This window comes from Acomys minous (assembly GCF_964271855.1).
Source record: "Acomys minous genome assembly, chromosome: 19".
Taxonomy (NCBI): domain Eukaryota; kingdom Metazoa; phylum Chordata; class Mammalia; order Rodentia; family Muridae; genus Acomys; species Acomys minous.
The window spans coordinates 9,752,439-9,894,634 of record NC_140499.1 but is presented as its reverse complement, the minus strand read 5'-3'; the positions used below and the strand labels follow the sequence as shown (position 1 = coordinate 9,894,634).

General features: G+C 44.5%; 5 protein-coding genes and 2 long non-coding RNA genes across 15 annotated transcripts; 3 read left to right on the top strand and 4 right to left on the bottom strand.

The window, feature by feature from the left end:
• Nucleotides 1-23,471: 23,471 nt before the first annotated feature.
• Nucleotides 23,472-27,226, bottom strand: ACTRT3 (actin related protein T3). Of its 2 annotated transcripts, none has more exons than XM_084769385.1 (2): nucleotides 26,874-27,226; nucleotides 23,472-25,827 (listed from the first exon to the last, which is right to left on the bottom strand). In XM_084769385.1, the coding sequence occupies exons 1-2, from the start codon at nucleotides 27,098-27,100 to the stop codon at nucleotides 24,912-24,914; spliced, it is 1,143 nt and encodes a 380-aa protein (XP_084625511.1). In that variant the 5' UTR covers nucleotides 27,101-27,226; the 3' UTR covers nucleotides 23,472-24,911. The 2 variants fall into 2 exon arrangements, with proteins under 2 accessions (XP_084625511.1, XP_084625512.1); XM_084769386.1 differs by having other exon boundaries at nucleotides 26,898-27,221.
• Nucleotides 27,227-29,152: 1,926 nt separating this feature from the next.
• MYNN (myoneurin) lies at nucleotides 29,153-61,848 on the top strand. Of its 3 annotated transcripts, XR_014776874.1 has the most exons (9): nucleotides 29,153-30,275; nucleotides 31,116-31,412; nucleotides 33,754-34,547; nucleotides 35,424-35,583; nucleotides 38,388-38,566; nucleotides 39,385-39,468; nucleotides 40,507-40,593; nucleotides 42,898-43,386; nucleotides 60,675-61,848. XR_014776874.1 is itself a non-coding variant. In XM_084769376.1 (8 exons), exons 2-8 carry the CDS (start codon nucleotides 31,147-31,149, stop codon nucleotides 43,158-43,160), a joined length of 1,833 nt encoding a protein of 610 aa, XP_084625502.1. In that variant the 5' UTR covers nucleotides 29,153-30,275; nucleotides 31,116-31,146; the 3' UTR covers nucleotides 43,161-44,516. The 3 variants fall into 3 exon arrangements, 2 of the variants coding, with proteins under 2 accessions (XP_084625502.1, XP_084625503.1); XM_084769376.1 differs by lacking the exon at nucleotides 60,675-61,848 and having other exon boundaries at nucleotides 42,898-44,516; XM_084769377.1 differs by lacking the exons at nucleotides 39,385-39,468; nucleotides 60,675-61,848 and having other exon boundaries at nucleotides 29,154-30,275; nucleotides 42,898-44,516.
• LRRC34 (leucine rich repeat containing 34) lies at nucleotides 51,245-78,081 on the bottom strand. The gene is made up of 11 exons (XM_084769382.1): nucleotides 77,877-78,081; nucleotides 74,419-74,539; nucleotides 72,405-72,526; nucleotides 72,241-72,305; nucleotides 71,175-71,258; nucleotides 63,033-63,161; nucleotides 60,523-60,618; nucleotides 57,449-57,603; nucleotides 56,957-57,112; nucleotides 55,652-55,778; nucleotides 51,245-51,914 (listed from the first exon to the last, which is right to left on the bottom strand). The coding sequence occupies exons 1-11, from the start codon at nucleotides 77,917-77,919 to the stop codon at nucleotides 51,711-51,713; spliced, it is 1,302 nt and encodes a 433-aa protein (XP_084625508.1). The 5' UTR covers nucleotides 77,920-78,081; the 3' UTR covers nucleotides 51,245-51,710.
• A 57-nt stretch (nucleotides 78,082-78,138) lies between these two features.
• LRRIQ4 (leucine rich repeats and IQ motif containing 4) lies at nucleotides 78,139-95,038 on the top strand. 6 transcript variants are annotated; one of them, XM_084769372.1, is made up of 7 exons: nucleotides 78,139-79,071; nucleotides 80,248-81,291; nucleotides 86,922-87,095; nucleotides 88,571-88,709; nucleotides 89,439-89,635; nucleotides 91,733-91,889; nucleotides 94,903-95,038. In XM_084769372.1, exons 1-6 carry the CDS (start codon nucleotides 78,799-78,801, stop codon nucleotides 91,883-91,885), a joined length of 1,980 nt encoding a protein of 659 aa, XP_084625498.1. In that variant the 5' UTR covers nucleotides 78,139-78,798; the 3' UTR covers nucleotides 91,886-91,889; nucleotides 94,903-95,038. The 6 variants fall into 6 exon arrangements, with proteins under 6 accessions (XP_084625498.1, XP_084625497.1, XP_084625499.1 ...); XM_084769371.1 differs by lacking the exon at nucleotides 94,903-95,038 and having other exon boundaries at nucleotides 78,139-78,459; nucleotides 78,692-79,071; nucleotides 91,733-93,810; XM_084769375.1 differs by lacking the exon at nucleotides 94,903-95,038 and having other exon boundaries at nucleotides 78,162-78,459; nucleotides 78,692-78,748; nucleotides 91,733-93,810.
• Nucleotides 95,039-95,928: 890 nt separating this feature from the next.
• Nucleotides 95,929-99,756, bottom strand: LRRC31 (leucine rich repeat containing 31; the record flags this gene model as incomplete). Its single annotated transcript, XM_084769098.1, has 5 exons — nucleotides 95,929-96,233; nucleotides 96,490-96,527; nucleotides 98,224-98,266; nucleotides 98,425-98,621; nucleotides 99,746-99,756. The coding sequence occupies 5 exons, from the start codon at nucleotides 99,754-99,756 to the stop codon at nucleotides 96,070-96,072; spliced, it is 453 nt and encodes a 150-aa protein (XP_084625224.1). The 3' UTR covers nucleotides 95,929-96,069.
• Nucleotides 99,757-103,101: 3,345 nt separating this feature from the next.
• LOC311590311 lies at nucleotides 103,102-105,594 on the bottom strand. The gene is made up of 2 exons (XR_014776823.1): nucleotides 105,323-105,594; nucleotides 103,102-103,451 (listed from the first exon to the last, which is right to left on the bottom strand). It is a non-coding gene; the product is annotated as an uncharacterized lncRNA (long non-coding RNA).
• A 16,657-nt stretch (nucleotides 105,595-122,251) lies between these two features.
• On the top strand, nucleotides 122,252-126,066 carry LOC311590041. The gene is made up of 5 exons (XR_014776737.1): nucleotides 122,252-122,324; nucleotides 124,342-124,472; nucleotides 124,587-124,841; nucleotides 125,000-125,083; nucleotides 125,298-126,066. It is a non-coding gene; the product is annotated as an uncharacterized lncRNA (long non-coding RNA).
• The last annotated feature ends 16,130 nt before the right edge of the window (nucleotides 126,067-142,196 follow it).

Genomic DNA, 142,196 nt, shown 5'->3' with positions numbered 1-142,196 from the left:
TATCAAATACATAACCCAGTCCTTTTGTATTTTTTAACCTTGGAGAAAGTATTCCACTATCCTCTCAAAGAGAGTCCCTTCCTGTTGTCTAAAGTTTTCTAAAGTCTCTTCATTAGAAATTGCAATTATCAATCTATAAACGTGTTTTTAATTCTTAAACTGAAGCTTATAGTAATACTGTGACTATCTAGTCTTCAATCCCTTCAGAGACCCAAGAAGGAAATCCTATCTAATGTAAAGGAAGTGCGGACAAGCAACTTCCATATGTGGATAGGACAGAGATAGCTGACCACTTGGACAGTCACCTGATTCTCTCCATCGTCAGAACATTCTGTCTTTGGCCCTGCCGGCCCAAAACATCCAATAAACTACTCTGTGAATCAGGAATCCTGATGGACTCGCCCACCTAGTCTCTGCCAAGCTGGACAGCCAACTTCTCTGCATCACTCTTGATCATAGTGGATAGTCAGTCTGTCATCAGACTGACTATAAGAGATAAGAGCAATTCCTCAGTCCAGTGGCCATTCTGCCACCCTCATCTCTTGATGCCCTCATCTTCATTGATGTTGACTGGAGGTTCCACCAGGAACAGATGTCTCTTTCTGTCAGAAAAGCCCATTATCATTAAATGCCATATTCTGTGGATCTCTGAAGTGTTTGAAAACCATCTCTCTGTCTATTCTTACAATTATCAATCTACTCCTTTGAAGACATATACAAGAAACTAAATAAACCTATTCTGTGACTAAGTAATTTAGTATCTGGTAAGATTTATAGATAACTAAACACTAACTTTTATCTCCTACCCTCCTGAACAGGTTTTAATAGTGAGTTTTCATAAGACATCATTTTTTCAAATGAGTTGCACATGAAAGATACATTAAGTAAATGTTGAACAAACTAATCTTACGTTTCTAGTAATATACAATATAAATTTAAGTTTTTATCAACATACAACATACAATACATAAAGCAAAGGTTGAATAACAATATACAATTTAAGTTTTTATCAACATGAAGCAAAAGTTTAATAAAATAGTCTTAAATTTCCATCAATCAAAATAGTCTTAAATTTCCATCAATCTACAATACCAATGTAAAATATGTGAGGCTAGTAGATTCAATAATCTACCTTTTATTCTATAAATCTATATCCTCCCGTCCTTCCCCCTTTTCCCCAAATGTTAGATGGGATAGAAAGATAAGAAAGAAGGATAGAAGAAATTAATCCCTAAATGAAACTTTTATTAACTTATAGCTAACCCCCTTAAGCAAAAATGAACATTGGTAACCCACCAAAAACACATACCTTACCTACTGAGAATAAGGACATCATGTTTTCAAATTTATTTTTTGCTGTCTGAGGGTAAAAACATCTTTTTGGTACCCTTTGAAAAAAGCAGGCTATTGGCCAAGTGCTGGAAAAGCTACCTGCATCTGTTTCTGTCCAGTCCTTTTGGGATCGATCCTTTGGGCTAACACTTTTAATGTTAATATATATGCAATTTCTTGAGGAAATAGTAGCACGAGAGGGAGAGGTTTGGTCTTCATTATTGTCCTGGGTTTTGCTCAGAAAAATAAGAAAAAAACGTTTGAAATTATTAGTATAGGTATGTATATATGGAACCTGCTATAGTTTTAAGATGGGGGAGTGAAAAAAATATGGTTACCAACAAAACTTATAAAGATTAAGATCTGACCAGGAAAAACCTCTTAGTACCTAAGCTATGAATGTGTTTGCATAGCAAGGGACTCTTTAGGGCTAACAGGCCCTTTAAACATGGCATTCTTTCATACAGATTGGAGATCTAATGCACTCTTCTGGCCTGCCGGTGTACATGCAGGCAGAGCATTGTATGATTTGCACATCTTGCTTGTTCCATATATACACCTATGCAAATAATTTCAAAAGTTTGCTTATATAACTGTACTAATAATTTCAAATTTTTGCTTGTCTCCACAGCAAAAAACAGAACAATAATGAAGACAGGACAGGCAGTCTGGGTGATTCTACTTCAAGGACGGCCTCCGGCACGGTGAACAGGGCCCCTCAACTGTCGTTTCTTTGAGAAATTATAATGTACAGACATACCTATACTAATAATTTCAAATGTTTTTTTCTTATTTTTCTGAGCAAAAACCAGGACAATAATGAAGACCAAACCTCTGCCTCTCGTGCTACTATTTCCTCAGTTTTTTTCTATCACCCAATGTCTCTCAGCTGCTGTTGTCCCTTCATCATTAACATTAAGAAAATTTAAAGTCAACAATGCATTATTTTAATCAGTCCCTGGGGGTCTTTACTCTTCCCTTTTGTTTAACAAGCATTTCTTTTAAGGTACAATTATCTCTTTACACAACTGCTTGACCTGTGGGTTTGTGTGGTATAACAGTAATGTGTTTTATATTATAATATATAAAGAATTTTTCATCTTAAGGGACACATACGCAGTGATATTGTCAGTCTTAATTTGTGAAGGTATTCCCATAATTGCCATTATTTCCAACAAATGAGTAATTACACAATCAGCCCTTTCAGAACTTAAGGCAACTGCCCATCAAACCTGAATAGGTATTGATTGTATGATGCACATACCTCATCCTTCCAAATTCTGCAAAGTGAAACACGTCCATCTGCCAGATTTCATTTCACTTGGCACCCCTAGGGTTAATTCCAGCAGGTAATGGGATTTGCTTATGCAAAGAACATATAAGACACCTAATAATTATTTATCTGGCTTGTTGCCAAGTGATGGGAAATCTTTTCTTCAAACTCAAAAACATGATTTTTTCATGAAATTTTGAGGCTTTGAACACATTTCCTATTGGTAATTGGTCAATTTCTTCATATCCTTTTGCCAATGGACCTCGTAAACCTGTATGGGATCGAATATGACTGATACACAAGGGATAGTTTCTACTTCTGATGACCTGTCGGAGTTTCAGAAATAATGTAGTTAATTCTGAGTTATCGAGAGTAAACTCAGCAGTTTCTATATGCAAAAGAACTTTCTGCATATTAAGAATCAGTAGTTATATTTAGAGATTCAGGAAAATCTAACAACACCATAAGGATTGCATACAATTCTGATTTTTGAACTGATATAAATGGGCTTTTGATCACTTTAGTCATTTTATCAGACTTATAACAAGCCATACCCAACTTATTTGCATCAGTGTAGAAAGTGGGTGCCCCTGGAATTGGTGAACTCTTTACAATACTTGGAAGGATCCAATTAGTTCTTTTTATAAACTGTGTATGTTTGCTTTCTTGGCATCTATTGTTAATGTCTCCCAAATAGTTACTACAAGCTTTTTGCAAATCTTCATTAATGACATAATGTCAGAGTTAGTAAGAGGCACTACAATTTCTGGCAGGTCCATCCCTCACAGTTGGCACAATCTTATTCTTCCCTTTGTAATCAATTCAAAAATTTTCTCTGTGTATGTTTTCAAATTTTTGCTTTGTTTATTTTCTAGGAATACCCATTCTATGATTCTGTCTTCCCTTTGCATAAGAAGCCCAGTAGGAGAATTTTTAAACGCATAACATGCAGAATGCAACCAAGTTCAGGATCAATTCTATCCACATATGCCTTTTGTAGTTTTTGCTCTACTAGAATTAACTCCTTTTCTGCTTTAGCTGTTAGACACCTTGGACTGTTTAAATCTGAATCCCCTTGTAATGTTTGAAACAAGTTACTTAACTCATAAGTAGCTAACGTGATTGTAGGCCTTAAACAGTTAATATCTCCCATTAATTTTTGAAAGTCATTAAGAGTTTGTAATTGATCTCTATGGATCTGTACCTTTTGTGGTCAAATTTTTTGTTCAGTTATTTTATAGCCTAAATAGATAATTTGCATTTTTGCATTTTTATTACAGCAATCTGTAATCCCCAGCATGGCAGAATTCTTTGTGTTTCCTTAAACATTTTTTTCCTAAAACATTAGGATCAGAATTGGCTAGCAGAATATTATCCATGTAATGGTAAATGATAGATTGAGCAAACTGCCTATGAATTATTTCTAATGGTTGTTGCACAAAATATTGGCATAAGGTTGAGCTATTCAACATTCCCTGTGGAAGTACCTTCCAATGGTATCTCTTCATTGGACCACTACTGTTCAGAGTAGACACTGAGAAAGCAAGCCTCTCCCTATCCTTCTCATGGAAAAGTATTGTGAAAAAACAATCTTATAAATCAATTGCAATTATATGTCAAGACTTAGGTAACAAGGAAGGCGAAGGAATTCCAGGCTCAACCAGACCCACTGGTTGAATTACTTTATTTACTACCCTCAAACTCATTATCATCCTCCAGCTGCCTGACTTCTTTTTTCACCACAAACACAGGGGAATTCCAGGGGCTGGAAGATTCTCCTGTATGCTGAGCCTCCAGCTGCTCTCTTACTAAATAGTGAAGCACCCGCCATTTTTCTTCTGTTAAGGGCCACTGCTCCTGCCATACAGGTCTGTCTGAAATCCATTTTATGGGCAGGGCTGTTGGTGTCTCAGCAGTGGCCCCTCTTATAAATTTGGATACTATATACCTGAGAAGTTCTGAGTTTGAACAGTGGGCTTAGCTTGTGGTCGCTCCTGGTTATTTGTATTAATGTCTTCCCCAGAAGTACATACCATTTCACCCCTAGTCTCAACATTGTTTGTCTCTGTAATTACAGGAATATTAATTTGAGTATCCCATTGTTGTAAGAGATCTCTTCCCCATAGGTTTATGGAAATGCTAGCCACGTAAGGTCTCAGCTTCCCTGTCTGCCCTTCTGGTCCCACACACGCAAGCCATCCCAGCACCACAAACACTGATGGGGTTCTAGCTGTTGGGCAAGGCTTTTAAAGCAGTTGTCTTCACTGGGGCAGACCAAACAACAAAATATCGTTGCTTTTTTTTTTTTTTTTTTTTTTTTTTTTTTTTTTTTTTAGGGACAGGGTTTCTCTGTGTAGCCCTGGCTGTCCTGGACTCTCTTTGTAGACCAGGTTGGCCTCAAACTCACAGCAATCCTCCTGCCTCTGCCTCTGCTGGGATTAAAGGCAAGGTAAGTCTTTGGCTGCCAGGAATGTGGAGATGATTGCCAATTAATTGTTCTTTGATTTGAAAATGAAAAGGCATGACGATTTTATCTTTTAGGTTTTTTTTTTTGCTTGCTTAGTTTTCTGTAGTTACACTAAAAAATGGAGTTAAGTGGTTTAGTGCTTAAGTTATCAGGCCTGCTCCTGACTTTCCTCAAGCAAATTTACTTTTCTGGGTTTCAGTTTCTACGCTTGAAAAGGGAGAGTGCAGTAATTGTTTTACATCAAAAGGATGTCATAGAACTATGCCAAATTTTTTTGTTGTTATTTTGTGTATTTGTTTTCTTTTTCTCAAAGAAGACAGGTCTGGAAAAATGATTATTAAATGTGATGGAAAACCACAACTTCAAAGAATTTTTTAAAAACTTTTGAGAATTTATTTTTATTTAATGCACATGGGTGTCTTGCCTGCATATGTGACTTTGTACTGTATTCGTGCAGTGCCTGAAGAGGCCAGAAGAGAGTGTCAGGTCCCCTGGGATTGGACTTAGGTTGTTGTGAGCTGCCATGTGGGTGCTGGGAATTGAACCCAGGTTTTCTGAAAGAACAGCCGGTGTTCTTGACCGCTGAGCCATCTCTGTAGCCCCTTCAAAGCTATTGCCCCCAAAGTCTTTGAATATAAAGAGTTTTCCAGTGGCACTGAGTTAGTCATCCTGATGTTTCTGACAAGCTTTCTCATCTTCTTCAAGCTGTAAATAATCTTTGGACAAACTTATTTTTCTTCTCTAATAACTATGCATCCTTGTTTGTACACCAGAAAGATGATTATCATCTGGCACATGAGGTTAAGCTGAACTCCTTGGTGCCATTGTAGTTCAACTAGCTTTGAATTTCTCTTCCAAGTTGAAAAGAGGTCACTTGCTTCGCCTACTCACATTAAAAGAAAATTATACGAACACAACTATTTTCAACAAATGATGTGTGTAAGTAGTGTTTTTCCTTTTAGCCACAATATGCTCATGCAAAAATTATTTATTTAAAAATTCAGTATTTGGCCAGAGAGATGACTCAGTGAGTAAAGGCACCTACTACCAATCCTGAAAACCCAAGTATGCATGTGTCCTTTCCTATGCACCTATGATCACATGTGTGCTTAATCACACACAGGCATAGGATGATAATTATGGATCTCCCCCCCCCCCGCCCTGCCCCCCCTCCCCCGCAAACGGTCATCTGAAGGACAAAGTTAATGCATCTAAGACAAGGCCTGGCTGAGTCGGCACTGCATCTAGCTCCAGGACAATGTGTTTGGTCACAAAAGCAGAGTTAGAAGAGGGTTTCTAAAGAACCGTTAGCAGTGTTAGGGCCCAGTAACTGGTTGCTTTGTTTGGTGAGCAGCTTGTGTAGCTCCGGGCTGTGGAGGGTCTTGGGTTGCTAAATTCTCTCTTCAAACTTCCTGCCTCACCCTTAGGCTTGAAAATTCACTGTAACTCACAGAATTCAGAAAAGTGCTATACTTAGAAGGGCAGCATTTGCTTTAATTAGTTTTCTCTCTCCCTCTCTCTCTCTCTCTCCCCCTCTCCCTCTCTTTCTCTGTGTGTGTGTGGGTGTGTGTATGTGTGTGTGTGTGTGTGTGTGTATGTGTGTGTGTGTGTGTGTGTGTGTGTGTGTGCATGTGTGTACATGCATGCACACACATGTGCTGTAGCACACAGATGAAGATGAGAGAACAGTTTTCAGGAGTCTCTTCAACCAGGTGGACTCTAAGGGACCAAACTCGGGTCATCGGGCTCAGCAGTGGGCACTCACTGAGTCAGCTCTGCAGAGCAGTAACCACAGCTTCCTTACAACAGGAAGACTCATCTCAGAACCAGACACCTAGGGTGGGGTAAGAAAAGATCTCAAAGCAAAGTTTCTGCTCCTCTGTTCATTTCCTCCCAGCACAACACAGAGTTTGCCAGGCAGGGAAGTCCATCCGCGCTTCAGTGCGCCCAGTTGTAACTGGTCCAAATCACTAACCATGTGACTCCATCTCGAGCCTTCCTCCGCTCCAGGAAGGCAGAGTTGAATCATAGAGTAGAAAGCACCAGTCACAAGCCTGAGACATGGAGACTGAGACATGGGACTGGAGAGATGGCTCAGTGGTTAAGAGCACTGTCTGCTCTTCCAGAGGCCCTGAGTTCAATTCCCAGCAACCACATGGTGGCTCACAACCATCTACAATGGGATTAATGCCCTTCTTCATCTGGCATGCAGGTGTACATGCAGATAGGGCCCTCATACACTAGATAAAACCTTTACAGAGGGAGGGAGGAAGGGAGGGAGAGAGAGAGAGGTGGCCGAGCTTTCTGACCAGTCCCCAGTCTGGGGCATTTCATTAGCATAAGCCACTGGGTATATTCCAAAAGCCCACCTGACACTTCACAAGTTCAAAGGGTACAAGTTACTCTCCAAAACTCGAACAAAGAGCAGCCAGTTCATTATTTACTGAGTATATTTTATCTCAAAGTATATGCTAATACTTGTAAGCATTGGTGCTAGCACACAAGTCTACACTGTTGGGCCCGGGGTATGGCTCAGTGGTTAGAGCAGGTCACTCCCCAGCACTACTAAAACCACACACAAAAAAACAAGAAAGAGAAAGAAAGAAAGAAAGAAAGAAAGAAAGAAAGAAAGAAAGAAAGAAACCGCAGTGTCTGTGGTCCAAGCATTCCAGCAAAGGCTGTGTTGTCTCTCTCAAACCAGAGCCTGAGGGCACAGTAGCTGCAACTTCTCCCAAGTGCAGCAAGGTTAAAAGCACACTGGGAAAAGAGCTGCCCAGTCTGGGTCCACACAAGTTAAGGCCAAAAGCTATGCAAACACATGGAGAGTTAGTTGGAGAGCCCACATGACAAGCTAACAACACAATGAGATACAGACTGAGAAGCCCCAAGCATCTGAACTGGTAGATATTGGAAAGCAACAAAAGAGAAAGGAAACTTCTCAGAAACTTCTCAGAAAACTAGAGCCAGGCAAGGTGGCACACACCTGTAATCCCAGCACTAGGGGAGGCAAAAGCAGGCAATGTTTGTGAGTTCGAGGCCAGCCTGGTCTACAAAGTGAATTCAGAACAGCCAAGGCTGCACAGAGAAACCCTGTCTCAAAAAACAAACAAAAACAAAAAAGAAGAAGAAGAAAAATAAGAAGAGAAAGAAAGAAAGAAAGAAAGAAAGAAAGAAAGAAAGAAAATAGAAAATAGCCAGGTAAAGTCCTTATGGAGACAGTTGGAATAATTAATAGTAATAATAATAATAATAATAATAATAATAATAATAATAATAATAATAATTTCTGTGTTAAAAATAGAGGGGGAAAACACGATGACACAATGTACAATTCTGTACAACTTTGTTTCGCTTGTCAGCATAAAACGGTAAAATTATCACTTTCGTTTCAGTGATGATTACAGTTTTGTGTGTCCCTTTTAGGAGAGATCAGAATAAGGCAGACATGGAGAGACTAAAAATTAAATGCTAGAGTAGGGACCGTAGAACAGAATCTTTAAATCAAAATAGGGAACCTTCAGAGGAATCCAATCAGGAACTTACAATAACATCAAAATAGGTATTTCCAGAGGAGAAAAATGCACAAAGACTTGAAGAATTAGAATGGCAACCTGTAAAGATGCAATATAGTGAAGTAAGAATCCAGATTGTAAGCCGGGCATGGTGGCGTGCGCCTTTAACCCCATCACTTGGGAGGCAGAGGCAGGAGGATGGATGTGAGTTCAAGACCAGCCAGGTCTACAAAGGGAGTCCAGGAAAAGCCAAGGCTACACAGAGAAACCGTGTCTCAAAAAACCAAAAACCAAAAAAAGAAAGAAAGGCTCCAGATTGTACTTATTGACAGTCCTCTAAGTAATATCATATGTATCATTTTGTAGAGTTTGGAGAATTAAGATATATAGACATGTTGGTGCATATTCAGAATTCCAGTGGGCTTCTGGCTTGAATTCTGAAAAGAAGGATTCTGATACTACACCTTCTTAGAGATGGTGACTATCTTGGAGGTGCCTTGGCAGATTAGGGCTGATGGTGCTTCAGCATGTGTATCCACTAGAATACAACAGGTTTTTGGGTTTTTGTTTTGGTTTGTTTTGGTTTGGTTTTGGTTTCTTTATATATATATATATTATGGCATAGAAAATGTTACAAATATAACTTAAAATCCTATGTGCCAAGCAATTATAGGGAGATATAACAAGAATTTAAAAGAGGTGCTCATAGCCAGGCGGGGTTTTGCACACCTGTGATCCTAGCACTTGGGAGGCAGAGGCAGGCGGATCGCTGTGAGTTCAAGGCCCGCCTGGTCTACAAAGTGAGTCCAGAACAGCCAAGGATACACAGAGACACCCTGTCTTAAAAATAAATAAATAAATAAATAAATAAATAAATAAATAAATAAATAAATAAAAATAAGTAAATAGGTGCTCACAGAACATAAGAGGGATAAGAAATACCCCAGAGATAGATAAATGGTCCTTTGTTGACTTTGAATTTTGATACACATAATGTATATGTATTTCAACTATTGTATAAAGTAGTAGACATTTTCAACTCATTTATAAATACAAGTTTAGTTCCAGTCTTTTAAAGCTGCTATTACAAACTGTTTAGGATAATTAAAGTAATTGCAAGCTGCAAACTAATAGCTAGTCAAGCAAACTCGTGGTCATGTCAGATACCACTCTAGGAAATATGCGTCCTAGGTTGAACAGATAATAACTAGAAACAAGCAACATTTATCTATTCAGATGTGCTATAGATAGATAGATGATCCTCAAAAACCTCAGCGACCCACAGGAATGCCACTTAAATATGTTTTATTATTTTAAAGCTTTTCTGGCAATGAGACATGTCAGCTCCTGGCAGCACCCCACTTGACTTGAAAAAGGATGATGAGCATGGAAGAATCTCTTTATGGGGTTTGCTTCAATGTAGAAGGCTACCATGAAGCAACAGCTACCTGTGCTGCAACTGCAGATAGAATACTGTCCAAATTGGATAAACTGGACACCAGAAAGTCAACTGCCAAGCTTTACAAGGACAAGGTAGGCAAATCCTTCATAATTCCTGCTTCACAAATAATGTATGTTGGACATACTGGGCCAGAAGGCCCATCCTCCAGTATTCCTCAAATTACTCCACAAAATGGAAACAGGAGGAACATTACCAAATTCACTTTATGAGGCCACAGTTATCCTGATACCCAAACCACATAGACTCAACAAAGGAAGAATTACAGACCAATTTCCTTCATTCATATAGATGCTAAGATACTCAGTATCATCTATCACAATCAAATAGGCTTCATCTCAGAGATGCAGGGATGGTTCAAGATAACAAAATCAATCAATGCAATCCACCATATAAACAAGCTGAAAGGGAAAAAAAAGTCTTTCACAACACCCCTTCATGATAAAAGTCCCGCAGAGGTTAGGGACACAAAGGACATACCTAGACAAAACAAAGGCCATTTGCTTTTTTTTTTTTTTTTTTTTTTTTTTTTGGTTTGGTTTTTCAAGACATGGTTTCTCTGTGTAGCCTTGACTGTCCTGGACTTGCTTTGTAGACCAGGCTGGTCTCAGACACAGAGATCCACCTGCCTCTGCCTCCCAAGTGCTGGGATCAAAGGCATGTGACAGCACCGCCCAGCAACAAAGGCCATTTGCAGCAAACCTACAGACAAATGGAGAGAAACTCAAAGCACTCCACTAAAATCACGAACAAGACAAGGCTGCCCACTCTCTCCATAGCTATTCAATATAGTACTTGAAGTTCTAGCTGGAGGAATAAAACAACAGGAGGAGATCAAGGTGATACAAATTAGAAAGGAAAAATAATATCAAAATATTGCTGTTTGCAGAGGATATGATAGTATACACAAGTGACCCCTCAAATTCCACCAGGAAACTCCTACAGCTGAGAAACACTTTCAGCAAAGTGGTCAGATACAAGATTAACCGCCTCCCACCAAAATCAGTGGCCCCTCTATATACAATGACAAATGGACTGAGAAAGAAATTAGGGAAAGTACACCCTTCACAACAGCCACAAATAATACAAAGTATCTTGGAGTAACTCTAAACAAGCAAGTGAAAGACCTGAATGATAACAACTTCAAGTCTCTGAAGAAAGAACTTGAAGATATGAGAAGATGGAAAGATCTCCCGTATTTGTGGATTGGGAGGAGTAACATAGTAAAAATGGCCATCTTACCAAAAGCAATCTACAGATTCAATGCAGTCCCCATCAAAATTCTAACACAATTTTTTTTTCTTTTTTTCCAAGACAGGGTTTCTCTGTGTAATAGCCCTGGCTGTCCTGGACTCACTTTGTAGACTAGGCTGGCCTTGAACTCACAGACATCTGCCTACCTCTGCCTCCCGAGTGCTGGGATTAAAGATGTACGCCACCATGGCTGTTCCCAACACAATTCTTTCCATACCCTGAAAGGACACTTCTCAACATCAAATGGAAAAACAAAAAATCTAGAATTACTGAAACAGTCCTGAACAATCATGGAACTTCTAGAGGTATCCTCATCCATGATTTAAAGTTGTTACACAGAGTTACAGCAATAAAAACTGCATGGTAGGGCTGGAGAAATGGCTCTGCAGTTAAGAGCACTGGCTGTTCTTACAGAGGTCCTGAGTTCAATTCCTAGCAACCACATGGTGGCTTAGAGCCATCTATAATGTGATCTGATGCCCTCTTCGCAGGCATACATGCAGATAGAGCACTCATATGAATAAAATAAAAATAAACAAATCTTTTAAAATACCTGCATGGTTTTTGGCATAAAAAACAGACACGTTGATCAATGGAATAGAATTGAAGACTAAGGCATAAATCCACACACCTGTGGACACCCGAGTTTTGATAAAGAAGCCAGAAATACTCACTGGAAATAAAGAAGCATTTTCAACAAAGAGTACTGCTCAGACTGGATGTCTGCTCGTAGCAGAATGCACATAGATCCACATTTATCGCCCACACAGGCCCCATGCTTGCCACTTCCGTATCTCTGAGTCCATATGAGGCCTGCTCATTCAGTGGGCCATGGTCTCTTTGTGTCCTCCATGATCTCTGACTCCTATCATCTTTCCTCACCCTCTAACAGTGGGAGTGGGTGTGTCTCACTCTTCCTGCTCTTTGTTGTTGTTGTTGTTGTTGTTGTTGTTTTCCAGACAGGGTTTCTCTGTGTAGCCTTGGCTGTTCTGGACTCACTTTGTAGACCTGTGGCCTCAAACTCACAGTGATCCACCTGCCTCTGCCTCCCGAGTGCTGGGATTAAAGGCGTGCGCCACCACGCCTGGCTACTCTTCCTGCGCTTGAGATTCTTTTCCTCCTGTTGGCTTGCCTTGTCCAGCGTGGCTTTTCCTTGTCTTATTGTATCTTGTTTGTCATGTTTGGTTGTTGTCTCTTGGAGGTTTGCTCTCGCCTGAAGGGAAATGGAGGGGGACTGGGTTTAGGGGAGAGGAGGGAGCCAGGAGGAGTGAAGGGAGGGAAAACTGTGGTTGAGGTATATCGTAGGAGAGAAGAATCTACTTACAATTTTACAAAATCAAAAAAGAGATACTACAGTGTTAGTGGTTTACTATGGTGCAGTTTGTTGTTTCCGTTCTATTTTTACTGTGCAATAATTAATCTTCTTCATAATCATCAGTTTGACTGTATTTGGAATTACCAAGGAGACACACCTTTGGGTATCCATGTGAGAACCTTTCAAGGGAAGTTTACGTAGCTGAGCAGCCCCACTCTGAATGTGATCTCCAAAGGCTGGGATGTCTCGGTTGATAGAGTACTTACCTAGGATATACAAAGCTCTAGTTTTAATCCCCAGGACTCTTAAAGCTAATTCTTAGTATTTGTAGAGTAACTAAACTACCCATTAAAGCTATCTTTAAGAGGAGTCTTGGGTAGCTCAGGCTGGCTTTGAACTCTTAATTCTTTTGCCTCGGCCTCCTGAGGACTGGGATTTTAAGCGTGTATCACATCTAACCACTGAAACTTTTCCTAACCTCGAAATTCAATAACCTGTGGTACTGTCATGATCATTTAGACATACACCAGGTGGTGAAAACTTTGATTATCCAGATAGACTGCCAACTAAGGATAGACAAGGCAATTTTGCCTTTCTGTGCCCTGTTAAGTGGTGTTTTCACATTTTTGTACACACACACACACATTTTTTGTTAGGGGTTTTACTTTTAAAGTGACCCCCAGGCAGAGCGCCAGTGTCATCTAATGTTTATTCCTGAGCATAAGAAAAGAGTATTCTTCAGGAACAGGTTAGTGTTGTTGGACTTGATACTTGGTGCTACCGAATTAACAATATACATTTAAGAAGGTGTTTTAAAACAGAAACAGTAATGTGTTTAAAACAAAAGAGTGATGTATTGATCCAGTGACAAAACTATTGACGGAGGCTCCCAGGAGCCTGACACAGTATTTCTTCTAGGAACAATGGGCCATTATTTGCTATTTCATTGTTGACAGACTATATTGCACAAGAACTACAAACAACAAGAGTTGACTCTTTATAAAATAATGAAACACACCTTTCCATCATTAAAAAAAAAACACACATGTCAAGGGAAGTTGGGAATGGGGTCAGATACAGGAAACAAACCAAGGATGCACACAGGTAGCCATGAGGTTGTTACTCTGGACCATGGTGAAATTAATGCCTGCTGTCTTTCTCTGGCTAAATAACACAGCCTAGAACTCAACATAATGAACCAAGAGCTGGTCTAGCCTCTGAAAGGCAAGTTTACTGAAAAAGAGGAGGAAAAGAGGATGACAACAAATATGATGACGACTCACTTAAGCACCTCCAAGCAGCTTTTTACATTCCTGGACAATAGTAACATTAGAGACAGGGTTTCTCTGTGTAGCCTTGGCTGTTCTGGACTCGCTTTGTAGACCAGGCTGGCCTCAAACTCACAGTGATCCACCTGCCTCTGCCTCCCGAGTGCTGGGATTAAAGGCATGCGCCACCACGCCCGGCTCACTTTTAATCTAGATCTTTTGAGGTGGGAAGAAGCACCTTTAATCTGGGCCACATTTGCTGCAGCCTGTATGAAGGGCATGAAGAAGGGAGCTTGCTCTCTTTGCCAGCTTACTCTCACTCTCCCTGGCAAGCCCTTCACCAGTGTGGGAACCTACTTCTTCAGGATTCCAGCGGACACTGAAGACCAGCTGACACATCCAGCCTTGTGGACTCAACTACTGGTTCTTGCGCCTTCCCTTGGTAGACAGACATCGTTGGACCATAGCCTGCCTGTAAGCCATTCTAATAAGCTCCTTTTCATAGAGATAGATGACTGATAGATAGATAGATAGATAGATAGACAGATAGATAGATAGATAGAGGAGATAGAGGAGATAGATGATAGACAGATGATGGATGGCAGATAATAGATAGATAGATAGATAGATAGATAGATAGATAGATAGGCCCATTCTATCAGTTCTATTCTTCTAGAGAACCCTAACACAGGTAACATTTGCCATAATTATTTATCATCTACAGTTTTCATATACATTGTTGGATGAATTCAACGGTCCTTTCTTACTCCAATGTTATGTAGTAACATTGCCAAAACGTTTGTAATTTTTCTTTGGAATGCTTGTTAGACATTAACTAAAGTGGGGTTTTCAAAGCGAGAAACTAGACAATAGTAGGTTCATCTCAAATTTTAATTTTTTTGTGCATGGTGGCGCATTCCTACAATCCAGTGGTCTAGAGGCTGAAGCAAGATCACAAGGCAAAATAAGCCTAGTGGGCACATACTAAAACTACCTCAAACAACAACTTAAAATGTTCTATTAAACCATTTTTTTTCTTTTTCTTTTTTGAAACAAGGTTTCTCTGTGTAGCCTTGGCTTCCTGGACTCGATCTGTAGATCAGGTTGGCATCCAACTCAGAGCATCCGCCTGGCTCTGCCTCCATCAGCACTAGAATCCTCCTCCTTTAAAGAAAGCCTTTCTTAGTCTGTGAGTATCCCTCCCTCCAAATTCCTCAGTAGGAATTTTCTAAATGTGGAGACTCCAAAGTACCACTAGATGGAGCAAGAGCAAAAGGCATCTTTATCTGTAGTCCAAGAACTCAGCCCCTGTTTGGGGCCAATGTTAAAAGAACTTAGCAGACAGAGGCCAGACTCCGGACTGGACAGGGGTGGGGGCGGATGGAGCTCTTTTGGGAGTGTTTGCTGAACAAGTACGAAGCCCAGCACAACGGCCAACGACATCCACAGCTGACAAGCTTTGAATTCCTCCAGCCACTGATGAACTATCTTACTGGGGGTCCTGCTCCAAAACAGGAGACTTTGACTGCTACACATTGGGGTGAGGGGGCGATGATGGGGTGCGGTATTATACACTATTGAGGAAAATGCTTTGTCTGTGTAAATGCATCAAGTGTTATTTGAAACCATTGTTAATACCCTAAAAAACGTTGTACAAACCTGCCCTTGAGATGTCAACCCAGAGTCAGGCATGAGGGGCGCACCCCTGTAATCCCAGAAGGTGGGGAGGCAGAGACAGGTGGATCTCTGTGACTTCACGGCCAGCCTGGACTACAAAGCAAGTCCAGGACAGCCAGGGATAAACAGAGAAATCCTGTCTCAAAAAACCATAAATAAATAAACAAACAAATAGTTGTCACCCCACTAAGCAGTTAAATTGGTTCAATAGTCCCTTATGTTCCTGACCCCTACCCTTTATTAGCTGACAATGCTGTCTTATTTTGATACCTGCACCCTGCCTCATCCAATATCTAAAACAGCAGATGAGCAATACTGCTAAGCTCACTGACAGTAGGGGGTTCTGGTTCAATACCAAAGCGTTCCCAACATAGGAGACAGTGACTCTGATGACACCGCTCCTCTATAAAACAAAGAGGAATTGTGGGGCTTGTGGACCATGCCACCAGGGGAACTGGCATGGGACAGAAATGGGAGCGGTGTTCAAACCCCAGAAATCTCAAAATTGAGATTTAAAAATCTCATCCTGAGAACAGGTGTGGGACAAAGCTCTCTCCTTGTTTCTGTGCCTGCCTCAGGGGGCAGGGTGTGACACAATCCCAAGGCGGCCAAAAGTGATTAGTCACTTGTTACCTTTCCCCATGCAAATAGAGCATCGCCAGCATCCTAGCCCCAGCCAATCAAACACAATCATCATCAATGCCCCTCCCACTGCCCAAGGTTTTTAACTCCCGTTTATTTAGAGCTGGAACACAGGAGGGAAGGTATTCCTTTTTCGCCCCCCAAAAAAATTCGTTACTGGACCCCCAAGACTTGATTTCAAGCCAGGCCATCATTGTAGGGCTGCCGTGGCCACCGCTGGAGCTTGCCCGACCACTGGGTGCTTCTGCTGTTCAGCGCAGCCCTCTCCTGTGGGAGTGAGCAGCCGCCGGCGGTTCTCCAAGCAGCCATTCTGGCTTGGTGGCCTGGAATCCCCGTAGCTCTTCCGGCCAGGCTGCACGAGACACAGAAGCACACACACCCAGTGGTCTTCTCTACAAATGCTGGCGGACTCTCACAGATCATTACGAAGAACCAGAGTTTTAAATCCTAAAAAATTGTTCATTTTTGTATGTGTATGAATGGGAGGGTGTGACCCTGGCTGCTTACTCCAGACCAGCTGGTCTGCAAGCTTTCCATTTCTCACCTCCTAAGAGCATGTACCGCACCCTGCTGGGACACGGGTGTGCACTGCCACGTCCAGCCTCATGTGTGCCATGCTTGTAATAACTTTCCCTGCACATGCTGGGACACGGGTGTTACTGCCATGTCCAGCCTCATTCATGTGTGACAACCCTGTAATAAATTTCCCTGCACATGCTGGGACACGGGTGTTACTGCCATGTCCAGCCTCATTCATGTGTGACAACCCTGTACTAACTTCCCCTGCACATGCTGGGACATGGGTGTGCACTGCCCTGTCCAGCCTCACTTACATAATAACTTTCCCTGAACATGCTGGGACACGAGTGTGCACTGTCATGTCCAGCCTCACTCATGTGTGAAAACCCTGTAAAAGCTTTCCCTGCACATGCTGGGACACAGGTGTGCCACGTCCCTCACGTGGGTTCGGGGGACTAGAACTCACTTAAGTCCTCATACTCAAATAGCAAGTATTTTACTCACTGAACCATCTCCCCAGCCCCAAATTTTCTATGTGTTTAATGGAACACGTGCACACACATGCACACATACATGTGCCTATGTCTGTGGTTTTTTTTTAACACTAATGCTAAGAAATATGTTAGCTGCTCTGCAGGGAGCCTGTTCCATGTGAGTGAGCTGGTATGTGCATAAACCTCACAAAATTATAGACCAAAGCCACTTGATCTCCTACAGTGCTTTTACACAGAGACCCTGGCTAGAAAAGTACTGAGGAAGTCAAGACGCTGCACTGGAATGAAATGTTCAAACATGAAGCTGCTCCTCCTCCTCCTCAGTTTGCAAAGACAAGGTTTCTCTGTGTGGCCTTGGCTGTCCTGCAACTCGATCTGAAGAATGGCCTGGCCTCGAACTCACAGAGATCTCCCTGTTTCTGCTTCCCAAGTGGTAGGAATAAAGGCATCTGCCACTATCGTCTTTTTGAGACAGGGTTTCCTTGTGTAGCCTCAGCTGTACTGAATCTCGGAGATACACCGTCTCTGCCTCCCAAATGCTAGGATTAAAGGTATGTGTGCCACCACCATCCCTTTTTGTTGTGGTGGTTTTGTTGTTGTTTGTTTTGTTTTAAGACAGGGTTTCTTTGTGTAGCCTTGGCTGTACTGAAACTGAGACACACCTGGCTCTGCCTCCCAAGTGCCCATCTCATTTTCTTTTTTTGAAAATAAACCAGACTCCATATGGGAAGAGAGGCAGGGGAAGAGGGCACAGGCATCTCTAAGCTGCAGGGGAAGAGGGCACAGGCATCTCTAAGCTGCAGGGGAAGAGGGCACAGGCATCTCTCTCTCTCTCTAAGCTTCTTTCCCGGCTTCCAAAGACAAATCAAAGTTAACATTTTCATTTAGAAAACTACTAGATTTTCTAATCGTTTATAAAACGTTCAACATAGCCGGGCGGTGATGGCCCACGCCTTCAATCCCAGCACTCGGGAGGCAGAGGCAGGCGGATTGCTGTGAGTTCGAGGCCAGCCTGGTCTACAAAGTGAGTCCAGGACAGCCAAGGCTACACAGAGAAACCCTGTCTCGAAAAACCAAATAAAAAAAAATAAAAAATAAAACGTTCAACAGCACACATAAAAAGCTGGCTCGGTGGCACACACCTTTAATCCCAGAACTCAAGAGGCAGGGGAAGGCGCTGATCTCTGTGAGTTCCAGGCCAGCCTGGTCTACAGAGCAAGCTCCAGGGCAGCCAAGGCTACAGAGAAACCCTGTCTCAATATAATAGTAATAATAATAAAGCAATAAATAAATAAATAAAAGCAAAAACCCCACTGGTTGACTTGCAGATTTGACTCAATGCCCTTTCATCTGGGCGCACTCGGGCCACACCTGCACACACCTTGGCCCCAGCCCTGAGGGTTCTGGAGACCGCCGCCCCCTTCTCCCAACCCCCCCCCCCAACCGGGCCCCGTCCAGCAGCGGAAGGGGGGTTGTGGGAACCGAGTTCCAGGTGCACTTCCCACAGCTCAGGGAAGCCACCGAGAAAAACCCGGGAACCAGCTCCGTTCCTGTCCCTGCGGCGCTCGCCCGGACTTGGCCCAGCCCCGGCGCCCCGCGGCTGACAGAGCCCAGCTCTTCGCGGCGGCAGCGGAGCCAAAGACCCCAGGCCGGCCGCGGCCTCCAGGCGGGTGCGGGGCTGGGCGCGCGGCGCCGGAGGGTTCCAGGCTAATGCGCCTGCGCTGACGTTTTTTGTTGTTGTTGTTATTGTTCTGTGGATCAAAGCGCGCGGTGGCTTGCCGTGGGCCTGGACTTCCCGGACCCGCTGGAAGTCAGCAAGGAAAACAGCGGGCGCGAGCGGAAAGAACAGATCCCACGGCAGTTACAACTCAGGGTTAGTTGGGGAAGCCGCGCCGCGCTCGCGCTTAAATACCCGAGTCGGCGCGCGCTGATTGGCAGTTCTTGCTCGTGCACTCCCGTGCTTGCTCCCGCCCTCCTCCTATCCCCTCCCTTCTTTCCCGCCTTCCTTCCCTCCTCCTTTTCCCCCCACCCCCACCTCTCCTACGGTAGATGTTCTCTTACAAAAAATAAAAGTTATTTTCGGCTGTGAGCGTAGCAACACACACACACACACACACACACGGACATCTCGGAGACTTGGCTTCTGAAATATATTAGAGGCGAAACTAGGGACATTTCCAAGCGCCTTAGTTTTCTTTTATTTTTTTTCCTTCTCCCCTCCCCCACAATTTATTTATTTAATCACTTTACAGCCTGATCCCAGCCCCCTCCCTCCTCTCCGCTCAGCCCTACCCTCGCGTCTCAATCCCCACCACCCCATCCCCCCTGTTCCCCTCTCCCCTCAAAGAAGGGGAGGCCCTCTAGAGGTACTAAACCACTCTGGCACCTCAAGTCACAGCGGGGCAAAAGGCACCCCCATCTACTTTTCGACAAAACTCCCCCCCCCCCAAGCTCTGCCTATTGTTTGGCTTTGGGTTGGCTGTGGGGCTCTGCATCTGTTTCCATCAGCTGCCTGATGAAGCCTCTCAGAAAACAGTCGTGCTAGGCTCCTGTCTGCAAGCATAGCCGAATGTCGTTAATAGTGTCAGGCGTTAGCTGTCTCCCATGGGGCAGGTCTCAAGTTGGGCCAGTCATTGGTTTGCCATTTCCTCAATCTCTGCTCCAATACAATGAAATACTACTCAGTAATTAAAAACAGAGACATCATGCAGTTTGACGAAGAAAGTCACACTTATAAGTGGATATTAGCCATGTAGTACAGGATAACCGTGCTACAGTCCACAGAGCCAAAGAAGCTGTTTGCTGTGTTCCCACTATCAGCTAAAAAAAACAGTATACCATGAGCTGGGGGGGAAAATAGTTCATTCTTGAGGTGAACCCAGTTTTGTGTCTCTGTCTACATCCCCCTCCTTGCCAGATGCCTGTGACAACCTTGCATGTGCTTGCTACAGCACCTAAACACACTGGAGAGGCACTCACTCATGCAGTCAGTCTACGTCGACGTGGCTGGCTCGGGACTCGCTAAGCAGGCCAGACTGACCTTGAATTTGCTGCAGCCCTCTACCCCTGCTTCCCTTGAGATTGTAAGAAGCTGGGTAGATAAGCCACCACACCCAGCTTCTAATAACGCTAAACTCTAACCAACCTTTAAGCCTAGCCCCAAAGCCGAACCTTCTGCCATGGGCTTGTATTGGACCCCTCTGATCATTTTGTTTAAGTACACTAGCTAAATCTACTATCTAAATTTAGTGTTGATTGCTGTTTCTTATTAGACTAATCGGGTTTGTTTTCTTTTGTTTTGTTTTTTTTTTTACCATTTCAGTATGTTGTTTTGTTTTTTAGTTTTTTGAGACAGGGTCTCTCTGTGTAGCCTTGGCTGTCCTGGACTCACTTTGTAGACCAGGCTGGCCTCGAACTCACAGTGATCCACCTGCCTCTGCCTCCCAAGTGCTGGGATTAAAGGCGTGCGCCACCACGCCTGGCTTCAGTATGTTGTAGGGAATCCAGATAGACTGAGTGAAGTTGAAGGAATGTGTATTGTTGATGAGACACAGCCATGAGAAAAACCAAGGCCTCAGACCCATGGCAAGTTGGCAAAGCCATTTTGTAAGAGAGATAAACATGTTTTTGTGTTGACCCCAAGTGTGGGATGCGGAACAGACTTGTGAGAGAACAGGATGTTTTTCCACCTAGAAGTCAAACCACTTGGTGGGGGAGCTTGGATGTTGCCGCCTGACAACATCCTGGTAGAGACTCTGAAAATAGATACATATATGAGTCCAAAACAAGAGGCTTGAGAGAGAGGACTTGGGATTGTTCTGGCTGTTCATCCCTGCACTTTGAGAGAGAGGAGAGAGAGAGAGTGAGAGAGAGAGAGACAGAGACACAGAGAGAGAGACAGGCACAGACACACAGAGACAAAGACAGACAGACAGACAGACAGACAGAGACAGAGAGATAGGAGTTTGCTGAGATGCTGCTGACTATGGCAGGAGAATCGTTCCTCGGAACTGATATCCTTAAGGGTTCATTATTGTGTTCTTTAATCTCCTTTTCCTATTGTTTGGGTTAGTCTGGTTGTAAGTGAGGTACGCTTTGTTAGTGCATTCATAATAAAATATAATTGTTAAGAAAATTGATCCTGCACCATTTCCCCATATGGGTCAGGCTCAATCTGTGAGACCAAAACAAGAACAATATACCTTTTAAATTAATGGGAGACCAAAATATACCTTGGAAATATTTACCTTGCAGGTTAAGGGTTGTTTGCAGTTAAGACCGTTAAGTTCTTAGCTGGGCAGTCGTGGCGCCAACGCCTTTAATCCCAGCACTTGGGAGGCAGAGGCAGGCAGATCACTGTGAGTTCAAGGCCAGCCTGGTCTTACGACGAAGTGAGTTCAGGACAGCCAAGGCTAAATGGAGAAACCCTGTCTGGAAAACCAGAAGCTCCTGTGCCTTAGATCTTATGCCAGCTGCGTGCAAGCCCATTCCCACGTGATCCCTCGTGTCCCCCCCCCCCCCGCCCCTTTTTAGCCACTCTCTCGCCCCTATTAAAAGCACTTCAAGAGGCCAGCAGAGGCTGTTCTCTCAGAGCTCGACTTAGAGTGAGGCAGCTGGCTGGCCAGTTCCCCGGTGTACCCCAGGATTCAATTTGCTTTAATTGGACAGTCATGGACTTGGTCTTTTCTTCTCCTCAATCTCAGGTCTAACATTTCTTCTTCTGGCCTAAGTAGATGCTTTTATAAAAATTTAACAACTGCAGCTTCTTCCTGCTCCTGGATTTTTCCAGTCAGAGGCTACTCCCCTACAGAGACCTCCTACCATGGAATCTAAGTAACCCTTCCCTGTATGCTGTACGGAGGACACATGCTGAGGAGGCTCTGAGATGCCTGCTAGTCAGTACCATTCCATCAGCGTGCCCACTCACCTCTGTACCCCTGTCTGTGTGTCTGTTTTTCCTCCATTCCCTTGCTGACCCTAGTCAGGGTTCCAGGGCCCAGGGAATACCCTGTCCAGGTTAGCCCTGAACATCTAGGCTCTAATGATCCTCCTGAGGCGTGATTGAGGACAGCTAACTCCCGCTTTAGCGCTCTCTGCATTGGATGCGCACATCGGAATTTCTACATTGTCTCGGCTACCCAGATCTTCTCAGGCCCGAACTTCCAGCACTTCCTGCCTACTTAGCTAGGCACCAAGCCTTGCCAGTCTTTGTAGTCTTCCTTTTTGATGCCCACTGTTTATAGTCTTGAGTAGACCACTATGGCTGCCTTACATCCGAACCAATAACTTTCTAATTGATCACTGAATCTCTAGAACCTTCCCAGTTCAATTTTATTCTCCAAATTAATACTTAAGTCATCTTAATAAAAATCCCTGGTCTCCTGCAGTTAAATCTTTGTTGCCCCTTTCTGCCTTGAGGGTGTTTAACTGAAAAGACTCGATGGGGCAAGACAGGGCGGAAGTTTCTTCCTCTTTTATTCCTGCTGAGGCCATTTCAGATTTAACTAGAATTTGATCTGCTTGATGAAGAATGCCATGGAAAAGTATCCAAATGTGTTGTAGGAAACCAAGGTCGAGATGCCCTAGCTAACTTAGCTTCCGTTACACTGTCTGCTCGTGCAAATTTCCCCCTCCCACACCTAACTGCGTTATCTTAGCTTCTGTTAAATGGTTTGCTTACCCAAAACTTCCCCTGCAGCTTCTGAGGGGCATGTCAGGACATGTTCTTTTGCTTTCAAAAAACCCCCCATGCTCCAGCACTCAGTTCTACACTTTGGACCCAAATTACCTGAAGGTAGTACCAGCTAGCTGAAATCAAGACTTTCAATTGGCTGTAAACTGTGTCTGAGTGGCCATCTTTGGCTACTTAATTTGCCTTCCTGGTCCCGCCCCTGGATCCACTCTAGCAAATATTCTCTGCTGTTTCCTCAGTTCCTTGTTGTTAGAGCATCTGTCCTCCTTTTCCGCACTCTGGCTCTGAGCTCACAGGATCCTTGACAACACACGAGTCATGGAGTATTTCCGCCCTGCAGCAACCTTCTTCCTTAAACTTCAACAACCTGAAAAGCGGATTCATTTGACACAGAATATTTTAAGCTGGGTACAGTGTATACACTTGTGGCGTCAACATTCAGGAAGTATAGGCAAAGAGAAATGACTGCAAGTTCAAGAGTAGCCTGGACTAGAGGACCCAGCAAGGACTCACATACCAAGATAGTCTGTCCAAAAAAAAAAAAAAAACAACCAATGGAACACTGTACATTGCTCTTTTTCCAAGGGAAACATCAGGAATACTGTTTCCAGTAAAAAGCATTTGATTTATTTATATGAGCAATTAGCGCTTGTTTAGGGCTCAGGAGGTCCCAGGATCCAGAAATGAGCTCAAGGTGAACGATAGAAGGACTGCTGTGATTAGATAACAGCCAGCATTTTTCAGGTACTTGTGAAATGGGGTTTCTATCCCCAGAAGGGGTCGCTGTCCCCAGCCACTAGTCCGCCTTACTACTGCTTATGACTGCTCCCAGGTTATGGTTGAAGGGAAGTTTTTTTTTTTTTTGCAGATATTGCAGGAGAGTACAGACAGAGGTTATCTGGAAGGGTCCAGAGCAGGGAGAGAAAGCAGTGCACTGGACGTGGCCCACTGAGTGAACCCGGCCATGAGGGGAGGATGGGGGGGGGGGGCAGGGGGGTGGAGCTAGAGGGGGGAGGGAGAAAAAGAGGCAGGAGGGTGGGAGTGAGGCTACAATGGAAGACCAAGAGACCTCATGGACGAAATGGCAGGGTCACACAGGAAGGGGCAAGGGAGGCCCATGCCTGGAGAAGTTTATGGAAAGTCCAGTGTGAGAAGAGCTGAGAGGAGCCACAGGTCCTGGGTGAGAGGGGAGACCAGCATGGGCTTTGCTATGCTATTCGGCACCACAGTTAGCCAGCCATTACCTCAGAAGTTTCTTTTCGGACCTGACACTTAGAATCCACAAGATTTTCCCACCCCCCTGCTCTCTCACCCTCTGTCTGTCTTACAGACTGACCCTACCCACGCCTAGTCTACTCTGTTTCTGCTTCAGATTCTTCCAGACGTCTCTGGATATTTTCTCTGTATTATTCCCCATAAAACCTGTCCCCCACGGAGCGACTATTTCGGCTATCTCTGTACTGCACCTCATCTCATACAGCCCTGACAGTTATTATCACATTGTTTCCTGGCCTGTTATAAAAAGCCAGGCGGTGGTGGCGCATGCCTTTAATCCTAGCACTCGGGAGAGGCAGAGGCAAGCAGAGCGCCGTGAGTTCGAGGCCAGCCTGATCTACAAAGCGAGTCCAGAACAGCCAAGGTTAACACAGAGACCCTGTCTGGAAAAATGAGAGAAAAAAAAAAAGTCAAGAGAGCCAAAGTTGCAAGCCTATAATCCCAGCTACCTGGATGACAAGTTTTAAGTACAGCCTAGACAATTTAGCAGATTCTGTCTCAAAATATAAAGTTAAAAAAAAAAAAACGGTGGGAGGCTGGGAATATAGCTCAGTGGTGGCGTGCATAGCATGTGAGAGACTTTGGGTTCAATCCACAGAGTTACCAAAACATTTTTACAAAGAGAAGTGGCCATCCCCATTAACAGAAAGGTTTTGTGCTCCCAGAACCAGAACATCCGGAGTGTTTTGCTGTGTGTACTCAAGACACTTTACTCATCATTCTGGCTGTGCCTCAGAAGCATCTTTGGTGTACTATATTGGGTCCAACTTCTTCGAATTCTGCGGCCGTGATCCACATGTCCTGGAAGGCAGACAAGGACGCGAGAATAGAGCCCCCCATCCACACTGATGTCTTCCTTTCCGGGGGAGCTATAACCTGCACAGGGGTATTGGCCGGCGCCATCTTTGCCACATCCTTAATGAGTCGCTTATCTAAACCGGGGAAAGAGGTTGATCCTCCGGAGAGGAGGATGTTGGAGAAAAAGGGGTTCCTGAGGTCTGTGTCGCACTTGATTATGCTGTCAAAGCACATCTTATCGATGCCAGGGCTGTTGATATTCACAAGCCACGGAGAGAAGAGGGCCTCTGGGCAGCGAAACAGCTGCTTACGGAGTTTGACAGTCTTCCCGTCCGGCAGGGTGTACATCCTCTCCAGGCTAGGCTCTCTGGCCATTTCGTCCTCATAATTCATGGCCACGTAACAAGCGTTCTCTTTAATGTCTGTGACGATCTTTCTGTCCCCGGTTCTGAGCAGCATGACCCCGTCGTCCTTCAGCAGCATCATGAGGTAGCTGGTGAGGTCAAATCCTGCCACGTGGAGCTGTTTGACACCGTGAGACAGGCAGTGGCCGTCAAAGATGGGCACGCACTGAGTGACCCCGGCACCTGCGTTCAGCACCAGGCCAGTCGTGAAGCCAGCAGCAAAGAGAGCCAGCACAGCCTGCACAGACATATAGAAGGCGGGGACTCCCAGGTTTTCAAAGAACACTTCGGAGGTGCGTTGCCGGTTTGCCAACGGGTTCAGGGCAGGCTCGGTAACCAAGACTGGGCCGTCACTTGCCTTCATGTTTAGGTTATAGTCATAAATATGCTTCCACATGATCTCCATGTCTCCCCAGGAGGAAATGAGCCCCCGGTCCACTGGATAGCTGGAGAGAGAACAAAAACAAAAACAAAAATAACCAACACGTAACTCTTGTGCTTTTGTGGTTGTTAGTGGTGTTTTTGAGATTTGGCTTAAAAAAATAGTATTAGCCGGGTTCAGGGGTGCACAGCTGTGCAGGCAGAGGTAGGCGGATCGCTGCGAGTTCGAGGCCAGCCTGGTCTACAAAGTGAGTCCAGGACAGCCAAGGCTACACAGAGAAATCTTGTCTCAAAAAACAAAACAAAACAAAAAATAATGATAATAATAACATATTAGCGTTAGCATTCAGGAGGCAGAGGCATGCAGATCTCTTGAGTTCAAGGCCAGCCTGGTCTACAGAGCAAGTTCTAGGACAGAGGGCTACACAGAGAAACCCTGTACAAAAACAAACTAATTCAGTCTATGAACCAAGTTGGCCTGGAATTTATTTACGGACTCCCCTTCCTCTGCCTGATTAAAGGTGCAGTGCACCATTCTTAGACATAGGCCTTTAATATTTACCCTTACTTGTGGTGGTGGCACACCCCTTTAATCCCAGAGCTTGGGAGGCAGAGGCAGGCGGATCTCTGTGAGTTTGAGGAAGTGAGTCCAGGACAGCCAATGCTACACAGAGAAACCCTGTCTCAAAAAAAACCAAAAAAACAAAACAAAACAAAAAACCAAAAACAAAACTATTTACCCTTTTCTGCTTTTATTCCTCTAAAGCGAGTATTATTGCTTTCTGGTCAGTGACCTTTCTCTGAAATCGTTTTGCTTGGCCATTTTTCTCCTCTTTGGAAATACGCGACTTCAAAAAGTTTAAAATTCCCACGTTCTGTTACTGTTGTAAGTAATTAAAGAGACCACGCCAAACGGCAAAAGCTATACGTTAAGTCACATTCTTACAAAAGCATGTATAGCACAAACGGTCATTAAAAACATTTGAATATATTTGTGTTCAGAGAACTGAGGGTTTTGTGAGGGGTGGCTTGGCTGAGGCTCTCCGGCTACTCTCCCTGGTCCTTTCAGGGTGGCTCTAGCTCTGGATTCTTCTCCCTCTTCCACACGCACCCAGACTGCAGCATCCCGCGGTACCTGATGGACAGGAAGCTCCTGCGCTCCTGCGCCTGATCACCCACACACAGCTCCGGCTCGCTGCAGTCCACCGAGGTGCCGCGGCCCTTGGTCCGGCCCACAATGTTCGGGTAGATGAACTGGGGCTCCCGGGTCCCAGCCAGCCCGGCCTTGATCACTCCCGAGCCATTGTCAATCACCACTGCAGGCTGGAAGCCGCTCATGCCTCCGCTGCCGCTGCCTCTGAGTCCACGGGGCCGCTGCGCCCCGGCGGCGGAGCAGCAGGGGGACCGGCGCCTGGACGTCACAGAGGACCTCGCCGTCTGCTGTCCGTGTGACAGGCACGCTTCTCCTGGGACCGAGCCTCGCAAATGCCCCTGGATGCTCGCAACGTCAACGCCTGAAAATCGGGTCTCCCCGCCGCCCCCCAACCTCCGCTACACAAACAGACCTAACAGTGTACACGGGCCTTTCTCAAACACTCTGAAAAGCTATTTTTAAAAAAAGAATAAAAGAAAAAAAAAAAAAAGGAAGGAAGGAAGAGAAAAAGAAAGAAAACAAAACAAGCAAACAAAAAACAAAAAAAGCCCTTGAACTCTAGTTAACATGAGTATTCCAGGGCCCGTGGGTAAGTGGCGGAGGCCCTGGAAACTGAGCACGGGCCTGGCAATATTGTTACACAGAGGCTGACGCTCAACTTCAGCGGGTGCTGGGGTGTGGAGCGAGTTTACGTACTGTGCAGCAAACAATGTCATGTCTTTCCTGTAGTTTCTAAAAACGTACACAAAAGAGCAGAACCTTTTTGGTTTTCTAAGACAGGTTTTCTCATCGTATCACACGCTGGCCTCGAACTTACATGGAGTCCCCTCTTCAGGCTCGGAGTTCTGGGGTGCTTGGCTCCCTCTCCTTCCTCCTATGCCCCTTCTCTTCCCTTCCTGCCTTCTTTTAGTCCTTACTTTTATCCTCTTTTTGTTTGTTTGTTTGTTTTCTGAGACAGGGTTTCTCTGTGTAGCCTTGGCTGTCCTAGACTCACTTTGTAGACCAGGCTGGCCTCGAACTCACAGCGATCCGCCTGCCTCTGCCTCGTAAATGCTGAGATTTAAAGGCGAGCGCCACCACTGCCGGGCTCTGAAAGTAATTTCATTTCCTAGGGTTATTTTTAGGTAAAGGACACGCCTGCCACTTGATAAAAGAAATTCCTTAGATAATTATATAAAGTTCAGTTCAGAAAAAAAAAAAGTGAATTGCGCTTGGCGCGAGGGCCCATGCCTGTAATCCCAGCACTTGGGAGACAGAGGCAGAAGGATTACTTTGAGTTCGAGGCCAGCCAGGTCTACAAAGTGAGTCCAGGACAAACAAGGCTACACAGAGAAACTCTGTCTCGAAAAAACCAACCAACCAACCAACCAACCAACAAACAAAACCAACAATAACAAACCAAAAAAAAAAAAAGTACAAAAACGAGCCTCTTGGTGTCTGATTTCGCGCATTCCTTAGGGGCTTTAAAACAGATACACAAATTAGAACCTTTGGTAGGTATTCGGAAGCTGAGCGCGGGGGAAAATTTTTTTTTACATGTCCGTCCTCCCACCAGAAGCCGGCTGAAGCGCGATCTGAGCCATTTTTTGGGCGCTAGGACCCTAGCAACAGCCTGCTGCGGCTTCCCCAACCAGAGGAAAACATAACACGCTTGAACTGAGAAAACGTGGAAAAGGGCCAGGAACTCTCGAGGTGCCTGGTCTCTGGCAGTGTATTCGGTGGGGCTTTCCAAGAAATGTGCAAACAAGTTCAAACTTGATTTAGTACGGCTCTAGTAACCGGGGTCTATTTTCACTCCCCTACCTTTTAGAAATAACTGCTCTTAAAATAGCTGTGCGGCACATATGAGAATATCACGTATCAAGAACCTTTCCAGCTTCCTGGAGCAGCCGGGTTTCCGTAGTGTAGTGGTTATCACGTTCGCCTAACACGCGAAAGGTCCCCGGTTCGAAACCGGGCGGAAACAAGTATGTGCTCCGTTTTGTATCCTGAGTTTACTTTTCGAAAGCCAGATTCTTTAAACCTTAAAGACAAATTCTGTAAGTAGACATTTAACCAGCTGAAAAAGTACTCGTCTAAAACATAAAAACAACAGAGCCGAAACAAGTTTTGACACAACTATTTTAATGTTGAAAACACTATAGCAAGAACACCAAACAAGGGCTGATGAGGTGGGTAGCCGCTCTATTGTCTCTGGAGCATTTCTATATTATCAGGTTTCTCCCTCGAGATTGCACTTTCTTTTTCATGCCAGGCTAAGTTTTATTCTTAATCTATGTGTCAAGTTTACTAAATATCTCAGAATTAACACATTACCGAAAAGAGTTTGAAGAAAAGGCGAAGTTCAAAATACTCAGAAATAACATTTTTTCTTATAAACACGATTGTGGTTTTATTCGCAAATTCTTCACAGAGGTGTTATAAAGCAAAAAGATTCCTGTATGGAAAAAGTATCAAAGTTTTTGAGGCTGTCTTTTTAAAATAAAGTCACACAAGTAAATCCGTTAGGGTCCAGAAACATAACTTTTAACAACAAACATTTAAGTTGCGTTATTTAAGACCCTTGATGTCCATAGGATCTAGGGAAGAAACTACACGAACACATGAAAAATTTCTGGCACTTTCCTACAGTGAAGCGATAACTGTGCACAAAATCGGAATCGGAGGTAAATAATTGTGCTAAAATTGTTCAGACGCAGGAAAACCTTTTCCGGTAGAAAGCCCACCTTCCTCTTATTTGCGCATGCCCAGTGTGCCCGGCTGGTTTGCTTTGCTATCGTGCTCAGCCTTCTGTCACCAGGTTAAGGGTATCCTGGAAGATGAGCTTCGGAGGGAAGGCTCAAACAGAATTCTCGGGGTCCCAAGAGCTTTCGGGTATGCAAAAGAGGAAAGAGTGATTGGTCTCGACTCAAGCATACCCCTCTCACCCGCCACGGTCAGGAGCCAGGGTGCAAAACGCAGTCGTCTCCACTGGAGGGGCGCTAACGAAGAGAGGATGACAGGTGAGGAAAAGAACTACAACTCCCAGCATGCAGCGCGCAGCGCAGTTCCCGGAGAGGTCGGCTGTGCACTCGAGCCCGGTCTCGGTCCAGAATCTGGGCCAACAGCTACGGGCTGACAAGGTGAGCGGCTGGCGCAGGATGTGAGTGAACACTGAGGTGTGTTCCGGACATTCCGAGAAGTCAGGGCTCTGAGAGCTAGCTCGCCGGCCCTAGGGGACCTCTGGAGTCCTAGCGTGTGTCCGGATGTGACGCAACGGCGGAGGAGGAAGAGAGAGAGAGAGAGGCGGAGCGTCGCAGTGACGTCCTCCCAAGATGGCGGAGAGAGAGTGAAGAAACTGTTTCCTTTGGGCGGCTGCCGGTGAGTGCCGCCCTCTGCCTGGCCTGTAGCTCTCATGTTGTGGGATCCCCCGGGTCTTCTGCGGCCTGGCGCCTCGGAGATCGAGCGCGCTTCGGGCGAAGCACGGTGTCCTGGGAGAGGCAGTCTCCGCGGTGGCTCAGCCGTGGGAACCCGAGGAAGTGCGAGCTTGGGAGGGCAAGGCAGCGGAGGCCGAGGAGGACTGGCTGGCTGGGGCTGTCAGCGTCCGCCGCTGCCAGGCTTGCAGCGGGCAGGCAAGGGGTGTGTCCTCCTCTGGGGAGTGGCAGAACCTTTTGACAACACTGTGTCTTGTCGCGGGTGCCGTTCCCGCCCTCTTGCACTTACTTGCCTAGCGCTTGGAACCGCGCCGTCCGAGACTACAGATTTCAGTGATCAGAAAGCAATTAAAAACAACTCGTATCGTGCCCTTAACCCCCTCCGTCTCAAGGAGTCATTTCCTAGTTTAGTTGTTTGAGCACCTTCAGGTTAGCTATGCCTACCGGAGCTCGAAAGTTTGAGCGGTCCTCTATAAAAGCTTAGAATTTTAAGGGCCCCTTTCACAACTCATGAACTTTGTTTTGTTCTCCGTTATTTATTGCATTAGTGTTCTAGTGCAGGAAAACAAAAAAAGACATTTACTCTCCACTGTGTTTGATGAGGCTCTGGGGTGGGGTGGGGTGGGGTAGGGTGGGGTGGGGTGGGGCGGGGTAGGGGACAAAGTAAGAGGTCAGTTGTTCCTGTTTAGCGTTTAGTCCCTTCTCCACCCACCCTTACCTCCGCTTGGGTGAATGTTTGGTGAAAGCTTTGCGGGTTATTGATTCACTGTTTCTTCTCATCTTGTAGATCCAGGGTAAAATTCCATTCTGATATCAAGATGCAGTATTCACACCACTGTGAGCACCTTTTAGAGAGACTGAACAAACAACGGGAAGCAGGATTTCTTTGTGACTGCACCATAGTCATCGGAGAGTTCCAGTTTAAGGCGCATAGGAATGTGCTTGCATCCTTCAGCGAGTACTTTGGTGCCATCTACAGAAGCACTTCCGAGAACAATGTTTTTCTTGACCAGAGTCAGGTGAAAGCTGATGGATTTCAGAAACTGTTGGAGTTTATATATACAGGAACTTTAAATCTTGACAGGTAAAGTACACGTTTTTATTCAGTTATAAAAGTCAGATAGTCTTTAGAGCTAAAGTAGATTCAGTAGTAATACACACACATATATATTATATATATATAAATTTACACATATATATACACACACAGTTATACATATATATATGTGCTCAGTGTAGCTCCAGTAGCTCTCTTTAGGATGAAAAGATTTTTTATTAGTACAAAAAATACATTAAAAGCAAGAATTCTATCTGACATACTTATTCACTAAAAGAAAAAAAATGCTCTTTATTTCAATTTTTCCAATGATGACTTCTAAGTGAATTTTCCTTTCCCCATCAGTTTTGGTCTTTGTGGTCCCCAGATCTTCTCTCACACTCCATCACTGACCCTTGCTTCTTATAAGGCATTTGGAGTAGAGTGTTGGCAGAACCCTCTCTGGGCTCATGGCCTAGTGCCTTCCATTGCTCACATTAAATAGCAGTGTGCAGGACTTCCTGATCTTGGGTCTGGAAAGGAACTTCCTGGGAATAGGAATAACAGTAACTCCATTACTGTGTTAACCTATCCAAAGCTTAAATCAAGCCAGAGGTCACCTCACTGCTGGACTCCAGAGGTGCTGCCATTGGCCACATGCCTGCTGTGCAAACATGAGGACCTGATTTTGAATCCCAGCACCCATGTAGAAGCATCTTTGTAGTACCAGTGCTGCAAGGTGGCTACAGGGGGCTCCCTGGAGCTCATTAGACAGCCAGCTAGCCTAGCAGAACCTGTGAGCTCCAAGTTCACTGAGAAATCCTGTCTCATAATAAGGTATGAAGAGCAACAGCGGAAGACACAGTCATTTGCAGTGTCCACACACAAATACCCATGCTTCTGTGTGCGCATGTGCGCGTGAACACCACATACTTCTGCATCAAAAGATGCTTATGCTTCTTCAGTAGTAAGTAGGGTCTTCAGTCTTAGAGTACAGACACATTGTTTAATAGTAATACACTCCCAGTTGCAGGAGAAAAGATAGGGCAAAAGCAAAGAGAATCTGGTCAAATTATGCTTGCCTTCTTTCACTCATTTTTTATAGAAGCGTGAATTCAGCTAGAGTATTGGCTGATAGAACAGATTTACAGGTCAGTCTGGTGGCACGCCTTTAATCCCAGAATTTGGGATGCAGAGGCAGGAGTATTTCTTTGAGTTCTATGACAGCTAGACCTACTAAAAAAAATATATATATATATATACACACACACACACACACACACACACACACACACACACACAATGACATTGTATCTTTTTGGCTACCTGATCATCTCTCTGTCTTGCTCTTTTTTTTTTTTTTTTTTTTTTTTTTTTAAGATTTTATTTATTTATTTATTTATTTATTTATTTATTTATTGTGTATATAGTGTTTTGCCTGCATGTATGCGTGCACGCCAGAAGAGAGCACCAGATTTCAGTATAGATGGTTGTGAGCAACCATGTCATTGCTGGGAATTGAACTCAGGACCTTTGAAAGAGCAGCCAGTGCTCTTAACCTCTGAGCCATCTGTCCAGTTCTCTCTCTTGTTTTGTTTGTTTGTTTGTTTTTTGGGGGGGTGGGTTTCTCTGTGTAATAGCCCTGGCTGTCCTGGACTCACTTTGTCGACCTTGAACTCACATCTGCCTCTCTCTGCCTTCCAGGGCTGGGATTAAAGGCATATGCCATCACACCTGACTTCATTTGTCCCCTTTGATAAGACCTCTTTGAGCCTTAATCTCCTCAAAAAAGTGAGATGGAAGTAACTATAATGGTATTATTATAAAGATTGAGAGTAACAATCATTTGTTTACTTTATATTTTATCTTCTTTACTTGCTGCCTTCTTTAGTTGCACATTTCTTAGACAAAAATTAGAACGGAGGGGGGGGGAAACCAATGAAATTCTGCCACCTACTGATACGCTCCCCCACTCCCCTCCCGAGACAGGGTTTCTCTGTGTCTCGGACTCACTTTGTAGACCAGACTGGCCTCGAACACACAGCGATCCGCCTGCCTCTGCCTCTTGAGTGCTGGGATTAAAGGGATGCGCCACCACGCCCGGCTTGTTTTTGTTTTTTAAGCAGCCAGAAAACATAACATTTTTTTATTCCATAATGGTCCATTCACATCTCTAGGCAGGCATTCTTTTCATCTTTTCTATATCTATAAAATTGAAGATCCCTGTTCAAACATTTTGCTTGAATTGCATCTTATACATTTGCTATTTGGTTTAAGTGGTTTCAGCATTCTGCTTCAATAGATCTTTAAGAGACGTTCAAGTGTATGCACAGCTGTTTCATGTGTTTCTTGGATTAGAATATTGTCATTTAGCCTTGTTTCCTTACAGTTGGAATGTTAAAGAGATTCATCAGGCTGCTGACTATCTCAAAGTAGAAGAGGTAGTAACTAAATGTAAAATAAAGATGGAAGATTTTGCTTTTATTGCTAGTCCCTCTTCTACAGAAATATCTAGTATTACTGGAAACATCGAATTGAATCAACAGACCTGTCTTCTAACTCTGCGAGACTATAACAACCGGGAGAAACCAGAAGTCTCCACAGACTTAGTGCAGGCAAGTCCTAAACAAAAAGCATTGACAAAGAAATCATCTCAAAGTAAGAAGAAGAAAAAGGCTTTCAATTCCCAGAAAGCAGGGCAGAATAAAGTGGTGCAGTACGGCAGTGACATTTTAGACAGTGCACCTGTTGACTTACTGCTAGATACAACTAAGCTGTCCTCACCTGTGGTTGAACAAGTCATCCAAGGGAATGATAATTCAGAACTTGAGTTGACCTCAGTTGTGGAAAATACTTTTCCAGCACAAGATATTGTGCAAACGGTTACAGTCAAACGGAAACGTGGAAAGCCACAGTCACACTGTGCCCTGAAAGAACACTCCATGTCTAATATAGCCCGTGTGAAGAGTGCGTACGAGCTGGAGAGCGCTGGGGAGGAGCTGGAGCCTCGGTATTCCAAGGCCAAGCCAGTGTGCAACACATGTGGGAAGGTCTTTTCCGAAGCCAGCAGCCTGAGAAGGCACATGAGGATACATAAAGGGGTCAAACCTTACGTCTGCCACTTGTGCGGAAAGGCATTCACCCAGTGCAACCAGTTGAAAACACACGTCAGAACTCACACAGGTGAGACTGGGTTGTGGGAAGCTGCGTTGTTGGGTGTTCTTGCTGGGATGGCTTTGTGGTGTTTGGTCTTCCACTCTCTCTTGGTTCTGGGGATTGAACACGGCCTCAACTGAGCATACACTGTACTGCTAGGTTCTGTCTCCAGCCTGTAAAGATGACATTAGCGCACAGCACTGATTGCTTACCAACAAAATATCTTTCAGCTATAAAAGGTTTTAGTATTAGACTCCTACATTTTTGTGATTGTAACCAAGTATTTAAAGGCTCTTTGAAGTTGTATTGCATTGGGGCCTTAAACCATTTGCTGGGGATTGAACCTAGGGCCTTGAGCATGCTGTGCAAGTATTCTACCACTAAGCTATAGCCCTCACACCTCCCCCATATGACTTTTTTATTCTGAGACAGTATCTTGCAAAATTGCTCAAAAATGGTCTTGAATTTGCAATCCCCCTGCCTCAGCCTCCGTAGTAGTTAGGCCTGGCATGGTTCTAGTTTTTTTTAAACATCTAACAGAGACAAACACTAAGCCTCATGCAGGTTTCACATGTTACCAACACTTCTCGTTACATGCTCCTAGACCTCACCTCACTGGTGTTTGGTTTTTGGTTTTTTCGAGACAGGGTTTCTCTGTGTAGCCTTGGCTGTCCTGGACTCCCTTTGTAGACCAGGCTGGCCTCGAACTCACAGCGATCCCACCTGCCTCTGCCTTCCTGAGTGCTGGGATTGCAGGGCTGCACCACCATGACTGGCTACTGTTGCCACTCTTAATGGCTTTAAGAGTTTATGACTTTAGCAAGTAAAGTGGGAATTTTGTTTTCTTACTACAATATTATTGCTCCCAATATCTTCCTAATACAAATGCTATTGTTCTTTTAGGGGAAAGGCCATACAAATGTGAGCTGTGTGATAAAGGGTTTGCTCAGAAGTGCCAGCTGGTCTTCCATAGTCGCATGCATCATGGTGAGGAGAAACCCTATAAATGTGATGTGTGCAATTTACAATTTGCAACTTCTAGCAACCTCAAGATTCATGCAAGGTAAAAACAAGCAAGCAAACAAGAAAGCACAGTGAGCTGGGTGGCCTTTAAGCTGGTTACTTATTGTAGTCTAATGGGCAGTGCACTTTCCATGAGTTCATAGAGCAAGCAGGGCCAGCCTCACATTACAGCGTGCGGACCATGGAGTGAGAGGGTCTCATGCTTGCCCTACCAGGCTTTCATCTTCCTTGCATTTTCTCATTCCTCTCTTTTGGAATGGGAGTTGTACTGTGGAATTTGTTTAAGCTGTTCTGATTTTTTATAAGAATTACCCCAAATCTTTGAGACTTTAGACATGGACTTTTTTAAATTTGGGTTTTTTGAGATAGGATTTCTGTGTAGCCCTGGCTGTCCTGGAACTTGCTGTGTAGACCACGCTGGCCTTGAACTCAGAGATCTGCCTGCCTCTGCCTTCCAAGTGCTGGGCTTAAAGGGCTGTGCCACCACCGCCCGGCCTAGAACCAGACTTCCGAGAGGTACTGAATCTATGCAGACTCTGAATGTACCTGTGAGATGGGCTTGAACATCTGGGCTCAGGGGTAGAATATTTTGGATCTGAAATACCTCTCAAATGTTCACTGTGGAAAGCACGGTCCCCAGTGCAGCAGTGTTGAAAGAGGTGAGTGTGTGGGAAAGTGGCTCTGACCTAAGCAGAGAACTAGCAGTCCATCACCTTGACCACTCGGCTACCTCCTCATCCCTTTACCAGGGAATTAGAGGAGGTGATATTTTAGATGTTGAGACCTAGTTAAGGAACTGAGTCTTGAGCCTCTTGGGGTTGCATATTACCCCAGCCTTCCCCCCACACTCCTCCTCTGCCTCTTACTCTTGAGTGCTATGACAGATAGCCTCACCGAGGTCTTCAGGGGAAGTAGTAGCCATGGCCCATGGACTGTGGCTACAGTAAACTGAGAGCCTGTGTGCCTGGCCATGGACAGAGAAGGTGGACATAGGTATGTGAGCAGGGCGCCTAGTACATTCTTCTCTAAGCAAATGAATTTGTTTTCATACCCTGTCACTGATTTTGATGAGTACGATTTAGCCAGTTTTCTACTTTTGGGGTGGGGTGGGGTGGGGGAGACAGGGTCTTGCTGTATAGCCCAGGCTGGTCTCAAACTCCCCAATCCTCCTACCCTACTTCCTCAAAGCTGGGATAGCAAAAATACCACTGACCTGATTTTTTTGTTTGGCTTAGTGGTGTTAGGGCCTCCAAGCTGTTAGAGAAGCGCTCCTCCACCGAGCCCACATTTCCAGCCCATTGGCTTCTTTCCATTGTGCCGATGTCCTCCTCAACCACACATGTCTTCCTTGGTCCCGCCTTGACGTGTACTTCTTTTCTAGCCAAACTTCCAAGTTTTAAAAAATTTCTGCTTTGCTTTTGCTCACTGCAAATCCAGCTAAAAGTAGCTAGTACTGCCCATGCCATCTGCATACCATGTAGCCTTGAGATTTTTCCCCCCACTGCAATAGTTAAGTCTTTTCCTAAGCTCCAGTCTCAGGGCTGGATAAAGTGTAAACAAGTTACTTGGCAGAGTGCAACATTGTTCTCCAGTTCCGTTCCCAGGAACATTATTTCCTTCTATAACTCAGGAGCACTGACTTCACTGTCACATTCTCTTTTCTGATTCTCTCCCTCCCCCTCTTCCCTTTCTAAAAACTGTAGTCCAGCTGACCTCAGACTTTTTTTATTTTGCTTTTTGTTTTTGACTTTTCAAAACAGTTTCCCTGGGTAACCTTGGCTCTTCTGGTCTCACTTTGTAGACCAGGCTAGCCTCAAACTCAAAGAGATCCACCTGCCTCTGCCTCCCAAGTGCTGGGATTACAGGTGTGTGGCTCCACCTCTGCTATCACCCCAACCCCACCCCCACCCCCACCCCTGACTGACCTTTTAGTTCGCATATCAGCATGCTGAGTGTTGGAATTCTTGACGTGTGTCCACCATTCCTACCTCAGACCACTATCCAGGTTTCTCTGAGAATTACGGTCCTGTGAGTTTATACCAGAGTGGCCCTCTACGCTCTGTGGGCATGTTCATAGATCTCGCCTAAGCTGCATCTGTAAACTTCCCAAGTCCTCCTAAAACCACTCCCACAAGCATCTGAGCCACATGGTGAGATACAGGCGCAGTGAACCCATCACTGGTACTTTTTTTATGTACACCCAGCCGTCAGTGTGAGGCAGTGTCTGAGGCAGTTACCCCAAGAAGGAAAGGCATATGTTGGCTGTCCTGGAACTTGTCTTTAGACCAGACTAGCTTCAAACAAATGCAGAAATCTGCCTGCCTCTGCCTCCCACACTGGGATTAAGGTTGTGAGCCACCATGGCCCAGCTAAGTATGCAGTTGTTTTTGTTGTTTGTTTGTTTGAGATAGATTTTCTCTGTGTAACAGCCCTTGCTATCCTGGATTCACTTTGTAGTCCAGCCTGGCCTCGAAATCACAGAGATCTGCCTGCCTCTGCCTCCCAGGTGCTGGGATTAAAGGCAGGTGCCACCACACCTGGCTTAAGTGTGCAATCTTTGTTTTGTTTTGTTTTGGTTTTTTGAGACAGGGTTTCTCTGTGTAGCCTTGGCTATCCTAGACTTGCTTTATAGACCAGGCTGGCCTCGAACTCACAGTGATCCACCAGCCTCTGCCTTCCAAGTGCTGAGATTAAAGGCGTGTGCCACCACGCCCGGCAAGTGTGCAGTCTTAACCTTTTGAAATGCAGTAAAATGCTGCATGGAAATTATATAAGAAATACTTTGTGTCTACATTGACCTCCAGATTGCTTTACTTACTGTTGTTACTTTATATTTGCTAATAGGAAGCACAGTGGAGAAAAGCCATATGTTTGTGATAGATGTGGGCAGAGATTTGCCCAAGCCAGCACACTGACCTACCATGTCCGTAGGCATACTGGAGAAAAGCCTTATGTGTGCGACACCTGTGGGAAGGCATTTGCTGTCTCTAGCTCTCTTATTACTCATTCTCGGAAACATACAGGTAAGAGTTTAATACAAAGAGACTGCTTGTTGTAGATCAAAGAAATGGGAATGGGGCCTTTACAAAAGGTAGATTATAGACTTCTTAGATATCTGCATTGCTTTCCTACATGACTGTCACGTAACTGTTATGTTAAAAACCTGACATTTTCTAGAATAATGCAAGGTAGGTGAAAATTTGGTCATTAGCTTATACTTGCTAAAATAAGATAATTCTGAAAAATATATAAATTGAGTTGAAGAATGCTTTTATGACTAGAGAAAACCTTGTTAGCCTATTTGAGAGTTTGTCTCCTTTGAGTAAAGGTGTGAAGTGGGAGGTGGGTTAGGCAGGGAACCTGTTTTGTATAGATATTCTGAGATCTGCAACTCGGACAGATGTGTCTGATGCAAATTATTACTTTTGAAACAAAGTGTACTGGTTAGAGTCTCTTCTTTTGTAAGGTGGGCTGTTGGCTATAATCGTCCTTAAGTATTTTTATTCTTTTTGACTAATAAAGTAGATAGCAAGATTTGAAATGTGACTTGAATTTAACATGTTCTCAATCATAAGAATCAAATTGTTTACCCAGATCCTCTCTTATAGGAGAGAAGAGGTATTTGCAGAAAGAATATTTTACTATGTGAAAAGTGTCAAGCTAGATAGATAGAATAAAATAATAGTTCATTACTTTGACGTACTGAAAATGCCTCTAAAATACAATGTAGAAAGGCTTTCATGTAGATGATAATCTTAAGAGCTTACTTTGGATCACATGTCATTGATAAATTTTATATTGGGATAGTACACCACTTCGCTATCTTTTATTTTCCATCCAGGTGAAAAACCATACATATGTGGTATTTGTGGGAAAAGTTTTATTTCCTCAGGAGAGCTCAGCAAACACTTTCGATCCCATACAGGTCTGTGTTTAGGGAGAACGCATCATTTTTTGTTCTCTCTTAATTCCTTTGTATGTAAACCTTGGCTTTGAAACCATTGTGGAGTATCTGGTATATAGTGTCTAGTCATAACTTAGCAATAACAAGTTTTTAATGTATAAATACCAGTTTTTTGTTTGTTCATTTCTTTCTTTCATTATTGCTATTTTTTAGTTGTTTAAAATATAATTTAAATTTGGTTAAGAATTGTGTAGATATTCCAAGAAATATGCTAGGTATCCATCATGTCCAAACAAAAGCTTTTGCATTAAATTTGAGTAGATACATCAAACAAGGAACCATCAGCATTATAAAGTGCTATTCGTATCTGAAAGTTTTGGGAATGGATTTTATTATCAACATGTTTGTTAAACATGTAATGTATAAGTAGTATGAAGAGAATGTTGAATATTATAATTAAAAGAAAGGAAAATTCTGGATTTTAAGTACACTGTTCACTTTTTTCACAACCTGTCTTCATACCTCTCATCAGAGCCATGTGAGTGAGAGGAGGGCGTGGTAGCCTCGTGTTCCCTGACTCAGTCATCACCTGACCCGTAGCGCTGAGGAACAAACTCAGAGCTTTAAGCTGTAGGCATTCAGTCTGCTGAGCTATATCTGCAGCTTCAACAGAATTCACCTAAAAATAACCATAGTATGGATGTTGTCATGTTCCTTAGAGGATTTCCTCATTTGTGAGGTACATGAGAACAAACATCACAATTATACTTGTCCCAGCTCTAAAGCAGGTTTTAGCACGTGAATGACATCCACTGTGTATCTGATGTCAATCAATATATAGATGAGTTTTTAGAATTTCAGAATATGAAAATGGTTAAATGTCCCTCAAAATACTTCCTGTAAAGTCAAAGTGTACCACGTGTATAGGGTTTCTAGTCTCATAGTCATAACTAAGCAATTTAAATAATCTTTGCTTTATTTCATCAACATTTGATAGTTTTGTGTCAGCTAGCAATTTTTAAAATACTGAGTGTTTAAATATCTCACCTTGTTTTTCAGGAGAACGACCATTTATCTGCGAATTGTGTGGGAATTCTTACACAGACATTAAAAATTTAAAGAAGCATAAATCAAAGGTCCATTCTGGTAAGTGTGTGTGCTTAAACAGCTGCTGCTCTGTGCTACTGGCCTCTCGTGCTGCCCTGCATGTTTCAGCGGTGTCAGCTACATCTGTATGTGAAAGTAGACGTGGGCCGCTATGGTGGTGCGTGCTTATAATCTCAGTACTCAGGAAGCTGACACAGAAAGAGCTCAGATCTAGTTGCAGGCTAGTGTGAGCCACAGAGTGAAGCCCATCTCAAAAAACAAACCAATGCAGCACTGCTAGAAGCTTGTGTTCTCAGGCCTGAGAGCCTAAAGTCTGTTCCCAGATCCCACAGTTAGCAGGAGAGAACAGTTCCCTGAGACTTGTCCTCTGACCCACATGTACACAGACCCAGAACAACTAACTAAATGAATACAGTGAAAATTTTAGAAACAAAACACTAACAAAACCTTAGGTATATACATATAAAGAAATTAGCTTTATAAATACATAAAATTCCTCTACTGTTTTTGAAATACTGAACTTGATTAAAAAATAAATAAAAATAAAATTAAATAAATTAAAAATATCCAGGGGGTGGAGAGATGGCTCCACATTTAAAAGCAGTGGCTGCCCTTCCAGAGGACCCGCATTAGCCTCCCAGCATCCACATGGCGGCTCACAACTGTCTGTAACTCTAGTTCCAAAGGCTCCAATTCCCTCTTGGCCCATAGGCAACAGGCACACAGGCAAGTAAAACGTCTATACATGTAAAGTAATAATAATAAACTACTTTAATTATTTCCCCCTTTAAAAATATGACTTACCAGTAGTCCCAGCACTTGGGAGGCAGAGGCAGACAGATCTCTGTGAGTTCGAGGCCAGCCTGATCTACAGAGTGAGTCCAGGACAGCCAAGGCTATACAGAGAAACCGTCTCAAAAATTAAAAAATAAAATTTTGGCTTGGTGGCACATACCACACACCTGTCATCCTAAAACTTAGGAGACAGAGGAAGGAAAGTTGTGGTTCAAGGTGAGCTACCTAGTTAGACTCTGTCTCAAATAAAACAAAAACCACAACTTGTGAGTAGTTTCAAAATGAAAGAAAATAGAACCAAGCTATATCGTTATTTTCAATAATGCAGTCTGGGTAACTCAGAATGACTACGAAGTTAGGAAGAACAGAGTTATCTTGAAGATCAAATTGTATGAGGAAATAGGAGCCTGGTAACTTAAAAATTAATCATTGTAATGATTTAGGTAGAAACATCTGAAAACTGCATGGGCCTGTTCAACAGTCCGTTCAGTACCTTGGGGTACCTATGCAGGGCAGACGGCTGTGAGCGGGCTATGGCCCTGGCTCCCTAGGAGCTCACAACCTGGCTGTGACATCAGAGACCTGACATAATGAATGCAAAAGCGCTAAGGAAGATGCTCTTCCGAAGCATTAGCATGTGCTCACATTAACCTGGACGTGGCAGCGCTCAGATGCTGAGGCAAAGGAGGATACTTGCAAGTTCAAAGCCAACATGGGCTGCATAATGACAGTATCTAAAAAGGAGACGGCTGTCAGGAAGGAGCACACTTATGTTTACAAAAATTGAAGAGAGTTCAGCGGGTGGAGACGGGCAGGACAGGTTCACCGCCAGTAGAGGACATTTTGATGAGTCACTAAGACAGGACAGCACAGCTTGTTTCTGCAGGATCCAGAGAATTGCAGCTTAGTGTGAGCAGCCTATGCACTGCCAGCTCTCTACTGAAGCTGCTGACATGCCAGCAGCTCGGGATGGCAGCAACATGTTAGAGCCAGCAGCAAAAGTGTGTCTTTATAGTCAGTGCAGTCATTGGCTAACTGAGCAGTTTCTCACCTCAGAGATAAATGGCTGGTGATGTCCTGCAGACCTGAAGCCAGAGGGTCGAGTGGGCTGCTCGTTAGAACAACCAGTGCACAGAGAAAGACTTAATTATTTTATTGTCCTTCTGTTCTGGGAAGGAATTAGACAAGTTTAACCTAGCTTTTCCCTCAAGGACTTTATAGTCTAGTTAAGGATTCAAGGCCCGACTGAGAACTATGTGCCATAGGGAGGAATGTGAGATACGGTAACTATGTTATAGGGTCGCTGAGCAAAGCTCACCCAGGTTTAAAATGAATTAACCTATTTATGTAATGGAATTTGTACTTGACCCTGTGCTGGAGCCCAGACATGCAAGCTTAATCAGGCACTTTGGTGACAGAGAAACGGGTTGCACCTGGTGTGGAGCCTGCGTGTAATAAAGTCCCAGGAGCTGTGTTAGGCTTAGTCGGCCTCAGGCAATTGTTTGGTGTGTACTGTTAAAGGCAGTGTACTTCCCACTTCCATCTCAGGCGCAGATAAAGCCCCAGACTGCAGTGCAGAGGACCAGGCTGTGAGCGAGCGCGATTCCATACAAAGAAGCCCCTTGCCAGAAACGCTGGATGTGAAGCCGTCTGAGATGGCTCTACCCTTAGCGCTGCCGCTTGGAACTGAGGACCACCATATGCTCCTGCCTGTCGCAGACAGCCACTCTCCGACGTCAGATGCACTGCTGAGGTCAGCTGTGAATGGATATTCAGAACCACAGTTGATTTTTTTACAACAATTATATTGACTCTGAGGACATGGAACTGCTAAGACATCCCTGGCAGTAAACTCGACCATCTCTGGTAAGGTGCATACTCGTATCCCGGTCACTTGAGATGTGTAGCCATTATTTCCTATGCACAGAAGTAAAAGCACCCGAAGCTGCATCTGCCAGTGCTTGTTTGGATTGTTGGCTATATTGCAAACAGTCAGCCTCTCAAGGAGCGACTTCCACTGTGGTGGCACTAATTTAGGTGGGTAAGTTCTACACACTGTTAAAGCTGCCTTAACTCCATTTTTGTTTTGCATTTTAGACTTAATTTGTTCCTGAGGTAGAATCTGACCTGTGGGGTTTTGTTGTTCTTGTTCTCTCCTCACGTTTAAGCAAAATCTACAGTAATATCAACTTGAAAGCATTTTTGTGTGTAAACCCTGTGGAACAGTATGTAAACTGTTAGAGGGATTAAACTCATATTTATGTCTATGAAAATTTAGATACTGAGGAAGAATTGTGCTATTTATTAATATATTCCTTTAGAGGTAACTTTTCTAATGAAGCCAAAAGAAGTATTTCTCTTAAAACACAGAAAAATGTATGTACATTTTTGTTCATTTAGAATGAATTCAGTATTCTGAAAAAAAAAAAAAACAACCAATAGTCAGATCAATTTTTGTTTTGAGTTGAGACTATATTTTTTTAAATAGATATTTGGTGTTTTTAAGTAGTCAAAAGACATTTTGGAATTTGATTCATTTTATATTTTATTAGATTTGTAGATTATTGGAAGTGAATATATAACAAATTTTGAAAATTTTTGATAAGCCTATCTTGTATAAGTTATGCACTTTTTAAAATAAATATTCTAAAAAGAATTTTCTAGATATAAAATACATACTAGAAATCACTTGGCTTCTAAATTTGATATATTACATTATTAAAAAAATCAAGAAACTTGAGTAGCCTGCTTGAGGTTACACACACACAAATAGAATTAATATCCTAACTTCAATTATAAGCTATACTTTTGGATTATCAGTTTGTTTACCATTTATATTGAGTTTTCCATAAGTATAGGTTTTTAATATTATAAATTAAACTGCAACTTTTGGTTGTTGGCGTAGCTTTATAGTGGTCCTCTTCACTCCAGGAGGGTGGAAAGAGCCCAGTGTCACCCTGCCCTCCGCTTCTGCCACTCGTCCCGTCTCACTGTTCCTGCATATTAATTTATTTTACTTTGCATTTTAAGTTATCAGTTTCAGAGAGTCAGTTCCCATAGCACTGGTACAAATCATGGTGACTATTTCTCATTTCTTCCATGAATTAGTTCTGTCTTATTTGTTGTCACGATTTAAACCACACTGAAATAAATTCGGTGTATTTACTGATATTAATTCTTCAATCATAATTTTTCCTGTTTGGGTCCAAGTCATAGAAATGAGAAGACATAATAAAAACACTCAATTCTGACAGACTGAAGATGTCTCACCATTTCTTAGAGCACATAACATTTTCACTATAAATTACCACCAGTAAAACTGATTTAACTGGAGAGAATATGAAATACCACCTTTGTATAATAAAGATATTTTATAATTTAGCTAAAAAGTCTTTGTGTATGTTAAATGAACATCATGAGTTTGAATAAAATTTGTAAAGTATAACATGTATAGCGAATCTGTTCTGGTTTGAGATCACAAAAATATGCTGGAATGTACAAAGCTAAAGGAAATTAGGACTCAACCCTTTTAAACAACTTTGCCAAAGTTATGTTTAATTCACTAATCCAAGCATGTACTCTGAACATGTCAAGTGCTGTAATTACCTGGGCATGGTAGCACACACCTACCATCACAGCATTCTGGAAAGTTAAGGCAAGAAATTTTTTTTTTAATTCCAAAAACTGCTATAATGATGTCTTAGCTATATGAGGCCCAAAATTGCCCAGTTTCCTCAAATGTAATGATAGTCTTTTTTTTTTTTGTCATTTATTTATCTTTTTAAATTTTGAGGTGGTCTCACTTCATAGCCCAGACTTCTATGTAACCTAAAGTGGCTTCACACTCAAGGGCCCCTTCCCTCGTCCTTCAGACATACAACACAGTACATAACTTGGTATTTAGCATTTGAAAGCTTCCAAGTTGTTATTTTCAGTGTTATTTCATATAATTGGAATATGGAATATGTAAGCTTTTTAAAATTTGTATTATGTGCATATCTAAAATTATTTTCAGTTGATATGGGTTTAAGTCATTTGCTCTTTCAGAATTCTGTGTGAAGAATGCTTAAAGACGGAGTGTCCTTTCTTACATTCTTTCCATACTACACTGTTACTTATTCTAATATGTGTGTACTTTAGCTGTGTCTGGTAATTGGTCTAACACAAAGAATCATTGAGTTAAGTTCTTTAACTATTTTGCTAAGATGCAGTGTTTTCAGAAAGGTTCTTAATTATTTAAATATTACAGAAGGTCAAAGTCTTTCTTTATAATGCTGAAAATCGTAGAAAAATATTTTCTAATTTTGTTTTGTATTTTGTATTATTTTACTTTGGTGTTAGCTTTTAAACTTTTAAAAAAAGGAATTGTAGATTATCTATTAAATAAATTTTGCTGTTAAATAGTATCCATGTTTAATTCCGTAGGTCATTTCAGTAGACAGTTTAGAAAGCCTTTTCAAGATTGAAGGTTCTGTGTTCATTGCAAAAGTAGTTTATCATTTCTGTACATTTTGGTCCTACAGAAACAGCATGTATCAGAGTAGTTAAAGTAGGTAGTTAATTATATACACTAATTTAAAAAATATCTTAGGCTAATAGTTGTAGTGCCTTTACTCATGTCAGAGTGGAGTTTAAGAATAACAACATCTATGCCCACTTCAGTTTAATCTACTGAGGGGGGCGGGGACAGGGCAGAGGTTTAGAGAAAAGCCCTATGGCTGATTCCACCATGGGCCAAACATTGAGAACCATCATCCTAAGCATTTCCTGGTGCTCTTGTGTTTTTGAAGCACTTAAAATGAAATTCTTTATATCTTTTACCTGGAGATTTTTAGTCTATTATTTGGCTAGAAATACCAAATAAAAAGATTAGGTTTGCATCTTTCCTCACTATTTTGAATAACAATGAAATTGAATTACTGGACCATTAATTTCTTTGGGTTTTTTTGTTTTGCTTTTTGTTTTGTTTTTGTCTTGAGACAAGGTTTTACTATGTATCACTGTGTTGAGATTGAATTTATTAAGTAGCCCAGATTAGCCTGGAATTGACAGTAATCTTCCTGCTTCAGACTCCTGTGTCCTGGGATTATGGCTATGCACTACCACACTCTATATCAAAGATTTGCTGCATTTAAGAATTTATCATATAAACATAGTAATCTTCCTGAAAATGTACAAAAGTAACTCCCCTCAAATCAATAGCAGTAACTAAGCTGAAATGCTGAGGAGAGTAGCACAGGAAGTCAAGTAAAGAAGTGTGAGCAGGCAAGAAAGTCAAGCCATTGTTCACCTCGATAGACAAATAAAATGAATGATGGAGCCATGCGTGGTGATGCACGCCTTTAATCCCAGCACTCGGGAGGCAGAGGCCTGTGAGTTCGAGGCCAGCCTGGTCTACAGAGTGAGTCCAGAACAGCCAAGGCTACACAGCGGAAACCCTGTCTTCAAAAACAAAAAGAAAGATGATGGAATTTATACATGGCTGACTGAAGAGGAGCTAGGCAGAGTGCAAAAAGCATCAAATGAGAAGGACCCAGCCGTCAGGAATGTCTAACACATCCCTACTGACTTAGTTGAAGCAGTACTTGCCAGGGTGACTTAGCTAGGCCACATCTGTAGCTCGGGATGTCACATCCTACCGTAGTTGATGCTGCAGGGCAGAGATTAGACAACCATGTTTGTAACATGATTCCATACTAGCGACCTCAGCTAACTTACAGAGAACAGCAGTTCTCACGCAGACAGCCGGTCATATTCTCAAGAACCTGAGCCGTGAAATGCAGCTGTGGTAGGAAGACATGTAGATGAAAAGGACCTTCGGAATTGACCCGGAAGTCAGTGAAGAAAGCCAGAGTACTGGAGAAAGCGGCCGCAGCGGATCACATCTCAGACAAACAAACAAAAAGACACGGTGAGACAGTTCCATAGAACAGCATGAAAATAAGAGAGTATAGAGCATAAGAAAGGCCAGAATTGTCATGGTTTTGGGTGTGTGTGTGTGCGCGCACATGGGGGGGTAGGTGGGGGTGCGTGTGTGCATGCACACGTGGGGGTGGGGTGGGGGGTGGGGTTTTTTTCCCCATGCACTGTATTCTGATTATGTTTTTCTGTTTCCCAACTCCTCCCAGCTTCTCCACACCTCCCTACCTGTTCCCAACTCCAGGCTCTTTCTCTCTTTAAAAAACAAATAAAGTAAATTAAACACACAACACACTCCCAAACTGAACCCAAAATCTATAGCGAAAGACCAGTAACACAGAAGACACCCAGACAAACCAATATGAGACAGTCTACAAAAACACCATCTTTTTTGTGTTGGCCGTTACTACTGGGCACAAGGCCTATTCTTAAGCGCAGCTGATGTACCCAATGCTACTCCATTTGAGAAACTAGTTTTCCCCTTACAAGTGGATGTTGGTATCAGATAGCTTCTTGGAGAGGGGTAGGAGCCCATGTCTACCTACCTCTCTCAGCCCTGGGCCCCTGTCTGACCTATGCAGGCGTTGTGTGTGCTACCATGGCCTCTGAGTTCTTACTTACAACAGTCCTGTTGTGTCTGGAGGACACTGTTCCCTTGGAGTTACCCATCCCCTCTGGCTCTTAAAATCTTTCCACATCCTCTTCCACATAGCCCCCTGAGCCCTCAAGGGAGGGTTTGATTTAAAAAAAAAAAATCCTATTTAGGACTGTGTGCTCCAATCTCTCTTCATATTGTCCAGTTGTAGGTACCTGTGCTAGTTCCCGACCACTGCAAGAGGAAGCTTCTCTGATGGCTGAGTGACATGTGAAACACTGACACATGAGGGGAAGCAGAATGTCGTTAGGAGTCATTTTATTGCTGTTTCTTGAGCAGAATCATAATATTTGGCTTTTCCCCTTAAGTCCCGGGTTCACAAAGTTCCTAATGTCGTGGCCCGTTAGTACAGTTCCTCATGTCGGAGTGACTCCCAACCATAAATTTATTTTCATTACTACTTTATAACTAATTTTGCTACGGTTACTTATTATAATGTGTTTTTCAATGGTCTTCGGCGACTTCTGTGAAAGGGCCTTTTGACCCCTACCCCCAAGTTGAGAACAACTGCCTTAGCTCCAATCACAGAATGACCGGTTGCTCCCCGTTCTGCTTGTGCCACTCTTTTCCACCACCGTACTTTGCGTGCAGGTCACTGGTGTAGATCAGAGGTTTTGCAGCTGAGTTGGTGGCCACCTTTCTCCTCGTGTAGTGTACCTGACTAGTACCACTAGTCAGTAGGGACAAAGCCTCTAGCAGGCACCAGCTAGGTTTGTGTCCCATGAGATCTGTGCTGACTTGAGCGGTAGAGCCTTAGCATCAGTTTGTGGAGAGCAATCAGTAGTCTTGACAGTAGGGTGACTTATTTTTGGTTCCAGAGGGCCCTTTGGCCAACAGCTGAATTCTTGGAAGTTTCACTTGGTAGTAGGGGATGTCTAATTGGGCATTATACCCCACCCCCCAGTTGGATGACTATATTTAGATGTCTTTCATATATATATATATATATATTAGGAAGCTTCTACAGTACTGGGTTTCCAAATGGCTCTGCTCCTTCCCATCTTCCCTTCCTTACTCCCCTCTCCCTCACCACTTCCCATTTAGCAATTCTGCTTTAGTTGTATCTTCTCCCACCTCTTAGTATATTCTACCCCCCTTTCCTCGTGAGGCCCTCTCCTCCCCACCTAGTCCCTACTCGGTACCTACCCTCTGCTCCATGGACTGGAGCATATATATATCAAAGGCTTTAAAGCTAACATATCCACATAGGTATCAGTCAGGGTCCTCTAGAAAAACAAGTGATAGAATGATTCAATATGGAGTTTATATAAGTGACTTACAAGCTGTGGTCTGCCTAATTCAACAATGGCCGCCTCAAAATCCTGGAGAGTAGGCTCTAATGCCAGTGAAGGAAGGCATCAGGTTGCCAGCAAGAACGAGAGCAAACAGAGAACGAAAGCTGCCTTCTCCCACATCCTTTGTATAAGCCTCCACCCAAAAGGCGTGGCCAGGATCTAAGGTGGGTCTTTTGACTGCAAAAGACCCAGGAAAAATCCTTCACTCATGTGCCCAGCTGCTTGAGCTTTAGTTAATTCCAGATGTAGTGAAGTTGGCGAGTGAGAACAGCAATCATAACACGTAAAATAAAACACAGCATACTTGTCTTTTGGAAGTCTTAAGTTACCTCACTCAGGATTGGTTTTTTCCCAGTTCCATCGATTTACCTAAGAATTTCATCATTTTGTTTAACAGCTGAATAATATTCCATTGGTTGAATATCCTATACTTTCATTATCCACTCATTCACTGGTGGACATCAAGGCTCTTTCCAATCTCTGCCTGTTAGGAAGAGAGCAGCAACGAAGGTGGCTGAGCAGGGGTCTCTGTGGTAGGATGGAGAGTCCTTTAGGTGTATGCCAGACACCTGAAGAGGGCATAGCCATATCTTGAGGTACATACAGCCCCTGCTTCCTGAGGAACCGCCACACTGATTTCATAGTAGCTCTAGAAGTGTGCACTTCCCTCAGTGGTGAGTGAGTGTTCTCCATCCTACATCCTCACCAGTGTGTGCTGTCATTTGTTTTATTGCTCTTGCCTATTCTGACTAGTAGAAGAGAAAATCTCTCAAAGTAGTTTCAATTTGTGTTTCCCTGATACTAAGGATGTTGAGAATTTCTTTAAGCATTTCTCAGCCATTGCTGTTCCATCTTTATTACCAGATACTTTTAAAGTATGCCATTGACTTTTTTTGCTTTCAGAGTTGAAGCATTATTAGCATATGATCCACGATTATAATCACCTATATTTATTTGTGGTTTTTGTTTGTTTGTTTTTTGAGACAGGGTTTCTCTGTGTAGCCTTGGCTGTCCTGGACTCCCTTTGTAGACCAGGCTGCCTCGAACTCACAGTGATCCACCTGCCTCTTCCTCCTCCAAGTGCTGAGATTAAAGGTGTGTGCCCCCACGCATGGCTCTATAATCACCTATATTTAAGCAGGATCTTAAAGAGTAGTTGCTACACAGAAAGCATATAAAATGTTGTGAATGTATACAATGTAAGATGCACAGAGGAAGTGGAGTTCTCCTACAGAACTTACATATCTCAGTCCTTACCTAAGGTTAGTCTAGAGAAAACTAGCTTCTTAGCCTATTCTCATGCTCATCTTTTGGAAGAATGCTTTCTACCTTTTATTTCTCAGATGACATCCAAATATATGAAGGGCCGAAATGACATAATGGCATCAGACTCAATGGGTCTGTGCATTCTGCTGGCTTCTGAAGCAGTAAATAGTGACCTGTAAAAGTGTGTCATCAAATTTTCCTACCCTTGGGCTGAAGAGATGGCTCAGAGGTTAAGAGCATTGACTGTTCCTCCAGAGGTCCTGAGTTCAATTCCCAGCAACCACACGGTGGCTCACAACCATCTATAATGTGATCTGATGCCCTCTTCTGGTGTGCAGTTGTACCTGCAGGCAGAGCACCATATACATAATAGATAAATAAAATAAAATAAAAATTTTCCTACCCTTGTCGGACTCAGTCGTTGTCTGCTAAATTGGCCTCATCTCAGTGAAGGGTGGACATGTGTCTCCATGGAGACATAAGTGGTAGTAGCCCAGTATAGGTCCAAACACAGGATAGACAATCACATAGCTTCCCCTGCAGGCTCAAGCCAGCTCACTTGCTGTCCCCTCAGAGGGATATATGAACACGTGGGCCCTGCTGTAGCACAGAGGAGTAGACTGCGGCCTGAGAAAGCAAACTGTGTTGCTGAGGGATACCCGACAGCATGTGCTGGGAGAAGGACTTCAGCTATACTGAATAACACACCTGAGCTGCATTAATATTGGAGGAGTAAGAGCAAGACACAGGACACACAAACTCAGGGTAGTCATTGCCTATGCAAGGAAACTTTATTTTTGTTTCTTGTGAAATTGTTATTAACACTTATCTGCAACGCCTAAAAATCTACAGAGAATACTTTTTGAAATTCTGAGCTTTGAAATCTCTTCAAATCCACTGGAAGTTTCCCAGCTGCCTCATTTCTGCCATAACATTTGTTTAAGATGCTGTAGTGACCTTTACTTATTATTTTACTGTCTTTGGTTTTTTGTCTTATTTGTTTTTCATTATAAAAAGAACTACTGTAGTTCCGTGGTTTCTTCAGGATTGAGATTTTAGTCTCTATATTAAGAGAATCAGTTTTTCCTCAACAAAGGGCAAGTACACAAAGTTTCACAAATTTGATAAGAATAACTTGTATTAGTTTATAAGAGAAAAAGTAGACTATAATCTTAGTCTCTAAAAATGATGAGACAAATGTGTGACACTGTTTTCAAGCTTGTTTCTTATAGATACTGGCCAACAGGGACAAGCGCAAAGCCTGCGGTAGAGGAGTAGGCATAAGCATCTCCACACCTTGGCGTCCAGTAATAGTGCCTCTTAAGGCCATTGGAGACCTCGGCAAGGTACACATGTCCATCCACCTCATATGGCTCCACGTCTGTATCATCTGGCCGTAGCCGGCCACTTTTCATCAAGTCTGAATATGCCTAGAAGTTTTAGAAAAAAACTGTCATTAGGAACATATTTATTCAGTTTATAGTTGTTATGCAAATAGATATTCAATTTAGCTATTATTTTGTAGTTAAAATAAAATATTCAGCCGGGTGTGGTGGCACACGCCTTTAATCCCAGCACTCGGGAGGCAGAGGCAGGTGGATCACTGTGAGTTCAAGGCCAGCCTGGTCTACAAAGCGAGTCCAGAACAGCCAAGGCTCCACAGAGAAACTCTGTCTCAAAAAGCCACACACACAAAAAAATAATAATAAAATATTCTTAATAACATTGCTGAATTTTAGTATTATTCCAGGTAGTATAGGTATATTTTATTATTTGTTATACATAATGAAAGCATAACATTATAAAACTGATTTCTTTTTTTTAATATATATTTAGTATGTGCACAGTGTTCTGCCTGCATATACACCTATACTCCATAAAAAGGCATCAGATAGCATTATAGATGGTTGTAAGCCACTATGTGGTTGCTGGGAATTGAACTCAGGACCTTTGGAAAAGCAGGCAGTGCTCTTAACCTCTGAGCCATCTCTCCAGCCCATAAAACTGATTTCTAAGTTTTAACATATAAGGCATGTTTTTCATATGTAAGCCCTTTTGTGAATCTCTGAGTTGATTCCCTGTAATACCCATGTGCTGGCACGCGTCTATAATTCTCAGCACTGCAGAGTCTGAGGCAAGAGGACTGTGGAGTTCAAGACCAGCTGAGCTACGTTTCTGCCTCTGTCAAATCTGATCAGTAGGGTCTCTCTCACACCTCAAAGTGACTGAGTCAATGAATGAAGGAAGGAAGGAAGGAAGGAATGAAAGAAGGAAAATAAGCAGTTCCATATGGAATTTAGTTGATGAATCCCCAGAAGTCAAGATGGAACTTTTGGGGGAGGGGATGTAAAATTGTCTTTGTGTATCCCTATGACTTCTTGGTGTGCATGTTAACAATATTATATACACTTGTGAGCTGCTTTGTCAATAAAGTTGCCATTATAAAAGGAAACAAAGCAGACATTTTTACATGAGAGGATTTCCAAGTTTTGGCTTGCTTTCTGTTGTAGCTCTCCAGTGTCTTTGGTTCCAGAGTCTGTATATAGCCTGTGCCCTAAAGGACATGGGTGTTTCTCTGAAAACTATGGGCAATTGTTAAGGCAGTATATATTTTATTTTTGGTCCTTTTACAAATCCTATGCTTTTTTTCTCCCTTCTTTTCAAATGAAAACTTTTTGTCACTATGCTCTTTGTCTGTAAAAGTAGTATGATTCTCAGCAGCTTGTGAAACTTTCCAGAATTGACCACATACTTGGACACAAAGCAAGTCTCAACAGATACAAGAAAATTTGAAATAATACCCTGTATCATGCCTGATAACCACAGATTAAAGCTAAGTATTAACAACAGCAAGTTTGCAGACTCATGTAAACTGAACAACTTGCTACAAATGAAAAGTAAGCCAAGAGAAATCAAAAAGTAAATTAAAGCTTTGAAATTGAACGAAATGAAAACATAACATACCCAAACACAATGAGACACAATGAGGACGGTTCTAAGAGGTAAGTTCATAGCACTAAGTGCCTACAATAAAAAAGTGGAGAGACCGCGTGTTTGTAATGTAGATGGCACACCTGAAAGCTCTAGGACAAGGGAAAAATAACATTCAGAAGGACTAGGGGGCAGGAAATAGTCAATCTCAGTGTTGAAACCAGTGAAATAGCAACAGCCACCAACAACACAGAGACTCAGTGAAGACAAGAGTGAGGAACCCTTAACGAGGTTCACTCAAAGGTGGAGAGAGAAGATCCAACAAAAGGGGACAGACACCAAGGACACCCACAGAGTCATAAGGACATACTTTTTAAATCTGTGCTGTATCAAAATGGAAAATGTAAAAGCAGTGGATACATTTCTGGGTATATATACCATCTACCAAAGTTAAATCAAGATCAGATAGGCAATGTAATCAGCCCTATAGCCCTAGTAAAATAAAAGCAGTAATTAAAGGTCTCCCAAGCAGGACCTGGAGAGATGGCTAAACAGTGACGAGCACTGGCTACTCTTCCAGAAGTCCTGAGTTCAGTTCACATCATCCGCGTGACAATTTACAACCAGCTGGTAATTGTAGTCCCCTAGTATGCAGTGCCCTCTTCTGGTGTGCATACATGCAGACAAAACAACCATATATGGAAAATAATGAGTAAATCATTTTTTTTTAAAGTCTTCTCTGCCGAGTGTGGTGGCAAATGCCCGTAACCCCAGCACTCGGGAGGCAGAAGCAAGCAGATCTCTGAGTTGGAGGCCAGCCTGGTCCACACCAACCAACCAAGGCTACACAGAGAAACTCCATCTCAGAAAACTGTAGGCTCAATTTTCTTAGCAAATACATTTTATTATGAACTTACTGAGAGTACCTCACTTATAACCTGACCAACCTAAACAATAGGAAAAGGAGATTAAAGACTACAATAATGAAACTGTAAGGATATCAGTTCCGAGGAACGATTCTCCTGGTGTAATCAGCAGGATTTCTTCTCCTGGAACCTGGAACAACCAGAACCTGGAACCTCAGCCAGAGCCCAGAGTCCCAGAACCCCAAAGCCTTCCCTGGAGTGGTTCTCTCTAGGAGGGTCTTGAAGTGGAGCTATGAACAGCCAAAACTATCCCAAGTCTCCAAAGGCCCTGCCTCTGTTTTTTGTTTTTTTGTTTTTTGTTTTTTGGTTTTTTTTGTTTTTTTGTTTTTTTTGGCTCATTTTTATACCTCCTCTCAGAACTTGTTCAAGGATACTTTTCAACTCGTTAATAACCACTCTCCTCCACATGGTGGTCCGACTTCTAAGGGGATAAACATCACCTGCTGTCTCACAAGTCTTTTCTCATCCTCCATTTGTGATCTAAACAAAAACTATGTTTATCTCTCCTTCAAAACAACCAAAAAAAAAAAAATCTTCCTGTTCAGCACAGAATTCTACCAGACTTTTGAAGAAAAATTAGTGCTGTATCCAAACTATTCCATAAACTAGAGGAATCATTTGCTTAGTCTGTCCTCACACAGAGTTTCTTTTGTAGTTCTGGTTGTCTTGGTAGGTCAGGCTGGCCTCGAACTCACAGAGATCTGCCTGCCTCTGCCTCTGCCTCTGCCTCTGCCTCTGCCTCCTGAGTGCTGGAATTAAAGGAATGCACCACCACGCCTGGCCATTGCTTAATTCTTTTTATGAGGATACAATTGCCCTGGTACCTAAACCACATAAAACTCAACAAAGAGAATTACAGATCAATTTCCCTTATCAACATAGATGGCAAAAATTCTCAATAAGATTTTCAAATTAAATTCAAGAACACATCAAAAAGACTATCCACCATGATGAAGTAGACTTCATCCCAGAGACGCAGGGATGGATGTTTCAACACTCATAACATAGTATGGAGGACGTAGGATTTACATGCACAACACTAAGAGTTAGCCAGCTTGTATAGTCTCTCTGATGCAATAGTAACTTTACTACATCAAATAAGTTGTAAGAATTTTTTTTTTTCATCTGGAGGAATTGGGAAACTGATGTAGTGATCCTTACTGTTTGTGTGTGGCATCTGATATCTTTCCTAGAAGCTACTTTCTAGGGTTTAAGTAAAAAGTTGCTCAAAGTATAGTAGAACACCATTTACAGAAGAAACTCAAGTATCTGAGATGAGCCCAACAAGGGCCTGAATTGAAAGCACTTACCACACACGTAGCCTCATCAAATTTGTTGCCCCAAATATAGATATTAGATAATGTGAGGTTTATTTTCATGGATTGTGAAAGTGCCACAAGCCCTTCTCCATCTATCTTGTTGCTGACTACAGACAATCTGCAGGGGGAAAAAAAGGAATTCTGAAGTCCCACAAAGAATGCTTTAGTCAGCATCAACATTCATTAAATCCACTTTATTAGCATGCTTTTTAAAAGATATATTTATTTACTTAATGTATTTGAATGGTCTATATGTATGTACACCTGCAGGCCAGAAGAGGACACCAGATCTCGTTATAGATAGCTGTGAGCCACCATGTGGTTGCTGGGAATTGAACTCAGGACCTCTAAAGAGCAGCCAGTGTTCTCAGCCTCTGAGCCTTCTCTTCAGCCCCCTTACTAACATGTTTCAATGTGTTGACACATACCAGCTGTGTACGTTCTTTAATCCAATGACCTTGTTTGCTTATTGAATCTGTTATGTATCTAAAAAGGTGTCTTTTTCTTTTCTCTTATGTTTTATTTTATTTTGAGATTTACTTATGAAGCCAGGCTGTGGTGGCATACACCTTTAATCCCAGCACTTGGGGGGCAGATGCAGGAAACTCTATGAGTTCGAGGCCAGCCTGGTCTATAGACTATTTTCCAGGACACTCAGAGTTACACAGGGAAACCTTGTCTCAAATAAATAAATAAATACAAAGAAAAAACTTTAAAAAAAAATGTGGGTGCTTTGTCTGCATATGTGGCTCCACACTGTAAGAGGGCATCTGACCCCATTGTAAATGATGTGTGAGCCACCATGTGGTTGCTGGGAACTGAACTCAACCTCTGGAAGAGCAGCGGTGCTCTGAATCACTAAGCCCTCTCTCAAACCTCTAGTTGGCAAATGTTTGAGTAGATTACAAATATAAGTAATTTTGCTAAGTGGTTATGAATTTTATGTTAGAGTTTGGGATAAATGAGAGTTTGGGGGGGCTGGTGAGATGGCTCAGCAGCTCGGAGCAATCGCAGTTCTTGCAGAGGACCTAGGTGCTGTTCCCAGCACGCACGCAGGCAGCTCATCACCATCTCTAACTCCAGTTCTGGGAGAGCTTAGTCTCTCATCTGGCTTCTGTGAGCACATTCAGTCCGTGTACAAGTAAGCAAGCAAATACATATGTGTATAAGTAAAAAGAGAAATAAAGATTTTTTTTCATGAATTTGAATACACGATTATCCTATTAGAGTCACCCAATTTTTAAAAGATACTACTTAGAATTTTTTATTTTGAGTAAATATAAAAACCATACTAACGCTTTAAGACTCCTGTTGTGGGAAGACAGAGTTTCGCTGAGGTACTTTGCACCTGTGGTTTCTATTCTGTTAAAAGAAAGATCTATTACTTCCACAGTAGTATTGCTTTTCAGGACATCAGCCAGGTACACCATTCCATCACGGGTTATTTTATTGCTGGGGAAGGAAGCATATTTTGTGATATTTTTCAAACATGAAATATTATCTGTATATTCTTAAGGTATTTGAAAACATAGAGTAAGCTTTCTATTTTAGTTTGTGCAACTTCCAAGAATAAAAATTCACCTTGAACTAATTTTCCCATGTGGCTAGCAGTCAAGTTATTACAGATATATTACAGTACAAGCTAACCTAATCCTACAGCTTAGGATAAAACTTCTTCAACAAGAGTTATACTTTTCAGTTACTGAAAAAGTGTCAACAAATGTTTCTTACATACTGGGCACATTTATGTAGACTATCCTCTCAATTATTACGGAAGCTACCACTTACCAGCTGACATCAAGATAGCGTAGGCTACTGTTCAGATACAGTGCATTGCATAGCTGTTGCATACCAAAATTTTTTATATCATGTTTACATATGTGTAGTTCAACAAGGAAGTGATTTTCTTTCAACATGTGGCCTATGTGGACTGTAGACTCTTCCTAAAAATAGATAAAATCTTGTTTCTGATTTTGAAGTAGTACATGTCCATTTTAAGAACATATTTCTTCTTACAGTTAGGTGAATATTTGTCTTGGTTTCTTGGGTTTTATTTTGTAGCTCAGGCTGGTCTCAACCTTGGCTCTGTTGCCCTAGCCTCCAGAGGGCTGGTGCCACAGGTGTGTGCCACCACATTTGGCCTTAAATTAGCTTGTTAGAAATACTAGATTAAGACTCTTAGTTTTTGGTAATGAAAACCGGAGTTCAAATTCCCAGGCTCCATGTAGAAGCCAAGCTTAGCCACAGATTCCTGGAACCTCACTATTGGCTGGTTAAGACAGACAGATCCTGGGAGCTCGTGTCCTGGCACCTTGACGCAAACAGTGAGCTTTATGTTCAGTGAGAGGTCCTGTCTGAAGGCCATGATGCAGAGAATAATTAAGAAGCCCTCTGAATTCCTTTCCAGATCGCTGCATGCCCCCTTCTAGGCACACACACTCAGAGACACACATGGACCCCACAACCAACTAAAGTCTACTATATTTGCATTTGGCATCTTTAAAAAACCAAACCAAACCATAATTACTACCCCAAACCATAGCATGGTGTGTGTGTCTGTGTGTGTCTGTGTGTGTGTGTGTGCTTATAAGGGAAGCACAAGGAAGTAGGTCAGATTCCACCATGTAGCCTGGGCTGGTGCCTCAGCCACTGTAGTGCTATGTGTAGTTCCAAATGAAATATGTACCTCCTTAGAAATAGGTAACAGGAACTTGTAAAAAGCAGAAACTAAGTGACTTTTTAGAAGAGGGTAGATAATTTGGTTTACAATGACAATAATCATCATTATTTTTAAAAGAAACCTAGCAAAGCTGTTTGTTACATCTTGTCTAAACTTCTGCTCCCTCAGCATGCCCTGCCTTTGTCACTGATCATCCCGACGGCCTAAAACAGGACACGCATCTCTTACTCTGGAGTCGATTTTGAAACCCTCAGCTCTGATTTACCTGACTCCTTCCCTTTCATAGTGGCTTCAAGTTCCCAAATATATTTTGCTTCTTGTTTTTAAATTTTCATGTCTAGCTGCTCCTAGGCAAAAGCTATGTGTGTGCACATGCATTTTTCCTCAGTGATAGTTTGAACACCAAGGAGTCTTACATTTTTATCACAATGGTAAGGGAGCCAAAGCAATTTTGTTAAGAAGTCCCTTTAACATACCTTAGGACCAAATCACAGTATTCTGCTCATCTTTTTAAAAATATTTTTAGACTGATGTATTTCATGTGTATATGTGTTATCCCCTGGTACTGGAGTTACACATCATTGTGAGCTGACATGTGGGGGGGCCTGGAGCCAAACCTGAGCCCTCTGGACAAGTAGCCAGTGGTCTTAGCCACAGAGCCATCTCTCCAGCCCCATTAAGTGTTGTTTTTTAAAAAAATATTTATTTACTTATTATGTATACAGTGCTCTGCTTGCACATACACCTGCAGTCCAGAAGAGGGCATCAGATCACATTATAGATGGTTGTGAGCCGCCATGTATTTGCTGGGAATTGAACTCAGGACTTATGGAAGAGCAGACTGCTCTTAACCGCTGAGCCCAATATTGGGGGTTTTTTGGTTGATTGGTTGGTTTTTCGAGACAAGGTTTCTCTGTGTAGCCTTGGCTGTCCTGGACTCACTTTGTAGACCAGGCTGACCTTGAACTCACAGCGATCTGCCTACCTCTGCTCCTGAGTACTGGGATTAAAGGCGTGCACCACCACTGCCCAGCAAAGTTGTTGTCTTTCAAGTATGTTTATTTGAGGACTCTGGTTAATTTGTTGGACATATCAGATTAATATACATAAAACAATATGATCAAATATGCCAAAAGTTTTGGTCAAATATAGGCATAGTTAAAAAAAAAAGTTCTATACAGGCAGAAAATGCATTTCCAGATATGAAAAATAGCACTTTAAATTTGATTCGTTCTCAATTGTATGAAGGAAAAACAATGTGCCAGATGATTTTAAACTGTGGGCAGTTGTTTGAACCAGATGTTCTGGGCCTTTTTTTTTCTTTTCTCCTAGTTTAGGCCCATGATAGAACGGTTCTTGAGTTCCTTTTTCCCCCACCCCCTGGACTTGCATTGTAGATCAGGCTGGCCTCGAACTCACAGAGATCCTCCTGCCTCTGCTCCCGAGTGCTGGGATCAAGGTATGTGCTACCACCACCTGGCTGAGTTCTCACTCTTTATAACATTTTTTTTACACTTTCCTCAGAGTGGGGCGGGTGGGGGTGGGGCGTAAGTACATGCATGTTCGCACATGTTGTGGTGCACTCAAGGAGGTCAGAGGACAGCATACAGAGATTGCTTCTTCTTCCACCATGTGCTCCCAGAAATTGAACTCAGGCCATCAGGCTTGGTTGGCAGCGAAGCTTTCTTACCCACTGAGCCATCTTGCCAGCCCAAGTTCTTGGTTTTTTTTAAGGTGAAGAAACCCACATGATGGATGCAAAGAAGCAGCCACATTTTCATGTCCTCCAAGAAGAGCCTTAAATCTATAGAAGGGATCAAGTCCAGACTTGCCGAACTGCTCTGCATGCAAAGATGTAGCTGTCCGGCCATACCAATATAACAAGGACAATATAACAGCTGACATTGGCCTGTATCGTGCCTTATGAAGTTTGAAGCACACATATTCTCTCACCTGTCTTGCCACAGGTTTACATAGGACCTAAATTTCACAAACTTGCTGCTGAAGTAACAGCAGCTAACTGCACGCAAGTCACCAAGAAGTAACATAATTGTAATTTTCCTTTAACACACTTTACCATACGTGCTACAGTGGCATATAATTAGGACCATTCCACTGCATAATAAACTCCAGTAGGACCTTTGTCTTAGTGCCATGGACCTTAGTCACTTTGAATACAAACCTGTTCTCCGTACAGTATAGGTCGGTTCAGGTTGATCCCCTTGATTGCTTGGTTTTGAGTTAGTACTGTGGCAAATGCTATCACACTCTGCAGCCCCTACAAACAGAAACATCCGTTATGGAAGCTGACAGTGTATCAATCTTACATTGCAGGTTCAAGAGAGTTAGCTGCCGTCTTATGAAAACTGCACAAAAGTTAAAGCATCTCGTCCCAGAAGTGAGCTGTTCCTCTACGCCTCTACCCTGCCCTGGAGTCTGCAGCCTGCATACCAAGTGTCTTAAGGTTTCAGAGCCTGTTCCCTAGGTGTCACTCTGGGCTTGCTCCTGAGTCCCCTAGGCATTCTCAAATGAAGAGACAGACCTGTGGATTCCAGCAAAGTCTCATATACTTATGTCCTTGGGCAACCATTCTGTTATGTTCTTTTTTTTTTATCCTCTCAGACAATACATCCCAATCACCATGTCCCCTCCCTCCACTCCTGCAAGTTCCCTTCCGGATCCACTCCACCTCCATTTCCCTTCAGAAAAGAGCAGCAGCCTGTGCAACTGGGGTAATTAAACACATTTCCCACATGCCCTTTAGGTCTCTTCCATCCTCATCTTTGTGATGGACAACACACACACACACCTTATTATGCTAGTACTAAAATAGCTTTCTCTTGCTGCCTCCCACCCAGTTGATCACTTTCTGCCACCAAAAGATGTCTCCAGTTAGTGCATCTCTGAATGTTTCTGTGGCTGCTACTCCTGCGCAAAGCCCTCCTCATCTCAGACCTGGCTGACGCAGCAGTGGTTGTACCAGTGGCCCGCTGGCTTCTGCTGGCTGCCCTCCACTTCCCATAGAGGAAGTAGTGACCCTTTAAAAGCATCGATGAGCTCCATGGCCCCTCGGTTTCAAGCTTTCATGATTTGCATTTGTATCAAATTCCTCCTCTTCTCCACCCTACGATCTGTCCACACAACCTTGTGAAGGCACTCTAAACTCCGCTCACACACTCACCCCCTTGGGACTTGCCATAGGAAAGACATTCAGTACTATTTTACTGACTAATTAATACCATCCTGTTAACTTGGGTTTTTGTTTTGTTTTGTTTTGTTTTGGCAGTACTGAGGATTAAACCTAGACTCTTGTGCATACAAGGCATTGACTGGCACTCAGCTGTGTCCCTAGCCCTTTAAGATTTTCTCTTATTTTGAGACAAAATCTTGCTAAGTTATCCAAACTGCTCTTGGATTCATGCTGTAACCCTTAAGCTGCCTGACTCCTAATTATTACCTCCTCAGATTTCCGGCAGCCATCTCACCAAATAAAATGACCTCCTTCCCAGCATCAGAGTAGTTGCTTTGATTTGTGTCTAAAGCACCTTTCTCAGTTGATCGACATTTCCCCAAGTAAACTACAAATCCCCATGAGGACAGAGACCATCTTAGATTTACTGTTGCAGCCTTTACACATATCTTGCAAGTGATTGGTGTGTTTCAGCAATGAACGTGGGCTCGCTGCTTCCTAGAGCTACCTTACCCTTTAAAAACATCTTTCCAAACCACTGCAGGGTTTGTGTCCTATTCGTTCGGCTGTCGTTAATCCGAGGTTATACTAAGGTCTCAGGACTTAAAGGCATGATCATGGAAGTGAAATTCAGCATTTCTCTTTATCTGGTGGATGAAGGCTCTGAGCAGCTTTTAGAATTACAACTTTCATGGTACAACAACCTCATTGAAAAATGTTTTCCATTGCCTGGCGTGGTGGCCCACGCCTTTAATCCCAGCACTGGGGAGGCAGAGGCAGGCAGATCTCTGTGAGTTCGAGGCCAGCCTGGTCTACAAAGCGAGTCCAGGACAGCCAAGGCTAACACAGAAGGAATTTATATCAGTACTGATGAAGCAGTGTTTGCTTAATGCAAATAAGCATGACTTTTTTTCTGTGATGCACAGACCGAGATGAATTGATAGAGCTTAGAAATATCTTTTTTTGCTGGTTATCTAATGAGTTTACTGTAGTATGATTTTTTAAAAACTTATGTGTACAGGTGACTTGCCTACATGTATGTCTGTACACCGTGCCCAAGTGCTGCCCATGAGGCCAGAAGAGGGCGCCAGATGCTCTAGAACTGGAGTTAGCCATGGTTGTGAGCTGCTGCTTGAGAACAGAATCAAGAGTCCTCTGTAAGAGCAGCAAATGCTTTTAACTGCTGGGCCATCTCCACAGTCCCTATAGGCTGATTTTGTTAACAGTCTATATTATTATGTGCACAGAAAATCACACTTCCAGCAGGGGCAGAATAACCATTGATAAATTATCTTTCAAGGTGGTGGCATTTGCTTGTACCCATGGCACTTGGGAAATGGAGAATTGTGAGTTTAAGCTATCTTGGGCTACATGGCAAGACATTTTGCTCACAAACGAACAACAAACGTCACCATCTGCCTGGCTTCTTCAACAGTCCTCTTTTGCTGCTTTCCTGGGAGAACCCCATTGCCCACGTGATTTTTCTCAATCAACTCACTCACCAGGTCACAGTCACCCAGATCCAGTTTCTCCAGAGATGAGTTAATCTGCAGCATTGCAGCAAAAGACATGCCGCCTGTGTTCCCAATTTTATTTCCAGTCATTCTCAAGTATTTGAGAGTTTTGTTTTTCTGGAAAAGAAAAAGGATTAAAACTTAGTTGCTTAAACTTGAATACCCCAAATTCTCTCCCAGGTAAATGAATGGGATGTTGAACCACCATTTGCAAACTCACTTTTACAGAGAAATAGTGGGCTATTCTGTAAAAGCAACACCCAATTTCTTCTCATAATAGCCAAATATATTAATAGAAAGAATGACCAAGAAACAAATACCCAGGAAATAAAGGAATTTTAATATACTTTCACAGTAATTTCTTTAAATCTGTTTAATAAGACAAATGTATTATTGAGATGAAATTTACATGGCAAGAGCTGAATATTCTAATCCGGGCAGGGTGGTGCACGCCTTAAATCCCAGCACTTGGGAGGCAGAGGCAGGCGGATCGCTGAGAGTTCAGGGCCAGCCTGGTCTACAAAGTGAGTCCAGGACAGTCAAGGCTACACAGAGAAACCCTGTCTCGAAAAACCAAAAAAAAAAGAGCTGACTATTCTAAACTGTTGAATGGCATTTACTTCACTCAGCCCACTTCAAAACACTTTCCATCATGCCCCAAAACCCTGTATCCAGCTGTCATTCCCTATTTCCACGGTGTGAGTTTGTGTGCAGGTGGGTGTGTGTATGTGTGTACACATGGCACATACGTACACATGGACCATGCATGCCTGTGAAAGCAGGGCCTCACATGTGCTGGGCAAATGTTCTGTCATTGAGCTACATCCCCAACTTCCACTTAAAATTGTTTTTAATATATTTTTATGTGTATGGGTGTTTGCCTGCATGTAGGTACCATGTAAATGCCTGGTTTCCATGGAGACCATGGATGGTGTTGGATGCCCTAGAACTAGAGTCAAAGGCAGTTAGGAGCTGCTACGCCAGTGCTGGGAACTGAACCCAAGTCCTCTGCAAGAGCGGCAAATGCAAGACAAATAAACATAAAATTAAAATAAATAAATCTTAAAAGTAAAAAGCCAACTGTTGCCTGGACGCAGCAACACCTTATTAGCAGAGGCACGTGATGAAAAAATACCATCAGTGATCGCAAGTATATTGCATTGAACACTGAGGCACCCAATTTCATAAACACTACTGGACGTAAAGTGGGAAGCCCCCATACAACGATAATGTCTAATTTCAATATCCCATCAAATGTAGGTCAGAGAAAAGGATAAACAAAAAGTTAAAAGATCAACATGGGCTCCAGAGGAGGAGGAGGGTCAGGCGGTCCATGTCATCCTTGGCTACACAGTGAGTTTGCGGCCAGCCTAGGTTACATGAGACCCCGTCTCAAAAGCAAAAACGCGCACAAAACATCCCAGAAGGCAAGCAAAAACAGGCCTCCCAGACATCTATCTAACGCACAATCTTCTCCAGGGCCTACAGGACTGCATCCGGGAAATAAATCACATTTTAGTTACAAAGCCATTTTCTTTCTTTCTTTTTTAATTGAAACAGTTTCTTGTACCTTATCAGATCATAATGAAATAAAAATAGAATTCCTGGCAAGGCAAAGCACAGTAACTCTACAAATGCATGGAGATGAAGATTGCAGAGGTCATGTGTGACAGAGGGTGGCTGAGGAGCTCGGATGCTTAGAACTCCTAGAATCCTACGAACAGCCGACGACCTGTCAGAACCTTTAGGACACAGCAAAGGTGGCTGACGAAGAAGTGTGTGGCCGTGGGTCGTCCCATTGAAAAACATCATCGCCTAGAGTTCTTTCCCTGACTTCCCTCAATGATAGACTACAAGCTGTAAGATGAATTAATGTCTTCCCTCCTCACATTGATTTTGGTCCTGGCATTTCATTACAGCAATAGAAATGCTAAGACAAGTCCCCCAGGATCCACACGGTGTAAGAAGAGGTCCAACTCTCCAAATTATCTTCTGACTTCCACACGCATCATGGCACATATATGTGTGCAGACACATACCCAAAATAATGTTTTGTTTTTTCAATAAGAGGACTCAACTAGATAACTGTGTCCTAGAAGGTCATAGAACAGTAACAAGGGGGCTGGAGAGATGACTCTGAGGTTAAGAGCACTGGCTGTTTTTCCAAAGGTCCTGAGTTCAATTCCCAGTAACCATGTGGTGGCTCACAACCGTCTGTAATGAAATCTTGTGCCCTCTTCTGGCCTGCAGGTGCACATGTAGGAAGAATATTGTATACATAAGAAATAAAACTTTAGAAAAAAAGAGAAAGAAAAATAACAAGGGGCTGGGAGGTGGCTTAGTGGGTAAAGTGCTTATTGTACAAGCTGGAGGAACTCAGTTCCAATCCTGATCACACAGGCACAGTGGTGCTTATGGAAGCCCAACGCTAGGGGGGGCACGGGTGAGACAGGCAGTTCCTGGGACTCACGGGCTATCCAGGGTAGCTAAAGTGAGCTCCAAGCTCAGAGACCCTGATTCAAGATATAAGGTGGCAAGTGACAGAGGAGGACAGCCAGTGTCAAGTTCTGGGACTCCATACTGATGGATATACACGTGTGTACAACACACACACACACACACACACACACACACACACACACGCACATTCGCACATGCACACACACACACACCCCAAATGCAAAAGTGTTGACATGGACACTGAAAGGATAATTCGTAGACTCAGTTAAACAAAAAGTTGATTTTTTGAAAAGATGAACAAGAGGAACAAACCCTTAGCAAAACTAGACAAAAGAAAGATTATTCAATCAAGTTAGAGATGGAAAGGTATATTACAACAGAACACTGTTGGGGACAATAGGCCACATGGCCAATGTTCAGCCATCTTGTCAGAGCCTGCATCTTTTAAGTTTCTGTTTTTCCCAGAGCTTGCCTTTCACCAGAAACTAGCTGACCCTGTTGTGGGTCAGCAGTTAGACTAAAGACAGATAGAGATGGAGCCACCCTGTTATGGTTTAGCAGTTAGACTAGACAAAGAGGGAGCCAGATACCCTGCGTGGCAGGACATTATGACCCTGCCTGGAATTCCCTGTGTTTTGAGAAAAGCCTGCACCTGGGTTGCTATAGCAATATGCTTCCCTGCCTTCTGACTTATAAAAGCTGCTGCCTGACTAATAAAGTTTGAGAGCTTGATCAATCAGGCTTGCTCTCCTTCTTTGTGTCTTGCATTTTCAACAGGTGAACTTCCTCCCGAGTTTTAGTCAAACCCCGCAGGCCGGGCAGAACACAAAATTCAAGGTTCTGCCTTTGAAAACATGTTCCAAGAAACTGGAAAATCTGGAAGAAATTAATATGTTCCTAGGTACATGTCAACTACCGAAATTAAAAAAAAGGGCCTATAAGGAAAAATAAGGAAAGAAAAATGGTAATTTTTTTTTTTACATCTGACCTGATCTTATACCGTGTATGGAAAGTCCTTAATAGTCCACTCCCAGAATAGCTGTTCAAACTGATAAGTTCAGGGAAAGAAGGATGCAATCTTTACCAAGCTGAGACTCCTAGCACCTGGGGATTTGGAGTCTGAAGTCACTACCTCCTGTAGCCAGGTGGGACTTCCAGTAGAGGGCAGGGGACACCAGCCCACACATGAAAGTACAGGGATAAAGATGGGGCAGAGACTGAGGGAATGGCCAACCAGTGACTGGGCCGACCTCCGACCCGCCCCGTGGGAAACAGCCAACCCCTGTCACTGTTAATGCTTGCAGACAGAAGCCTAGCATCCAGCAGCTGATGGAAACAATGCAGAGACACACAGCCAAACAATAGGCCTATATTGGGGAGTCTTACGGAAGAGTGGGAGGGTGGATTGAGGGAGCAGGAGGGGACAAGGACACCAGAAGAAGACCTGTAGAGTAAACTAGCCTGGGCCCATGGAGACTCACAGAGACTGCACCACCAACCAGAGAGCACGCACAGACTGGATCTAGGCCCCTGCACATATGTAGCAGATGTGCAGCTTGGTCTTCATGTGGGTCCCCTAGCAATGGGAGTAGGGGCTGTCACTGACTCTGATGCCTGCCTTTGGATCCCTTTTCCCTAGCTGGGCTGTAGAAAAAAGAATTATTCTAGGGCCAGGTGTGGTGGCACACACCTTTAATCCTAGCACTTGGGAGTCAGAGGCAGGTGGATCGCTGTGAGTTCGAGACCAGCCTGGTCTACAAAGAGAGTCCAAGGCTACACAGAGAGACCCTGTCTTGAAAAACAAAACAAAAGAATTCAGCAAATTATTATGATAGCAGTTTTCTCTAACCAACTAGCTCCCTGATGATTGACACAGAGATAATGTGATTTATTATTAAGCTGTAGGCACTATGCTGGGCAGATTTTGAGCTATTCTAATCCTAGTACCTTTAAATACCACGTAAAAGCCAATCACCTGCTGTTGAATTATGCCCCCCTCCCCCACCACCACCAATGACATTTTCCCTTAGCCTTCTGATGAGCCTGCCTCTACTCCTCAGAGCTCTGAGGAAGCTGGCTTGGTAAAGGCTTGTTCTACAATCCAGTCACACAAGGGGCTGAGAATCAAACGGGGATGGATGTAGGCACCCATGCCAACTCTTCTAGTCCACAAACACGGGATGAGTTCCAAGATAGAGAAAGGATGCCACCATGAGGAATTGACCTGATGGACCAGAAACAGTCATAGCAGGACAAGTGTGGCGGGTAACTCAGGGTTCGTGTCTGGGAAGCAGCAAGACCAGCTTAGAGGGTTAGTATAAATGGATATTTGCCCACTTGTTGAGCTTAAAGCTTACAAGCAAATAAGTCTCTGTGTCATTTATTTGGGAGCTAGATTAGGTAATTAAAAAAGGCCCACAAAATATAAACTATATGCAACATTGGACTTCCTGGTCTGGCCTCACATGGAAACACATAGGCTCATGCACCCACACATGCCTGTAAGTATCCCCCCCACAAATAAATATACACACAAATAAAAATATTATAAAAATAATGGTGGTGCCCATGGTTACACCACTCGGTAAATAAATATACTGATAGACACGGTCTCATTATATAACCCTGGCTGGTCTGGAACTCTTCATGTAAACCACACAAGCCTCAGACTCACAGAAGTCTGCCTGCCTCTGCCTCCTAAGTGCCAGAATTAAAGGTATGGACCACCACTCCCAATCTCTCTAGATACATCTTGAAACTCTCCCTTGCAAGTTTGGGAGAATATATTTTGCATATGTGAATTATGCTGCAATCAAGTTTGTTAAAGTTTCTAAGGAAGAATAAGTATGCTTAAGCTCACAGTTCAGGAGATACACTTTACATACAGATACAGAGCAAGAGAGTGACATGGCTGGTCCCATTGCTACCACAGCCAGGAAGCAGAGAGAGAGAGAGATGAGTGTTAGTGATCATCAGGCTTTCTCCTTTTCCATCTTTTTACTCACTCGAAATCCCATCTCCCATGGGATGGTGCCACCTACATTTACAACGCGTTTTCAATCCCTGGTTAAACCTCTGAAAATGCCCTCAGGAACGTACTCAGGGGTGTCTCCTATGTGATTCCAAGTCCAGCCAAGTTGACAGTGAACAATAACATTATAATAAATCAACTCTTTGGCAACTTGATGCCTAAGCACATTGCTTATAAGCTACATCCCACTGGTCCTGTCATAAGCAACATGCTCTGAGCTTATTTCCAAGATTCCCCCTAAGTCCTAGCGGTTCCAACGAGAGAAAAGTTACTCTTCTGTTGTAGAAAATAACAATGGCTAATAATGTTTCTTATTAATGGCCCATAATTACAGCAGTCATTATTATCTGGCTACCATGTCAATAAAAGACACAGATACCTGATAGAATTTTAAGTAAGCCTTATTTCACCTGGGGCTGGGCAGATATTACCCCCTAAGCTACCTTGTTAGCTCTCAGCCCCACAACCCATGTCATTTGTTTTAATCATTCCTGTCTGGCTGACTTCCCACCTAATGTCCCCACACATACCTGTGTCACCTTCCATCTGGGCCGCCCCTCCCCATGCCACGCTCAGAGCTCGTGCCTCCTGGCCCCCAGGGCTGTTTACCGATCCCGTGGTGGCTTCTCCTCTCCTCCCCACCCACCTGTCTCCCTGCCTCTCCTGGGATCCATCTCCTCCAAGCCCACAAACTTCGGCCGTGCCTACCTCACTTCTGCCCTGCCCAGAGGGGTGTAGGCATTTATTCAGCCAATCAAGGGTAATTTGGAGGCAAGAATTACGAATGTCATTTTGGGGGTACGTGAGTGTCTGCTTCTAAAAGACAGAAAGCAGGCCTCGGGGGTAAAAATGATGTACAATCAAATACAAAGCACCAGACTATGACGTTACACTCTTCCCATATACAAATGCATTCCCATTTCAACAGAGATAAATGAGAGGACAATGAAGAATCAGACCACAGCAAGATCAAACCTAAAGCTGCAGGTCCTGTGTCAGCGGCTCACGAGGCCACTCTGTCCTATGGGCTCTGTTCCCTGTGGCAATTATGGCCCCTTTGATGGGCGGGCTCCTCTTGCTTGCTACCTGCAGCTTCCCGAGTTTCTGGTAACTCCAATATCCTGGCTTTCCATTATCACTTAGATTTCACACACACACACACACACACACACACACACACACACACACACACACACAAACACACAAGCCTTTATACACAGCTCAGAAGCCCCATGCAAGCATCTGACCCTCCTGCACCTTATATGGCCTCAGCTTTATTCTGGAACCTTCGTGCAAAAGTCTCCACAAACCTGTACCTTGCACACCTACAAAACCTGCACTTCCACGGAAGGTGCCCCTGAGTTCTGCTACCAGCTCATGATACAGGCTGGCCTGCTTGGACCACAGCAGCCTCTGTGTGCCTTCCTTAGTTGAAGCCGGCAAGACTTCCTTAGGTGCCCATTTTCCAACCAGAAATTTACTTTGAGGTGAATTTGCATTGCTGCACCAACCTGGAAATCTCCACCTGACAGTCTTGCATTCAAGGCAACATTTCTATTGTCTGGTGCAAAGTGTGAGGTTTAGGCTTTACAAGGTAGTATAGGCAGAAACAGCACGCGCAGGCGCCCATGCTCTAGCCACGCCCACCTCCTTTCCCTGCCAGACTGTTCCTCTGTCCTAAATTCCTGCTCTCTTTCACTGTGAACCTGATTAAGGGCACTGACTGAGCAGTAGCCATGTCACAGCCTGCGAGCTCTGTTGTCTTCAAATTGCTTCCACCAAACAACTTTTTAAAATATTTTTTTATTAATTTATTCTTGTTACATCTCAATGGTTATCCCATCCCTTGTATCCTCCCATTCTTCCCTCCCTCCCATTTTCCCCTTATTCCCCTCCCCTATGACTGTGCCTGAGGGGGATTACCTCCCCCTGTATATGCTCATAGGGTATCAAGTCTCTTCTTGGTAACCTGCTGTCCTTCCTCTGAGTGCCACCAGGTCTCCCCATCCAGGGGACGTGGTTAAATATGAGGCTCCAGAGTTCGTGTGAAAGTCAGACCCCACTCTCCACTCAACTGTGGAGAGTGCTCTGTCCGGGTTTCCGTAGTGTAGTGGTTATCAAGTTCGTCCACCAAACAACTTAGTCAACCTTTGAATTCAGTCTCACTCAAGATTTCAGCACACAGGCGACAGCTAGAATCTTTGCCACACTACAACACAAGTGTTCTCCAACCCAGTTCCTGGTCGACTCTTTCTCCCCAGCAGCCCTGTCTCTGCTGTTCCTTCTTTCCTTCTTTCATTCTTTTTTTTTTAGGCTTTATTTATTTTTATTTTTCTGGTTTTGCCTGTGTGTATGGCTGTGCAACAGTTGCATGCCTGGTGTGCAAAGAGACCAGAACGGGGTGTCAGATCCTCTGGAACTGGGGTTACAGACAGTTGGGAGCTGCTGTGTGGGTGCTGGGAACTCAACCTGGCCCACTGTAAGATCAGTGCTCTTTCCAGCACCTGCACACTTGCACTTTTGCACAAATACCTCCATACAAAATTGAACTAACATAAGCTCACGTTAACTTCGGTTGTACCAAACCACAAGCTAAAAATCAGAAGTGAAATACTACTTTGAGGTATGTAAATGCTTACGTGTAGTGCCTTAGCAATCAGCTCTCCACCTTCGGGTCCAATATCATTAAACATAAGGTTTAAGTAAGTGATGCTCTGTTGTTTCTATAGGAAGAGAAGGAATCATTTATATTACTGGAAACCAACCAATCTACGCACACAACTTACTTAACTAAAAGTGTTTATCTCTCTATAAAATCTAACAGCATTCCAACAAAGGGAATCACCATTTATCCTTTCTCTCTTTCTCTTTCAAATACTGTAACTGAAATATCACTGAAAGGAAAAGACTCAGTTCCATTTCATCCACAATGGTATGCATGGACATCTTTGAGTATTTAACCGTGGCATACAGGTTTGCAAAAGACAACTCAGGAGCTGTAGGTATCAGCTCTCCCGAGACCAAATACAAGTGAGCTTCCAAGTATTGCAAGAGTTAGACATTTAGCCCAGACTTAGGACCCTTGGTTTTCTGTTGGAGGAACACTGCTGTTCGAGGTTGCAGTCCTCCTGGTCCGGGTAGCCACTCAGAGCTCGGCATTCGGTGCAGGCCTCCCTCTCCCCAGCAGGGCCTCTGGCTCTCTGCCTGACTCCATCTGGAGAGCATCTTTAGACGTAGATGCCCCTAACCACATTCGATACATGGCCCTTGACATGCTCCTGGCTAGCTCTCCCCTCCCTGCGCCTATAGGATAATTAGGTACTGTGTTCCCCCTCATAGGATAGGAGCGTGCTGCCAAATGAAGAACAAGCCTCCTGAAAGTGCCTGGTTCCTACCGATTATGGACATCTATCTGGAGGCCCCACCCACTCCCCAGGGGTATGTATATAGTTTTTGTTCTCCCTGATTATAGTTGAACTAGCCCCTCCCTGAAGTGGTTCCCGGGAGTGTTGGATCTCTGTTGTTGTGCTTACGGCCTGCCAGGCCCTGCATCTCTTCTGTTCCTCTTGCCTCCGCGGGCTGGTGGCCAACAGCCCCCCAAGGAAGAGGAGAACCACATTTTCCACACTTAGTGTTCGCCTATGTGCCATTTATCTACTTAGTTTCTTCTCTCAGCAGGGTACTTGGTGGCAGCGTAATAAATACCTGCAGCAGCTTTGCAGCATAGTAGGCACCAACATCCCTTATGAGGTTATACCTCACATCCACACCTGAAACAGACAGGTGAAAAGAAACTGATGCTCCGTACAAAGAGTACTTGAAATCAGGAAAACGAAAAGCAGGCGGTGTTTATTCTTAGGCAAACGTACCACTGATACACGACTGGGTCCTTAAAACTTTGGAAAGAAGCCAAAAATCGTCACCTGACACTCTTTGTACTGGGATTAAGTGATTGTTACCACCAATGTTTAATGTAATTCCTTCTTTTGATCTGTCAAAAAAAAAAAAAAGACAAATAAAGCTGGGCATGGTGGCGCAGGCCTTTAGTCCCAGCACTCCGGAGGCAGAGGCAGGTGGATTGATGTGAGTTCAAGGCCAGCCTGGTCTACAAAGTGAGTCCAGGACAGCCAAGGCCACACAGAGAAACCCTGTCTTAGGGAAAACAACAACAACAAAAGACAAATCAAGTGAGGAGGAGAACAATGTTGGCAAAGCTTGAAACCTTTGCATGTGTTCGGTAATATCAGAGGCTTTGCCATCCAGTTTAACATACCTAATTATGTCACCATTTAAATTCTCTCATACACCCCACCATCCTACTTTTATTTCTGTTGTGATAAAACATTTAGACCAAAATAAATAAATAAATAAATAAGCAAATAAGGGCTGGGCTCTAGTGGTGCATGCGTTTAATCTCAGGACTCAGAAGGCAGAGATCAGCAGATCTCTGTGAGTTTGAGGCTAGCCTGGTCTACAGTGTGAGTTCCAGAACAGCCAGGGCTATACACACAAGTCTCAAAAAAAATGGACAAATGAACAAAAGAGAGACGAGGGAAGGGGAGGAAAGGAAGGAAGGAAAAAGGAAAAGAAAAGAAATTTAAGATAGAAAGTGTTGGTTTTAGGTTTTGATTTTAAGTTATCCTTGAGGGAAGTCATAGTGGAGGTAGCTGGTTACATCAAACCCACAGTAAAGAGAGGACAGAAATAGATAGATGATAGATAGATAGATAGATAGATAGATAGATAGATAGATAGATATTCAATTACTTGCTTGTGTTCAGCTTGATTTCTCCAGCTTTATCCAGTTCAGGACCCCTGTTCTAAGAAATGATGCTGCCCGCAGTGGGCCGGGTCAACCCACACCAATTAACTTAATTAAGAAAATCCTCCAACACAGAGGAAGGGGATGCAGGCTACACAGACAAGACTTGGTAAGCTGTGGTCAGCAAGTGGGGGAGGAGGACCCCACCTATCTGTGGTCTAGGGGAGGGGAATAGGGTGGAAAAAGGGGGGGAGGGTGGAAGAGAGGAGCAAGAGGATCACACTCAAGATGTAATGTGAATAAATTATAATAAAGAAAGAAATTATAGTAAAAAAAAGAAAGTCTTCCACAGGCTAACCAAATATAGAAAATTCCTCATTGTACCCAAGTGATTCTAGGCTGTGTCTAGTTGACATAGCTAACCATCAAACCCACTTTAGACATAAGAACACTGAACACTTTGAGGACACCTTAGTTTTCTGTTGTTGTGATAAGACATTACGATCAGGTCACTTTGGGGAGGAAAGGGTTTCTTTCATTTGACAACCCCTGGGTCATACTCCACTACTAAGAGAAGTCAGGACAGGAACTTAAGGCAGAGAGACCTGGAGGCAGGAACGGAAGCAGAAGGCATGGATGAGCTCCGCTTCCTGCCTGGCTCCCCTTGGCTTCCTCCGCCTGCTTTCTTATACCACCCAGGACCAGCTGCCCAGGGATGGCACCACCGGCAGTGGGCTGGGCCCTTCTACACTCACCATCAGTCAGTCAATCCAATGTGCCCCCTGACCAACCGACCTGCAGGCAATCTGATGGGGGCATTTTCTCAGCCATGGTGCCTTTTCCCAGCAACAACAGCCAGGACAAAGGATTGGCCTGAATTCACCCAGCTCTCAGCAACTAAGATACCTACAGGGGCCCTGGCTTGAGCGATCCTGCTCTACTTTTCTCTCCAGTGTCATACCCACACCTAAGACCCTGTAGCATCACTTGTCTACCTATTAGCTGTATCCATTTTACCAAGCCATTTCCAAGTGAGGGTGAAACTGCTGAATGGTCCAGGGCTTCACAGAAATGAGAATTGGCGAGTACTTTTGCCCCGGCCCAATACTTATCTTCCTTACCCCTTTTTGATTTCTTCATCCACTCTTTTGAGTATGTCCAGTATAAAAGGATTGCTTTTCCGTATGTTTTCTGAACAAAGGTTAGAATACTGTTCCTCGAGGTTACTCGTAGACTCTGGAGCTTTGGAAACATGAATGCATCCATCGTCACATATAAATTATCCCCAAAGCTTCAACAACAATTAAGCTGCTTTCAAAGAAATGAGTATGGTGTCTAGTGAGGATGAGGAAGGGAAGGAGAAAGAACTGAGGACAGGGGTGGGGTGGGGTGAGGTGGGGTGGGGTCGGGTTGGGGGGGAGGGTGCCAACAAGCTGTAAATATTCCCAGAGAGGGTGGGTAGACTGTGGCTCAAGAAGGCGACTAACCTCTACCATGTGTTGGGCCTGTTGGCTGAGGAAAAGGCATCTAGAGAAATTACTCTGGGCAAAATCAAGTGTGCAAAATCAAATGAACTCTAAAGACTCCATGTGTTCCTTTGGGTTCCCATGACAGGGTTTTCTGATAATAGCTCCAAGCGAAGACAATTCTATCTAACAATCCAGCTCCAGAAAGAACTGAACAGTCACCCACTTGGGTTGGATTCCTTGACACCATCCCAATTTCATAGCATCTTCACAGAAGATGGAGGCCTGGCTCATGAACGAGCTTCTGCCATGCAGGCCTTCCACTCCTCTTTCCAAAGGCAGATTTTCTCCTTTACTTCTTTTGTGTGTGGTGGGGAAGGCAGGTGTTTGTGCATGTAGGAGCCAGAGGTTGACATCCAGGCTCTTCTTCTACTGTGTTCCACCTTTTTTTTTTTTAATGGATCTACAGGTCAGTGAACCAGCAGCTCTCTATTTAGGCTAGACTGGCTGGCCAGAGAGCCCTTGGGAGCCACCAGTCTTTACCCCCACATGCTAGGGTTTCAGGCATGCACCACCATGTCTGGCTGTTTGTGCGAACTAGGGGTCCAAACTCAGACCCTCACACTTGTGCTGCGAGCCTTTTACCTGCCCCGACCTGCAGGGTTTGACTAAAACTCGGAGGGAGGTCACCTGTTGAGAATGCAAGACACAAGGAAGGAGAGCAAGTCTGATTGATCAAGCTCTCAACTTGATTAGTCAGGCAGCAGCTTTTACAATTCAGAAGGCAGGGAAGCATATCGCTATGGCAACGCAGTTGCCGGTTTTTCTCAAAACATAGGGAATTCCAGGCAGGGTCATGATGTCCTGCCACGCAGGGTATCTTGCTTTGTCTTCATCTAGCTTTAGTCTAACTGTTGCCTCACAACAGGGTCGCTCCATCCCTATCTGTCTTTAGTCTAACTGCTGACTCACAACAGGGTGGCTCCATCTCTATCTGTCTTTAGTCTAACTGCTGACTCACAACAGGGTCGCTCCATCCCTATCTGTCTTTAGTCTAACTGCTGACTCACAACAGGGTCGCTCCATCCCTATCTGTCTTTAGTCTAACTGCTGACTCACAGCAGGGTCGCTCCATCCCTATCTGTCTTTAGTCTAACTGCTGACTCACAGCAGGGTCAGCTAGTTTCTGGTGAAAGGGAAGCTCTGGGAAAGATAGAGACTTAAAAGTGCAGACTTGGATAAGATGGCTGAACATTGGTCATATGGCCTATGGTCCCCAACATTTGCCCACTCAACCATCACCCCCACCTCAGCTTCCTGAGTGCTGGGACTGCAGGTGTGTGCCATCGCACCTGGCTTCAATAGTACTTCTAAAAGATGTCTTGTAGCCGACCGTGGTGGTGCACACCTTTAATCCCAGCACTCAGGCAGGTGGGTCTCTGTGAGTTCCAGGCCAGCCTGGTTTACAAAGTAAGTCCAGGACAGCCAAGGCTACACAGAGAAACCCTGTCTTGAAAAACCCCAAACAATTCTTGTGAAGTCCTGGTCTTCCGGAATGGAAGCTATGGACTTATTTTTAGCAAGAAGCACGTGCTGCTGGCTTTTTCTGCTACTCTACTTGCTGTGTGTGTCTATTTCAAAAATACACCCTGCAGCCTCACATTTTGGCCAGCCTGGATTCTTGGGAGCTGGCTTCTCCTCTAAATAAGAGTTTGCCACCCAAAGGTGCAGAACAAGACTGAAAATCTGCTATAGTTAAATCAGAAGGAAATTAACCTTTTAAATAATTTTTAAAATATTTATTTACCTTAGTGTCTCTGTGTATGTGTGTGTGTGTGTGTGTGTGTGTGTTAGACAGAATTAGAACTTTAGTCTAGTTTTACACCTTTAAGCTAATGTTATACCATGAGCAACTCTCGCTAGAAAGTACATCAGGATGGTTCCTCATGGGCGTATATACTGGGTTCTGTTACCTCTTTTAGGAAACTTTTGGCTTTTTAAATAATGTATCACAATATTTTCCAAGATAATCAAAGATTCCTCACCCCCTCCCCCAAGCACCTGCAGAAAGAATGGGTGTCTTTTGTCAGATATTTCTGAGAAGTGCTGAACTAAATGAAGTGAAACAGAGGCCTATCTAGGTCAAGTCTCTTCCCAGGATATTTAAACCATTTAGGGGCATGCACATTGAGTTGCTGAGATGGAGGGAGAGACAGGATCAGAACGCTCTGTTTCTGAGATGTTTGGTACATGTGGACCAGTACTAGCATCCTGGGAACACAGGTACTGGGGGGCGTGGGGGAGCTTACTAAACAGAAGCTGCAGCTGGGCTCCCTCCCACTGGGCTACTGTTCTGCCTCAGGCTTCTAACATCCTGGGGTGGCATACCGGCGGCGCCTCTGGTGTCGCCCTTCTAGGGGCGGAGAGCAAAGGCTCGACTTGAGTCTCTATGCTGTGCTGTCTTCAAAGGGCCAGTGACCTGAGAAGACAGTAGTCAGGCCCCTGGAAAACAAGTGGCCTTGTTCTCACCTCCCGGGGGGGGGCGGCGGGGGCGGCGGGGGGGAGGCAGAACAAAAGGCACCCGGTCACTCCACAGCCCTGTCCAGCTCCTCCACCAGGCTCCGACTCTCTGGGCAGTCTCTTCAGCTCCCCAACACATACTTTAAAACAAACATCCCGAACCAAAGTGATGGCAGAAGCTCTAGCTTCCGTGGATGCCAGGCAAAAGCGCTCAGTCCCTGGGTACACCTCTAGCCTTAATGTTTAATTTGTTAAATACACGGATGCAGACATACTCAAAAGTGCATGGGGAACTACGAGTATGAAAATGTCACGATGAAACTCCTTCTTCTAGATGCTTATTTTACAATGAAAAAAAATAGATGAAGAGGTAAAAAGGAAATAAAGTGTGGGTGGTCTAGAAGTGGAAATTCAGAGACGTCTCAGGAGACTTGTTATCTGGTGTGGTTTACTGGGCCTTCCACACACTCAGGAGCACAGAAGAGCCTCCCACACAACTCTCTCAGACCCTAGAGCAATGTCGTGGGCACCAGCCTGCCAGATCCTCCTCACGAAACCAGGTGGATCAGCAGTGGTCAAGGGTGCCCCCATACCTGGAGCTTTTACAGGCAGCTTCGTCCACCCTTCACTTAGCATGGAGCCGCAGGACCGGGTGCCCCTTACTCAGCTCGCCTTGCCGGCCCGAACTGCTGAAGAGGAAGGCTGCCGCTGGAGTTTCTCTCCAGACTGCTCCAGCTAGGTGCTCACAGAGCTGGGACCACAACCAGGCCAGCAACGGAGTCGCTCCCGCTCCCATGGCAACCACAGGAGCTTCCGGCGGGAGGAAGAGGGAAGAGGCGGGGCCACGGCTGGCAGGGCGGGGCGCCCTGTAACCTCGAGGCAGTAGTGATTACTCACTTTAAGCCTTACCCACTCTGAGATACAGACACTGAAAAAGGAGCCTTAAGGATTGGGAGCCTCGCCTGCGGGGCTTAGGGACCAGGGTAAACCCTGGTGACCCAACCTTTCTCCCCGTATGCCAAAGGCTAAATTTAGAATCTGATGGTAGAACTTCCAAGTGTGAAGGGCTGTAGTAGCGAAGGGGTTTTGTGATTGAGTGGAGCCCTCTGGCAGCTTCCTTGAATAGACGATTACCTAACTAGTCTGAGATAGCCCCAGGGCGGGGCAGGGGCACAGGTACAGTCAATACATAGAATAAGGCGCAGGCAAGGTCATAGTCCTGTGGAGTCTTAGCATCTTTGTAGTAAGATTGTCAAGGGGTGGGGCAGGATGCCACAGATCATCTAATGGAGGGTGAATTTGGAGAACCTAGCCTAGGAGTGGGGTCTGAAACAGTCACAGAAGCCTGGAAGAGGCAATAACTAAAGGGTGAATAATAAAACGTGAGTCCTTTTCCTTCTCCCCATAGGCAATCCCATCCCTCTGACTCCACCACCAGGAAAAGCCCAGGCAAGGTGGAACCTGGGTAGGTACAGGAATTGAGTTGCTTGCGTGATACAGGGCAGAAATGTGTGCATGTATCCCTGGGGTGTCCAGGAAAGCCTAGCTTCTCCGCCCTTTCTCAGTTCCTTTCGAATTAAGGTAGAAGAAAGGGAAGAAAGGCTGGAGATGCTGCCTGGGGGTGTGGGTGGGAGCGAGGGTGTGCTCTGCCAAGAAAACAGCAGCCCAGCAGAGGCCAGGGTCCCTCTTGGTCCTGCCTGCCCCTTCCTCAAAGACCTCTTGGAGATATCTAACGGAGAACTGGCTAGCGGGAGAACTCACTCTGCACTTGAGCCGACTCCTGACTGGGTGAGCTGTCCCTCTCTGACCCACATGTTACTATTAAAAATTGTTTTCTTTGGCTGGTTCTACTGTCCACACATGGTTTGGTTGGTTGGTTGATTGGTTGGTTAGCTTTTTGCTTACCTGTGGAAGGCTGGCTTCTCTGCCTCTCAGCCTCATCAGGCACGAAAGGGCCTTCCCACTGGTCTCCACTTGTAGACAAAAAGCAGTTGTTGGCCACCAGAATTTTTACCCTTTAGGCTGTTTTTACAGATAACAAGTCTTGTGACTTTATGGAAAATATTTAATATAGAATTTTTCTCATTGCTTTCTGGGGGTGATGGCAAGAGCTATGATCTTTTTGCAACCTTCTAGAACTCTTGAAACTAAGTCAAAATCAGTGTTTTAGAAGTTAATTTGTGCTGGGTTGTGGTGGTGCACACCTTTAATCCCAGCACTTAGGAGCCAGAGGCAGGCTGACCTCTGTGAGTTCGAGGCTAGCCTGATGTACAAAAAGAATCCAGAACAGGCAAAGCTACCCCCAGAGAAGCCCTGTCTGGAAAACAAAACAAAACAAAAGTTAATTTGTTTTTTGTTTGTTTGTTTGTTTGTTTGTTTTTCTTTTGTTTTGAGACAGAGTTTCACTCTGTAGCTCCAGCTGTCCTGGAACTCACTATATAGACCAAGTTTGCCTTGAACTCACAAAGATTCATTTGTCTCCAATTCCCTAATGTTGGGATTAAAGGAGTGTACCATTATGCCCTGCTTTGAATTTTTAAAATTATGCATGGGGGGTGGAGTGGGAAAAGGTCATATGAGTAGAGGTGCTCACAGGCAACAGAAGAAGGTAAGGGATACCATCCAAGCTGCTACATCAGGCTGTGAGCCTCCAGATTTGGGTGCTGGGACCTAGCCCCAAACAATGTCTAAAAACTGGAATTAGGCAATCTGTGCGTTAATGCGCGCACAAAAACTTACTAGAAAAAAAGGTGCTTATACTTTAACTCTCACCCTGACATGAAAATTTTACAAAATGAAATCTTGTGTTGCAGAAGAAATTCAGTCACTTAACCCTTTGTTGTTTTTCCCCATCCCTCACCCCACCCCTCAGCCCCCATCCCCCACCCCACCCCCACCCCTCACCTCCGTTATTCAGTCTGGTTGTTGTGGGGAGCTGATATTTTCCTTGTCACGTTATTCCAGATGACGGAACTTCCCATGAAAATCATGTCAAAGGAACTAATGAAACCAGACCAGTTCCCCAAGGTACTTCAGAGAAACGACCCCCACCAGGTCACTGACAGAACATTTTTCATTGACGGGGCTAACCAGAGTTTGAACACCATCCCGTCGGAGATTCTGGCATTAAAAGAATTAGAAGAAGTGCATCTGGAAAATAACCGGATTGCAGAAATTCCTCAGGACATTCAGCATTTAAAGAACATCAGGGTCCTCTACCTGAACAACAACAAGCTGCAGAATTTGTGCCCGGAGCTGGGGGCGCTGAGTAGCCTGGAGTCGCTAGACCTGAGCGGCAACCCGCTGCTCTGCTCCTCACTGCGGGTACTCAGCTGCCTCCGCACCCTCCGGAAGCTGCGCCTCTACCGTATGGGCCTGAAAGAGCTTCCCGTGTTGATCTGTAAATGCCTTCACCACCTGGAGCTGTTGGGCTTGTCGGGGAACTGTCTGGAATCGCTGCCCAGGGAAATCGTGAACCAGACGGAGCTCCGGGAGATCTACCTGAAACAGAACCAGTTCTCGGTTTTCCCTCGCGACCTCTGTGTCCTTACCAACCTGGAGGTGATCGACCTGGACGACAACAAGCTGAAGGGTATCCCGGAAGAAATCGGGCACCTGGAAAAGCTGCAGAAGTTCTACGTGGCGGCTAACAACCTGCCCTTTCTACCCGAGACTCTGAGCCAGTGCAGGAAGCTGTCGGTGCTGGATTTGACCCACAACTCTCTCCACTCCCTCCCGTCCACCCTAGAGCAGCTCGAGGAGCTCTCGGAGGTGGGCTTGAGCGGGAACCGGCTGGAGAAGGTGCCGCGCCTCCTCTGCCGGTGGCTGTCGCTGAACCTGCTGTACATGCGCAACACCGGCCTGCGCGGGCTGCGGCGCTCCTTCAAGCGCCTCGTCAACCTGCGCTTTCTGGATCTCAGTCAGAACTACCTGGACCACTTTCCCACGCAGATCTGCGCGCTCAAGAACCTGGAGATCCTGGCACTGGATGATAACAAAATGGGCCAGGTACTGGTCCCCTTCCCCTATTGTCATTCTCCTCCGCCCATCCTTGCTTGTGGTACTGTGTTCAGCCAGGATATTGAACTGGCTACCAGGGCTGCGGGGTGGCGGGGTGGGGTAATCCAGGGTTATCAAATACCATAAGGTGGCACTTTGGATTCTTCCTTTCCAAGTAGTAAGAGTCTCCACCTAGTGTTCACTTAGGAGATGGGCAGCAGCCGCAGCCATTGGGGTGTTTTCAAAGATACTTGACAAAGAGCTGAACTGAGTTGTCTTAAGAGCCAGAGTGCCAAGATTCCAAGGCAGGATTTGGGCCCCAGTGTCTCCTCCCCTAACACAGGCCACCCCACAGTTTTCACAAGAAGTAGGCTCTCGCCCTCGCTTCCACCACCCCAGGGGCATGGGACCCTGACTAAACAGGTTTGGGTTTGTTGCTGTCCCCATGGCTGCGGGGATGCATTTTGGAACTGCTTATCACAGCACTGTTGAGCATCCGAAGTGCGACAGACCATTAGAATGTCAGTCGAGCCGCAGCAGATGAGCTACAGGATCCTCACAGAATGCGACAGGCTACAATAACGTAAGCTGTGCGTGCCAGTGTAGAGACAACTCAAACCATGATGCTCATTAAACAGAACAAACGAACACAAACCAACAATAACAGAATCCCGCCCATCGCTCCCCCCGCCCCCCCGACAAAACACCATATTCATTGTTTTTTTTAAATATTTATTTATTTATTTATTTATTATTTATACAGTATTCTGCCCATATGTGTGCCTGCAGGCCAGAAGAGGGTACCAGATCTCACCATAGATGGTTGTGAGCCACCATGTGGTTGCTGGGAATTGAACTCAGGACGTTTGGAAGAACAGCCAGTGTTCTTAACCTCTGAGCCATCTCTCCAGCCCGCATATTCATTGTTGAGCCACACAAAATGACAAATATAACGCCAGTGACATGGCCCATGGGGTAAAAGTGTTTTCTGCCAAGCCTCGAGATGTTAAGTTTGATCCCGGGAGGCAAGGTGGCACTTTGTGGTTAGGACAGAGCTGACTTTGCAAGGTGCTCTGTGACCTCCACACTCACTGGGCCTCAAATAGGCTCATAGGCATGCTTGGCACACACATACACACACACACATAACAAACAATATTATACATATAAACACACATGCACATATATCACCCATTTAATGAATACTTATAATAAAAGCATAAGAAGCAATGAGAAACCATGAATTGGAAGGAAAGCCACCAAGTTCCCAAGAGTGGCTGCCTTTGGGAGGCAGGATCAAGAAAGCTGATAAGCTTAGTGCTTGTGTAGCATATGGAAGTTTCTATCAATCACCAGACCATAAACAAACAAACAATAAACTAGGAAATGTGGAGACAGGAAAATTGCCTGGAAGCTAAGTGGGCCGTCTAGCTGGCAGCACACAACAGGAAAGACTGCCTCAAAAACAAGGTATAAGGTAGCCACGCCTTCCAAAATACATGACCTCCATACACATGTACTGCTTGTGTCCTCCCTTTCCCCACCCCCAACTTCCCCCCCCCATACATACACAGGAGTGAGGGGGGTGAGAGACAGAGAGGGAAGAGACAAGGGGAAAGTTCTGTCAATGGAGAAAGCATCTCATTTGCCAGTTGGAGTAACTCAAACTGTATATAGGACGGTTTTTTTTAGTTTGCGCTCTGTCGCTAGGATGAGTCCGCTGACCAAAGGCAACTTGAGAAGGAAAGGGTTCGTTTCCTCTTGACTTCCGGTCACGATCTATGACTGAGGGAAGTCTAACAAGCAGAGGCAGCCACCACGGGAACACTGATCCTTACACACTGCTCCCAGGCTCACGCTGGGCCGCTTAAACAGTCCAGGCTCATCTGTGCAGGGACGCACTGCACCATGGGACTGGTCAGGAAACGCCCACCGACTTTTCACAGGCCAGTCTGATGGGCGCCGTCATCGCAGTTCCATCTTCCAGGCGTGTCTGGTTAAAATCAAACTTAACCATCATGGAAAGGTAGGTAGCACACTGTCCTCATCGCAACTGAGTCGTGACCGACGGCGAACCTGAGAGACTGACATGACTTCTGCTTGTTCACGCACCAAACTGTGCCAGGGTGTAGACTCGTAGACAGCAAACAGTACTGTGCTGAACATGAACATCCTTATGGACAGTTACAGGGTTTCCCGCTGTTCTGGCTGTATTTTTTTTTACTCTGTTGTCCCCCCTCCACTGTCTCAACTTTGTCTGGTCCTGTAACTTCAAGTCGAGGTTCTCTCTCTTGGTGGTCTGTGGCTTTCAAGCTAGCACCTTACATTGCCTACCCGAAGACTCATCTGATTGGTTGCTGGCTCCGGCTTCTGGAGCCAGCAGCCCCTCCCTGTCTAGCTAAGTGTAAGCATAGCTTTCAGTGGGTGCCTAAATGAATTTTACTTGTATAGCAAAGTACTATTAAAAGAGAGAGGGAAGAAAAAAAAAGGGTATTCAACCCCAAAGTGGTCAATTATAGTGTCATAAATAATTGCTCCAGGCTGATGCTCTGTGTCCAGATTTTTCAGTTTTTTTTTATTTTTTATTTTTCAGTTTTTATACATGTGTGTGCATGGATGGACTCATGATATAATATGTGAACATGGGTATTTGTGCCACAGCACATATTTGGTGCTCAGATGACAACTTTGTGGAGTCAGTTTTTGCCTTTAACCTTTATGTAGGTTCTGGAAATGGAACTCAGGCTAACAACAAATACATTTACCCGCTGAGCCACTATACCAGTCCCTGTGTGTCTATATTTATTTCCATTGTGTGTTAACATGAATTGATGAAATAAAATATGAGGTCTTGAAAATCCTGTGTGAGGCATGGAGACTTGTGAACATTCAAGGTGCTTTGAACATGAAAGGCTGAACTAGGGTGTTACATAAACAACAGTGAGAGTAGAGTTACCAGGCTGTAATGACAGAGTAAGTGGAAAAATCTTTTCCTGTTGTTTTCAATTTTATTGAATTTAGGTGGTTGGTACTGAGCCAAGTGGATCATAAAGAATTTCAAAATAGCTAAGACTTAAACTTTGTTTCTCTGGAGATCAACTTGATATGATTTTTTTTAAGTCAACAAATAAACCAGGCCTGGTGACCTATATACACCTCTGCCCCCCAGCTTTTGGGAAATAGAGGCAGGATAATTAGAAGTTGAAGGGTACTCTCAGCTACATAGCAAGTTCTAGGCCAGCCTGGGCTAAATGAGTTTTCTCAAAAGGACAAAAACAAACAAATAAAAAATGAAGACATTTGTAGCATCTTTAGAAAAACAAATCATCTTACATTTTTTAAAAAATGTTTTGAGGGATTCCACTTCAGAACTTTCACAGAAATCTAGTTTCCTCTTCTGGCGTGCTTCCTTCTTTTCCAACTATGACTGGCCACCATTCCCCAGGGGTGAGCATAGCAGGATCCTGAACAGCTCTGCAGTCTAACCTAAGTGGAAAGGAAGGCAACGCGCATGTGGGAGACACGGGAATCAGGGAGGATGTCCCGCTTAGAAATAAAGTTAGAGAAAGGAGTGTGCAAGTTAAGAAGTTATTGAGTATGCCTCTAGGACTTTCTTTCTAACAATAAAGGAAAATGTCTTTGTTGCACAGTGAGTAGGGTGTTTATAAAAGTTAGAGTAAGGGTTTTTTTCCATGAAACTCTAGAGGACCAGAATGAGAAAGGTAGGAGACCCTCACAGTGATGCAGGCTGTGGCTTAAAAGGGATTTCCACTGAAGGTGGTGTTCCTTCCTGTCGGGGAGGTGGTGAGGAAAAGAGAGAGCTACAGAGCCAGCTAGCAGCATATTCAACCACTGTTTTAGAGGGTTAGATCATGGAGTCTTCACAAGGCTTCCTTCTAAAGTCTGATAGTCTGCAAAATACCCGCTCAACTCCCAAACACATTGCAAAAGCCTTGGCATTCAAAGGAATGCAAAACGTGACAAGACGGATCCCAGTACCTACAGGGAACTTCCTAGTCAGAAACACTCTAAATGTATGTGCGCTTTCAACTGAGTTCAGCAGCAGTTTCAACATGGTCAGGTGAAAGACCCTGGGAGCAAAGATGCAGGTGTCACTAAATGTATCAATTCCAAGAACTAAATGTATTACAATTATTGTTATTACAAAATTCCAATTATTAATATTACAGTGTTACAAAATATAGTGATTTTTCTTCCAAAAGTATCAAGCATTTGACATTCTACAGGTAGCTCATCTATAATGAAGCAACATAAATTGTCCCAAATTGTGAATAACGGAGGGAGGCAGTGTTACCAGTGGCCAGAGTCTGGCCCTGTGTTCTCAGCTTCTTTGATTTCTCATCCAAATAATTGAAAATCAGAGCCCACACCAATTTACAGAAGAAGCAAAGTATGCTGGGGTGTGGTGGCGCAAGGCTTTAGTCCCAGCACTCGGGAGGCAGAGGCTGGCGGATCTCTGTGAGTTCGAGGCCAGCCTGGTCTACAAAGTGAGTCTAGAACAGCCAAGGTTACACAGAGAAACCAAAAAGAAGGAGGAGGAGAAGAAGAGGAAGAAGGAAGAAGAGGAGGAGGAGGAGGAGGAGGAGGAGGAGGAGGAGGAAGAAGAAGAAGAAGAAGAAGAAGAAGAAGAAGAAGAAGAAGAAGAAGAAAAAACAGCAAAGTGATATCATTGGAGCAAAGTGAATGCACAGATTATAGACAGATACTGTCAAGACCAATATCAGACCACATGAATAAGGGTGCTTATAAGCCCACTCATTTGTTCTAGACTTCATTCTGTGGGGTTCAAAAGAAGGAGGGGCTAGCTACCAGGGGAGGGGATTTTGAATGGCTCTCATTTTGATTCGTAGAACAGGTCACACATCCGTTTTGTATTCTGTTGCACACATTCCCTGCTCCAGTGCATCTTACTTTAATCATGCCCACATCTAATTGTGCACAGACATAAGATGGTGAGTACGGGACTATCCCTAAAGGTTACTAGAGAACAGAATTTTGCCTTCCTGCATATGTACCCCAAATCTACTTCAGGCCATATTGGCCCATCTATTCTTCCTGCCTAGATATGCTGGCATGCGCTTGAAAAGACACTGTCTGGATTTGATTGTTTCCAGGACAGGGCACTTTATACTAGTATTCAGAGAAGACGGTGCCTGCCGTCTGATGCAGGTGGAGTTCCTGGGGCTGTGAGCTTGCTAGATGCGTTGCATGGGGGAGAGATGTGTGTGCATAGTGTCGACATCAGGAGGGGTGTGCCGAACACCAAAGCAAATCCCTGCTTCAGCAGGAAACAAATGGAACTCCAGCCTGCTGGTCTGCAAGCATACGTGGTAAATTAACTAGTGCATATGTAAGCTTATGTAGAAGCTGGCCATTGTCGGGAGACACTAAGCAACTCTCTTTAACAACTTCTCTCAAAGACAAAAGCTCAACTTATTTTTGGATTTAAAATTCTTGTCAGAGAGCCAGTTAAATTTAGCACTGGGTGTTTGCATGCAACTTCAGTGACACTAATGTTAGCATTAATAACCCACTATCGCCAGCCCACCCAGGGAACTTATTTTTGAGTGTCTAAAAACAATTTTAACCTTACCTCTAGCCTTTTGGAATACTTGCAGTTACCATCCACCATATGCTCACTTTCAAAACTGAAGATACTTGGTCTCACTGGAAATGACTTTTCGTCCTTCCCAGAGGAAATCCTTTCCTTAGCATCTCTGGAGAAATTATACATTGGACAAGACCAGGGACACAAGCTTTCCAGTGTGCCAGAAAGCATCAGGAAACTGCAGGTAAGCCTTCCCAATGATCAGCCGAGAAGCACATCGCCCCCACTCCATCCACTGACACCCTAATACTGAGAGAACATGGCGCCATGTTTCCCATGGTGTGTAAAGGAAGCACCTGTAATATTTTCAGTCTCAAACAGTGGATTTCACATATTGAGGCTGTCACTGTGACCAAACAAGCCCCCAGAACAGTCTACTGTGCTTGTTATTCAATACGTCTTTTTTAAAAGATATCTTTTATTATTCTCGGACAATTTCATACACTTATCCAATCCACCCCAACTTCCCTGCTTATTCCCCCAAGATAACCCCAGTCCATCTGCCTCTGTCTTAGTTAGGGCTACTACTGCTTTGATGAAACGCCGTGACCAAAAGCAATGTGGGGAGGAAAGGGTTTATTTATTTCATCACAGTTCCATAATAACAGCTCATCATCAAAGGAAGTCAGGACAGGAAGTCAAGCTAGGTAGAAACCTGGAGGCAGGAGCTGATGCAGAGGCCATGGAGGGGTGCTGCTCACTGGCTCGTTTCTCATGGCTTGCTCAGCCTGCTTTCTTATAGAACCCAGGAGCACCAGCTCAGGGGTAGCTCCACCTACAGTAGGCTTGGCCCCTCCCCCATGATCACTATTAAGGAAATGCCCTACAGCTGAAACGTAGGGAGGCGGCTTCTCAGTTGAGGTCCTCTCCTTTTAGATAACTCTAGCTTGTGCAGGTTGATATAAAACTAGCCAGCATTCCCCCCAACTTTGATGTCCATTCCTTTTCTTTAAAATACCCACCGCGTCCATTACTGCTGCTGGCTCGAATGCTGTCTGACCTTCATGTGACTTGATCTTGTGCCAGTCTTGTGAGATAACCACAGCTTCCGTGAGTTCATAGGTTATGTCATGTCCGGAAGACAGCATTTCACAGCACACCGCCCCCATCTTCCACCTCTCTTTCTACCTCCTCTTCACACACACACACACACACACACACACACACACACACACCTCTGAGTATTGTAATTCACTTATCAAGATGCGTGTCCTTATAGGAACCAGGCCCGACTGGGCTGCCTGCCTGTCTTGCTGTTTCATGTCCTGTTTCTAGCAGCTTCCATGTCTGTGTTTATCTTGGTTAGCTAGCCGTGTTTACTGCTCTGAGAACGCACCCCTCCCTTCCTCGAGACTTGTCCTCCTATGTGCAATCACCTCTTGAGGGATTTCACCTGGGAGGAGGATTCCTGTTTTGCTGCCTATAAAAAGGCTCTTTGGAACTCTGGAAAGAAAGAATAATAAACTGCTGCCGCGGCTGCTGCTCTCTTAGCACGAAGGACCTGCTGTGTTGTGTGTGTGTGTGTGTGTGTGTGTGTGTGTGTGTGTGTGTGTGTGTGTGTGCGCGCATGAGTTAAATCCGCAGTCCCTCTCCCTCGACTTGGTACCGAGGTGGCGCGGGCGCCACATGTCCTCACTGCACACTCTCGCTTTGCCGCAGAATCTTAAAGAACTGTACATAGAAAACAACCATCTGGAACATCTGCCGGCATCCTTGGGGTTAATGCCGAACCTGGAAGTTCTTGACTGCCGCCACAATCTTCTTAAGCGGCTCCCAGAATCCATTTGCCACGCTCTAGGTAAGGAAGGAGCTTCCCAGCGCCACAGGCCAGCGGAAGGAGGGGCCCGTGTTTCCATGAACTGCTTCCTTGTCATATGAAAGGCCGATTCCAGAGTGGGTAGACCCGGCCCCTCTACCATCACCCACTTATAGGCTCACTAGCAACATGGGGCAACCCAGGTGATCAGTATTTGTATAGCTAAGAGTCTGGCAAAGGTAGTTTATAACTTGAATGAAAAAGGGAAGCAAATAGCAGTTGCTAAGAAAGTTAGTATACGCCCACCATCGGCAGAAGTTGAGGACTTGACCGCATTGGACTTGTGTCCTAATGTAAATGTTTATCTAGATTACTAAGTCATTTGAATAAAAGGTAAATTATTGATCCAGAATGATGGGGGAAAAAAATCAGCAAAAGTTTTGTTTGTTTGTTTGTTTTGTCTTGTTTCTCAACTACATGATTGACTTGGAAAAGATAATCGCATTTGGTTCCTAAACACTCAGGTATTGCTTGACTGGACCATTCCTTAGCTGGTTTATCCATTCACCCTCCCTCTTAGCAAGACGAGACTAGGTTCTCTCCGGCCGTGGAAGAGCAGACACGGATAGATGTTTGATTAGACAGGATAGGCAGCCATGGCTTCTGGAGCCTGCCTCCCTCTCCAGCCAGTGACCAGCTCATCTCACCTGGGGGAGTTTAGGCGCCAAGACCCTGAGCGAAACTAATCGACTACAATGAACATCTTTCCAGAACTGCGAGAGCTGCTGCTAGAGGACAACTTACTCACCCACCTCCCACAGGACCTTGACCACCTGGCCAACCTGAAGGTCCTGACACTGACGAAGAATCCCATGGAAGAGCCTCCAGTGGAAGTGTGTGCCCAAGGCATTGAAGCCATATGGAAATGCCTGAAGGAAAACAAAGATAGGAAAATAATGGCCACAAAGGTAGACTCAGCACAAATCCCTTTTTAAACAATTTATTCTTAGACCAAAAAAAAAAAAAAAAAAAAAAAAAAAAATATATATATATATATATATATATATATATATATATATATATATATATATATATATATATATAAAACCATGCATCTTGATAATACTCACCCCTATGCCCTCTCCCCTCCCTCAGACCACCTCCAGCCTGTCGCCTCTCATCTTCATGTTCCTCCTCCTTCAGGCCCCCACCTTTTTTATTTCTTCTCTCATACATTACATCCAGTTATCCCTCCCTCCACTTCTTCCAGTTCCTCCCCTATCCCCCAGATCCACTCTTCCCCATTTCCCTTCAAAAAATAAAAATAAAAAGAGCAGGCCTCCTAGGAATACCCACCAAGCATGACCTAACAAGATACAAAAAGACTAGGTACAAAGCCTTAATATCAAAGCTGGACGAAGCAACCCAGTATGAGGAATAGCGTCCTACACAGACAATAGAGTCAGAGACAACCCCCACAGTCCCATTGTTGGGAGTCAGAGATAGCCCCCAGTCTCATTGTTGGGAGTCAGAGATAGCCCCCAGTCTCATTGTTGGGAGTCAGAGATAACCCCTAATTCCATTGGTGAGAGTCAGAGATAACCCTAGTCCTGTTGTTTGGAGTCAGAGATAGACCCCAGTCCCATTGTTGGGAGTCAGAGATAGCCCCCAGCCATTGGTGAGAGTCAGAGATAGCCCTAGTCCTATTGTTTGGAGTCAGAGATAGCCCCTAGTCCCATGGTTGGGAGCCCCACAAGAACACCAGGCTACACAACCAAAAGGTATGTGCAGAGGACCTAGCTCAGACCTATACAGGGTCGGGGTTTGTCCCTCCAGTTTCTGAGCCCCTAGGATTCCTGTTTAGTTGGTTCAATGGGCCATGTTCTCCTGGTATGTTTGACACCTCTGGTTGCTACAATCTTTCCTCCTCCTCCTCTTCAGTGGGGTCCCCCTGGCTCTGCCTAGTTTTTGCCTGTGTGTGGGTCTCTGCATCTACTCCCATCAGTTGCTGGATGGCACTCCTCTGATGACTGTTCAGGCACTGATCTGAGAGATATTGATAACTAATGATTGCTAATTCCTATTACTCTTTTGTTGTTGGAGAGAGAGAGAGAGAGAGAGAGAGAGAGAGAGAGAGAGAGAGAGAGAGAGAGAGAGAGAGCGCCTTCTTTTGGTCTTGCTGGTGTTCTCCTTCTAGTACCTTCTGTAGGGTTGGATTTGTAGATAGATATTAATCAAATTTTACTTTATTGTGGACTATCTTATTTTCTCCATCTATGGTGATTGAAGCTTTTGCTGAGTAGAGGAGTCTCGTGTGGCGTCTGTGGTCTCTTGGAGTTTGAGGACATCTGTCTGGGCCGTTGAGACGTTGGACGTAACCCTAATAGGTCTGTTGTTACATGTCACTTGGCCTTTTCCCCTTGCAGCACTTTTTTTGTGTGTGTGTCCTATATGTTTAGCGTTTTGTTTATTATGTCGTGAGGGGACTTTCTTTTCTGTTTCAATCTATTTAGAGTTCTGTAAACTTCTTGTACCTATAGAGACACGTCCCTCTGTCAGTTATGAACGTTAAATTCTATGACCTGGGACTCAGTGCCTAGCTAAGGATACTCTTGAACTTCTGATTCTCTTACCTCCACCTCCGGAGCGTTGTGATTTTAGGCATGGACCACCAAACCAATTTATCTGGTGTTAGGGGTCAGACCTAGGACGCCGTGCACGCTTGGGCCAGCCCTCTGCCAGCTGAGCTCCCTCTACCTGATTGCTCTGAGACAAGGTCTCTCTCTGCCAACCTGAAGGACGCCATTTCAATTTAGGCTAACTAGCCTGTGAGCTCTCAGGATTTGCCTGTTTCCACCATTCAGTGTTGAAGTTACAGGCAGAGGACATACAGGGTTGGGCATTTGAATTCAGGTTCCCATACTTGCACGGCAACCTTCTTATCCACTGTATCCCCCTCAGCCCCTTCAACATGTTTTGAGGGGAGTTACCCACAGCCAGACCAGAGCAATCAATCACAACTCCAGCTAACACCACGACGTCATCGGAGCCTATCTTGTTTTCAGATTCAGGCGTGGTGGCGTGGAACCCTGGTGAGGAAAGGATTTGGATGTTTCGAAGAGCTAGTAAAAGCCCGGAAAAAAGGAAAAGGCTCTCCAAAAGATAAGAAAGGGAAGAAGGCTGCAAAGGGGAAGCCTGAAAAGGGGAAGAAAAAATAATTAGGTAAATAAATGAATGAACATAATGGATCTCTAACGAGCAGGAAGGCAACACGTCTAGGGACCCAGACAGTGGCCACACTAAAATTATCCACAGAATTAAGGTTTTATTTGTAATAATAAAAGATTCTTAATTTTACTGAGATATTTGTGCACAGAATGATATTATATCTGGAAACAGCTTCAGAGGAGCTTGTTATAGGGGCAAGGAGACATAGGGTTGAGTGAAGCGAGACAGAACCAGCTGTCATTGACGACCACAGAAGTGGGTGATGAACCAATGGGGGTGCCTATATTATTTTATCTACTTAAAAACATTTGGGGAAAGTCATGGATTTCCAGGCACGGGAATATACTAACACGTCCAAGCACCTTTCACCTGTGCCGTCATCCTACATAACGCTATTATGAAAATGAAACTAGAAAACTGACACTGTTCCAATCAACAGCATTTGCCTGGATTCCACCAGTTGTGTGTGCGTCATGTAACCCGATGCAATTGCATCACACATCTGTACAAAGGCCACTGCGGTCCACACACAGGCCGTGCTTCGCACGTCTCCACTGTGCCCTTCTTCCATGGTCACACTTCCCCCTGCGTACCAAAGCCTAACTTACCCTCCATTTTCCATCAAACAATATGTACGTGCAATTTTCTTTAAATTTCCATTCTGTTTATTTACTCTGTGTGTGTGTGTAACGTAGCTCACATATGGAGATCACAGGATAACTTTTGGGACAGTTCTTTCTCTCTGTCTGTCTGTCTATCTATCTGTCTGTCTGTCTCTCTCTCTCTCCCCCCCCCACCCCACCCCTACATAGGTCTTGGGAACACATTCAGGCTTCATAACAAGCACCCCTACTTCACCACCAGCCCTGAGATGATTTTTTAAAGCCAGCATAGTTTGCTTCTAGTCCATACAACGTGTTGCATGTATCAGTAGTTTGTTCCTCTTAGCATGCACATGAGTGTACAGGCGCATGGGCCCACGATCACACATTCAAAGGCCAGAACTGGACATTGGGTGCTCTCCTCTACGGCTCTCTGACTGATTTTTGCCTTGAGACAGACCAGACCTGCCTTCCTGTTGGTTTCAGGCTTTTGCCCACAACCCTGCCAACTCATTTTCACCTCCACCACAAGACTGCTGTGTGTGGGGGGGGGGGGGGCAGTGTTGCCTAGGGCACGAGACTGAAACTGGACCAGGCTGCAGGAGAAATGCTCACAGCACATCCGTTTCCCTCCCAGCATCCTGGCGGCCAGAAACACAGTATGACAGCCATGCCCAGAGACTGCCCAGGCTACTGCCAGACACAGCATGGCAAAGAGGCAGTAGCCAAAAGCTAAAAGGTCCTTCTCCTCCACACTGTCTTAAATCCCCTCCTCTCAGTGTCCCTCCTGTCTGTTTAGTCCCTGTCAGCTGGTTTCTTGCTCCACCTCCTGACCATCTCCTTGACTTTATTTAGCTCTTGGATTAAAGGCGTGTGCTAGGGCTGAGCCAAAACCACAAGTCCTTGTTTACAGTAAACAGAAAGCTCTTAGGTTAAAGGTGTGTGTGTTAGGGATGAGCCACACCAAACAAGAAACAGGTTTTACAGTTCACAATGTCGGAGTTCACAGTGGGATCAAATATCCTGCACCAGTTCTCAGCATCCCTAATGCTGCGGTCCCTTCAACACAGTTCCTCATGTTGTGGTGATGCCCAGCCATAAAGCTGTTTTGTTGCTACTTCATGACTGTAATTGTGCTACCTTTATGAATCATAACGTGAATATCTGATATACAGGATATCTGATATGCAACTCCCTTCCCATTCAGTGGTACACAATAAACGCATCGAGTTTCCAGGCTGCCAGTGTGTCCTCATCAAAGCTCCCAGCCTACCTGGTCTCAGCTTTTCTGCACCTGTGTCAGTCGTTCCTTTGCTCCCCCTCACCCGAGTCAGGTCAAGTCCAGAGCCATGCACATCGCAGCAACGTCTCCCTCCCAACTCATTAAATCAAGCAGCAGGAGCAGAACACAGCAACACGGGACAGTTTTTACATAACCATTAGCTCCTCCCAAGGCACTGCTGCTGGGTGGTCTGGTGCTTTCTATTTGTTAATTGCTTGTCCTCATTCCATGCCCTGTCCCCCACCCCACCCCCCACCCTGAGATATTTATTGTTCTACGAGCTAAGGCTCAGGTACACAAAGTGATGCTGTGTAAGCTTGCCTCTAAATTATCCCTGATTGGCCAATAAAAATGCCTACACCTGCGATGGGCAGAAGAGAGATAGACAGAGCTAAGGTTCTCAGCCTTGGGGTGGGGGGAGGAGAAGGAGGAGGAGGAAGAAGAGGAGGAAGAGGAAAGAGGAGGAGAAGAAAGGAGAGTAGAGGGAGGAGGAAAGAGAGGAGCAAGGATCAGGTCACCATGGGTTAGCATAAAGCAGCATCATGTGGCCGGGAGGAGCTTGCTCTGAGGATTGGCATGACAGAAGCAGCCCAGAGGAAAAGATGAGCAAGTATTCATAGGAACGGTGGATGGGAAGTAGCCCAGATAGGAATGTCTGGATGAAATGACTTGGGCTGTGTGGCTGGAGGTATCAAGGTAGCTTAGGGGGTTTTACCTGCCCAGCCCCAGTGGCTTAAGGCTATTAAAAGGTGCCTGCGCCTTTTATTTTTTATAATAGCGGGTTAAGGAACAACCACTGCACTAATAGTCATATGAATCAACATTAAATAGTAATAACAGTTCCACAACAACACTCTCGCACGTCCTGGACAAGGAGGGCTTACTCCTGTGCCGTGCGAGTGGCTAACAGTGAGGCTCCCCTAGCAGGTTAGTCCCCTGAGAACAGCAATGTGAGGTGTGACATTGAGTGTGTGGGTGTGACAGCAATCTGGTGACTAGGTAACTCAGCAGTGGTCTGTCTGCCTGTGAGGAAGAGGATGTTGCAGAGTGCTCTGCGGGGAGTGAAAGGGGGGCTTTTCCTCTTCAAAGTCTTCAGGCAACTCTTGAACTCTTCTTTTTCCAGATTGGGGGAGAAGAGTCTGAGGAATAACTCGGCCGACCCAAAGGTGGCTGTTAGACCTGAGTTTTTATTTTACTGGTTTCTTCCCACAAATTGTTTTTAAAGCTGTGGTATCCTTACTTACCATCGCTTGGATATTATTAGGTGCTGTGTTGACAGTAGGAAAATAAGTGTCATTATTTAAAGTTGGAATGTCTATCTGCTGTGTAGCAGCACTGGCTCCTGTTCAGTAACTGCCTTTCTGAGTGGCTTGACCTCACTTGGTCATTTAAAAGCCTCGTTTAGGTCTTCTTTCTACGCACCTGCATGTAATCAAGGTTGGGACACCAAGATACTGAGAGAACGAGAGGCCTAAAAGATTTTTTTTTTTAAATTGGCTAAACCCTCCTGATACGAGAGACAAGCAGTTAGAGGGACCCAGGGAGTAACCCAGGGAGTGGATTCCACTGGAATGGCCATTAAAACCAACCTCAAAGGGCCCCGGGGGCACCTATCTGAGGGTCACAAAGAAACAGGCTTAAAATATAAGAAAAAGGAGATTTGAAAAGGTAAAGAGATTTGAGCTACAAGGAAGAGCCCCACCAGAGCCGGCATTACCTAGCAACTGACCCGCCCCACAGGAGATAGGGTTACTAAGAAAATCAGACACTTCCCGGGGCAAAGTGGTGAACAAAAAGAAGAAAGAAAGTTAAGCCACGGGTGGTCTTGGCGCCTGTTTCCGGTAGCCTGGCACCTTTTGGACATTAGACTCTTATTTTACTCAACCAATAGATGATTGCCAAGCTAGGACCCCCCTGCTTTAGGGACACTGGGAGGAAAGTCGCTTCCCAGTACTATTGATTTGGTGTCCGGTGCAATCCAGTTTGAGCTGAAACATTAAAGATTCCTCTTGCAATTACAGCGGTTTCGAGTCTTTCTGGTTCTTTGGGGCGGGGGCGGGGGGGGGGGAGGTCTAAGATCTCGCACAATACTTGCTTCTAAAAAGCAGGCGAAGTTCACATTTTTCTCCTTCAAGCACTAAAGCTTGGATTCCTTAACACTTTCTAGGCACTCGGTGCCCACACAGAACTCTGATTACTTGACCAGTGAATTTAAGCTACTCCTCAAGTCTCTAACTTTCCAGGCATACCCTCGGGTTCGGTCCCCGCAGGGCACATTTCCCCGATGACGTCACATCATCTGCTGTGAGTGAGCACTGGTAGGTAGAGGCGCTTGGCCTTCCAGATGCGTCAGTAAGGCCAGAGGAGCAGGCGCATCCTCAGAGCCGCCACCCAGGTCCTTGTTGCAGGAGCGATCCAGTGTCCTCAGCAAAGCCAAGGCTGCAAGGGCATCATCTGCAAAGCAGGTCCCAACCCCAGGCCCGAAATTCATATTGTGAGGCAGTGGGAAGGAGCGATAGAAGGGAGGGGGGGGGGAGCAGGAGAGGGGGTTACGTGGACACGCTGTCCTGCTGAAGCCAAAGTAGGTAAGGGCAGAGTCCCAACCAACTAAGCCTCAATAGACCAAACAATGACGTCACAAGCCCCCTGTCTCTCAATTGGATGCCACTAGTTCTTGCTTATGCGGACATTTGACTATGCTTCTAACTACACTTGAGCAGGCGGCCAGTAAGGGGAAGGCTGCCGGCGCTGAAAGTCACAGGGAGAAACAGCGTCATTCCCTGTAATAAGGTAACTCTATACCTAGGTCTTCACCATATAAGTCACGGGAGCCATTATTATTACGTTATCAATATTAATACTTCCCTAGCACTGAGCACAAAATAACCCTGACGTCTTCCACATCGACAGTAAACCTACCTGAGGTCCAGGGTCCGGCCCGTACCCTAGACTTCGTTCTGTGGTATTGATCCTAGAGCCTTACACAGGCTGAGCAAGTAAGAGTCCTACCACCAAGACACTCCATCCTCTTTCCCTCTTTCCACTTTTTAAAAGTTTACTTATTTGTTTTTTGTTTTTTGTTTTTTTAGGTTGCCTGTGTTGGCCTTGGCCTTCTGGCCTTCCTTCCTTCCTCGGCTTTTAGGATTTCAGGACTACACTGCCAAATCTGACTTTAGAGGGCTCTTTTGTTTTGTTTTGTGTTTTTCTGTTTCTTTTTTGTAATAATGAAAGCATATGGTTACTGTGAAAGATTTTAAAAACAAATAAGTCTAGCGTGCACTAAGGCCTTGGGTTCGAGTCCCAGCTCTGAAGCAACTAAATGAACAAACAAAACAAAGACTAAGTTTATATGTTCTAATAGGTTTTAAATAACATATGCTCTGTGATATATTTAAAAATACCTCATTTATTTCTATTGTGTGGGGTGTGTGAGTGGGCGTGTGTGGGTATGTGGGTATGTGGGTGTGAGGGGGTGTGTGTGTTAGTGTGTGTGAATGTGTGTGAGTGGGTGTATGGGTGTGAGTGTGGGTGTGAGTGGGTGTATGGGTGTGAGTGTGGGTGTGAGTGGGTATATGGGTGTGAGTGTGGGTGTGAGTGGGTGTATGGGTGTGAGTGTGGGTGTGAGTGGGTGTATGGGTGTGAGTGTGGGTGTGAGTGTGGGTGTGAGTGGGTGTATGGGTGTGAGTGTGGGTGTGAGTGGGTGTATGGGTGTGAGTGTGGGTGTGAGTGTGGGTGTGAGTGGGTGTATGGGTGTGAGTGGGTTATGGGTGTGAGTGGGTGTATGGGTGTGAGTGGGTGGTTGTGAGTGGTGTGTGTGGGTGTGTAAGTGTGTGTGTGTGGGGTGGGGGGGTGAATGAGTGTGAGTATGTGTGTGTGGGTATGTGGGTGTGAGGGTGTGTGTGTGTTAGTGTGTGTGAATGTATGTGAGTGTGGGTGTGAGTGGGTGTATGGGTGTGAATGTGGGTGTGAGTGGGTGTATGGGTGTGAATGTGGGTGTGAGTGGGTGTATGGGTATGAGTGTGGGTGTGAGTGGGTGTATGGGTGTGAGTGGGGGGTGTGAGTGGTGTGTGTGGGTGTGTGAGTGTGTGTGTATGGGGTGGGGGGTGAGTGTGTGTGAGTGTGTGTGAGTGTCTGGGTGTGGGTATGTGAGTGGGTGTATGTAAATGCCACAGTAGATGTGTGGAGATCAGAAGTTGGTTCTCTCCTCACACTGTGACCCCGTGGCACAGGGTAGTCATCAGGCTTAGGTACTTCTACCCAGTGAGCTATCTCACTAACCCTGATATATGATACATTTTATACTTTACATGCATAAATCTTAAAAATAACCGTTGTTAACTCACCCAATATTCTGACACTCTTTTTGGATAGCCCACAGGAATGCAACTGCAATTGGCCTGAAGTACTTTTTTATTCTTGTGCTGCCAATGTCTCTGTTAATGACAGGTCGAATACTTCAAGGCTCGGCAGCTTCTGTAGCAGGTGGCCTGAAAAGGAATAAATGCAAACAGAGAGAGTGTCCATGAGGAAGCCAGAGGTTAGCAGGAGGTCTACTGCAGCGCTCTGTGCCCTGGGACAGTCCCCAGCCTCCAGTCACAGCCACCCTCTATGTTTTTCTGGGAAGAACTCTTCGAATCCCACTTACCCACAAACACTCCATCCTGTGATGTAAGGGCACAGTCTGCAAGTTCAAGTGTTCGAATCTTGCTCTCTTTTTGGAATGTGAGGAGAACCTGAGGCAACTTCCCTTCCCCCCCCCCCCCTTTGCTGTTCCAGGATAAACTCAGCTCCTCAAGTTCACATATCCTCTCCTGGTACAGAACATCCCCAGAACTCAGTGTGCTGCTTTTTAAAGGCAGAGATGTCACTCACAATCAGAAGAACAGCCAGTGTTTAGGGAATATGGAAGCTAGCGCAGATAATGTGTTAGCTGATGGGAGCTAAGAGAAGAAAGAGACCCAGTGCCCACCCCTAACTATAGAGTAAGTGCCTCTGCGAGCAGGCACAGTGCCCCAGCCCTTTGAAAGCTCAGGAAGACCTGTCCCTGAGCAAAACCACAGTTGTAAATAATCCACCCAGACTCTCTGCTGGGCTCTTCTGTGGTGGTCGGTATCTGTTGCACCCTGTTTGCTTCCTCCACCCTCGCTCCCTGGCATCAGATTGGGCTCAGGTAGAAGAGAAGCAAGCAGGAAACTGACCGCCACAGTGGTAAAGCTCGCTTTGACACCAAGACTGTACCAAGCCACTGAACTGACCGCCACTGAAGGAGCAGTGTCACCACTAATAGCTGGCCGGGCCCTAACAATGGCCACAGCCCCGGGCCTGAGGAGAGTGGGGTGGGACTCAGCCTTTTCTAGTCTGAAACCTTTTCACAGGGAAAACAGCAGAGGTAGGACAGCAGCCAGCAAGAGGTACAGGACTCTTGAGACTTTCCCAAGGGACCAACAGAGAAGAGACATTTGGCGTTCATTTGATTAGCACAAATCTTTGAAGATATGGGAATGACCACAATAATTCATTAAAATAGAAAAGAGTAAATAAACCAGCGAACATTTCAGTAAAGCATTTGGGTAAACAATATGAGTTTTCACACATTTTATTTTATTTTATTTGGTGTGTAACTTAATTGAGGCGTTAGTTGCAGTTAAGCCAATTTTTAGCTTTAAAAACTCATTTTGATAAAAAAAATTTATAGTGGGTTAGAAAAAAATAAAGGAGGTAAGTATTATTTTGGAATTTAAAAACAGATTAACTGTTATCTACTCCAGATCTTCTGTTTTATAGATGAGGTCGGGAGACCCAGAGTGAACTGGCTTTACAAGAGCCACCTGTAGGAGCTGCCTGGGCAGCTTTGTCCTTGTTCTTGTCCACAGAGCTCAGGGCAAGCTGGAGTCCAAGGCACAGAGCTTTTCAGCAGTCACTCAAGGTCTCATTGGAATCCTCATGTTTCCCAGCATGCTCTTGACCATCCATCCATGCCGAGACAGCCCTGACTGGTTTGTCCCTAAGGGGTCAAGTTAAAAAGGTGCTTCAAGTGAAGTCATGTTTTCTGTTTTCATTTTTTTTTAAAAAAATATTTATTAATTTATTATGTTTACAGTGTTCTGCCTCCATATGACACCTGCACAACAGAAGAAGACACCAGATCTCATTATAGATGGTTGCAAGCCATCATGTGGTTGCTGGGAATCGAAGTCAGGACCTTTGGAAGAGCAGCCAGTGCTCTTAACCTCTGAGCCATCTATCCAGCCCTCTTCCTGTCTTTGCCTCCATGGCACTGGGATCCTTAGCCTGTGCTGCCATATTCAGTTTTCCTAGGTTCTGAAGTTCACACTAGGGTCACCTTGCTCTAGCGGACCATCAGACTGAAACCTGGAGAATGTTCCAGGGTCAAGCTGACCGGAAATGTCTGTATATTTTCTTTCTTGTCTTGATCATCCAGACATCACTAGCTTTTTTATACACACACACACACACACACACACATACACACACACACACACACACACACACTAAACTACATACAGCAAGAAGAACCACAAAACAACCAGGAATGATATAAATGTTACATTCATAGCGTTTTGACTATTTTGTATTTGGCAACCTTGAAGAAAACATCTTTCCTATCTTGATGAGTCTAAAATTCTGAATGTAAGTCAATATCTGTCATATCTCATCTCTATCAGTTTAAAACATCTATCTAAATCTAAAAACATCTTAACCCCTAAACAACTAAGCTTAATTGTAAAACTAAACTATCTGGTCTTCAACCTCATCAGCGACATGAGAAGGAATAAAATTAATTATCTGAGTAAAGAGGAAGTTCAGGTAAATAGCTTTCAAAAGAGAAATTGACAGAGACAGTTTGCTACCTGAACAGTCATCCAAAACTCTATAATGTTGGAGTATCGTCTTCAGCCTTCTGGCCCAATATATCTGTCAGACATATTTGTGAGGCAGGACTTACTTACCTTGTCTTGGCCATCAACTCTGCCTGCATCCAACTTTGCCCATTTTTTGGCAGAATTCTGTCTGTGGCCGAACAGAGGAAATTTTACTTAATGGCTGGTTTGCCATATTTGAAGCCATCTCCATTAGGAGGTTCTTCGATGCTCATCACTATCTTATATTTATTGATTATTATTTATTTTGAGACAGGATCTCACTATGCAGCCCTGGCTGACCTGTAACATGCTATGCATCACAGAGTGTGGGGATTAAAGGCATGCACCCACCACCTCACCCAGTACTATCTTATATTGCTAGGGTCCAGAATGTGCTGGAGAAAAGACCCCAGACTCAGATAGTATGCAAACAACAAAGAGTGTTTACCCTGCAGAAATCCAGCATGTTGTGGTCACTGCTCAGACACGATGGTGACACCAACCGCCCCCCCCCCCCAGCCTGGTGAGCTCATACTCTCATTTTACAAGCATTTACATTCCAAAGGGAATTAAGTAACCATTTAAACTAGAAAGCTGGGGCAAATTTAGTAAGCACGGGCAACTCTGACCAGGTCATGAGTTCACCATAAGGCAGAAGATTTCCAGACAGGCAGTATATGTTTCTTAACAAATTCTACCAGTAGTAAAAACCATTTTTAAATCTTCTCTTCCTCTGGCCAGGTCATGGCCGTCTCCTGTTGGCTGGCTACTCTTTTCAACATTTCCAGTGATTGTTGAACCCACCTCCAGGGAACGGAGGCCCAGGCCTGCTCTGAACTAACAGAAACTGAAGCCTGTGGCTAGACTTAATTAACCAGGCCTCTCAATACTTAAATGGACAGCGATGGTTTTGTGGGTACAGCCTTCTCGGAGTCTTCATCATACTTGCTAAAGAACAGTTACCCTCTGCAGAAAAATTCTCAAATAGCATCTTTGGCTTGAGGACCAGCAAGACTCGAGGGTGGAGACGGCCAAGTGGAGGAGGCAAGGCGTGCTTGAAGGCTGCAGCAGTCCATACCAAGCCTATGCCATAAAGGATGACAGCCTGGGAGGCAGCACCTTGGGCGTCTGTGGTCTCAGGTCAGAGTCTGGAGTTGCCAGTTCTGAATCCACATCTCCAGCAAGAGCCTCTTTCCTCTAGCAGCAGCCAAAGCACTTCACCCATTGCATCCTGTCCACCATGACCAGACTTCACACAGGACAAAACCACATAAGGAAAAAAAACAACGACAGAAATACAGGAAAAGAAACACTCTGCTCTTCTGACACCAGACCCTGAGTCAGCAGCTGAGTGCTTTCATTCCAACTTCTGTTTGAATGTATAAAGGAAATCAAGCCCCCTTCCTGGTGGCAACTTCATAAAGAAAATATGACTACCACACTCAAAGCACAGGTCAGTGGGAAAGCCAGCCTCTGACAGAGTGCCCTGAGGACTGGCTGGGACACAGGACCTGAGACAGCTTCTGACAGAGTGCCCTGAGGTTTGGCTGGGACACAGGACCTGAGACAGCTTCTGACAGAGTGCCCTGAGGTTTGGCTAGGACACAGGACCTGAGGCTCAAATAGCCCGGTTCTGTGGGTTTGGCTGCATCTCCAGAAGTTCACATGGTTCTGATCCCTTAGGCTTTGGCTTATAGCTCCCCATTGAGCCATCCTAGGGCTGGTGGGATGGCTCAGAGGGTATGAATTTCCTACTCAGCCCAAAGATCTGCGTTTCACCCTGAGATCCTGTGTTATGTAGAAAGAACTGACTTTCTCAAGTGTCTTCTGGCCAATACACATGAGATACGGCACACATGTGCATATGCACACACACAATAAATAAAACCATTAATGTAAATTAAAAGCATTTTTAAGGTCCCTGTCCCAAAATGGCATAACTTTTTTTTTTCTTTCTTTTTTTGTTTTTGTTTTTTTGTTTGTTTGAGACAGGGTTTCTCTATGTTATCTTGGCCGTCCTGGACTTGCTTTGTAGACCAGGCTGGCCTTGAACTCACAACAATCCACCTGCCTCTGCCTCCCAAATGCTGGAATTAAAGACATGAGCAACCATGCCTGGCAATGCAATAGATTTTAATAAAAATTAATTTTAATTAATATCTAAATATCTGTGTTTCCTCTCCTCCCCCATGCAAGAATTGAAATCTAATCCTAATGTAACAGTACCAAGAGACAAGATCTTGAGTGGGAGAGATGGTTCATCAGTTAAGAGCTTTGGCTGCTCTTCCAGAGGACCAAGACTCAATTCCCAGCACCCATAGGATGGCTCACAACCATCTGTAGCTCCAATTCCAAGTGATCCAATGCCTCCTTCTGGCACTGATGGCACCAGGCATGTGGTACACATATATACACACACGAGCAAAGCACCATACGTATAAAACAATAAAAAAATTTTAATGAGAAAGACAGAATCTTTATCAGGTAATTAATGAAGGCGGAGCCCTCATGAGCATAATAGGTGGCTGCGATGGTTTCAATGAGATGTCTGTAAGTCTTTGGCATTTGAATCCTTGGTTACCATTAGCAGACTTGTTTGGGAAGACTTAGGAAGTGTGTCCTTGGTGAAAGAAAGCTTTGAGGTTTCAAATGCCATGCGCTATTTCCAATGCACACTCTCTATTTCCTTTTTGTGGCTGGAGAGGTGCACTCCAAGCTGCTGCTCCAGCCTCCATGTCTGCTACCTCCATTCCAAAGTTATGGATTCGAAGCCTTTGGAGCCATAAGCCTAAAAAATAAATAAATAAATAAATAAATTAGCTGCTTTGGTCACAGCATTATATCACAGCAATAGAAAAGTGACGAATGTGCTGCCCTTCCGAGAGGAGCTAGTTCAGAAGAGTCTGCCCCTTCCACAGTGGCAGGTCCAGCCAGAACACACCTCGATCCGTAAGAGTAAACCAAGACCTCACAAGAGCAAGTCACACTGATCTGGGATTTTTTTTTATTTTTTATTTTTTTTCCAGACAATTGTTTCCCATTGCACCCTGTGTAGATTAAGACTAAGTTGAGGATGCCTAATTTAGAATACAGTTTTGGTATCTCTCTGTTGGCAGACATGTGCAGTCTCTTCCTGGGCTCATTTTAAGGTCTGTGAGAGGCTGAATTCAAGCACTATGTGTGAAGGAGGGGCTCCTGACCACCCAAGGCAGCCAGGGCAACAGATATTGTTACTTTTGTCAATAAAAGATGTAATCAATGATTGCTAGAAGCTACAGTCTCTGTTCCACCATTCTGGATGAGACAATACCCCTTTAAACTCTTTGCAGGGCCCTGTCTCATGGGTTAGACTGCTGACTTCAGAATTTTCGGGGACAGATTTGTCTCAAAGAGCAAGATGCAGTCACTAGGTAGGTAAAAATTGCCGAGGAAGAAAACAGGCTCAGCTCAAATCTGTGAAGCTTTAGGGAAAACAGATTTCTTTCTTTCTTTCTTTCTTTCTTTCTTTCTTTATATATTTTAGGGAAGCAACCACAGAAAGTTTTTATTTGTTCAAAGAAACCAGTGCTTTTTGCTGTAAAACAAGAAACAACCCCAACAACGTGATCCTTGTTGGAATGCCTGGTGTTTGTTCTGTTTCACAACAGTGAGCTCAGAAGCCTAAGTTGTCGAAGATGACCTTGAACTTCTGATCCCGTAGTTCCCACCAAGCCAGATACAGGAGGGATACAGCAGTGGCAAGCGTGGGAAGGCAGAGCAGAGCAGCAGCAAGAGGCAATGCGAGACAGGTCTCCGAGGGCCCATGCCTCACCAGGGCAGACCGTTGCAGCCATGGAAAACACGGTGGGGGTGCGCAGTGGGCGTCCACAGGAGGCTTGCTGGCTGGCTGCAGCGTCTGTCTGTCCCCCCACCCCCGCAACCCCCCTCCCGTCCCGTCTTGTCCCCTCTTCGCACCCCCCCACCTCCCCCACCCCCCCCACCCCACCCCACCCCCCACCCCCGCCGCAAAGCCGCTGCCAGAGGCAGTCAAGTCTTCTGAGCTACCATACTGGGTTGTGCACCGCGCAGCTTGGTCTAGCATTTCAAAGATGCGCTGTTTGAAAAACATTCGTCTCTCTGGCCAGTGCAATGTTAATTCCCAAAACCAACCCCGGGGAAGAAGGGCAGGAGCAGATCCCACTCTCAGGGAATTCCAGATGCACTGGGGAGGGAGCAAAGATTTGAAGGTCAGTTTCCACACACAGACCATCCAACTGGGTGCAGAGAGAGCTGCAGCATTTTCTCTACTCTCGCCAGGCAGGGGTTGCCTTCAGAAAGCCTCATGTGTCCTCCTCACTATTAGGGATGATTTATGCATCACCCCACCAAGTTCTTCCTAACAACACCATGCTAATAAACCTAATGTATATACATATAGCATATATATTAACACACACATATATGTGACTTTACTAAGCACCAATTACATATCAAATCCTTCATGTATTTGCATGTTAAGGCACACAACAACCTTTTGTCATAAGAAAAGAGCATGTATGTATTGGTGGTGGTCTTAACATGGTTTTGTTAAGTGAAAGTGTGCAGTTTTAAAGAGATATGCATGGCGTATTGAAATCCAACACACTTGTAAGTCCTAAATGTAGAGATATTTTTACTCACCCTAACGAAACAGTAGAAGAACAGCCAGGTATGGTGACACATATCTGTAATCCCGTCACTTGAAAGGATGAGCCTGGAGGACTGCCAAGAGTCTGAGACACTGAGACACTCTATAGCGTGTTCTAGGCCAGCCAGGACTGCATAGCAAGACCGACTTAGAACACAGAAGTTGCAGAGACACATAGCTAAGGAGCAATGCATGTGGTGCTGCTGAGAACTAACGTCATCGTAAGTTTAAACTAAAGGAGTCAGGTAACCAAACTCCACTTAGCTGTGTGTCTATGACCTGAGGTCCTGTTTTTAAAACCCACACTGTACAGACTACGCACAGCTGTTAAGGTGGGTGGTGTTGCCATAGCCCACCACTAGGGGGCAGCACCACACATCATTTCAGGTCTACCTTACTGCCAGTTAAGTTTTATCATGGCTCATTGGAGCCAAGATATTTTGGAAACGATTAGCAGAGCGAGAAGCTGTAGGAAAAACACAAATATCATGCCCAGCCAGTACAGATTTTAGATAAACAAGGAATTTTTTTTTACTATGCCTCACGATTGCATGTAATCTATCAAACAATTTTAATTTTGAGTTGGCCAGGGGAATAAGGAGGAACCTCTGTATCTATCGTGCGAGCAAACACAGAACATCTTATACAAAGTCAACCCCAATAATCACAACTAAACTATTTCAGAGACTTGGGACCTGGAGGACTAATAACACTAACAGCAAGAAGCAGAGCCAGCATTTGAACTCAGAACGCCCACTCTACGTATATGTGTATGTGATTTCTGTGTCTCTCTGGTTTTATTCTTAGATTTATTTGATTTTATTGTTTGATATGTACGGGTGTCCTGTCTGCATGTGCGTTTGTGTACCACATGTGTGCCTGGTGCCCGTGGCAGCACGCATGGTCATCAGACTCTGGCCCTTTACAAGAACAACGGATGCTCTGGCCAACCAAGCCAGCACTCTGGGCCTTCTCTCACCAGTTTTTAGGGGCTTGTGTTGTTGTTCTGTTTCATTCTGGGTACAACTTATAATCATACTTATAAGTTCCAGCCTTACCAAAGTTTTCTTTCTTTCCTTCCTTCCTTCCTTCCTTTCCTTCTTTCCTTTCTTCCTTTCCTTCCTCCCTTTCCTCCTTCCTTTAGTTCCTTTTCTCCTTCCTTCCTTCCTTCCCCTCAAGCTCCTGTTCTGCCCATCTTTCCCTTTACTGTCAAGTAATCTGGAAGGATTATTTGTGTTTACCAGCCCAACCTCTGAACCACAAAGGTCAGTTTGCTCTTTGCCCTCCGGTTGCCACAATCACGTATCCAAATAGTTTCTTAAAAGCCATTAACAGTGACCTCTGAACTAACAGATCTAAATTTTTCTTTTCAGTCTAATAAACACATGGGCACCACAGGCCCCTGAGGCAGCACTGTTGGAAGACCTGGTTCAAATCCCAAGTGTGTCAGATAGACACAGCTTCCCTCACTTCCCTCAGACTTGGCTTTCTCACCTACAGAGCAGACACATCGCATGCCTGACCTGTTTCCCTGGACCAGAGCAATTTAACCTTCCTGGGGAACCCCAGGGTTAGGGAATCTGAGAGACACTGGGTAAATATTTGTTCGGTGAAAAAAAAATTTAGATTGTCTTCACAGGTCCTTAGTCACCAGCATGTTATGTATTTATCAAAAACACCCAAACAAGGGGCTCCTTATGAGTGGCCCTTGGCACCTCAGCACAGTGGGCAGTTCAACTTTGCTCAGTCTGTTGCCTCTTTCTACAAAACATCTCTTATGTCACACTCGTGTGTAAAACAGAGGGGCCTGTGCTCAGTGGAGTCTCTTTTCTGGTGGCTTCTCTCTGGGCAAAGCTGGAAGGTCTCAGGGTAAGTTGGGGAGCTCAGCGGTGTTTCCTTGGTCATTCTCTTGAACATTGAACCTAATTGTTGTTTTCTTCTGTTGCCCATGGGGAAGCACTGGAATCCGTGGGTAACAGGACATACAGTCCAAGGGAGCAAGATGACAAGCTGCCGAGCTCAAAGCGCCGCTGCATGAAGGAGACAAATGAAGAAGAAAGGACTTCAGAGGCAGAAGGCACCTATTGACAACAAGCACCCCAGAGATCCAGAGACTGGGATGCTGGCATGGTGGATGGATGGCTCCAAGGATCGGAGTAGGCTTTTGTTTTATTTTATTGCATTTATTTATTTTGGGGAAGGGGACCTTCTGCGCGCCACAGGACATATGCAGAAATCAAAGGACAATGTGTGGGAGTTAGTCCTCTGTCCTTCCACCATGTGGGCCCTGAGGATCAAATTCAGGTCACCAGGTCATCAAAAGCAAGAGTCTATGCCTGCTGAGCCATCTCGCGGGCCCCAAGAGTGTTGGGGTGGATCTTAAAATATAAATGTGACCAGCCAGGTGAGTGGATGTGATGGAAGAAAGCGAAGGGAAGATGGTGGCACAAAGAAGGGTGTTTCTGGGTCCATTTTACTTGAGGAGAACAGAACAAGTCAGGAAATTACAAGTAAATTAAGCGGTTGGAAGTACAGGAGGAATGCGTGGGAGTTGGGAGGTCCAGGGAAGGGCAGAAGTCCTAAGAGCTAGCTGGGATTCTGTGGGATGTGTACGTCTCAGAATGCAGACTTTCTCTCCAAGGCAAGAGAGACTCAGCGAGGGATTTTAAGCAGGCAGTGTGAGGGCAGGTTGGCAGGAGAGCAACCAGAAGGAGCAGGAAGGAGTGAGGAAGTGTGCCAGCTGGTCAAGCAAGGGGCCAAGGGACCTAGGAGGGCAACGGAGCTCAGGTAGGAGAGCCAGGTGGGACAGGGAGCTCTGCAAAGAGGCTGCGTGTGACTTGGATGGTCAGTGTTGCAGTGATGACCTCGGATCGCAGTTTCTGCTACTCAGCACAAGCTTGAGAAGCAACATGAACGAGCTTCTGATAGGCAGTCTCCCTTTCAAAGGAGCACACTGTCTCTTTCTTAAGAAAAATGTTTAGTTGGGCGTGGTGGCGCACGCCTTTAATCCCAGCACTCAGGAGGCAGAGGCAGGGAGATCACTGTGAGTTTGAGGCCAGCCTGGTCTACAAAGCAAGACCAGGACAGCCAAGGCTACACAGAGAAACCTTGTCTTGAAAACCCAAGGGGGAAAAAAAAGAAGAAGAAGAAGAAATGTTTAAAGTACATGTAACTTACATACTGGTAAGACAATTGTGTTAGGTATTTGATACCAAACAATCCTATGGAAGTAGGGTAGCTCAAAAACAAAAGCAAAACAAAGCGAAACCCACTCTCCTGAGCTGATAATTACTAATGGTAGGTGGCCACAAGAATGCTATACTATTTGTACATGTTTGTATGTAAGTGTAAAATGATTTGAGCATATTTATTATCTCTCTTCTCTACCCCGCCCAAAGAAAACAAAAGGTGAGTGTGGCAGTGTGTACCTGTAATCTCAGACTTGGGGAGCCAGAGAGAGGAAGAGCAGAGTTCAAGGTCTTCTGCAGCTGCATTACTAGTTCAAGGCCAGCCTACACTACCTGAGACCGAATCTTTTTTTGTATTTCCTTTTGTTTTAATTTCAAACATAGTCTTTACTTTTTAAATCTTTTTGGCCTCCTGGATAGCTGCACCGGAAGCAACAGCTTCACAAAGTTAATGCTTGCTTTTGGTTCTTTCCCACGGAAACAGTTACTCAGAAGCTTATGGATCTTGGGGATTCTGGGAGAACCACCTACCAGGGCAACATCATGCATCCGTGACTTGTCTAGTTTGTCGTCTTTAAGGCCTTTTCTACAGGGTCCACAGTGCCATGGAACAGGCCAGCATTCTATTCTCATCCAGCATGGGTAATGGAGGTATTGAAGTCCATTCCCAACAGGGTGTGGTGGCGCACACCTTTAATACCAGCACTCGGGAGGCAGAGGCAGGCAGATCGCTGTGAGTTCGAGGCCAGCCTGGTCTACAAAATGAGTCCAGGACAGCCAAGGCTAACACAGAGAGACCCTGTCTCGAAAAACCAACCAACCAAACAAACAAAAACAGTCAGTTCCCTCACAGACAGAATCAATCTCAATTCTGGCCTGGGTGCTGGAGGAGAGGGGTGCACTTAGCCCATGCACAAGCAGTGTGCAGCGATGGGCAGCTCTCTGGTCTCACTGATTTCTTTCTTGTGCTTCTGTTTAAACTCAGCAATATGGGCCTGGAGAGATGGCTCAGAGGTTAAGAGCACTGCCTGCTCTTCCAAAGGTCCTGAGTTCAATTCCCAGCAACCACATGGTGACTCACAACCATCTGTATTAAAATCTGGTGCCCTCTTCTGGCTTGCAAGTGTACATTCAGACAAAGCATTGTATATATAATAAATAAATAAATCTTTAATAATAAAATAATAAAATAAACTCAGCAATAACATGGTTGACCTTTCAGTTATCAAAGTCTTCTCCACCCAATATGTCTCCATCTGTAGATTTGGCCTCAAAAGTTCCCGCCTTAATCCTGAGGACTGACACATCAAATGAAACATCAGCACAGTCCTTTCAGCTCCCACCTTCCTGTCTACGCCGCCGTAAGCAAGAGCAGCAGCAGGTGGCTCACTGGTCATTGTAAGTACACTGGGGCCAGCACTAGTTCCAGCTTCTTCGGTCTGTCACTGAGAGTCACTGAAGTGGGCTGGCGTAGTGACCACAGCACTGGTCATAGGCTTCCCAAGATAAGTTTGTGTGACTTCTCCTATCTATATGGTCTTTGTCAGAACCATAACAGACACCTCCTCTGGGTAGACACAATTGTCTCCCCTTTGTTTTCTACTTGGACCATGGGCCCACTTGCATCATTCACCATCACAAAGAGCCAGGGCTTCATATCAGACTGAACGACAGACAGCATCATCGAACCTACGTCCCATCAGACATGTGGCATAACAAACTGTGTTGGCGGGGCTCACTGAAACCTTATGTTTTCATGGCACCCTCAGTTAAACATTCTGGATCAGTGAAAAACAAACACACCTGGTGTGGCTGGAAGACACCCTCGCAGGAGTATGTGGCGCCATGATCAACAGCAACTGCGGGTCCCTCAGACATGCTCCTTACACCTGGGCCAGCTCTGCTGTCAGTGACACCATACAAATCCCCAGAAGCTGCCACCATATTTAATGAGCCCTGACAATGTTTGAAAGCTACATACAGCATGGCTTGGAAGAGGGGTATAGCGACATTTATTCTCACTTATTGTAATCCTGGTTCTAGGGGCTGAAATGCATTGAAACAAGGAATGGGAAGGACAGGCCAAGGCGTCACCGAAACACACCTCAAATGGAGAGTCCTGGGAACAAGGGGAGGATCTGTGTGGTCACAACCATGTGAGCTGCCTCTCCTACTGGTTTCCAAAGTGTCTTCTCGCACCCAGCCTTAGCATGTCTGTCCTGGATTCTCAAGCAATCTGGAGTTGCTTTCATCTTGAGCCTCCCTTGGCTTGCTCTGGTCTTTCTATGCCGCATCTGAAAATAAAGTTGCATTTGCTTCTTTGTTGCTAACAGAACAATGACTGTCATAGAGAAGGCATTTGATAAATGTTTGCTGATGCCTCAGTGGTTAGGGACATCTATTAATCTCATAGAGGACCAGGTTCAGTTCCCAGCACCCTCACAATGGTTCACAACCACGTGTAACTCCAGTTTTGGGGGATCTGATGACCTTTTTTGTTTGTTTGTTTGTTTGTTTGTTTGTTGTTTTTAGGTTTTAGACAGCCTTGGCTGCCCTGGAGTCGATTTGTAGACCAGGCTGGCTTTGAACTCACAGCAATCCGCCTGCCTCTGCCTCCTGAGTGCTGGGATTAAAGGCGTGCGCCACCACGCCCGGCTTCTGATGACCTTTTATAGCCTCCGTGGGTACCACATACACAGTGAACATATAGACACATACACAAGAGTAAGAGACTTACACACAAAAATAACCTTTAAAAATGAAAGAGAAATGTTTGCTGGCTGACTGAGCATAAGCCTATGCCTTCACAACAAAATGGAAAGGCCTGAAAAAAAATAATCAGATCAGGGTGTAGTGATGGGTACCTGTAGCCATCGCTTAAACACAAGAGTCTGGGGTAAGTCTGAGCTCCATTGTTAAGACCCTATCTCAAAAAAGTCCACCTGTGAAAAGAATGTCTGCAGGAGCTAGGAGATAGGGCTGGGGAAAGACAGCTTTCAGCCAGGTGCTCACTGCAGCTGTTGACACATACTCCGGGCAGGCAGTAAGAACAGGCCCACCCAGGCATGGGGCAGGCAGATGAAGGAGGCGCTGAGGGACTCTCTCACTCGCTGCTGAACCATTTGCTATTAATAGATACAGGAAGAGGGTGAGTTATTGCTTTCCTGTGTGTATCCACTGGTGACCTCACCAGGCTCCAGTGGACACTTCTGATCTGAAAGTCACACAGACAGACCCGACTAAACTAAATGGGCCACAAACCAAATCAAAAGTCATGAATCTGGGACAGGAACTGAAAGGGAAGGGAGTTATCTTTAGGATGTGAAAGAAAGAAATAAGGGTAATCAGAATGCATTATATACTTGTATAACATCTCCAAGTAATAAAATTAACTTCTAAAAAGGAAAAGCACATTTCTCTCTTCTCTCTTCTTCTTCTTCTTCTTCTTCTTCTTCTTCTTCTTCTTCTTCTTTCTCTCTCTCTCTCTCTCTCTCTCTCTCTCTCTCTCTCTCTCTGTTTTTCAAGACAGAATTTCTCTGTAGTGTAGCTCTGGGTGTCCTGGAACTCACCAAGTAGACTAGACTGGCCTTGAACTCAAAGATCCACCTGCCTCTGCCTCACAAGTGCTGAAATTAAAGTCCTGCACTGCCACCACCCTTATCATTTATGTGTTATTGTTGTTGTTGGTGGTGGTGGTGGTGATGGTGATGATGATGATGTTTTCAAGACAGGGATTCTCTGTGTAGCCCTGGCTGTCCTGGAATTCACTCTGTTGGCTGGCCTCAAACTCACAGCAATCCACTTGCCTCTGCCTCCTGAGTGCTGGGATTAAAGGCGTGCTCCACCACTGCTCTGCTCATTTGTGTCTTAATGAAAAGAAATTAGGGATCTTTTGTGGACCTTCTGTAGTGTTATACCATCTTTCATAATATAAAAGGCAAACTAAAGCATTTAAGTCAAGGAATAAGTACATACCACAGAAACTAATGTGAGTGTTATTTTAACTCACAAGATCTCTAGCAAAGAAAATTATTCTTAAAAAAATAAGAAATATCAGAAGCTGGAGAGATGGTTAAAAGTACTGGCTGCTCTTGCAGAGGACCTCTTCTGTCTGTGGGCACCAGGTATGCTCCTGTGCATACACACACAGTCAGGCAATATACACAGGAGAATAAATAAGAATACTGAACAACCAGTAGTCAAACCAGCCAGTGTCCATGCTGGACACTTTCTGGGGTGTGTTCCTGGGCTGGGGGTCAGTTTTAAGGTAAATTTTCTCTTTTCTGCTTTCAGCCTTAGAGGACCTGAGTTTTGGGCCTCTGAGGAATTTGTTGCAAATAAGCTCTGGGGTTAGCTTCTCACCTGACCGGTGTTTCTTCCTCATTCCACTAACGGCCAAGCTGAGTGTGGCCTTTCTCAACAGGACAGCTTCCAGAGGCTTCTGTTTCCAAGGATTCCTGAGAAGAACCAGACCATCAATCCTGCAAAACATATCTTCCTTCTCTCAACCTTTTCTGTTTTCATTGTTGTTAATAATTAATATACAAATAGGAATGATATTTGACCCAGAATCCAGGAACCAACAGATGGGTATCAAATACAAAGCAGATTTGAGTGTGAGGCTCTGCCCCACTGTATTGACTGACACATAGATCATTGAACGCTTTGGCTAGGGAATCAAGTGTGTCGATACATTTTCTTTTAGCAGTTTTTTTATTATATTTCTCTTTTTACATATACATTTATATTGTTACACACATATGTAATAAACTACATATAACAACAAGAACCACAAAACAATCAGGAATTATATAAATGTTACATTCATAGTGTTTTGACTATTTGTATTTGGCAACCTTGAGGAAAACATCTTTCCTATCTTGGTGAGTCTAAAATTCTGAATGATGATCAATATCTATCATATCTCATCTCTATCAACTTAAAACATCTATCTAGACATAAAAACATCTTAATCCCTAAACAACTAAGCTTAACTGTAAGACGAAACTATCTGGTCTTTGACCCCATCAGAGATTTGAGAAGGAATAAAACATTTTAAATGACTGTTCTGATTACAGTTTCCTCGTAAAAAGAACCACTGGTGCGGAAGGGTTTCCTGTCCCTCTAAACAGGACTGGCCTTTCGCAAAGCTGACCCAGAGGTGGCCTCACCGCCTTGTATCCCTTTGCCATATTCCTGCTTTCTCCGGTCCTCTCCGGCACCAACCGCCTCTTTAAAAACATGCTGGCACTAATGAATTAATTCAGTACTTGAGTCTTAAAAAAAATGTCATTAGACAATTACTGTTCTAGACTAAAGAGGTTCAGTGATGAACAAGATGAAGCGCTTCTTTGGTGGACTCTAGCCCTTCCCCATCACCGGGCCAGGCTATGAGGGAGGGGAGGGAGACACCTCCTCCTCCCCCCTTCCCCTCCCCCTCCCCACCCCCCACCCCTCCCCCACCCCGTTCTCCCGGGAATTTAGCCTTCCTTAGAGACTGCTTCTGCACAGGGAGAGCAGCAGTGTCAGGAGTTAACTACAGAAAGCAGTAAAGCGGGGGGGGGGGGGGGGGGGGGGGGGGGGGGAACACCACACTGTCAGGTGAATACGGAGTTGAGACATGAACCTGAAAAGAAGAAAAAATCAAATAAGCTTGTATTTGTTTCTATTTCTTCAAAACGTTGATCTCTCTCCCTCCCTCCCTCCCTCTTCCCTCCTCTTCCCCTTCCTGAGGGCTGTGATTAAAGATGTGCATCACCACACCTGGCTCTGCTTACATTTTACGTTGGAGCACCCTTTAGCCCCGATATAGCCGGAAACAGAAATAGAACCAGACAATTGCGGCACTCCACCCCCACCCGCAGCTCACCAGAGGCTCATGGGTTGGGTAAAAAAGAGAAGGACTTTTACAGAGACTGGTTCCTAAATCCAGCCATAACCTGCAGCCCCGCTACCACCGTCTCCCTATCCACAATCTTCCTGTAGTGCTTTTCTAGTGCCAACCCAAGACTTACCTCTAGGCTTATCTTTTCATGTTTGGAAGACATAGCAGGGCTGTTATTTGGAGAGCTGGCGCACAAAATGGTTTCAAGGCTGGTTTGTTTGTTTGTTTGTTTGTTTGTTTGTTCGTTCCTAAACACACGGACTCCAACTCCCTAGGTCTTCAGGAAAAAACAAATCATCAGATGGTATATCACAGTATACATTTAATCAGCTGGAACCCCGCCCGTTAACCAGCCTTGTCAGATGGTGTGTCCTCACAGGCGTTTGACTAACCGCGACCCCACCCAGGCTGTCTGCAGGGTGGAGGCTCACCTGCGAGCGGAGGGCCAGGGAAGCCCAGAGACAGGAAGAGGAAATCAAAGGGCAGAAGAGCTAGATTAGCCAACAGCTGGAAGGCCATCTTGGAGTGGAGGATGGCGGCTCATGAGCCCACAGAAGAGACTGCACAGCTAAGGGCAAGCAAGTGCATGCTTCTTTGCATGGTCTTTTGAGCAGGACGTTGCTAGACTCACACACGGAAAACGATTTTTTTGTGGGTTTTTTATTTCCTTCCAAAATGTGTCTGGGAAAACTAAGGGCTGTGTTTTCACTTTCAACTTGACAGTGTGGTTTCAGCAGTTACCTTTAACATTTCATACGTTATTGGTAGGTTAAGATTATTTTCCATGAAATCCCAAGAAGAATTCAAATTGATGTATTTCTCTTGTGTAAGCTGTTTTTAATTTACTACTTTTGAATAGGCGAGGGGTAATTTTCTTTGTTGTCACTATATTTGGACTTACCATACTTTGGGTTTTTGTTTGTTTGTTTTGCTTTGATTTGCTTTTTTTTTTTGTGAATGCTTCTCAGGGCTTGTTTCAGATCCGGTATTACAACAAGAATTGTGTTTTCGGGCTGGAGAGATGGCTCAGTGGTTAAGAGCGCCGCCTGCTCTTCCAAAGGTCCTGAGTTCAATTCCCAGCAACCACAGGGTGGTTCACAACCTTGTGTAACACAACATGATACCCTCTTCTGGCCTGTGGGTATGCATGCAGGTAGAACACTGTATACATAATAATAATAATAAATAAATAAATCTTTTTAAAAAACAAAGAATTGTGTTTTCATTGTTGTTTATCAAAGAGAGATGCGTTTTCTCCATCTTCAAAACATAGACCATTAAAAGGAAAGGCGACCTTGTTGCATGTAAACACATGGTGAACAAGAAGTAAGCCAGTCACCGTACAACAGAAGCTTTACATGACAACTTACATCAAGTTTCTAAAATGGTCAGATTCGTACAAACAGGAGGGGGGCTGCTTGCCAGGAACCCAGTAGCAGGGACGTGATGAAGAGCATGAGGAAGATGTGGAGCTCGGGTCTGCCAAATGGGGCAAGAAGAAGGCTCTGGCCATCTGCTGCAGCACAGCCTGACGTACTCTTAGAGGAGGCACGGCGACCCAGCAGGCTGTGTTTTTACTCTCCATCCATCACTTGGCAGACATGTTGGCTCTCATGAACGGAACAGAGGTGAACATGGATGAACAAGCATCTCTATGGCAGGACATAGACGCCCTTGGGTATATGCTGAGGAGTGGTACAGCCTGGGATACATAAGGTAGCTCCATTTCTAGCTTTGCGAGAACTCCGCCAACGGTGAATTAGGTTTCCCTTTCCACGTGCCCACGCCAGTGTTTGTGTCATTTGTTTTCTGACTGGGGTAAATGAAGTCTCAAAGTTCTTTTTGCTTGTTTGTTTGTTGTTTTTTGTTCTGTTTTTTGGGGGAGGGGGGTTTGTTTTGTTTTTCTTTTCTTTTTTTTTTTTTAGACATGGTTTAGCACTGGCTGTCCTGGAACTCACTCTGTAGACCAGAATGTACACACAGAGATCTGCCTGCTTCTGCCTCTCAAGTGCTGGGATTAAAGGCGTGAGCCACCATGCCTGCCTCAAAGTAGTTTTGATATGCGTTTTTCCTGATAGCTAACAATGCTGAACATTTTAAGGACTATCTCTTAGCCATTTGTAATCCTTCATTTGCACTCTTGCTAGTCAGGGTCTTAGCTCGCTTTTGAAATGGCTGCTTGCTTTTCCTGATGTTTAGTTTCATACAATGGGATTTTATTCAGCTGCAAAGAAAATGGAATGAGGCAAATGCAGGCAAATGGGCGGAGTGGAAATAACCGTTCCGATGAGATAATTCATCCTCACCATGACAAGTGCCCCACTCTCTCTTATATGTGGATCCCAGTTTTGAATCTTTAGCTTTGTGTGTTTAAATCAGAACACCTATATTAAAGAAATAACAACAACAAAACCATTTTCATAGATGAGGAAGACACAGCGATGACGAAGGTGTGCTGTTGGTTACTGAGTCTCTCCCTTTACTGTGCAGTTGGCTGCCTTCCTCCTGTGTCTTTACATCCATGGAGGAATCTCTGCTTCTCCCTCCTTTCCACAGTCCTATCGGATTAGGGTCCTACCTTTATTGTCTGTGGTAATGACCTTTAGTTTCAAGCTATGTTGTTATGACAATCATGTAAACACAATGGCTTTCACCCAGGGAAGTTTATGATTAAACTTTCCCACATATTGTTTAAGAAATAATAATCAGATCATGCTGACCATTGCTTGGAAATTGATTGATTTTTGCTACGTGCCTTATTGTAGATTATACAGAACTGTTTGTATATTTTTGTTAGATTGTTTTCTTGCTTTGTTGATTTTTAAAGGCTCCATTGATTATAAAAGATGAGAAAATCATGATGTAATTTGTAATTTTAAAAAATCTGAATTTAATTTTACACAAAGTACTGCGGTTGGTCCAAGGAGACAAGGAAAGCAGAAGAAAAATAAAGTTCTCTTGGGCTGGAAGACCTTTCAGTTTGCATCACAATTTATGACTGGGCTAATATTTCTTTTCTTCTTCATTCCTCATTCTCTCCTCGACAATTAGTTCCTCTAGCTAGTAGTTCAACCAACAGTTGGCTTCCCTTAACCAGCTGTTCCTTGCCTGCTCAATTCTCCCTACTCCAAACCACCAAGACTTTCTCTTCTCTTTTCTTGGAGCTGGTCTGAGGGAATATAGACAAATAAAAATAAGTTTTTAGGGCTGGAGAGATGGCTCAGAGGTTAAGAATACTGGTTGCTCTTCTACTATATGGCTCACAACCATCTATAATGAGATCTGGTGCCCTTTTCTGCCATGCAGGCATACATGTGGGCAAAACACTGTACGTATAATAAATAAGTAAATCTTAAAAATAAATAATAAAATTTTAAAACTTAAAGGCATTGAATTATATAAATTAAGTTGTTAAATTACATTTTGTATAATTTATATATCAATTAAGCTATTGTTAAAAAGTGAAGCAACTATTAACTACAGGAAAAAAAACAAAAATACATGTTTATGGTTAAATTGTATTAGTCAAGGTCTTCCGGAGGAACAAAACTTTGTGTGTGTGTGTGTGTGTGTGTGTGTGTGTGTGTGTGTGTGTGTGTGTGTATTGGTCCATTCTAATCTGGCTATTCCAATAATGGCTGTCTACCAACAGAAGGTCCAAGAGTCTAGCAGTTGTTCAGTCAATGAGGCTGGATGTCTCAGCTCTTCCTCAGTATATGCTAGTATCCTAAAGAAGTAAGCTTTAGTGTTGCTAAAGAAATGGACTTGCCAGGCAAAGTGAGGGCTTTACATAGGCTGCCAGCAGAAGGTATGGCCCAGATTAAGGTGGATCCCAAATGAAATAGCTGGATTAAAGATGTATCTTCCCACCTCAGAAGTTCTGGATTAAAAGTGGGTCTTCAGTGGGGACGGACAGTGGCGCATGCCTTTAATCCTAGCACTTGAGGAGGCAAAGGCAGATGGATCTCTGTGAGTTCAAGGCCAGCCTAGTCTAAAAATTGAGTCCAGGACAGTCAGGGCTACACAGAGAAACCCTGTCTTGAAAAACAAAACAAAACAAAAATCAAAAAACAAAACAAAAAACCCAAAAATGTGGTTCTTCCCACTTCAAATGATTTAATTAAGAAAAAAAAATCTGGAAAAAAAAAGAAAAAAGAAAAAATCCATCACAGGTGTACCCAGCCACATGAGTTTTAGTAAATTTCATATGTAGTCAAGTTGACAACCAAGAATAGGCACCATAAATTCACCCTTTGTCAACCTGACAATCATATTTCCTTAGATCATGCTTAATTTCCAAATGAAAACAATAGCCAGGTCATAATTAAACCTAACATGGCATAACTATTCCACACACAATTGCAAATGTGTTATATATTTAACAGGTCATAATTAAGCCCAACATGATACAACTATCCCTTGTATAACTGCGAACACATTAGCGATTTTAGAATAGGTGGCAATGTCCCTTCAGGGGCATTCTTTTAGTATTTCAAACTCAAGAATGATAACCACTGATACTCTCCTAATTGATGTTGTATTACATGATAAGAAAATCAGGGAAAGAAAACAGGTGATCTGTGCAAACACATCCTTAACAAAGCATGACAGGAACACTCATGTCAGTTATAATACTTGTTCCTGTAACTGGTCACATGGCCTTAGCTGCTCTTTATAACTACCCTCCTCTACTACCCACTCTGTATTTTGTCAAAGTCCAGCTTTGACATGGTCAGGCGGGATACTGGGAAGGTAAGGATAGAGTCAGAGAAAGATCACTCAGCAGACTTTTCTCTGAAGGTACTAAACCTAATTATCTGTGGCCAGTGCTCCCTGTGACCAGTGAGGAACTCTGAACTCTTTTAACTCTTCAGGGGTCCGGCAAGAAAGAAAAGAAAAAGGGGAAATAATCACACTCACACACACACACACACTTGGTGGATAAAGCAGAGCAGCTCCAACAAACAAGTTCCAACACGCTTCAACAACTTCACACATATATTACTTATATACATACATACATACATATACATGCATACATAAAAACACACATATATTTATATACATATACATATATATTGACAATCAAACAGACAAACACATATTTGGTGGATGGAGCAAACCCAACAAGCTCCAATACACATTGATTATTTTTGTCATAGGTTTATATACCCTCTAAAGCAAAGCTCTGTACATCAGAAGAAAAAAATATCTCATGGCCATAAAAGCAATTATCACAGACAAAAGCCATTACACAGAGGTAAATATAGCAGGATTATTGATTCATGTTTTTCTACCAAAACTCACACCTAACCAAACATTCTTTATCACCCTTTCAAAGCAATAGTTTTTTAACTTATCTTTCACTCCACAAGCTCATTATATATTATATATATTTACATATATGATATAATATAATATATATTAGGTTACATTAACAAGGCTTTTACCAAGAAATAGGTAGTCTATCTTATGTCTTATTTTTGAAATTTTGTATACATTAGCTAATCATTTATGTTAGTGGCCTTTTTTAAAATCATGGTGCACAACAAGATTTGTGACCTCATCCCTCGATCTAACCTAGAATGAATGTTTTTCCTTGATCATAAATGTGTCCCAAGCCTGTTCTTCTTCCTAGTGCAATGCATGTGCTTGTAACACACAAAGGTGCACCTTTCGCTGATCTGGAGGAGGGCTTAAAATTACTTGAATCAAATCATGAATTTTATGAAATCATTACCAGGAATTATAAAACCATCAAGTCATCCAAACAATATTATTATATGGAAGTAAATCTTTATAGTGATTTTGCAGGAAATCTGCCCAACCAGAGTGGGTAATTACCCAGGAAAGAGTAGGCAGGGAGGGTTCCCTCACACCCAATTACAGCACGTCAGATATAAGAGGCAAGCATGGAAAGGCATATCAGCATTCTGGGACAAAGCCCCTGTGGTCCATGCCTTCCAGGATACAGCTATCTCAGGCCATGCAAAACAGTGGAGTGCCTCCAGGAAGCTCACTTGCTAGCTGAAGCCTTGCCTACGTGGCTTCTGGCAGTATTTCCTCTACCCTCAGCAAACACTTCAGCAGGTCTTGGCTGTTTTCCTAGAGAAGTGACCCATGCCTTCACTTCTGTGTCACTGTGCCTGGATTAGGCTGTTGTAATTTTCCATTGACTTTAATCACAGGACACGGTAGCACTGACTTCCTAAAGAATCTCCTGCACTCTAGACACAATCTTTTGTGAACACACCACCATCCTAGAGAAGCAGTACAATTTTCCCTTGGTAATCTAGATCAACCATTCCTCTAACACTGTTATTCCTTTTCTTAGCCTATTGGCTTAAGGACAACAGAAGCCCAAAGTGGACAGGAGAAGTCTGAGCTTCTAGTTCAATGGAATGTTTGCTGTGGCTCCTAGCAGTAACGCTTCCACTTCTACCAAAACTTCTAGGCCAGCAGAACAAAAAGTCAGAAGAACAGGAGCCAAAAATTCTTCCTTGTGGGTGACTAGGGGTAAGGGTGAGTGGAACTATTCCCTTCTCCACCCCTTGGATGCTGGACCCATGGACCCTGGCTAAGGGATAAACCACACCATATATTGGATGCCGATCAAAGCATATACCAGCCTTCTGGAAAACCCTATCCCAGCCCTTCAGGATGATGCTACCTAATTGATGTGTCTTCAAAAGGCCATTCCATCTTTCTATCAGGCCAGATGCTTCAGGAGGATGAGGGACGTGGTAAGCCCCACTGAGTCCATGATTGTGGGCCCACTGCCACAGTTTGCTGACTGTGAAGGGAATGCCTTTGTCAGAAGCAATAGTGTATGAAATACCATGGCCGTGAATAGGCATTCTGCAAATCCATGGATGGTGGTTTTGGCAGAAGTACTACATGCATTTAAAAAATAATCCATAACCAAAATCAATATCTACTTCAGTAAGGACAAATTATAGAAAGAATATCGTGTATTGCATGGATACATTCCTGTCAGTTAAAAACACCTATGACTAGCCAGGCATGGTGACACTTGCATGCAATCCCAGCACTCAGGGAAGCAGAGACAGGTGTACCTCTGTGAGTTCAAGACCAGCCTAGTCTATAAAGTGAGTCTAGGAAGGTTACACAGAAAAACCCTGTCTTGGGGGGAAAAAAAAAAAGAAAAAGAAAGAAAAAAAAAGAAAAGACCAACCAACCAACCAAACCTGAAGGAGAGGTCAGAATAGAAGGTGGGGCATCTGGCAAGCAGAAAAAAAAAAAAAATCTGGGATAAAGCCAAGCAAAGGAGGCTCTCCCAGGAAGATGTGATAGGACAGACACATGGCACCTGAGCAGAGGTAACCAGCCACGTGGCTGAATGTAGATTCATATACATGAGCTATTTTAAGTTATGAACTAGCCAGAGAAAAGCCTAGTTATATGGCCTAAGTATTTGTAAGTAAGTATATTTTGAGTTTCATGAGTCATTATTCTGGGAGCTTGGAGTGGAGAGGAAAAACACTTGCTCGTTACAGATAGTGTGCTGAACATGGACCTTGAATATAATCCTACAGTCTGAGAAGTCCCAGGGAAAAGTGGTTTTCTAGCCAAAGAGCATGGAAACCAACCCAAGTGCTTTTCAGAGGCGTGGCCCCTTTAAGAGAAGCCTTCGTAACAAGGCTGGCAGAGGGTAGAGAGCAGAGGCTGCAGCCTCTCTAACCACAGCCTGAGGGAACAGTAGCTGTGACTTCTTGGGGAAATAGCATCTCAGTTCAGGTCCATGCAAATAAAGGACTAAAGCCACTCAAGAATGGTGGGCTGGAGAGGCCTGGCCAGGGGTGACAGAAGACTGAGCCAGGAGCCCTGAGCTCGCTGAACAGTTGGATCAGGGCAAATGACAGCTTAAGGATGCAAGCTGAGCAGCCCCAGGAGTCTGAATTGGTAAGCTATTGAGTTTGGAAAACAACAACAACAAAAAAGGGAAACTGGGCATAAAATAAATAAATAAATAAATAAATAAATAGCAAACATAGGAAAAATATTTGGTTTGAAAATAGGAAAGTAAATTCTTTAGGGAGACAGTTGTAAAAATATTTTCTGTGTTTAAAAAAATGGAGGAAACACAATGACACATTGCATCTTGCTTCTGTATAACTGTGTTTTGCTCATCAGCATAAAGTGGTCATTTCTTTTCAATGACAATTACAGTTTTGTATATCCTCTTTAGGAGATAGCAGAAAAAGACAGACTTGGAAAAAGAACAAACTAAAAAATTGCATGCTATATTAGGATCCATAGAACAAATGTTGAAAGATTCTTCAAAACAAAATAGGGACCCTTCATATGAATTTAATTTGGAACTTAAAATAACATCAGAAGAGGTAGTTCCAGATGAGAGAAACCCACGAAGGCTTGAGAAATTTGAATGACAGCCCAATAAGATGCAATATATCGAATTAAGAAACCAGATTGTGGGCTGGAGAGATGGCTCAGAGGTTAAGAGCACTGACTACTCTTCCAGAGGTCCTGAGTTCAATTCCCAGCAACACATGGTGGCTCACAGCCATCTAGAATGAGGTCTGGTGCCCTCTTCTGGTGTGCAGTTGTACATGCAGATACCACATTGTATACATAATAAATAAATATTTAAAAAAAGAAACCAGACTGTGCTTATTGATGCTACTCTACAGAAATATCATACAATAAAGTATGTGTGTCATTTTGCAGAGTTAGGAGAGTCAAGATATATACACGTTGATGCATCATACTGCTGGTGCATATTCAGAATTCCAGTGGGCTTCTTGTTATATATAAAAATTAAAGATTAAGGCGGATGACAGAATACAAGGTACCAGGCAGATATTATGTTATATAGAGTTTATTAAATGAGCATGGGGGGAGAAGGAAAGAGAGGAAGGGGTACCCCAGAGAGAGAGAGAGGAGAGAGAGGAGAGACAGAGAGGAGAGGTGTTAGGATTCGGCTTCAGTTAGCCTACCTGTGATATCACTGCTTATCTGCCACGGGGGCGTGGCCCTGCCATGGGGGCGTGGCCCTGCCATGGGGGCGTGGCCCTGTCCAGGGCCATATAAAAGGGCAGACCTTCCACGTGGCTCTCTCTTTCTCCTCTCTCTCCTCTCCCTCTCCCCCTCCCTCGTTCCCTCCCTCTCCCCCTCCGTCCCTCTCTCCCTCCCCCCTCCCCCCCCCCTCTCTCTCAGGTACCCTTTCCTCCTTTTCTTTCTGCCCCCATGCTCATCTAATAAACTCTGTATAACATAATATCTGCCTGCTACCTTGTATTCTGTCATCTGTCATTAATCTTTAATTTTTATATATGCACCTAGGGATGGTTCTGGGTGAAATATTAACCCAAAATGAGCCGGGCGTGGTGGTGCACGACTTTAATCACAGCACTTGGGAAGCAGAGGCAGATTGATCTCTGTGAGTTCGAGGCCAGCCTGGTCTAAAAAAGTGAGTCCAGGAAAGCCAGGACTGTTACACAAAGAAACCCTGTCTCAAAAAACCTAAAAAACAAACAAACAAACAAACAAAAACCAAACTGAAAACAGCAAATTGGCCTTTCCCACGCGCTACCGCTGATGACAGCCTTGGGGGACACCCACTTAGCTTTCTTGCTCTTCTCATTGACAGTGCTTCCAGGAACGGAAGTAAGCTCTAGGCCTATCTCGCGTGATGGTCGGTGTTCATTGTGAACCCAAGGGATGTAGAGTGACCTGGGAAACAGCTCTCCACAGCCAAGGATAATGTCTAGAGAGGTTTAAATGGAGCATTGGAGCACTGTCTTCAGTACCATAGGCTAGGGGCCTCGAAGAACTAAAAGAGGGATTTTGTTGTTACTGTTATTTTTTTAAATATTTTTGGTCATTTCCCCTGATTCCTTTCCCTTCCTAACTGAAGACAAAATGACAGGCACCTGTTGTTAAAATTCCTTCCCTCCAGCTAAAGCCCCAACAACAATCTGAGCTATGATACAAGCTGCAATCCACTGGGCCTCCTCACAGAGCACACGGAAAGAGTCACCTGCGGGTGAGTGGCTGCTCGTCCCCAGGAGCCTGCATTTGCCCTGCAAGGTGAGGGTTTCCCTCAGTGGCCTGGATGGAACCCCCTCCTTTTTCCTCCCTGGCCTGTGTACCTTGGTCTCTCCCCGAGGCTACGCGTGATTAATACGGAGCTATGTCCAACAGGTTGGATACTCAGGTGAGGGTCTTATGACCCTTCTTTTGCCCGCCCCAGCCCCATCACCACTACCACCATAAGGAGATACAAATAGCCAACAAGCCCAGCTGGGGAAGTCTTTTTGTAAGAGGGCACAGCTGAGTCCCCAAGATGGCGGTTGCGGCCTGGAGGATGGCCACTCATACCAGCACCTTGCATCCTCATTGTCAGGCTTCCTCAACACGATGGGACCTTGAGACAAAACACATGCCTCTTTCCTTAAGGTGATCAAGGGGTCTCCCCCCCCCCCCCCGGCCCCGCTCCCCCAAATGCTGACTCTCCTCAGCACAGGAGCTCGCTAATCGCTGCTGTCTTTGTAACTAGCTGCAGGTGCTAACAGTTTTTGCTCCTTCCCCTTTGTGTCTGTTCTTGTGGAGTACAGGGCGCTCAGCTTATATTCAGCATCTGAAAAGTATGGCAGTGTGTGACGTGATGGCTGCTGAAGCTCCGGAGATGTAGCATGGAGGTAAAGTACTTGCCAAGGGCATGGAGTCCTGGATTCCATCCCTGTGACCATGAGGGCGGTTAGAGAAAGGCGATGTGCTGTGTTTGATGACTAAGAGCCAAGGTTTGAGGGTCCAGGCGTTTTTGGTGAAAACAAAGTAACCTGGAGTTACTAACAGCAACACCAGGGTTCCAACACCTTCCAGGCATCCGGTGCCCTCATTTTCCTTTGCCAGAAGTGCCAAACAGCAGAGAAACCCTGAGCTGCAAGAGTCATCCTGAGGAGTGCCGCGTGCTCCTGAAAGACCCCCGAAGGGAGACCCTCACTCAAGCCTCGGGATGGCGCACACCCAAAGACACACAAACGACCGTCTTGCTGTAAACACATGAGGCAGTTTATTGGCGGAGCTCCGGGTCGACACGTATTTCACGCAGGAGACAGAGGGGTCGACCCAGAAGCCCAGGGGTTAGGGGTTTATATGGGCAAGGGTCGGGGGGGAGTGGGAAGTTTTGGCGCGGCCACACACGATTGGTTGTTTCAAACATTTGAACATCAGCAAATTGCATAGGCAGATCTGGGGTAAGCTCAGACTTAATCACATGGGAACAGTCCTTGGTTCCTGTTTTTCTTGGAACCCGAGGGTAGATGTTTATCTGAGCTAACAACACATCTGGTTAAACTCAAACCTGGAACATTGTGTGCGGGCCTCAGGGGGGAATTAAGCAGACACCATAAGATCAGATGAGGGGTCTTGGCTCATTACTCACTCGACCATGTCCGGTACCTGCTTCTCTCAGGAATTTGTCCTTGTGTATTCTCCCTATCTTTTATGGCCAGCCAGTCCCTAGAACACTCAATAGGCCTTTGTCTCCTAGCTCCGCATTCTTTGTGACTTATCATCTGGGACCTTGGGCTAGCATACCTGTCGACCTGCACTTATGAGTTAGAGAGCTCTGCTGTTCTGGTTGCTTTAATGCTAATTAAAAATTTTCCCTTTCACTCCCAGCTGCAGGAGTTGTCCCGAGGAGTGCGGAGTGCTCCCAACTCTAGGAGTCATCCCGAGGAGTGTGGAGTGCTCCCAGCTGCAGGAGTCATCCCAAGGAGTGTGAAGTGCTCCTAGCTCTAGGAGTCATCCCGAGGAGTGTAGAGTGCTCCCAGCTCTCGGAAACAACTTCATTAAAGGCCCAAGAGAGACCCCACCAGGAGTGGACACTGGGCAGAGCACATTCTGGCTCCTTGGCTGCCGCCTCACTTCAGGTGCCCTGCCTGGCCAGAGACTCTTCTAGGGGTAAGCAGAAGGTGTGAGTTAGGCCCTTGGTTTGTGGTCGTGACAGGAGGACAGGAGGCATGGCCTTCATGGAAGGCTTAGTTTGTTTCTTTTCAAACTGATCTCCTGTCTACTGTGGCCAGGGCTCTTTGTACCCCTCAAATCCACCCACACTATAAAGTCCTCCCCACCTTACCACATACCCAGCTCCACACCGTATTTGTTTCTCTTTATAAACAAAACAAACCAGAATTTAAAGAAAAAGAAAAGAGGCACAAGAGTTATTGACACACAAACACAGAAAGAAACTCCACAAAACCCTAAATCAGAAACCCTAGTATACGAGCAAAAGACCAGTAAGACGGGGGGAGGGGAGGGGGGCAAGAAAACAACCAATCAAAACAAACCAAAACAACTACCCAAACAAAACAATATGAGACAAAAGTTTACAAAAATACCACTGAATTTTTTTTGTGCTGGCCGTCTACTGCTGGACATGGGGCCTACCCTGAAGTATAGTTAATACACCCAGTTAGACTCCATTAGACTCCACTAGAGAAAGCTGATTTTTCCTTTGCAAGCGGATGTCAGTTGGAGACAGCTTCTTGGTTAGGGATGGAAGCTTGTGTCCCTTCCTCTCTCGGCCCTGGGACCCTGTCTGACTTGAGCTTGTACAGGCTGTTTCTTCCACATGGTTCCCTGGTCCCTGAGGTGAGTTTGAAGACACCCCACTAAGGAGTGAGGGTTTCAAAGCCTCTCACTCTCTGCACATTGTCCAGTTCTGATTGTCTTTCTTAGCTGCCAGATATGACAAGAAGTTTCTCCGATGATGTCTGCTCAAGGCACTGACCTATGTGTAGAGCAATATGTCATTAGGAGTCATGTTATTGCTGTGTCCCTTTAGCAGAACAGCAGTACTTGGTTTTGTCTGAGGCCATGACCCATCCAGCCTCAGGCTCTCGGCCACCTGAGAAGTGTCAGGCGTGAGTTCCTTCTCATGGAGTGAGCCTTGAAACCCAATCAAAGAGCGCTTGGTTACCCTCACAACCTTTGTGCTTCTATTGCACCAGCATATTCTGCAGACAGGTCACCATTATAGACTGAGGAGTTTGGTGAAGGGCTGGTGGTTGCCTTTATCTGGTAGCACGGAGAATTCCTTCCAGTACCATGAACAGTAATCGGTAGGGATGAAGGCTGTAGCTAGTCACCAGCTCAACTTCTCTGTGTTCAGTGAGATGTGTGAGCAACGCCTTTAGCAATAGGCCTTACCATTCAGCCTATAGAGAGCAAGCAATGCCTTGGCAATAGCCTAGGTGGTTCGGGGATTTCCAGGGGACCCCTTTGGCCAATAATTCAACTCAAGTGACCCATTCTCAGCACTGGAGGTTTCACTTATCAAGGAAAGAGAACTTACTATTTTGTAAGATTCAGAACTGTGTATTTTGGATGACAGACTGCTGCCCAGATGGACACCGTAGCTGGCGAGTTAATGGCCATCGATGGCTTCTGGGAATGGGAAAATCAGTCTCCTTTATGAGTAACTAGGCCATACTCCTGTGATGACTCCATGCCCATAAGTAGAACAAATTGGACTTGATGGGTTAAAAAAAAAAAAACCCTCAAAGAACATGAAGTTGGAACAGGGCAGAGTAGAACTGAGAGAAGTTAAAAGGAAGAGTGAGGGTAACTGCAGTCAAAAATACATTGCGTGCATGTATGAGCTTCTCAAACAACTCATAAAAATATGATATTCTTAAAGAATTTTTAAAGGAGCCAAATAAACATACTTGACCTAGAACTATGGTTTTTAAAAGGTTTGTTTTACCTTTGCAATGGAGCTTTCATACTGTTACAGCTGCTACTGTTCCTAAACCCAGGCACACAAATACAGAAACGCACAAGATCTGACCAAATGCAGGTGACGTGGGGGAAACATGCCCTTTGCTGTGATTTCTTTTTTTTTTCCCCCAAGTCTTTCATTTGTTTTAATGAGTTTCAGAACGAGATATTGGCACCCAATTTTCTTATCAGAACGAACACAGTCGGCCTGTTTGCTCTAGTCACATTGCCTCTAACTCAACACCCATGGCCACAGTTACTGAGGTGAGGCTTGGAAAACTGGCCACTGACGGCTTAATTGCTTCTCCCTGGGCATGACATATGACCATTTCACTGGTCAAAGCAGACCATAAGGTCAGCCAAATTCATAAGGATGATGTAGGACATGGGTAACTATAGGCAGTGGTATACAACAGAAATTGGGGGTTGCAGCCTCCCTCCTGCCCAGGAGGGAGAGTAGCCCCGGTAATTCTGTCACTGCTGGCTTGAGCTCCTACCTCCTGAACCAAGCGCGTGGTTTCCTTTGCTCTATCGCTGTCACCCAGCGCGTATTGTCAGGCATTTTTAACTTGGCAGTTCTAAGCACCGGGCTTTACTGGATATATCTCTATGAGCGTGAGCTTTGGGGCTAAAACAGAATTCGCTTATCCAAGCAGGCTGGTCAACTAGTCATTGCTTTCACAAGAATGGATTTAGTTCCTTTGTCACACATGACCCGTGCTTGTGCCAATGTTCTCGTTCTCCGAGCCAGAACATAACTTGCATCAGCAACCAATCACAGTTTATTCAATATATGTGTGATGCCGATTCTTGTCGACTTGACTACATTTGGAATTAACTGAAACATCTGAGTACATCTGTGAGGGATTTTTTTTTCCTATTTAAATCCTTTGAAGTAGAAAAAGCCACTTCTAATCTCGTTCTTTTGAGTTGGGAAGATTCACCTCTGGTCTGGGCCATACCTGCTGCTGGCAGGCCAGATAAAGGGCGTGGCAGGAGGAAGCTTGCTTTCCCTTTGCCTGCTTGCTTTTGTTCTTGTTAGGAGTGCATTCCCTCACAGCCATTGGAGCCTGCTTCTTCAGGACTCTGGTGTACACTGAAGAGCAGCTGACGTCCAGCCTCATGGGCTGAACAACTACTGGATTTCTGCAACTTTTGTTGTTTGAAAGCCTTTGTTGGAGTAGCCAGACAACAGCCTGTAAGCCATTCTAATAAATAACTTATCTTTCTAGATAGATAGATAAATAGACAGACAGACAGACAGGAAGGTAGACAGACAGATGATAGATAATCATGGCTCTTGCCCTCAAGGAAGTACCTTGACAGCTGAGGAAACAAGTTGTACACCCTGCCCCGGACTGCCTATATTCATGGCCCTATGCAATTTAAATATAGATAGTATCAGTGGTCAGGAAACAAAATAATTTCCAGAGGTAATATCAGCATGGTATTTATGAAATATATAGCATGATATGTATGAAATATAGCTTTATTCATCCACAAAGAAAAATGAAATCATGGTGTTTGCAGGAAAGTGCACAGAACTGTGAGTAAGCATAATAAACTGGACTCAGAAAGATACATGCAGTATGTTTTCTCTCACATGAAAACTCTAGAGTTTTTTGTGGAGGAGATGGGCACAGGCTAGCAGGCCACAGCATGCATGTGGAGCTCAATGGAAGAACGCAAAAGAAAGACTGCTTCAGCACAAACTGCAGGTGATGAACCACTTAAAACTGTCCACTGCCCCTTACAAGGTTCCTACTCTATAAGGGCTCCCCAAGTTCTAATATACCCAAAAGTTCAGCTAAGCAAAATTTATATGCTTAAGTTGAGATAGAAATTATCAGGGGAGAACTTTTTCTTTTGTTCAAATTTTCTTTCTTTCTTTCTTTCTTTCTTTCTTTCTTTCTTTCTTTTTTCAAGGCAGGGTTTTCCTGTGTAGCTCTGGCTGTGCTGGACTCACTCTGTAGACCAGGCTGGCCTCGACCTCACAGAGATCCACCTTCCTCTGCCTCCAGAAGGCTGGCATCAAAGGCATGCACTACCATGCTCAGCCTCAAATTTACTTTTATACCTTTACTAAAAGAAGGAAGGGAATGCAGTCACCATTTTAAAAGCCAAATGCTGCTCTGGGTTTCAGCTGTTTTAGAGGACAAAAGTCTGTGACGTCAGACACAGGAACAGATAAGAAACAGCAGGCAGAGCCATACTGGTTCCAAACTAGGCACACTTTCTGATATCTCTTGCTTTTAAAACAGGATTCAGACTTTTTGATATGCACGAACATTTGCTGTTTAGATGGATATTACAACAATTTTATGTTTCCCCTCATTTTTATTTATTTTTTCCTTCGTTTTTATTTTATGTGCATGGGTGTTCTGCCTGCATTATGTCTGTGCACCACATGTGTGCAGTGCCCACAGAGGCCAGGAGAGGGCATTGAATCCCCTGGGAGTGGAGTTACCAATGGTTGTGAGCTACCATGTAGTTGCTAGGAATGGAGCCCAACTCCTCTGGAAGAGCAGCCAGTGTTCCTAACCATGGAGTCATCTCTCCAGCCCCTTACATTACTGTTTAAATGCAAAGAAGAACCCGCGCCTAATGATGGAGCCAAATCTAGGAGCATTGGAAAGCAAGATGGATCAGTAAGTTAAGGCACTTGCCTGCCACCAGGCCTGGAGGATCAAACTCAGGCTAATCAGGCTTGGTGACAAGTGCTTTGACTTACTGGGCCATCTTGCTGGCCACATCTGCTTGCTCTTCAGCTTCATTTCCAACATAGAAAGAATCATCTGCTCTTGGTGACTTTTCGTTTTAATTCTTCTTCTTCTTCTTCTTCTTCTTCTTCTTCTTCTTCTTCTTCTTCTTCTTCTTCTTCTCTCTCTCTCTCTCTCTCTCTCTCTCTCTCGTTTTGGGGCATGCGCCACCATGCCCGGCTATTCTAATTCTTTTTAATGAGGTCAAACTTGTCCAATTTCAAATGCTACCTTCTCAGACGGAGGCCATTTTCTGATCCTATAGGTGGGAAGCCAGCCTCATAGGTACTCACAACAGCAACTCAGGCCTGCTCACCAAACTGCTGGATGTTTACAGAGGCTGGTGGGGGGCAGGGTGCTTTTAGGGATTTCAGCTAACTCTTGGCAGGAAACAGGGCTGTGAGCCCCAGGCTCCTCCTCAGGAGGCCAGCAGTCTGGTCTCTTTTGTTGTTGTTGTTGTTGTTGTTGTTGTTTTGTTTTGTTTTGGTTTTGGTTTTTTCGAGACAGGGTTTCTCTGTGTAGCCTTGGCTGTCCTGGACTCACTTTGTAGACCAGGCTGGCTTCGAACTCACAGTGATTAGCCTGCCTCTGCCTCCCAAGTGCTGGGATTAAAGGCGTGCGCCACCACGCCCGGCTCAGTCTGGTCTCTTTTATGACAACTGGCTTCTTACCAGGCAAAGGTCTGCCATGGCTGAGGTCTTTCTGCTCTATTGAGTAACTGAGAGAGCTGGCCCCAGTGTCCTCAGAAGAGACTACTATTTTTAGAACATAATTTAATCTTGACCTAGTAACTTATAATTTTTGCTTGGAGATAGTTCAGAATATGTACAGCATATTAAATCACAGGGTAGACCTGTGACTTATAAATATGTAAACAAAGTGAGAGATTCATTCTTTAAATATATGTTTATGTGAAATAGGCGTGTATATTTCACGCGTTGGGTATTGAATTTAGAGTCCCACACAAGCTAGACAGACATTCGACTGCTGAACTGTATTCAGTACAAAAAGAAAAAGTATTTTCTTTTAGGAAATTTTCATTAAACACTTGTATACTGTAGCTGATCTTTGCTACTTTGTGGGTTCTTCCATTTCCTGCCCTTTATTCCCCTCCCCATTTCACCCCCTAACACTAGATAGGAGAAAAACAGGCAGAGGGGAGAGGCATTAGGAAAATCCCTGATTCTAATTTCTTTCCTATTGTTTCTTCTTTGACCATGGCTACTAACAAACTACAATCAACCTCCCTACATGACCAACAACCACTGATGCCTTCTCTCAGGGCACTTGCATTTATGTATCCTCTGAAAAGTTCCCAGAATTCCAAACATTACACAATCACAGAAATTATCTGCAATTGGCAAACCCATGCATCTGCTAGAGCATGAGGCAAGTCATAGCTGCTGCAGACAGCCCAAAGCAGCCCCACAACCCTACACCTGGGATTAAAAATAAAAGCATGTTCTTATAATATGTCTGTGTTTTTAAAGAAACCAAAATTCCATAATTGTCACTACGGTCTACTGGTCAATGAGCTGACCATCTCCAAAGAATCTGTGTGTCCTTCTCCACAAAATACTTTAAAAATCTTCATTAGGGCCAGGAGTGGTGGTGCACACCTTTAATCCTAGCACTCGGGAGGCAGAGGCCAGCCTGGTCTACAGAGTGAGTCCAGTACAGCCAAGGCTACACAGAGAAACCCTGTCTCGAGGAAAAAAAAAAATCTTCATTAGGAAAACCTAATGTGAAACAGCTTCAAATGGCCAAATGTGGTTTGCACGCGTCTCCTGCTGCTCTGGTACTGAGCAATTCAAGATGGGGACTCTGGGCGGTCACTACAAACATGGGGACTCTAGGAGGTCACTGAGCATGATAAGGTTTTAAGAAGCCAGAGGCCTGAACACACGTGCCCCTCACTCCGGCTGTGTGATGTCCCCTGCGGCGGATGATACAACCAGCTCCTTAGTATCTTACCACCTAGACTCCAGACGTACGGATGACGTAGAAGTTTAGAGAAGTAAAGTTGACGCTCTGAAGAATTTACTAATCAACCCACTTAGGAAAGTTATACAAAGTAGAATTCAGCTAGCGAGCACCGCCTCCAACAGGACTGGAAGGTGGCGGTGCCTTATCCGGGCTTGTTAGAAACTGGAAGAAAGAAAATTCTGTAACATAATTGAAGTTCAGTGTTAATGAGGTGGTTTCTGCTAGTGTTTTTTGTTCACTTACACTGACCTCTAGTTAGGCTCCATTGCCATAACAACAGGAGACAACCCCATCTTACAACCAGCCATGTCAGAAGCGGGGGGGGGGGGGGGGGCAGGGGGGGTCTCTAAGTGGAGGCTCAAGAATGGCTGTGCAGGGTCACAACCACCATCAGCTCATCCGCCATTAAGTCAGCCGGGCGAGCAAGATGATCAGGTCACAGCTATTCGGAAAAAGAACAACAGCCAATATCTTTTCTGTGTCAAGCTCCCAACTGCCCAAGTGGCCAGACTCATCTCCTGTCTCTGTTTAAATTGTTCTAAGTGAGACTTGGAGGCTGGGACCTGAAAGAGGTTTAAGGATGACGGCATATGTGGAATATACAAGCTTAACGTGGATATAGGGTACCAGAACCTTCTACTCAAGCCCAGCCCCTCTTTGGGCACTAGCCAGAGCCAGACATGTGCTATGTTAGAGAGCTTAGGGAGCAAAGACAGCTACGGGTCCTCACATAGGATTTGCATTCTACAAAGGGAAATCCCGTAGCGTTCTCTTTCTCCACACACGTGGGTATTGAAGACTGGAACATCAGTGTTAGGCAAATCTCAAATGAAGACTTCAAACATCCCAAACCCGAATCAGACCCAGCACGTAAGTCTATTAGCCAGGTGTGGGGAAGTGTAAAGGCCTGTGAAATGCGTTCAGAACACATGGCAATACCACAAGTAAAAATCAGACTTCAGGAGATTTGGTGGGGAAGATGAGCTGCTTTCTTAACTGCATTTCAAGGAAAACAAAGAAGGAAGAAAAACAAGAGTTTAAAAGAAAAATCAGGAAACATAGACCAAGCACAAATTAGACTTTTTTTTTTTTTTTTTTTTTTTATTCTCATCCAAACAAACCAACTTTATTAAAACAAAAACCAAAAAACCAGGCCTGGTGACACATACCTGTAATCCCAGCACTGGGGAAGCAGAGGTGGGTGGATCTCTGTGAGTTCGAGGCCAGCCTGGTCTACAGAGCGAGTTCAGGGCAGTCAGGGGTACACAGAGAAACCCTGTCTCAAAAACAAACTAACTAAAGTGAGGGGCTGGAGAGGTGGCTGAGCGTTGAGACTAGTGCTGCTCTTGCTCAGCCCTGAAGTCTGTTCTCAGGACACACAGGGGGTTCACAACCAACCACCTGTAACTCCAACTCTGAGGGTACAGCGCCCTCCTCTGGCCTTGGCCGGCACAGCTGCCCCCACCAAACATACATTCACACAGCCATATACATGTACATGTAAATAGAAATAAAATAATCTTTAAAAATTAAAACAAGGCCTGGAGGTGGTGGTACACACCCTTAATCCCAGCACTCGAGAGGCAGAGGCAGGTGGATCTCTGTGAGTTCGAGGCCAACCTGGTCTACAAAGCAAGTCCAGGACAGCCAAGGCTACACAAAGAAACCCTCTCTCGGAAAAACAAACAAACAAAAATCAAAAACAAGAGAGAGACTGACTCATTCATTCTAACGTACATTCATGAACTCCATGAAATATCCTGGCTGATTTTTACTTCCATATGATCCCATGGGGTCAGCAGACAAAGTCCAATTTATAAGAGACGAGACTGTGCCTGTGTTTATGATTGGTGTAGCAACATAATTTGAACATTCCACTTCACTGTTGCAATTTGTCTCTTTTAATTAAAATTATCCACAATAAAAGTGGAGTTTTCAGCAAGAAATTTTTAAAAACCCAATCAATAAATGGACTAAATCAATTGACAGATAGTTCTCACAGGGTGAAATACAAATAGCTAAAAATGTCCAACCCTGCTACCCTTCAGAGGAATACAAATAAAAACTACACTGATTTCCACCTAACCCCAATCACAACAGCAGTCACCAAGAAAACAACAGCAAAAGCTGGCATGGAGGGTGACAAAAAGGGACGCTTATATACTGCAGATGGGAGTGTATACTTGTCTGGCAACCACAGAAATCAGCACGGAGCGTTCTCAAAAACCTATGGCACATGACATGTGCCACAGCTGGGCAGCATCTAGGTGTGCACCCCATCGTTGTGCCACAGCCAGGCAGCACCTGAGTGTGTACCCCATCGCTGTGCCACACCCGGGCAGCACCTGGGTGTGTACCATCACTGTGCCACACCCGGGCAGCACCTGGGTGTGTACCCCATCGCTGTGCCACAGCCAGGCAGCACCTGAGTGTGTACCCCATCGCTGTGCCACAGCCGGGCAGCACCTGGGTGTGTACCCCATCGCTGTGCCACACCCGGGCAGCACCTGGGTGTGTACCCCATCGCTGTGCCACAGCCGGGCAGCATCTGGGTGTGTATCCCATCGCTGTATCACAGCTGGGCAGCATCTGGGTGTGTACCCCATGGCTGTGCTACAGCTGGGCCTCACTGGCTGTGTACCCCATCACTGCAAGTGCACATAAGTCAGGGATACTTGAATAACAATGTTCACTGCAGCTCCACCCACAGTAACCAAGTCAGGGGACCAGCCCAGGTACCTAGCAACAGGGGAATTTTCCCAGCCAAAATGCAAAAACAGTTATACCATCAGTAGGAAAGGTATACAACTGGGGACAATAAATTAAGCCAATCACAAAACGACAAATAGTGGCATATTTTAATCTCATTTGTGAGTCTCAGATGTTACACAGCTACATGAAATCATGTCGGCATGCATGACAGGAAAGCAGAAGAAAACAGAGGAGTAATGGGAGGGGGCAGGCTGGAGAAGAGGCTCTGAGGAGGGGATGTGGTCAATGTACAGCACATGCGTGTTTGTATGATAACATACTATGTAATACAGAGTCATGAACAATGGACAGACACAATGGGGAAAAATTAGTTCTTAAAAACCTTAATGGCTAACAGCCAGTAACTAGCTTCCTAATCACACACCAGGGAATATAGTCCTCAGAAATAGCATAGTGAAGGCTCTGGTGGAATCCAGCCACAAAACTAGGTCAAGTGGACCTACGAACCTCTGTGTGGTCTCGCACCTGAGGAAATGTCAAGAAAAGAGAGACGGCTGGGTAAGATGACTCCTTGGTAGGTAAAGCACCTGCAGGGCCCGCCTGTTGACAGAACTCACAGTGGAAGGTGAGAACTGACTCCTGAAAGTTGTTCTCTGACCTCCACATAATGCCCTATGACATGCACAACCACACTTAGACACACACACACACACACACTAAATAAATAAATAAATAAATAAATAAGAGATGGAACAATAGTCTTGGTGACCTGCCAGGACGTCCACTTTAGAAAGGAAAGCAGGACCGCGCTGGATGTGTTCGGTTGAATGCTGTCCAGGAACGGTAGGTGCTGAGGGCATGATACCCTGACACTTGCTGGGGTTCACTCTCTTCCCCACTTCACTTTGCTTCTGGGGGCCAGCCCAGGCCTCGGTGCTGGAGAACACTTCCCCAGGTCCTATTATTTAAAAATAAATGCATCTACAAAAGTGAGTCCAGGATAGCCAAGGACACACAGAGAAACCCTGTCTCGAAAAACCAAAAATAAATAAATAAAAAATAAGAATAAATGTGTGTGTGTGTGTGTGTGTGTGTGTGTGTGTGTGTGTGTGTGTGTGTGTGTAAGGGGATGACTGGCTTATTTAGGGGTTCGTGTATGTTTACAGGTGCACTGACTGACCTGTGCTCATGTGAAATTAGAGTTTGTTTTTAGAAAACTTCTATGGCTTTCTACCTAATTTTTTAGGACAAAACCTCTCACTAAAGTTGGACTTCACTGTTTGGGCTAGACTGGCAGGTCAGTAAGCCTCCAAGATCTGCCTGTCTCTGCTCGCCAGTACTGGGGTTACAGGAACCAACGCTGTCCATCTGAACTCAGGGCCTCATGAATGCACAGCGTTACTTTAGCACGGAGCGCCCACACACAGCTGAGGACAGTGACTGAACCCAGTTTTATGTAGGAGACACAAGGTCCTTGTGCCCCCAGATAAGCACCAGGGAAACCAGGAGTGTTAAATACACAAGGTTGTCTCTTCAGAGGAAGAGATGTGCAACCTATTGTCTTAGTTAGGGTTTCCATTGCTGTGAAGAGACAGCATGGCCACAGCAACTCTTTTTTTGTTTGTTTTTGTTTGTTTGTTTGTTTGTTTGGGTTTTTTTTTCTAGACAGGGTCTCTCTGTGTTAACCTTGGCTGTCCTGGACTTGCTTTGTAGACCAGGCTGGCCTTGAACTCACATCGATCCGCCTGCCTCTGCCTCCCGAGTGCTGGGATTAAAGGCGTGCGCCGCCACGCCCGGCCACAGCAACTCTTATAAAGGAAAACATTTCATTGGGGCTGGCTTACAGTTCAGAGGCTTAGTGCATTATCATCATGGCGGGAAACATGGCGGCGTGCAAGTGGACATGGTGCTGGAAGAGGAGCCCAGAGTTCTACATCTGGACCGGCAGGCAGAAGGAAGAGAAAGGGATCCTGGACCTGGATCGAGCATTTGAAACCTCAAACCCCACTCCTAATGACACACTTCCTCAAATAAGGTCACATCTGGTGATTCAAATCTGTGACCCTATGGGGGGCCATTCTTATTCAAACCACCACACTGTTTTTCCACCCAGAAGGCTGGGGATGGATGTGGTTGGTACCCTGGTGAGCCCTGAGCTATCTGTGTGGCCAGGCCACCTCAGGCTGCCCCAGACTCACTCATTCTCCCCACATCCTTATCTTGAGCATCGTTTCTCAGTCAACCTATAGAATCCATCTTAATGGAAGAGCTCACACGTGCTTTACAAAGAGTTTCAGTGTAATCGTGTCTTAAGCTCTGTTGTACATAGGGCATTGAATTAATTATCACTAGGAAACACTTTCCCAGATTGTACCGTGCTTAAATACGCCTAGAATAAACTGCTGGTGTCAGACTCTAGAAGTTTGAACTAACACAAGCTTATTGAGCTGTTTTGAGTTAGATTTCCTTCTTATCTCACATGCATGGACCCAATGCTGGCCAAGGTGCTTGGAGAGACCCCCTCTCCCCTCCCCCCCACATCCCCACTGTCCCCCCCCCCCTGCAGTTTTATATGTTATCTTTCTGTTTAACCCTAAGTTACTGGGCATATGGTAGTTGCCTGTGTTTGTTGAATGAATATTTGTGCTTACATTTCCCTAGGATTTGGTGGGAGGGACATCATAGCTAGAACACAGATCAGACACTGAGTATCACTGAAAGGGCATGACCTTGTCACAGTCACGGGAGTTGCTATCCCCTCAAGTATCATCAATAAAGCATTCCAGTACCTTATGCTCTGAGGGTGTTGGGCTGCTGTAACGGTATCATAAGCCAATGGCTCACAAAATGGAAGCTGATTGTGTCTGTTCTAGAAGCTTGCAGTTCATAATCAAGGTTGTATCAGGGTTGGCTCCTTCTGGGGCCTATGAAGGAGGGAAATTTGCCCTGTGAGATGGTAGCTGGTCAGGGATTGCTAGCAGTCTCCAGTGTTCCTTGGAGTATAGGCATGTCCTTTCTCCATAATCAGGCGGCACTTTCTCTTGTATGCATGTCTGTCTTCAAGCTTTTTTGTTTATTTGGTTGGTTGGTTGGTTTGGTTTTTTGAGGCAGAGTTTCCCTGTGTAGCCTTAATTGTTCTGGACTCACTTTGTAGACCAGCCTGGCCTTGAACTCACAGAGATCCTCCTGCCTCTTCCTTCCTAAGTGCTAGGACTACATGTATATGCCACCACACCCAGCCTTCAAGCTTTTTTCAGTAGAAGTCATTACAGCTCACTCCAATAACCTTATTGTCCGAACTTAATTTCTTTGGGTTTTTTGTTTGTTTGGTTGGTTGGTTGGTTTGGTTTAGTTTGGTTTGGTTTGGTTTGGTTTTGGGTTTTGGTTTTTCAAGACAAAGTTTCTCTGTATATCCTTGGCTGTCCTGGACTCACTTTGTAGACCAGGCTAGACTTGAACTTACAGAGTTTGACCTACCATCTCTGTCTCCCTGAGTGCTGAAATTAAAGGTGTGTGCCACCACACCCGGCTCTAATTTCTAATGCTATGATTAACTACCCTGGCAAAGGGCAACCTAAGGGGAGAAACAGTTTTACTTGTCCTATAATTCCAGGTTACAATCCATCACTGAGGGAAGTCAAGACAGCAGAAACTTGAAGTATCTAGTCACTTCGCATCCACAGCCAAGAGCAAAGAGACTGGATGTGTACATGCTTGCTTGCTTGCTTGCTTGCTTGCTTGTGCTCAGCTCCATTTCTCTGGTCTTACGTAGTTCAGAACCTCTGTCTAGGGAATGGTGTTACCCACAGTGGGCTACGTTGTTCCACATCCATTAACTTTAATTAAGACAATCCCCCACACACTTGCCCTATAGACAAACCCAGTGTAGACTAGGTCTTATTGAGACTCAACTACCAGGTGGCGCTGACAAAAATAAACATCACAATATTCTTAACCATATTACGTCATCAACACGTGATCTCCCAGAAACACTACATGCTAAGATGACAGGTGTTAGAATTTCAGCACGCAGATGGGGGAGGGACACAATTCAGCCATGACACTGATCTCTCTGTCCCTATTCAGGGCAGTCATACTATCCTGGACTCCCCACTTTCCAGATAGGTTCCTGGGTTACAAGGTCTCCTTGTTTGCCAGTAGCCTCCAAAAATAACCCACCCGCTTGGCTCCTGGAGCTTTCTCAGCCCTGCTGGGATTAGTGACACCTGTCCTGGCTTTAGGTGGCCTATTTGTGGCTGCTACCATCATATCACTATATTTGTGCTCTCAGCTCTCTCTTCCTTCAAAGCATCCTCCTAAAAACTGAAGACATTCTCCACGCAAGCCTTTGGAGCAAGTCTTACGGGACATTTTGTTCCCCGGTAGCTTGCTCCTCTCAGGAACACTGGGTACGTTCCCGAAACCTATAGAAATGGTAAGGCAGCGAGGATTCATGCATTGCTCTTGAACTCCTCTCACAAGTCCTGCTACATTTTTCTCCTCTCCTTCAAGGCACACAGTAAGTCTTTTTTTTTTAAAGATTTATTTGTTTATTATTATGTATACAGTGCTCTGCCTGCATGTACACCTGCAGCCAGAGGAGGGCACCAGATCACATTATAGATGGTTGTGAGCCACCATGTGGTTGCTGGGAATTGAACTCAGGACCTCTGGAGGAGCAGTCAGTGCTCTTAACCGCTGAGCCATCTCTCCAGCCCCCTACACTGTAAGTCTTATTTCAAAGTAAACCAGCTCCTCAAACTGCTCCTGTGTTTGTCACATTTTTCTCTGCTATTCTTGATCCTGATATTTGAAGAACATGTAATTACTGAAGTTCATTGTCCTGTTTTTTTTTTTTTCTGAGGAGCTGGGGGGCTCTTGTCAATTGGGACAACACTAATAGCCTCAGTAGTAGTTGGGTTTTCATTTCTTTGTAGGGCAGTTGCTTAGTAGGCCTCAGGACAGGTGGGAATTATGTTCACAGCAGCAGCAGCCTTGATGTCTTGGAGTCTGAGACTAACCAAGCAAAGGCCTTGCTGTACTCTTCCAGATATATAACGTAGACTTCTGGCTGGTTTTGCATAGGGGCAAATTAGACTAAGCATCTAAGAAGCAATAGCTACTGTTATTGTTGTTTCTCTATTAAATCTGGGTGGCCCTCTGCTGAAGGAGTAGGGTTAACTCCTTTGACCTTAGCTGTCTCCGTTCATGAACAAAGAATTTTCTCTTTCCAAACTCATATTCACGTGTTCTGGGCAACTTATGAAAACCTGCTGGTGCTTCTGTAATACCGAGATCACCCAGATCGCGAAACCCCCCCCCAAAAAAAAGACCACCAGGACTCGATACCAGTGCAACAAACACAGGGTCCTGTATTACGGGCTCAGAGCTTCAGATCACAATCCCTCCTGATGCAGCAGGATGGGAGAGTGACCCCGAGTTTCAAGGGCAATGGGCTTACAAAGGGAAGTGGGGTGGTGGGTCCCAGGAATGTTGATCTTTAGGCAGCTTAGGCGGAGGCTAAGTCTGGAGGGGAAGTCTTTTTGTCTCACAGGAGCATTGGGAGCTAATTGTATGTAATCGCTCCGGTGGAGTTTCTGGGGACGGCTGGCAGGTGTCATTCCCAGAACGCAGGGAGAGGGGTCACCTAGGGGACAAGCTCTCATACAGACCATCATTAATTGCAGAATATACATTACATATAGAATATGGCACTGATTTTGCCCTTACACTTCTTCCAAAGGCTAGAATGGGTCTGCTGGGTTTCTTCAGCATTTGGAAGATAAAGGTGCGTTATTCCATTGCTACACTTCTTAGTGACTCTCACGCCACCCTTCAACTGCTCAGCAGAATAACACAAGTAGCTTACCAATTTCAACAAATACAGCTAAGAACTATCTCTCAGGAACAAGGCTGGAAGACCAAAAGGCTCTTCCCCTGATTGATGGCCCTGTCTTAGGAAGCCTAGTCCTTAGGCAGTACCAAGGCTAAAACTCCCGCTGCATGACAGAAAGCCTGCCGCCACTGTTTCTGAGACAGGATGTGACGGCCAGTCATCGTCATCATTGGTAACAAGACTGGGTTTAGAATCGCCATGGAAACACACGTCTTTGGGTGTGTCTACAAGGCTGAACTGAAGAGGGAATGTGGGATCCCTGCAGGAGTCACGACTGGCAGCAAAATGATCTGCTGAGCCGCAAGAAGGAAACTTTGCCTCAGCTTAGACTTAGCCAGGCTGGATCAGCCTTCTGGAGGCTGACACCAGGCAGTTTAGTTTAGACATATTTAAGTACAGTATAATTTTGGAAAGAAATTTCCAGGTAACAACCATCCCAGTCCCAGGTGCACAATAAAGCTTAAGGCATAGCTACATGGAAACTCCTTTCCAAAGTACATGTGACCTCTACAAAGAACATGGGTCCAGTAGCTTAAGGGATCCGGTGTGGTCTCTGACCAAGATAACATAGAGGTCAGCAGGCTATAAAGTACGCCACGTGACGTCTTCCCCAAGGATGGGTTCTATTGACTGAGAAACAAAGCTAAAGATAAAAGTCTGGGGAGGGAGAGTCTG

What these genes read in the sequence shown, in the direction of transcription:
- LRRIQ4 (XM_084769372.1), top strand. Translation starts at nt 78,799, where the DNA reads ATGTATCCCTGGGGTGTCCAGGAAAGCCTAGCTTCTCCGCCCTTTCTC. An exon ending in ATGATAACAAAATGGGCCAG is followed by an intron (nt 81,292 to 86,921) that starts GTACTGGTCCCC and finishes GAATACTTGCAG; the next exon opens with TTACCATCCACCATATGCTC. An exon ending in AAAGCATCAGGAAACTGCAG is followed by an intron (nt 87,096 to 88,570) that starts GTAAGCCTTCCC and finishes GCTTTGCCGCAG; the next exon opens with AATCTTAAAGAACTGTACAT.
- MYNN (XM_084769376.1), top strand. Translation starts at nt 31,147, where the DNA reads ATGCAGTATTCACACCACTGTGAGCACCTTTTAGAGAGACTGAACAAA. An exon ending in ACACGTCAGAACTCACACAG is followed by an intron (nt 34,548 to 35,423) that starts GTGAGACTGGGT and finishes TTGTTCTTTTAG; the next exon opens with GGGAAAGGCCATACAAATGT. An exon ending in AACCTCAAGATTCATGCAAG is followed by an intron (nt 35,584 to 38,387) that starts GTAAAAACAAGC and finishes ATTTGCTAATAG; the next exon opens with GAAGCACAGTGGAGAAAAGC.
- ACTRT3 (XM_084769385.1), bottom strand. Translation starts at nt 27,100, where the DNA reads ATGAGCGGCTTCCAGCCTGCAGTGGTGATTGACAATGGCTCGGGAGTG. An exon ending in CGCGGGATGCTGCAGTCTGG is followed by an intron (nt 25,828 to 26,873) that starts GTGCGTGTGGAA and finishes TTCTCTCTCCAG; the next exon opens with CTATCCAGTGGACCGGGGGC.
- LRRC34 (XM_084769382.1), bottom strand. Translation starts at nt 77,919, where the DNA reads ATGCTAAGTGAAGGGTGGACGAAGCTGCCTGTAAAAGCTCCAG. An exon ending in GACCCAGTCGTGTATCAGTG is followed by an intron (nt 72,306 to 72,404) that starts GTACGTTTGCCT and finishes TGTCTGTTTCAG; the next exon opens with GTGTGGATGTGAGGTATAAC. An exon ending in CGCTATCTTGATGTCAGCTG is followed by an intron (nt 57,113 to 57,448) that starts GTAAGTGGTAGC and finishes TTCCTTCCCCAG; the next exon opens with CAATAAAATAACCCGTGATG.